Source organism: Schistocerca gregaria, chromosome 2, assembly GCF_023897955.1.
Source record: "Schistocerca gregaria isolate iqSchGreg1 chromosome 2, iqSchGreg1.2, whole genome shotgun sequence".
Taxonomy (NCBI): Eukaryota; Metazoa; Arthropoda; class Insecta; order Orthoptera; family Acrididae; genus Schistocerca; species Schistocerca gregaria.
In genome coordinates this window covers 1,047,221,280-1,047,342,505 of record NC_064921.1, presented here as the reverse complement: position 1 = coordinate 1,047,342,505, position 121,226 = coordinate 1,047,221,280, and the positions used below count along the sequence as shown (strand labels likewise).

At 42.0% G+C, this 121,226-nt stretch overlaps 1 protein-coding gene across 1 annotated transcript; it reads left to right on the top strand.

Moving 5' to 3' along the window:
* Positions 1–16,103: 16,103 nt before the first annotated feature.
* On the top strand, positions 16,104–118,061 carry LOC126336101 (uncharacterized). Its single transcript, XM_049999581.1, has 6 exons — positions 16,104–16,370; positions 25,567–25,788; positions 92,093–92,355; positions 105,190–105,545; positions 105,702–105,805; positions 114,997–118,061. The coding sequence occupies exons 1-6, from the start codon at positions 16,104–16,106 to the stop codon at positions 115,444–115,446; spliced, it is 1,662 nt and encodes a 553-aa protein (XP_049855538.1). The 3' UTR covers positions 115,447–118,061.
* Positions 118,062–121,226: the final 3,165 nt, after the last annotated feature.

Sequence of the window (121,226 nt, the reverse complement as noted above, 5' to 3'; positions counted from 1 at the left end):
GATGGTGTTGCTCCTGAGGTAGGTGGCGCAGGAGCAACCCGGTGGGTAGAGCCGCCCACTGGCGAGGGGGCAGGAGGAGTTGTACTACTCGTCGATCCAGCCACAATTTGAGAAACAGACGGGGCTAGCACAGGTGTTGTAGCAGCAGCGTAGGAAGATGTCATTCTCACAGGATGGAGTCGGTCGTATTTCCTTTTCGCCTCAGTATAGGTTAGTCGGTCCAGGGTCTTGTATTCCATGATTTTACGCTCTTTTTGGAAAATTCGGCAGTCTGGCGAGCAAGGTGAATTGTGCTCCCCGCAGTCGACATAGATGGGAGGCGGGGCACATGGAGTATTGGGATGTGATGGGCATCCGCAATCTCGACATGTGAGGCTGGAAGTGCAGCGAGAAGAGATATGGCCGAACTTCCAGCACTTAAAGCACCTCATCGGGGGAGGGATATAGGGCCTAACGTCACATCGGTAGACCATCACCTTGACCTTTTCCGGTACGGTATCCCCTTCGAAGCCAAGATGAAGGCACCGGTAGCAATCTGATTTTCCTTCGGACCCCGATGAACGCGCCGGACGAAATGTACACCTCGACGCTCTAAATTGGCGCGCAGCTCTTCATCAGACTGCAAAAGAAGATCCCTATGGTAAATAACTCCCTGGACCATATTTAAACTCTTGTGGGGTGTGATCGTAACGGCAACATCCCCCAACTTGTCACAAGCGAGTAACCGTCGTGACTGGGCAGAGGATGCCGTTTGTATCAGGACTGACCCAGAGCGCATTTTTGACAAGCCCTCCACCTCCCCAAACTTGTCCTCTAAATGCTCGACGAAGAACTGAGGCTTAGTGGAGAGAAAAGACTCCCCATCAGCCCTCGTACAAACTAAAAAGCGGGGCGAATAACTGCTACTGCCATCCTGAGACTTACGTTCCTCCCACGGTGTGGCCAGGGAGGGGAACGTTTTCGGATCGTACTTCTGAGCGTTAAACTGAGCCCGAGAACGCTTAGAGACTGCTGGCGGCTGGCCACCAGCGAGAGACGATGTACCACGCTTCATCGCGGGTCATCCGCCCTGATGGCACCTACTCCGACCAAGGGTCCTCCCCACGGGCGCCACCCAGCCACGGCAAGAGCCACCTGGCAGGATGGCCGTTGCCGGGAGTCCCGATACCCCAGGAGGATAGGCATCTACTCCTTGGCATACGTGGGGAGTTAACGGCGCAGGCATCAGTAGAGCGATCCCTGTGTTGTCAGGGGGCTACAATCAACAGGGTACATGGCGGCCCCACCACAACAGACTGGCTACCGTGCTGGATGTTAGGTAACATGTGGTCCATGGTCGCCGTCGGTGCAGAAAGAGGCACTGCACAGTGCAAGATATAATCTGCACGCAGAAACAGAGTCATGCCCAAGAGATGGAGAGAGGACAGGACTACAATTCAACCGTGTATAAGCTGGCGAAAAGTCTGATCGTAAGATGGACACAATGCACCAAGTAAGGCGCCCTTCCCCAATCGGCTCGCTCTTCGGAAAATTTTGAGAGATGGAGGTCAAACCCAACAGGGGACCGTCATATAAGGCCGAAAAGTTTAAGACTCCTTTTAGTCGTCTCTTACGACAGGCAGGAATACCGCGGGCCTATTCGAACCCCCGAACCCGCAGGGGGTTTGCCGTTAATATCCAAGTCTACAAAAAGTTTATTGTCCTGCTCACGACAAGAGCGACTGTCTCGTGCAACGTGAACTGACACTGGTACACAATCACTTGCGACTTGACGGGAGTTCCGGCGATGTCGACGCACACTGTTTTTGGGACGAACACAGTCACTGTTAGAGAGAGTGGCACTGCGCGGAGTGGAAATAACTACATGAATTTCCATGCGCGAAGTTTCGCGAGCCTGAGTATCCTTGGTTCGATTCCGATTCCGATTCCGGCGCGAAGCAAAGGGCCTGGAATTGTGGTGAGCTTCCGATCTGAGCTTTTTCTGACAACAAACACTCTGAACATGTCCTTTTTTATTACAATAAAAGCAAATAGCTTGGCGTGACGGGCAATTCTCACGCGAATGTTTAGTAGCACATCGCGAGCATGATTTGATCACAGCATTTGCTTGCCTGCGCGGCACACGTGGCTGAGAGCCTGGCGGCAGCGGCGCGGCCGGGCGCGAAGGCTGTTTACTGCTGCGTGCAGCTCGCCCGGCGGGCCGGTTAACCTGACACACTGATGGCGAAGTTTCAAATGATTCCTGAGCAAAGTCAAGTGTGTCCTGCCGATCCAATATGTCCATCACTTGTTGAAGGGAAGGATTTACTAGTTTGAAAATCTGTTTCCTTATACGAACATCAAAAACGTTCTGTGCAATTGCGTCACGTACCATAGTATCTGAATAAGGGAGTCCACATTGACACTCAAAAGCACAATCCCTAGTAAGGCCTTGCGAGGTTGCAACCCACTCCCGATTAGTCTGACCTGCCGTACGTTTCGTACGAAAGAAGGTATACCTTTTCGCAACTACATTGACTGATTCCTTGAAATATACATCTAATGCAGACAAAATTTCTTCGTAGGACAGAGTTGCTACATCGCGTCGGGGAAATAATTTGACCATCACACGGTACGTGGTCACCCCTACTGACGATAACAAAAAAGGCTGCTGCTCGTTACCTTGAATTCTGTAGGCGGCGAGATGGAATCCAATTTGGCGTGACCACTCCGTCCAGCTTTCCAGTGCAGCATCAAAAGGTCGAAAAGTGGGTGCAACTGCGTATTGTGGCTGCGTTAGCGGTAAAGCGGCTGCAGCCGCATCGTTTTGCATCGCACGTTGACTCTGGACGAGCTGTCCCAGGGCATCCAGTAAGGCCTGCGTCTGCTAATTCTGTAAGCGATAAAATCCGGACTGTACATATGGAGATTGTGGCGAAGCCATTACACAAGTAAATCAGGGCAATTTAGATAAGAACACTTTTACTCTCGTCGCCAATGTTGTGGTTGGCAGGAGAGCCAACCGTGTTCCTAAAGGAGGCCGAAATGCACGCGTTTTGGCTCACGCAGGCTGGCTTGAGGTCTGGAACATGACAAGGGAATTAGAATTGAGAAAAACGGACGTAGCTGGTAGAATACTTAACTTTAATCCATTAACGTCGCTCTATATCCATGGCGGCTGCAGTGTAACACGTGTTAAGTTCGGCTCGCGAAATTTAGTCGAATTCGAAGGTGTTCTCGCAGGTGGTGTTGTCTAGTACAAGTGGAAATCGTGTAAACAACAGTGTTCTGTGCAGTAGTGCTATTTTTTTCTGTGCTCCGCCAATATCTGCGAGAAAATGGTAAACAGAAGAATCAACAGCAGCGCGTCCAGCAGCGGGGAAGCAGCAGGTGCGGCGGGCCTGTTCCTGGCGGAAGGTGCAGCCGCGGCTCCCGGTATAGCGGAGCTGGTCCGCTCTGAGGTAAACGCTGCGCTTCGCGATAAAAACAATCTCGATCTGATAGCAGGCACCATATCAGATACTGTAACGGCAGCAGTATTGGCCAAAATGCGTGAAACTGTTGAGGCCAATACTGCCGAAATTACAGCACTAAAAAAGTCTGTGTCTGAATACGAGAAAAAGGCACGAGAGTTGGAAGTGAAACTATCTGCCGCCACAGACGAGCTAGAACAGTACCAAAGGCGAAATAGTCTACGACTGTTTGGAGTAGCAGAAAATAAAGAAGAAGACACGGACAACCTGCTTATACAGGTTGCGCGTGAAAAATTAGGCGTCGAAGTGACCAAGGCAGACATTGACAGGAGCCACCGGGTGGGACGAAAACTACCAGGTGCTACCAAACCTCGTCCAATAATAATTAAATTTGTGTCGTACCGAAAAAGGGCTGAAATCTTTACCCAGAAGAAGAAGTTAGCAAGGACAGGGATTACAATAAGGGAAGATCTGACACACGAGCGGCTAAAGATTTTAAACAGTGCCATATCCAATTTCGGTCTTCAGAATGTGTGGACTCAGGATGGCAGAGTAATCATTAAGACTACAGCTGGAAAGAAAACAGTCACAAACATGACAGAACTAAATAGTATTAAGTGAACCTACTCGAGCCAAAAGTCAAACTTAACACCATTTGCAAATTTTAACAGTCCTATACTCAGATATAGTCTTGTAATTGTATTAACTTTTTAACTATTTGTACCTTCAACTAATTGCTTTTGTAACTGTATTAACTATTTAATTATTTGTATCTTCAACTAATTGTTTTTGTAACTGTATTAACTTTTTACTATTTTTTTGTGTCTTTAGCTGTAGCCATTGCTTAGTTTTAGTTACTGCTAATACTTTTTTCATTTTCTCAGTTTATTCTCTTCCATTCTGTAATAGTTCTATTGCAATTATTAGTCTCTCCTTTAGTCCATTAGTCAACCATCTCTTCGGTTTAAATTGTTCATAACAAAAATCACTAACAGTATCACTTCAGCAAATTTAAATCTAGTCACTACCAATATCACTCTAGTAAATTTCAATTTAATTCTAGCTTCCTATGATACTCTATTAAATATTAAGCTTACTTCTCTCTGCTGGCAGCATCGGCCTCTTTAATCGCTCCCCTTTCCCTTATTTCCACCCTAAGCTGTTTCAAATACTCTAATTACATTTTTCCTCTTACGACATAGGATACTCAGTGACACACAGCCGTCACCATTTTGGTCATATTCTCCCTGCACCGAATACCACTAATCCATTTTCTATACTCCCGCAACCTCAGGAAATCTCTTGCAGTCGCCTTTCTTTCGGCTCTCGCGGAGTCACAAACAGGGCGCGCAAAATCTCGGACACCCCTGTAATATGTCACTTGGCGGAAGCACCGGCCAGTGCCCCTCGCGGCAGGTAGTGCCTAACAAAGGGACAAACCAGTCTGCCACCCTACTCCAGGCTGCTCAGCGGAACGCGTCCGAGCTTTTAGCAGCTCACTGCAACATTCAGTCTTTACCTGCGCATTACGAAGAACTTAGCCTCCTCTTCAACCAACTAAACTACCACGTAATCCTCTTATCCGAAACGTGGTTGAAACCACACATATCCTCTGCATCTATTCATCTCCCAGGGTACACATTTCTTAGGGCAGACAGATCAAAAAAGCGAGGTGGCGGGGTCGGCGCATATATACGAACAGATCTCAAAGCGAAAGTCTTATGTACGTCAAATCCTGCTGAAGAAAAAGAGGCTGAATTCATGTTCATTGAAATAAATATACAAAGTCGGAAATTCTTGACTGGTGTCGTGTACAAGCCGCCAAAAATAAGCTCAATGAGTTCCTTCCAGTCGGAATTACATTCACTTCAGTGTCAATACGAACATGTCATCGTAATGGGTGACTTGAACATAGACCTGCTAAGAGACACTCCTTCCGCAATAAACCTAAGAAGATTGTTTAGTTGCAATAGCATGAACATTCTTCCATTACAACCTACACACCATACGGCGCACAGTCATACTCTTATATACGTGATCGCAACGAAACAGACTGACAGAGTAAGAGATGTTGGTCAATCATCGGCCCCTGGCCTCTCAGCACATGATGTAATATTCCTGGCCTACTCTGTGCAGCCCCCAAGGATCAAATCGCGTTACATAACTTGTAGGAACATGAAACGCATTGACCTTGACGCTCTAACAGCCGATTGCTTAGAAATCTCATGGCATCAAATAATCAGAGAACCTACAATCGACGTCAAAATTAATGAACTTGGTGATAAACTCACTGCCCTCTATGACAAACATGCACCTGTGCGCACAGTCCGTGTAAGAAAATCTCCTGCTCCATGGCTGACAGTTGAATTACGTCAAATGATGACTAATAGGGATGCTGCCCACAGGCGTTTCAAGGCAGATCCGAAACCCGAGCGTTTCGAAGAATATAGAAAGCTACGGAACAGAGTGAAACAATGCATTCGCAATGCCAAAATCAGGCACGCTCGCTCCCTTGTATGCAGCGATCTGACACCCACGACTCTATGGAAGAATCTCCGTAGCTTGGGGGTCGGAAAGGCAAAATCGGAAACTACTTTTCATGTGTCAGCTAACGAATTAAATGAATTCTTCTCTGCACTTCTGAATACCAGCACGGCTGATAATTACCGTCCACAAGAATCCCCAAACAGGATAACTAACAACGATACCTTCCATCTAAAACATGTAACAACAAATACGGCAAGAAAAGCAATAATGAGAATCTCTTCTGATGCAATAGGCAATGACAGTATCGGTATAACCATGATTAATAATGTTGCTGATATCTTAGTACCTGTCTTAACTGACATATTTAATTTTTCCCTCGTGAACGGAATATACCCCACTGCATGGAAAAGAAGCATAATTCGACCCATCCCTAAGATCGAAAACCCGCAACTGCCTAGTGATTACCGACCAATTAGCATACTGCCTGCTGTTTCCAAAGCACTGGAATATATTGTTCATGACCAAATCACTGAACACTTGCATGAATTCAGTCTATATGACAAATTTCAATCCGGCTTCTGTAAACATCACAGCACAAACACTGCTCTAATTAAAGTAACTGATGACCTGAAATATGCCATCGACAATCGAAAGGCAACAATATTGACGCTACTGGACTTCAGCAAAGCTTTTGACACTGTCAACTTTGACATATTATTCAGAAAAATGCAACAGCTTAATTTCTCTGATAGTGCAATGAGATGGTTTGAAAGCTACTTAAAAGACAGACAGCAATGTGTTGTCTGCGCAAATGAAAAATCTTCCTGGAAACATGTTTCTTCGGGAGTGCCACAAGGATCAGTCTTAGGATCACTTTTGTTATCTTTATATGTCAACGATATTTCGTCGGTTTTGTCCTCCTGTAAACATCATTTCTATGCCGACGACCTCCAGCTCTACCTAAGCGTCAGACCTGAAGACGTAAACACTGCAATCGCTCTGATGAATGATGATCTGTCTTCAGTAGTGACTTGGGCGAAAAACCTGGGGCTTAAATTAAATGCAAAAAAGACGCAAGTAATCTTAATAGCCCATCAGAAATTAATAAGTTCAGATTTCCGCGAACGGCTACCTCCTATTCTGCTCTAAGGTACTCCAATACCATATCAGAAAACAGTGAAGAACTTGGGTGTAACTTTGGACGAGCATCTCAACTGGGCGGAGAATACAGTCGCAGTGTGCCGAAAGACGTCTGCTTGTCTCTATGCTCTCAAAAAGTTTCGGAACATATTCCCACAGGACTTGAAACGCCAGCTCGTGCAAGCACTCGTTCTACCGAACCTCCACTATTGTGATGTGATTCAACAAGGCATGAAAACAAAAGACGGCTAGAGCTAACCATGAATGCCTGTGTGCGTTACACCTGCAACATTCGCCGATATGATCATGTTAGTGCTTCATACTCCGAGCTAGGGTGGCTGCGGCCGGACAAACTGCGTGACTACCACACTCTATGTCTACTTCACCGACTCCTCATCGCGCAAGCACCCCAGTACCTAGCCTCAGAGATTAAAAACCTGTCATGCCACCATAATCGAAACACGAGGTCACTCTCATCTGGTATCCTAACTGTGCCCACTCACAAAACAAAAACTTTTGCAAACTCCTTCTCAGTTGCCGCTGTCCGCCTCTGGAACAAACTGCCCCTTAACTTGAGGAAAATTCAATCTCCTGTTGCTTTTAAGAAGAAGTTGAAGCATTTCCTACTATCATCCGCATAAAATTCTCCACAAAATTAATGTGCAAGGCCAATCCTCTCATCTGTCAAATAGCAAAGCTAGCGTCTCCTATCTTGCTCCTCAGATGCCTTCCTCTTCATCTATCTCTATTAGCCACGCAGTCTCCTTTTCATCTATATTTTCCTTAATTATGTTTGATCATGTCTCTCTATTCTTCTCCTCCCTTCACCATGAGTCTCCCTCATACTCCCTGCTGCCAGCACTCCTATCTAAAATCTTTCTCTTCAATAATGTATTCTTCGAGGTGTACCTTTCTAATTGTTTATCTCACTTTTTGTTTTAGATGTAGTTTAACATGCCAACTAAAACATATGACTGTAAAATAAGCAGAATGCCTGGTTAGATGTAAGAGAGGGCCTGATGGCCCTAATCTTGCCAGGTTAAATAAATAAATAAATAAATAAAAAAATATATGGTACGTGATTCGCAATATCAATGGTATGGATACTGGCGCCTTGCTAGGTCGTAGCAAATGACGTAGCTGAAGGCTATGCTAACTATCGTCTCGGCAAATGAGAGTGTAGAAGTCAGTGAACCATCGCTAGCCAAGTAGGCTGTACAACTGGAGCGAGTGCTAAGAAGTCTCTCTAGACTTGCCGTGTGGCGGCGCTCGGTCTGCAATCATTGATAGTGGCGACACGCGGGTCCGACGTATACTAACGGACCGCGGCCGATTTAAAGGCTACCACCTAGCAAGTGTGGTGTCTGGCGGTGACACCGCATGTAACATGACTAAAAAGTTTGCAAAGTTCTGCGGATAATTTTAAGGATCTCCACTAAACTATCGACCACTTTTATTGTCACTGAAGACTGAGCTAAATACTTTGCAATCGTAGTTCATCCACAAGAAATGGATATTCTTAAAAGGGGCGTATCTAGTGTGCCGACGGCACAAAAATTGCATGCCATTTCTGAAAAAGTATTAACAGCAAAAACGTAAACAACCGTGTGATATCAGAAAAATACCGAAATACAAGGGGAAGTGCCGAATCAAAATAATTTTACTAAGTGTACATTCTCCTCATTCAGTGCATAAAATAAGCCATTTTTATGATTTTCGGAAAATTAATAAAGCAATCAACGTAAATCTGTTTGCACATTGTTTATTCTTGCAAATATTTTCTCATTTCTCTTAAGACATAGTCATCAAGCTCCCTCTCTGAGGAGTTAAAATTACTCTGTCTACAGTAATGTGCATCCATAAAGTCTGCAAAACTTACATGACATCAAAAAAGAAAAACATTGTCAGTTTATAGAATATTGCACAATGAACAATAGCATAGTTATTTGAAATCTGGAAAAATAATAAAATGATGGGCATTTGAAACAAGGATGTAGCTTTGTAGCTTTGTCAAGTGTTTTCGGTCGGGCTTTTTGCAAAAACCAGTCAATAAATTGAAATAAAAAAGCCGTTTACTCCTTGCGGTCATGCCCAATAAGTAATCCATTCGAATTTCAGAGAGATATCGTTTCTAGTGTGCACACAATCCACTCTGTCAGCTTGACATGAAAGGCACACTACCCAAGACCTCTTTCTTAAATTTGGCTGAATCCCCTGGTGCGTGTGTTTTAAGCTAACTAGATGGATTGCACGCACACTAGCAAAGATATGTTTCTGAAATTTGGCTGAATTACGCTCCGGCCACCTTCACAAGGAGTAATAAGCTGTTTATTTTAATTTATTCGTTAATTATTGCAAAAAACATGACAAAAAACAGAAGATGAAACAGCATCTTTCATCAGACGTCCACCATTTCATTATTTTTACAAATCTCAAAAGACTGCGTTCCATGATCAATATCATATAAGTCGTGATTTTTTTTAAATTGTAGATAAGATTTGCTGACAGTACGACTTCGTTCATGGACAGTCTTAATTTTGGACAGAGCAAGTTTAATTACTCGGATAGGGGTTAATTATGACTGAATTTTTTAAAAAAATCTGAAAATGGTCTCCAAGAATCAAAAAAGATGTGCAAAATTATTTACGTTGATTCAAAAAAAAAAAAAATGGCTCTGAGCATTATGGGACTTAACATCTGAGGTCATCAGTCCCCTAGAACTTAGAACTACTTAAACCTAACTAACCTAAGGACAACACGCACATCCATGCCCGAGGCAGGATTCGAACCTGCGACCGTAGCGGTCGCGCGGTTCCAGACTGAAGTGTCTAGCATCGCTCGGCCACATCGGCCGGCTTACGTTGATTTCTTACGTAGTTTTTCCAAAATAAAGAAAAAAGTAAAAGTCGCATTTTTTTAGGCTGACTGAGAATGGACGCTTATAGCAGCTTAAATTTCATGTTATCACATTTTTAACTTACACCTAAGACATGTGAAGTTCTGCCGGGTTGGCCGTCCGGTCTAACGCACGGCTTTCCGGGCGGGAAGGAGCGCCTAGTCCCCGGCACTAATACGCCCGGCGGATTGATGTCGACGTCCGGTGAACCGGCCAGTCTGTGGATGGTTTTTAGGCGGTTTTCCATCTGCCTCGGCGAATGCGGGCTGGTTCCCCTTATTTCGCCTAAGTTACACTATGTCGGCGATTGGTGCTCAAACAAGTTATCCACGTACGCGTACACCACCATTACTCTACCACGCAAACATAGGCGTTACACTTGTCTGGTGTGACGTTCCCTAGGGGTCCACCGGGGGCCGAACAGCACAATAACCCTGGGTTCAGTGCGGGGCGGCGGAGGGGTGAAATGGACTGCAGTAGTCGTTTTGGGGTTGTGGACCACTGCGGCTGCGGCGGGGACGGAGACTCTTCGTCGTTTCTAGGACCCCGGTTAACATACAATACAAGATACAAGATACAGTACAAGACATGTGAAGAAGTAAAAGCAGTTCATAAACCTTTATTGGGAGAACACAGAGACTACCACAAATCCACAACTTACTCTCCCTCTACCTCTATGCACTTGAAAAGCTTTCTAGTTCCTTTCCAGACGACCTTTATCACATCGTGCACCCCCTCCACAACTTCGTTTGACGAAAACTGGTTCACCGTGGTGACCTGTCAAAGGAGTAACAAGGTGAAAGTCACTCGGATCTAGGTCAAGACCTTACCGTGGCTTGTGCAGGTGCTCAGAAACCTAGATTTAGGATGCAAATTATTGAGGATATAGATTGTTCAGTGCTAGTATGACGTGAAGAAGTTGGCACAGGAGAGAAATTCGTGGCAGGCCGCAACAAACCAATCAAAGACTGAGGACAAAAAATTATTTTCTTTGCTGTATGCGGAAAGGGATGGGGTTGGTGGAAGCAAAAGTGCACCTTCAGGAAACTTTGCTCTCTTCTTCGCTTTGGGTTTGTTTCTAATATTCCACAAGCTCACAGTGGTTGCCAATATTCACTTGACATTTACCACCCCTAGACACTGTAATCAACTCCAATGATTTTTGAAAATTTTGCCTGTAGGCAAAGAAGGTTTCCACATCATAGTCTGTCTCTTACTATGTGACTCGTAGAGATGCATACACTTATCAACAGTTATTTTCCAAAACACATTAATTGTGATTACGCCGTGTCAAGTCGTTCCTTTAGGTGTACGTTGGTCAGTGTACTTCAGTCGACGTGGTGCCCAACGAGCGCAACACTTCGCGATTAATAGACGACCGGAAATGATTAACGATGGTTAACGTTGATCATCTACAATAAAGATTTTGACACGACGATCATCACGAATTATTACTCAACTGTCTTAATGGTCACGTCAGTTTCAGATAGTTGCCACCCAACGTTTTTTGCCGACGATATTCGTGACCACTTTTAAAGCGATTTATCCACTTCCAAATTTTTTATTCACTAGGGTAGTTGTCACAATACTGCAGTTACATTCAGCGAATAATATCTGCAGCTTAATACCTTCAGAATACGGGTACCAATCATTCCTGATTCCTTCCTTGGTGCACAAGCAATGCTCTCAAATCACTATGAATAGAGCTGTTTACTCAATCGACACATGCTAAGCACAAGAAAAACTGTTAGCTGGAAGCTTGTCATTGGTGATTCAGTGCTGTCAACGAACGGAGCAGAAAGTTGCCTCTACTTATTGACTAGCCGTCGTATATGTTCCTAATTGAAATTCTTTTGCCGCTTTAGTCGTGTAAAATGTTACAGACCGGGTAGGTAGGCGACAGTGAAATGGTACGGATGCTTGATTCTGGGATTGGTCAACTGCTATGCACACACTCAGCCAAATAAAATTTCACAATTTATTTCACACCAACAGTTTTAAGTAAGGCACACGCTTGCAACCTGAGCACACTTGAGTATTAAACACTTGTACGTAATTATTGAATTGCTTGAAATCACCAGCAAGTAAATCAGACATTTCAAACATCAAAATACAGGGTGATTATAATTGAAGGAAAGCTACTCGCATAGGTCCAATGTGAGATGCGGTTATCGTATGGCAGCGAAACTTGGTACGTGCTCTAATCCGTTAATGCAGAACCGAAGCACGCTGAAAAAAAATAGTTCAAATTTTCCCCACCTGCTTACAGATCTTGTGCTGATATTAAACGAATTGTGTAGACGTTACTTAATAACATCAGAATAATGCGTTTCTCACTTATTTGATCTTTCCTGTCCACGTTCTGTTTCTGATCCATTACATATGGAAACATTTTTATATGCCTTTCTTCGATTCACCTGGTAGCCAAAATTGGAACTAACTTTCCTCCGGTGTAAACCTGTTCCACATTAACCTATTAGAATATTTACCAGATTTCTGTGCCATACGATAATTAAAGCCCTCACTAGACTGCTGTGAGTTGTTGCACATTAATTGTAACAATCCGGTGTTTTCTGTTGAAAGGGTGTTTGTCCATTAGTGTTCAGTTAATTTAAGACCTCAGACATTCCGCAGTCTGACTGGGAGAATGTTACACTTTCATTGGTTATTCAGTCTTTTTTCTAAGGGTTATGTCCCTCCTGGTTTTCTCCACATTAGGGAATCACTTGTTACACTTACAGAACACTTGTTTAATCGAGTCAAGTGTGGCTCATCGATTTGGGGCCAGCATATGATTACATTAATACAAGAAAATACATTATACTGAATATCATCATCGAACTCCAGGAGGAGACGATATAAGAGAGGCGTTGTGTATCAAGGAGACGTGTATTATTTGAATGCGTAACTTATACGCCTGGGAAATCAGGTGAAACTTGGTAGATACTCTAGAGCGTTAACGCGGAACCGATTTACGTTGAAAAAGAAAATGTTCCACTTTTGGCCAGCATGTGCAAATCTGGCGCTGTGAATGCAAGAAAGACATATAGAAATCTTTCCATATGTAATGAATTAGGCGTTGGACATGGGCAGAAATGGCCATACAAATGAGAATGACATAATGTTGATTTTACTTGTGAGTTAAGGAGCATTTCGTACTCACTTAAGTATATGGCCGAAAGAGTCAGCCTTCAGGAATTGCAAAACGAACTCTGTCGTTCAGGACCGCGTGAAACAAAGAGCGTAGATTCAGCTCAAGATGGGAAAATTCACAACTGTCTATTGCGCTGATCAAGTCCTAAGTGACAGACAGATGAGAACCTACATCATATGGAAACCCCGTAGAAGCTGTTTGTGGCCAATGAGAGGAAGCAGTGTTAAATATGGCGGACCTAAGATCAGCCATAAAGGGGAACATTTTTGAAAACTATTTAATTCTGTAGTAATTCAGGGAATGAAGCCACAGAAATTTTAATCTAAATTTTAAACTACCATCCTACATAAATATTCATAGTGATCTCAATAAAACTTGAATATTGATCATATCTATAATAGTTTAGGATTACTGTTTAAGTCAACTTAACATGTTTTGCATCAAAGACGTGAATGCTAAAGTCGGCACGCTTTGGTCGACATTTCATATAGAAGCGCATCATTAAAATGACAAAGGTTGTAAATATCAACTCTGTAGCTTTATTTGTTTAAAAACATAGTAAATTTAAATTGTCGGTATATTCAGTTAAGCATCATATCATCATTTCTTCCATACAAAACACACTGAACGATGACTGTATAACACCTTATTGAATCATTAGGTAATAGAATATTTGTTGTAATGTTCAGTGCATAACAGTTACTTTTGTTCCTCATTTATTTATCAGAAAGCACATTGGTGCAACGCTTCTAGCCGTGACATTCAAAGTTAAGAATGAATTGTATGAGTTCTATGTAAAAGAATTTAATGTTTATTATGTAATGGTTATTATTGTTACTTTATTTAGAACGTGAAAGTGGTCAAACTTTGATTATTTAAATATGTTAAAATGTTAGATAATGTAGAATAAGCTGTAGTAGCCAATGAGATGGACGGCTTTAGGAAAGGGAACTGCCCTAGTCAGTTGAGCGAGGATGTTCGGCGCGCGGGAAACGTGAAATGACTTGGGAAATTTCGCGTTGTGTGGTGTCACGGGTCTTAGTCTCTGAGCGGTGAGCAGCCGCGCGCGTGATGTGGACTCTAACTTTCTTCGTGGTTAAGAAGGTGGAGAATTTGACCTGTAATTCGCGATGAGATTGTGAATGATCGAACTGTGCCAAATGGATATTCGATCGAGTTTAATAGTAATTCTAAGTATGACTACTTTCGCTACTAGTTTGCTTTCTGAATAAACGTTATTCTAACCAAGTCGCAACTGTGTGACCTGCATCATTTATGGATCGTTAATATAGCCCCCGATATTATTATTACTGTTGTTTTATGTTATATTAACATTGTATGTTTCATACAATTTCGCAAACCTACCATCGGCTAGACAATTTAACCAAAGGGTCATAAGTGTATAATTTAGGGAGTGTAATGCGACACGTGCGATTCACCTCCTAGACGAGTTTGAACCAAGACATTTCGACGAAGAGGAACTGCATGTGAGCCCGAACATCTCTGGGATGTTAATCGCCGCTTACACAATTGCTTCAGTGTGAGCAACGGAGAGGTCGAAGAGTTGCTGCGCCTGTGTTGTCATCACTTGCTCGCAGCAGGTCTTGTTGAATCTAAGCAACAGGTTGCTGTATACAGGCCTTCTTATCAGGCAGCGATCAAACATGTCCGTGATAAACGCGTTCTTTTAGATATCGCCAATGCCAACAGTTACTTGTATTCAGTTGAGGTGATTTTGGAGGCTATGCCTCTGGAAAGCCTCTGGAAATGACACATACGTGGATCGTGCATTAAAAAGATCTTTGACTGGGCGAGTGAGATTAGGTGTTTTGACACAGCTGCACTCTTTGGAAGCAGGAATCACATGCTGTACAAGAATGCTCGCTAATGAGCAGACGTCACAGTACTCTTGACAAGTGCGATGGGTGAATTCTCTGCAAATCTAACCAAAAATAATAAGGCTCAGCGGCCACTGGACCATCTTCTTCTACTGTGCGAATGCACAAACAGTCCCCCCTCCCCCCGAACTCTTACGGGAATCGGCAATGAGTATAATGGGCGGGGCCACTACGAATGTAGTGCGGGACAATACGTTGAGAATGTGGGTTTCGCGGGAGGCGCGCCGGAGATAAATCCCTGCAGTCGCGCTGTCCTCTGTGTCGTCGGTGGCTCAGATGGATAGAGCGTCTGCCATGAAAGCAGGAGATCCCAGGTTCGAGTCCCTAGTCCGCCTTTAGCCGCGGAGCAGCTTGGACTTGTTGACGTCCCGGCTGCGAACGTTCGCGGAACAAGCGGTGTTTACACCGTCGTTACTCGCGTGTGTTACTGTTTGAATCGAACGCAATGGCACACAATATCCGAAAAACCACGATACAGTTCACGTTCTGTAACCAGTATGCAAGACCGAAGGCTTTCGAAATCGAACGTTTCTTGAGGGACGAAGTCCATCTTACTTACACGGAGGTTATTGGAATTCATTTATCAATCGTGACCAGCACTCTGTACGTAAAGATGATTGACGACGCAGCATTGGATAGGATCATCGAAGCCGCCAAACGAGGATTCCAGTTCCGATACTTGGATGATCATATTGGCGAAGTTTTAGTGGCTCATTCGGGCCTGGGAGTGCGTACGATTCGAGTCTTCGAGCTGCCTTTCGAGGTACCCGAAGCACTGGTCACTGAATCACTCCAGCCATATGGCAGAGTTATCAGTCATACGGCCGAACCTTGGGCAAGTTTTAACACGTCCAGTGCTCAATGGTGTCCGACAGGTGTGGATTGCCCTTACGAAACATGTGCCATCGTACATCAACATCGGCGGCTGTAGAGCTATTGTCATCTATGATGGACAGCTACGGACATGCTCCGGGTGTGGTGGTGAAGGACATCTGCGATCTGCTTGTATGCAGAGGAGACTCGTGCAACTCCCCAGCGGAGACTTCCAGAATCCCACTACACCGACATCACTACCGATGACTTACGTGACGGCGCTTTGCGAGGAGGTGACGCTGAGGTCGGAACACCCTGTCGAACCGACGCCGCAGTTGATTGAGGAGCCTTCGGACCCAACTGAAGAAGGAATGGCTCCGACCAACCTCCAATCTCAGACACTACAGGCGGTGCAGAAAGAGGATGACAGCATCCCTGTAGGCAGGGAAGCTGAAGTGGAATGGCCCCAGGGCGCTGTGGCCGTGGCGAGACAGCAGGAGATACAAGATTTGCCAACACCAGAGGCCGAGGTTAGGGCCCGCAAACAACGCTCGCCAAAGCGCCGCAAGAAGCGCCGACTAAACTCTGCGGAGACTCTCCCTTCTCTTCTTGGGAGCCCAGATGAGTCTAACTCTATGGACCTGTCTGACTTGAAACCACAAGCTTCGGATATGACCATATGACTTTGGATGGTGAAAAGATGTCATGTCGTTCAGACGACGCATCCACTCAGGTGCCTGATACCTCTTCTGCCGCGGAGTCTAATGCTGCGAAAGAACAACAGATGTCACACATCAGTGCCGCACAGGAAAATTTGGAGCACCCCAATAATATCAGCTCACCGATGCGGACCATTCTACTGGTGGGGATTCGCATCCGTCCGCATCTCAAGAAACCTAATGCCGCAGGGACACGTCCGTCGGGCGACCCTCTGCGGATGTGCAAAGGGACTGTTAATGGAATTCGCATTCTCAATGTTTATGCCCCTTCCGGCACAGACAACAGACGGGCGCGTGCGAGATATTATTCGGAAGAGATTTTGCCCTTATTTACCGGCAGATTCGATCATTTCATTATAGGTGGTGACTTCAATTGTGTTTTAGCCCAAGAAGACCAGACTCCACATTACAATACCTGTCGTGAATTGCATGTGCTGTGCCGGGACCTGGAGTTAAGCGACACCTGGGACCTGATGCATAGGAACCGTGAGGGATATACTTTTTATACCAGTCACTCGGCGAGCAGACTCGATCGAATATATGTTTCGGTTGGCCTACAGAATAAGGTGGTGCCGCGTAACGATGGCCTGCGGCATTTACTGATCATCTGGCTTACATTTGTACCTTATCACTCCCTAGGCAAAGTGTGTGGAGAAGCCGCGGGACATGGAAGCTCAATTCGTCACTTTTGGCGGAGCCCGAATGTCGTCAGAGAGTCGAGGCGGTATGGATCACATGTCAACGCCGTCTACCAACATATACCTCCGTGCTTCAATGGTGGCTATAGTGTACTAAGCCGGCAATAAGAAGAGCTCTAATACAGTATGTTCGGGATAAGACGAGATGGCAAGAATACACTCTTGATTACTATTACACCATACTTCATGAGCTGTCATTCCAGATGCCGTCTGCAGAACATCATGCGGAAGTTCATCGTGTCAAGGCACCAATCCTATCGATCACGCGACGACGTCTCGGTGGCATCCCAATACGGGCAAGATCTCTCGACACCATCACTGAGGAACGTACCTCGATGCACCATGTGTCATGGGAACACACACGTTACCGCCGGGCATTGGCAACAGTGCTCCACGGTTTAGATGGCCGTCAACTGACAACACAACAGGACACTGCAAAAGAATTTTTAGAGCATTTCCGCCATCTCTATGCCGGTACGCCGACAGACCGTCGGGTGGGGGAAGAGATACTGCAACATCTGCAAACGACACTGACAGAGACGGATAAGGCAGCGCTTATGGAGCCACTCAGAGAAGACGATATAAAGGTGGCACTCACAAAAGGAGCGGCCCATAAATCACCAGGGCCAGATGGGATTACGCTAGAGTTTTATCGAGAATTCGTGGGCATGAAAATTCCAGAGTTGTTGTCGATGTACAATGAGGCGATGCTTCCGGACATGCGCCTACCGTCGGATTTTGTGACGGGCTTTCTTCTTCTCATCCCGAAGGTGGCAGGGAGTCGGAGTGTTAATCAATATCGGCCTCTCACTATGCTAAACACCGACTATAAAAACTTTGCACGACTACTAGCGTCTCGTCTCAAGCTGGCGATATCCAGGACAATATCCTCTGATCAGGCTTGCCTAGGGGTGCGAATCAACATCTCCTCGGCGTTAAGTGAATACCGTGACGTTATCGCCCTTGCGGAAACGTGTAAAATGCGAGCAAACGATGATATCCGTGGACTTCGATCGTGCGTTCGACTGGATAAACTATGACTTCTTGTCGTTAGTCACGAGCCGAATGGCGATTCCACCTGTCTTCATCTCCATCGTTATGAGGCTCATACGAGGGGCTACACAGTAGTTGATTGTAAATGGTGGGGAAGCGGGCTCGATTCCCATTAACAGCTCAGTCCGACAAGGGTGCCCACTCTCCATGATGCTGTTTGCGGTAGCGCTTGAGCCGCTGATGTGTGTTATGAGGCGCTCACTTACTGGGATAGCACTTAATGAGAACACTTTCGTTTGCCGCGCATATGCGGACGACATGATCCTCCTTGTCAGATCAGGACATGAAGTGCGTCAGGCTGTTGAACATCTAGACTCTTACGGGACGGTGGCAGGCAGTGTCGTTAACATGACTAAATCCAAAATTATGCACATTGGATGGGGTCTGGAAGACATACCGGGACCGTTTCAGGCGGTGGAATCACTGAGATGTCTGGGGATCACATTTACCCGTTCACTACGGCGGTCAGCGGCTGCGAGTTATCGGCGGCTTCTGCAGAATGTTCGTCTGACGATAAGCAACAACTCACTGAGAACCTTTGACATGATCCAACGTGTGGCATACACTAACGTGCGCATAGCGTCACGACTGCCCCATTTAGCGCAGATCCTACCAATACAGAAGGGTATTGCAGCCCGCCTCATGGCTCCCTTTGGTTACTATGTTAGTACTGGGATGTTATTTAAGATCAAATATGACACATTAACGCTACAGTCCCGGAACGGTGGCATCAACCCCACAAACGTGGGACACCAAGCTCTGGCGCTTTACATGCGAGCGATGATACGAACTTGGCAACATCGTAAGCATACCATAACGTCAGCTCTGATAGAAGTACTTGTTCCGCCTTCGTACGAACCCCCTAATGCGGTGGGCAATATTTCACCTTCTCTTGCACACATTGCCTCATTTCTTGTTGATTACAGTTATGTTCGTCTGAAAGTACCTTCGACGAGAATACCCACGACTCGGGAGATCTATAGGTGCTTGATGGATCAACATGGCTGCAACATAATGGAATTCAAATATCGGTCGATAACGTGGAACCACATTAGGTGTGCAGTGCATACTCCATTACTGTCAACAGCAGCGAGATCAATGTGTATATTCTTATAAACTGTAAACTTGTGACCAGGAGTCGACTACATACAATTCATATGGTCGATTTATAACACTTCCGTCTGCTACCGCTGTACCGTAACCTCAAAGCAGGAAGCAGGTTGTGTGATAAAACTATATTATTGAAGCAATTATGCCACAACGCAACAGAGCAGTGTTACCCTCTGGGAGGAATTTTGTTATGTTGACCGTGTTGTACCTAAAGGAAGTGGCTTATTGGAAAATGAAAGTAAATATTCGAACAGTAACAAACAAAATCTTGCCTATCTGCACTGTTTAACGGGTAAAGAAAACGGTCGCCAGCCTAACTAGGCAAGATAATGATTAACATTCTCGTTCAAGAAAATAGTTATTAGTAACTTTAATGGATAAACACAACCTATGCTTTGTCACACGCGAGTGCAGTGAAATCTTGACACATACGTATGTTTTAAGATTGAAGCTAACAACTGGAACAGCACAAACTATTTGCAAAATTATAACAGATACCGAAACACACTATTACTTTCAGAGCTTACACAAACTGGATGGTCTTTATAACGTTATTATTACTATTCACTGCAGAATCATTAATTGGATATAGCTTAAGTCTCTCTCAGTTAAATACTTTACTATTTAAATGAAAGTTAATTGGAATCCACTAACAGGTTGCTTCTCACTATCATTTCAATAAAGAAATTATGGTTTTCATAATTAATGGTCTTTCCGTTATTGTTACGGAGCATTAACACAATAGATGAACTGTGGATCCTGGTATACTATTCATATGCACTTCTAATACACAACAGAGACAAACACTTAGCAAACATGAGTATACAGCGTTTCATACTGCAGTTTTCCACTCTTACTACATTGAGAGACAAAATTAACATATATGTAAGATACTGACTCACCTTCTGTGATTTACAACAGGCAGTAATGAGATCATTTACGAAGCAAAACTTTATATGCCTCAGTCTTAAGAACTCTTAATTTGAAGTTGGCAACAACACATTAATAAGCAGTTTTACTAGGAAGATTATTTTTAGCAAGCATCATTAACTTTAACTTTCTTTTTACTACGTTCAAGAGGCATTAATTAGCAAAAACACTGGTCTTTAATGTCATTTCAGTAGGGACACTCGGTAATCACTTTAGTTCAAACGGAGAGGAACCTGAGAGGTGTTATGATAAGGAGAAAAATCAAGGTAGGTACATAAATTCAGTTGTAAATTACCTTATATTTGACCACACTAACACATCCATTTAGCTGATCCTTCACTGTACATTATTATAGTACTCCTTTACAATGATTGCGCAATGTAGTGGCAACTGCAAGTCGGTAGGCGTGCAATGCTGGCCGATAGAATTGTCTTATATAAAAGGAAAGAGCTGATTTTTCTTTTCAATAATCGGGATGGCCAAGGATTAGAGAAATTAGTGAATTCTTTAAATTGAGATGAATTTCAAAAGTTACTTTTCATGAGAAAGATTATTATTAACAGATTTTTTAAAAACATTTACATGGGACTTGATGTAACAATACTACATATGCGCGAGGCTGCTTTTACCTTATCCTACAACGCTCAGGCTCTGCCATCGCTGCACACGACAGGCCCAGCCAACACGATACACCAGACACGACTGCTCGCTAGCAACAACTTGCACAGTTCTTACTGCAGTCAATACTGCTCTTTGGTCTCAGATTCTCTTCCAGCTTACATATCGCAGGCAGCGCGTGAGCAATACATCGAAATTACATCAGCTCGAGTGCGCTAGCAACAAATTCTTTAATTGTGGACCTCTTACAGGCGGATTTGCAGACAGAATTGCTGGACTCTGACCTTTCGTGGTGGCGATTATGAATACCAATTCCAGAGTCGTTCCAGCTATTTATCCATCCATCCGAGGCATTGGAAAGTAGCAGAAAAAATCCTCTCTCGGAAGCAGGTCAATGTGCCAGTATTACATGGCCGTGCACAGTTTGGTAGCTCGTCCCCGACTCATAGATCGTCCCCGACTGGTGGCTCGCCCCCGACTGACTCTTGTTCCACCTTTTCTACATGGGCCAACCACAATTTGCGCGCGCTACACAGTTCCGTTCCCAAGGGGAACCTCAACAACTTTTACATACAGAAGAACTGAGAACCCTAAGGGCGGATCAGCAGTTTACATAACAGTAACCAAATACATTAAATAAAAGAGAACATTTGCACATATTAACATTTCTACCAAAAATTATTCACACAAAAATTACAATTATATACAGTAAGTTTTGTTCCCTCCAAATGGGACAAAGAATTTAATTGACCGATACACTACACCGCATAGAATCATATCATGACATCGGAGTTCTTACAAAGAAAGGAGTAAACAATTTTATATTATTGATTCAAACAAACACATTTACAGAAGCTCAATGATGTAACATTAAATAAAACAAAAGCAAAATAAATCCGTACAGCATTAGAGCTATGGTGTTACAGATTCTCCTCTTTGCACAAACTGTGGACTGTTAGCAACTGAAGAACATGGTTTAGTGTGTGGCGCAGCGAGGGACGTCTGGATGCTGACGCGTCGAGTACTGGCCTTCCTTCGGCGCACTAACTACACAGAAATCACATCGCATGTCCTCTTTCTACCTGACAAGACCTTTTTTTCCCAAACAAAAGACGTATGCGGTCAATTAGAACGCTGGACATGCGACGAAATATTTGTATTCGTACGGTATTAAGTCCGTGATGGATTATTGGATATATTTACAAGAACAACACGAGCTCATACGGAGTCATACGAAATACAGGACTTACTTTTCCAATTTTTAGGCAGTGTTTTTCACAATCCGCCCGACAGCTGGCGTGTCCCAGAACTGAGAAGACTCCTGCAGCAGAACGACTAGAGACAGTAGTGTGCAGTTCAATTAAATTGGCACATGGCACACTGAGAAGGAAGCTGGCCCCTACCTGTTGGTGTCAGTTATGACTGGATTATGTTCACGTGAAAGAAAAAAAACGATGGTAAACACCGAAACCGCCTCAGATGATGGTTCTTCGAATGGTCGACGCAGGAGAAATACATGCCGCCCACATTGGCAGAGATGGTCAAGATTGTATGGCTTGCTGCCAGGTTTATGATGCGACACCGCGTGCTGCAGGGATTGTGATGCAGATGATAACTTCATTTTCACTCCCGCCTGTGACTATGATTGTCACTTACTTCATTCATGTCACAAAAAAAGAAAAAAAAAGAGGGCGGCCTTTACGTTGATTTTATATTTTATGGTTTCCAAATTGCTTTTGCTGTCTCGATACTTTCCCCTGGGGCAGCACAATTGTACTAATAAAGATTGTTTGTTTACCCTGCCTTCCTGTTACCAAAAAAAAAGTGGTCGCGTTGTTGGACCATAAAGCGAAGGAACCACGTTTTTATTTTTATTTTACTTTTTCTTTAAAAAAAAAAACGCGCTAACGCGTTGCTAAATAAAAAAAAAGTGGTCCGCGTGACGTTAAAAAGAAAGATAGATAGAGCGTCTGCCATGTAAGCAGGAGATCCCAGGTTCGACTCCCGGTCGGGGCACACATTTTTATCTGTCCCCATTCACGTATGTCAACGCCTGTAAACAGCTAAGGGTGTTCATTTCATTGTAATAAAAATAAAGGTGTTTGTGAATCCACACTACATCACACACAGTCACGTACGGCGAGTGAATTCCCTCACCTATGTTACCTCGACGACTGACGTTATGAAGGGAATCCAGCCACAAAGTTAAATCATAAAATAAAATCTGCCAAATCCTGAAATCGAGTGCCCCAGTGGACATTTTACGTGAAATTCGTTGAAATTTGATATTTTATGTTTTCTGTTACACAATGTACTTCGGACTTCCCTGAACATTTTGGTATATAATACATTAATGTCAGACATTTGTGAGACCTGCAAATAATATTTTGAAAGTTGACGGGTGACTGTCAAATTCCGCAGCTATGCATATACTGCCCCAGTTGAGCAGTCATATCTTGGAAACAACACAATCTAGAAGGCTGTGAATTGCTTTGTTCTGTGCCTACTGCTACGTCTCAGAAGTTGGCATTACCCAATAAACAAATGCGTCCTTTGTTTCTGACACTAATTTTTGTTGCAAGTAGTGTGATTGTCGGCTGTTTTTTAGTGAGGTACCTTCAGTTGCTTTCTACACGTAAATAAAATGACTGAGTGTAAAAGCAACTTCAAGAAATGCAAATTTGTGGGTAACAGATATTAGACTTGCATTTTCTTGTGAAGTACTTGAAAACACCTTCACCTAACCGTTGGTGTAGATGCAGGCAAGCTGAATTTGGTGGGACCCTGCATGAATTTACACATAAACATTCTCTTCCTTTGGCCGTAATAGAGGCAATCAAACCAATTTACAGAGATTTGGCAAATCGTAAACTACTAAAGAAGTGAGAACTTGTAACATTGCAGCTCGTCAGCATTCGTGAACAATTTAATTGTTATAAAGAATCCGCCTCGATTGCAATTAGAAACTGGATGTTGACCTAGATTTCCGGGCGGATAACGACGCCTTCTTCGTAACATACCTCTACCTGCGAGCCCGCGGCCCACCGAACGTTGGCTGGGGTGAGGAAGCACGCTTCTGACGTTTGAGCTAAGTACAGCTATTGACATCGTACACACGTACCGTTTATTTTACATTTTATTCGAGTCTTTTGCGCTTTTGAACGTTCTTTGTTAATGTTGGACCATGCTTCTTTGGGCAGTTTTTAGTTTTAGTGTGTTCCGAAGTAGACGTGGTTATCCGCGCTGAAACCTAGATCAACATCCGGTTTCTATTTGCAGTCGAGGCGGATTCTTTATAATAATTACTAAAGAAGTGTTTACTTGGGAAGATCCAGAATGTGAATGAATCCTTCAATAACGCTGTGTGGTACCGTGTGCCTAAAAATGTATTTGTTAGCCTTATGACTCTAAAGTTTGCAGTGTCCGATGCAGCAATAACTTTTAATGGTGAGAACTATGAAAGAAGTGAGGTTCTGGAGAAGTTACGGGTAAGATTTGGACAGAACACAGCTAAAGGACTGCGGGAACTGGATGAGCTTCGTGTACGTGAAGCAGAGTTAGCTGCTCAGCAAATGACAAAAGAAGCAAGAAAGAAATGGAAGAGGCAAGGACTGGGCTGTTGTGACACTGAAGAAGACACAGACTATGGGTCGGGGCAATTCTATGCATAAAAGGCGCAGAAATGAAAGTCTGTATAAGAATGTGGAATAAAAAAGTTTTAAAGCACTGATGGTAGAGACAGGAAATTTACACAGCATGCCAAGTGTGAGAATCAACACAGATGGAACTAGAAGAATTCAAATATCCTGAGTTGTTTTGTTTTTGTGTTCATTTATTTACAAAATTCTGTCAAAATATTGAGTGTTCGAATAAAAGGGTAACATGTCCCACAGTATAAGTTTAGTAATAATTCTAACTCAGTATATCTAGAGGCAAAGGACTTGGATACACCGGTTCCCGTGAGATCACCGAAGTTAAGCGCTATCGGGCGTGGTCGGCACTTGGATGGGTGACCATCCAGGCCGCCATGCCCTGTTGCCAGTTTTCGGGGTGCACTCGGCCTCGTGATGCCAATTGAGGAGCTACTCGACGGAATAGTAGCGGCTCCGTTCAAGAAAACCATCATAAAGACCGGGAGAGCGGTGTGCTGACCCCACGCCCCTCCTATCCGTATCCGCCACTGAGGATGACACGGCGGTCGTATGGTCCCGGTAGACCACTCGTGTCCTGAGGACGGAGTGCAGTGTATATAGAAAGGTGCATTAAATAATTATGGAAAACTATAAGTTGGTGTCTTAAAAAGTTTCCAATACAATGGGCCACAAAATTCGATAACTTAACATTGGCGACATAGGACATACTATGTACACATAACATACGGGAGAAACGCAAGGAAAAAAACTAAGAAAGTTTGACAGTTTGGTAAATTTTGTGGACGTGAATAATTCCTGCGTTCAAGTGAGCTGTTGTTCCCGCTGGTTTGTTTGTCGTTTGTTAGGACGCTTATCTGGTCCTGGTGACAGTAGATAGTTGCTACAACGTTGACTCAGGAGTGCGTCAGCAGTGCAGACAACAGGCGGCTCTGAACGGGCCGGCAGTCTACAGACGACCAGCCATGGCAGCGGGACGTGGATCTCCCTCCTGCTGCTCCCTCTGACTACCAGCAGGAGGGTACAAGTGGCTGCCACAAAGAACTGGGCGCGGAGCTCCTCATCACAAGCCCAATGGATGCCAGAGACTACTACCTCTCTCTGGCAAACGCCCTCGAACTGACCTACAGCAAAATCCAATTTTTCTATTCGCAGTTGCAGAGTATGAAGGTATGTTCGTATATCAACTATGAATTAACATCTGAAAGAAATATTGGAGCAATGAAACTGATCCGTTGGCAGTCTGTATATTAAATTACTTCACATCGTATCAATTCAGCGTATGGTTCACCGGTCATCAGTTCAGATACGAATAGATTTAAGCTGATTATAGTTGCTGCATCGGTCGTGAATTGGCCGCGTTAGAAATTATAGTTATTTTCCCATCCAGTTAATTGCCTCTGTGCCACTGAAAAAGAATACCTGGTTGCAGTACGCCCTTCACACTTATGTTCGTACCATCTTTATTGTCCGTTTCGTGTGGTGTTTTTAAATTATTTGACGGGATGGAACTGCGTGTAGTTACGCACAGTACAGGTCGTCCTTACCGCACCCACAATTCGTGCTGTCGTAAATATCACGCAGTATAGTTACAATTTGTGCACTCAAAAGTCATGGGAAGAACATCCTAGGTTGTATTGAAATCAACGCACCTCCACTGCGACATATGGGAAAATCGGATAGTATCGGACAGGTAAGATCTTGTTCGAAATTATTATGTTTTCGAGAAAGCTGTATTGGAACACTCTACGCAGTAAACAGTTCTGTAATACAGATACAATTATAAAACTAAACGTGAGAAGAAAATACGTTAGATGATAAAGTAAGCTTTGTTTTACAATGAAAACGTTACAATAAAGTAAGTATAAGTTACATCTCGTCAGTACTAAGTTTCCAGGCTAGGACAAAGTTGACTCCAATAAACAAAAATCCCTAATCAAGTTATTATGTTACAAATAATGAATTATAAGCTGATCTGTAAGAAATTTTGCGTTTTGCTATAAAAACTTCAATAGACTGTTTTAAATCTATAGCCCGTACGTGAAACCAAATATTTCAGGAGACCCACTGAAAATGCCTTGTAACTAAGGCAAAACGCGTCTGGATGCACAAGTTAAATAAACAAAACGTAACGCGCAGCACGCAAAAGATGTTGTCCCTTTGAACTACTGTAACTGACATACAGCTGTTGCGAAAATGTCCACCACAAAAAGCATGTTATTAAGATAAATAGACCACAATCAAGAGATTAGGTTAAACTTTAGTGAAAAAATCCTCACACGTGAAGACTGTGCAGCCCTGTAGGGGCACAATTCACACGTGCTTAACCCTCATAAATATGAGGCTGTATTCAGGCTTCTGCAAAAGTTTACTGATCGTACATTAGCGTTTCCTGTTTATCACTGAATGTTTTCGGAAAAAAATGTTGTTTTTTAAGACAAATTCTGATTGTTATTCCAACGGTTATTACTTGAACTAAAGCACTGTCACACCCTATGATATAGGGAACAATATCAGATGTAATCACAGACACAATAACAATGTAATATTGCTGAGTGGCAAAGAAAACACTTCACTCCAAAGCGAAGTTCGTACAATGAAGAACTCACTGGAAATAACTTGTTGCCACCCGGAAGCGCACTGTTTTGATTCAGAATTGTGTGACTTGGCTTGCTCCGTTCTTCTATTGCTCACACTGCAGCGATACGTTTGGTGTTGCTAATAGCCGACTAGTGCTGAAGTCTGGAAACAAATGTTGTCCGATACAATCCACTGACTTTCCCTTATATGTGAACCAAATGACCTTCCACGAAACACGACTCGAAAATAAAGAAGCAACATGCACCTGGCAACCAGTTTATTTCATATACTCGGAGAGATGAAATTTATACTTTAAGAAGATGCCAGTATGTGCAGTTGAGTTCTGAGGGCCTGAATTTCATTGTAGAACTGTGAAATTGTAGGACAACTAAAATGAAAATATAACCATGTGATCCAGGGTATATTCGCAACGAAACTGTGGGCGACTGTTTTAACAAGTAAAAGCTGAGGATAAAATCTGTTGCCTTGCAGAGGCGTGCTGGGATTGTTCGTCGGTCAGGTGTGATCGGAAAGAAAGATGACTTGATAGCCGTCTTTAAGTGATCAATAAGAATATAGCGGGACCAACAAACATTAAACAGGAAAACTAAAGTCATCTTTAATGCCATTGGCGTTCCACGTTTCATGGTGGAGGCAGGTGGAATTGATTTAAAAAAAAAAAACTTCAACACGTTTTTATAAATTTTTTACATACAGTGGTTGGTAAGTAATTACTGTTAAACACTTTAACTTGTTACACGTCTGCTTTATAAATTTTATAAAGTAATTGCCCAACTTTAGAAATCTCCATTACTGTGGAACCGGAGGGTGATTACAAATTTTCACTACTACCAAAGATACATGAGAGAGCGTTGGGTATGACTACCCCAGCTCTAAAATCATTACTCTAAAACCATAAAATTCCAACATGACATATTGCTTTGCTACAATATCATCATATCTTTGACTAAAAGTACGTGCAGAGTGCTTGTGTGACAAATAGGAATTTATGCATTTGTGTCAATATATTTCGTGAACATAGTAGTTCTGTACTGAATGTTTATGAAACAAAGATTGTTTGATTGTGTATCCCGGTAATGTTCACATTAAGTTACGAAGATGTCTGCAGTATGTTGCGTTAGAGACCTGCACGCTTAAACAGTTTTCATGGAAAAATAGTTACACCAAGAAAAACTTTTGGATTTGCGTCCTTATAAGGAATCGACGAAATCTTTCCCCAGAAGCGTTATACGTAAGCAACCTTCATGTATTCGAGATTAAAAAAGATCCGTGAATATCTTGAGACGGAATCTCAATTAATGTTACAATAAGAAGTACCCTCTGCTGCACACTTCATAGTGATCCATAATATGTAGATTTAGAGCCACATCCATCAGTGTCTATAGGCCCTCGGGTATTAATACCTCTGCGTGAAGAAAATTCTTGTTCTCTCCTTATCTTGATAGTGGAAGAAATGGTTTCAACCCTCGCTGCACTAATTTTCTGCGTTAAAATTTTTTGTGAACCTTAAGTCCCTCACAGTTCTATTTTTCGATAGAAATGAAAGTAGACAAGACGCTGAATGTTTGTTCTGATTCATTTAGGAGACTCTTTGATTCTTACCTGTCTCTATATTAACCCCGCCTTCAACAGCCGTCGCCAGTAATCTTACAGGAAAGATAGAACGAGACATACATTTTTATTTATGCATAAAAGTATTCCATTTATATTTTTATTACAGAATGTCACAAACTGTCTCTTCGCTGCTTAAATATGACATTAGTAAAATATGCTCCCTTTTGGCGTTTATAGCAGGTGTTGACAGATGTGAAAATTACCGAACTATCAGTTTAATAAGACACAGCTGCAAAATACTAACACGAATTCTTTACAGACGAATGGAAAAACTAGTAGAAGCCGATCTCTGGGAAGATCAGTTTGGATTCCGTAGAAATACTGGAACACGTGAGGCAATACTGACCTTACGACTTATCTTAGAAGAAAGATTAAGGAAAGGCAAACCTACGTTTCTAGCATTTGTAGACTTAGAGAAAGCTTTTCACAATGTTGACTGGATTACTCTCTTTCAAATTCTAAAGGTGGCAGGGGTAAAATACAGGGAGCGAAAAGCTATTTACAATTTGTACAGAAACCAGATGGCAGTTATAAGAGTCGAGGAGCATGAAAGGGAAGCAGTGGTTGGGAAGGGAGTGAGACAGGGTTGTAGCCTCTCCCCTATGTTATTCAGTTTGTATACTAAGCAAGCAGTAAAGGAAACAAAATAAAAATTTGGAGTAGGTATTAAAATACAAGGAGAAGAAATAAAAACTTTGAGGTTCGCCGATGACATTATAATTCTGTCAGAGTCAGCAAAGGACTTGGAAGAGCAGTTGAATGGAATGGATAGCGTCTTGAAAGGAGGATATAAGATGAACATCAACAAAAGCAAAACGAGGATAATGGAATGTAGTCGAATTAAGTCGTGTGATGCTGAGGGAATTAGATTAGGAAATGAGACACATAAAGTAGTAAAGGAGTTTTGCTATTTGGGGAGCAAAATAACGCATGATGGTCGAAGTAGAGAGGGTATAAAATGTAGACTGGCGATGGCAAGGAAAGCGTTTCTGAAGAAGAGAAATTTGTTAACATCGAGTATTAATTTAAGTGTCAGGAATTCGTTTCTGAAAGTATTTGTATGGAGTGTAGCCATGTATGGAAGTGAAACATGGACGATAAATAGTTGGACAAGAAGAGAATAGAAGCTTTCGAAATGTGGTGCTACAGAGGAATGCTGAAGAATAGATGGGTAGATCACATAACTAATGAGGAGGTGCTGAATAGAATTGGGGAGAAGAGAAGTTTGTGGAACCAGAAGAAGCGATCGGTTAGTAGGACATGTTCTGAGGCATCAAGGGATCACCAATTTAGTATTGGAGGGCAGCGTGGAGGGTAAAAATCGTAGAGGGAGACCAAGAGATGAATACACTAAGCAGATTCAAAAGGATGTAGGTTGCAGTAGCTACTGGGAGGTGAAGAGGGTTACACAGGATAAAGTAGCATGCAGAGTTGCATCAAACCAGTCTCAGGACTGAAGACTGCAACAACAACAACATCTTAATAGCCTTTTTATTGAAACGCCGGGATGCTCGGTGCAGCGAGTCTCGAGGAATGGCAGTGATTCCGTTAAAATGTCTCCTGCAGTGGCCATGATTTCGTCTTCAATTACACTTCTTTGATAACCACACACTTTGCTTTTAAGATCTCAGACAGCAAGATATCGCAGAGATGAAGATAAGTGAATCCCGTATGCTATGATGCTATGGAATGTCACCTTTATGGGAAATAATGAGCCTTCCAAACAAATAGGGAACGGTTTCCATCGATTGTTGAGCATTATGAGATATACATTGTTTCATCTGTGTCTCTCAAGGCTAGGCGGATGTGGACTTCCTCTGACAATCCGCTTTCTTTTTCTTTTTTTGCCTTTGTTGTTCATTTTAACAACTACCGCTGAACTGCCTACACGACACATGGTTTCGTAGATTGAATCGCCGCACAATCTGTGAGCTATAGGGGTGAAACTGCAGGACGTGCAGTGTTCCTTGTACGCTTCGTCGCCCAGTCTCTAGCGCAGATGTATGTTGTCGAACGGTCACAGTAGACCTGAAGTTCAGTGGGCGGTTAACTGACAGATAAGGCTCGAGACTGAACATACTACCACAACACCTCCTCTTAAAACAGCGAAAATTATGCAGGATGAATCACCTACTACTTGCACAGCAAATATTGCGGAAATGGAAACTGTTATTGATTTTCGGTTTTCACAGAATGAGTTGACAGTCACGGGCTCATATTGTTTGGCAACCAACGGATTACAATAAAGCGTATTTTCGTGAAAACATACAGCTTTTTAAATGGAACTGTGCCTATTGACTTAAATAAACGGAAGTAGGGTAAATTAGAATGTCACTGATATCGGATTTAGGATTCTAGTGCTTGTCATGTACTAGACACCGTATTTTGAAAAGTTTCCACACCGACATTTGTTTATACTATTCAACTAGCGCAGTTGCTAGGTACTGCGTTTTTATGTTTGCTTGCAGTGTGATTGTGTGTTCCTTGAGTGAAGTACGACTTGCTAGTCAGGTAGTGACTGGACGACGGGCTTAACCAATGCAGAAAATGCGGATTTGCTTATAGTGTATTTGGAGTGTAGCAAGAATGTAGTTCATTCTTGTACGGTACATGCGTCAAGATATCCCAATAGAAGTCAACCATCTAGACAATTATTTTTCAACCTCTTCATTAATTTACTTGAACGTGGTAGTAACACATAGACAACGTTGCACAACAAAACAAGTGATGACAGAAGAGAGCTAAATCAATGTTTTTGCTGCTGTCGCAGTACATTCGCACGTCGGCTCCCTCGCACTCTCACGAAGAAGTAGCGTAATCAGGCCACTGTCGTACGGTTTCTCCATCGACACAGGTTCTATCTCTATCACAGCTTCCTCCATCAACAGCTGCTAGGAAACGATTGTGGGAATCACGTTAACTTCTACAGGGCGGTCCATTGATCGTTACCGCGCCAAATACCTCACGAAATAAGCATCAAACGAAAAAACTACAAAGAACGAAACTTGTCTAGTTTGAAGAGGGAAACCAGATGGCGCTATATTTGGCCCGCTACATGGCGCTGCCATAGGTCAAATGAATATCAAATCCTTTTTTTTTTTTTAAATACGAACCCCCATTTTTATTACATGTTTGTGTAGTACGTAAAGAAATATGAATGTTTTAGATGGATCATTTTTTTCGCTTTGTGGTAGATGGGGCCGTAATAATCACAAACATATGGCTCACAATTTTAGACGAACAGTTGGTAACAGGTAGGTTTTTTAAATTAAAATACAGAACATAGGTACGTTTAAACATTTTATTTCGGTTGATCCGATGTGACACATGTACCTTAGTGAACTTATCATTTCTGACAACGCATGCTGTTACAGAGTGATTAACTGTAAATATCACATTAATGCAATAAATGCTCAAAATGATGTCCGTCAACCTCAATGCATTTGGCACTACGTGTAACGACATTCCTCTCAACAGCGAGTAGTTCGCCTTCCGTAATGTTCGCACATGTATTGACAATGCGCTGACGCCATATTGTCAGGCGTTGTCGGTGGATCACGATAGCAAATATCCTTCAACTTTCCCCACAGAAAGAAATCCGGGGACGTGAGATCCGGCGAACGTGCGGGCCATGGTATGGTGCTTCGAAGACCGATCCACCTGTCATGAAATATGCTATACTGTACCGCTTCAACCGCACGCGAGCTATGTGCGTAACATCCATCGCCGTTCTGTCATGTAGTGAAACATCTTGTAGTAACATCGGTAGAACAATACAATGCACCACTTGGATTGCTATCGATAAAATGGGGGCCCATTATCCTTCCTCCCATACATTAACTGGCCAAGGTAGCTGATGTTTCACCTATCGCAGCCATCGTGGAATTTCCTTTCTCAAATAGTGCATATTATGCCGGTTTACGTTCCCGCTGGTGGTGAATGACGCTTCGTCGCTAAATAGAACGCGTGCATAACTCTGTCATCGTCCCGTAATTTCTCTTGTGCGCAGTGGCAGAACTGTACAAGATGTTCAAAATCCTCGCCCGCTGTGCAATTCCTGGTGCATAGAAAAATTGTAAGGGTGCAATCGATGTTGATTTACCATTCACAAGACCAACGTTTTTGAGATTCCCGATTCTAGCGCAATTTGTCTGCTATTGATCTGTGGATTAGCTGCGACAGCAGCTAAAACAGGTACTTGGGCATCATCATTTGTCTCAGGTCGTGGCTGACGTTTCACATGTGGCTGAACACTTCCTGTTTCCTTAAATAACGTAACTTCCTGGCGAAGGGTCCGGATGTTGTCTAGGATACAGAGCAGCATACACAGCATACGCCCGTTGGGCATTTTGATCACAGTAGCCATACACCAGCACAATATCGACCTTTTCCGCAATTGGTAAACGGTCCATTTTAACACGGGTAATGTATCACGAAGCACATACCGTACGCACTGGCGGAATGTTACGTGTTACCAGGTACTTATACGTTTGTGACCGTTACAGCACCATCTATCACAAAGCGAAAGAAGTGGTCCGACCAACACATTCATATTTTCTTACGTACTACACGAAATGTAATAGAAAATGGAGGTTCCTATTTTAAAAATCGCAGTTGATATCCGTTTGACCTATGGCAGCGCCATCTAGCGGGCCAACCATAGCGCCATCTGTTTTCCCCCTTCAAGCTAGACGAGTTTCGTTCTTTATAGTTTTTTCGTCTGATCCTTATTTCCTGAGATATTTGGCCCGGTCATTATCAATGGACCACCCTGTATGCGTGGGCATTCAGACAAAGTAATCGAGATATATCATATACGTGGTATAGTGATGAAGCCACGTTTACTAGTCGTGCAAGCTAACATCCCAAAGATGTTCGAGCTTACATGCGGTTCCTCTTCGTCGAAATGTCTTGGCTCAAACTCGTCTAAAGGTTGAACCGCACGTGTCGCATTACACTCCCTAAAGTAGACACTTTTGACCCTTTGGTTAAATTGTGTGACTTATGGCAAGTTTGCGAAATACAACGTTAACGTAACATATAATAACAGTAATAATAATATCTGGAGCTAAATTAACGAACCATAAATGATGTAGGCCACACAGCTGCGGCTTGCTTTGAATAATGTTTATTCATAACGCAAACTAACAGCGGAAAGTGGTCGTATTTAGAGCTACTGTTACACAGCAGCGCTTATCCATTTGATATAGTTATATCATTCACAATCTCACCGCGACATACAAGTTCGATACTCCACCTCGTTAACTATGCGAAAAGTTAGAGTTCACACCAGGCGCGCGGCTGCTCACCGCTCAGAAAGTCCCGCGATACTACACAACTCCAAATTTTATAAGTCGTTTCATTTCATGGCTACCGAAAAGCCGCACGCCCGCTTTCGCGTGTACACCAGCGCTGTGTCTACACCAGAACTGTCAGCTTTCGCGTCTGGATCTGCGCTTCCTATGCTTGTCCCCGGCTGCGTTTCCCGCGCATCGAAATCCTCACTCAACTGACAAGTGCAGCTCCCTTTCCTGAAGCCGTCCATCTGATTGGCTACAGCTTATTCTACATTATTTTACATTTCAACATATGTAAATAATCAAAGGTTGACCACTTTCACGTTCTAAATACAGTAACAATAATATATATTACATAAGAAACGTAAAATACTATTACATAAAACCAATACAATATATTTCTTAGCTTTGAATGGCATGGCCAGTAGCCTTGCACCAATGTGATTTCTGATAAATAAATGTAGAACAAAAGTAACTGTTATGCACTAAACTTTACATGAAATATTATATTACCTGATGATTCAATAAGGTGTTATGCTATCATCGTTCATGTGTTCTGTGTGGAGGAAATGATGATCTGACGCTTAACTGAAAATACGGATAATTAAAATTTACTATATCCCTTAAACAAATAAAGTTACTGAGTTGATATCTACAACATTTGTCATTTTAATGATGTGCTTCTATATGAAATTCCGATCGTGAAGATCTACCAAAGAGTGAAGATTTTAGCATTCAGGTCTTTGTTACCAAACTTGTTAGTATTACTTTAACAATAAATACAAAACTATTATGGATATGATCAACATTCAAAATTTATTGGGATCACCATGAAAATTTATGGAGGATGTCAGATTAAAATTTTGTGCCTCAATTCCCTGCATTACTACAGAATTAAATAGTTTTCGTAAATATTTCCCTTTATGGCAGATTTTCGGTCCGCCATATTTAACACTGCTACGTCTCCTCGGAAACATACGGATTCCACTGGGCTTCCCTATCACGGACGTTCTCGTCTGTCTCACTCACACACTGGAGTGCTTAGGCCTCAATAGACAATACAAGCCTTTGGTTTTCCGCATCTTGTGGTGAAACTGTGACCTTTGTAGCATTCGGTCGTGGACGACAGGGCTCGTTTCACAACTCCTGAAGGCTGACTCTTTCGGCCATATACTTAAATGAGGGTGAAAAGCTCATTAACTCATAATCGTGATCAGGTGAACAGTCGAAACATGCACTATCGTTCTGTTGACAATCTCTGTTGGCTTCGTCATGTGGAACATGAGCGTCCATATCTTGTAAACGAGTGCTGTGAGATAGCGAACCATCAGGTCATATGCGCGTGTTTCACAGAGGGAACACCAAATGCACACAAGTATCTCAGCCTCGTAACGAACCATCCTCCACGGATGCTAGAAGACGTTTCCAAGCAGACTAGGAGGAATGCGTGGTACCAACATGATGGATGTTCAGCCCATAGTGGACCAAATACTACAGAATGTCTTCAAAATTGTTTCCAGATCGTTGGATTGGAAGCAGGGGACCTTTACCTTGACCAGCCCCCTCCCGGCTTTGACCCCTGTAGACTTTTTTCTGTAGGGAAGCTGTCTGCAGGGTTCAAATGGCTCTGAGCACTATGCGACTTAACATCTGAGGTCATCTGTCCCCTAGAACTTAGAACTACGTAAACCTAACTCACCTAAGGACGTCACACAACACCCAGTCATCTGTCTGCAGGGACATACCAGCTACACCCAGTGATAAGAAACGACGTAATATTGCAGTGCATCTCCGCTGAAATGCTGGCACTTGTATAGCAGTCGTTGCCCAGCAGACTGGAAGCATGTATTGCCATAGCAGGTGGTCTTTTTGACCTAAACCTGCGATGGTCAGTTGTCTTGTTACTGATCAGAATCCACATAACTAGTGAATGCATTTATGTTATTCTTTAGTGTGTCCTACTACAAGTGTTGTATAAGTGAGGGTGTGGGAACTTCTCAAAATACGGTATCTCGTAAACTACTCGTACTGTAGTTTTGCAATAACTACTCTGTAACGGTCAATAGACACTGTTCCATTGAAAAAGTGTATATTTGCAAACAAATACTCTTTCTAAGTATTATTATAGTCCGTTGATCGGTTAAAAACACGAGCCGCTGACTACCAATCCATTACGTGTGAAACGTCCCCTTAGAAAAATTGTGCAAGACTGTGCTTAAACTGAAACACAATATGTTTGGCGCAACGCAATCTGACTTCCAAAAATCCCTACGAAAGAATGGCCCTGACTAACATTAACCTATACGTTTCACAAATCACTTACTTCACAAAAATCTTCGTTACTCAAGCTACTGCAATACAGCGAGCGCCACTACTGCCAGCTAAATAAAATATTCAAACTACTGAAGGCACAATGACGAGTATTACAACAATGCCACCCAGCCACAGACTGCACACAGCACAGCCAGTGATTTTCATACAGAGCGCTACGTGGCGTTACCAATAAGAAAATCGAAACAGCCTACTTACATAGCCCCCATGCTCCCCACAAAAAATTTTACAAATTGTTTTGGGCAGTGGCCAATAATGATTTGATAAAATTTTTCATAATTAGAATAACAAAGATATCAAATGCACACACTTATTGATACAATGTTGGTCAAAAGCTAAAATTTTCTCACAGTCCATATAGACAGTCCTGATCATTCATCACAGAAAAATAGCAGTGTTTTTCTCAAAGACTGGGCAGTAAAAGAAAATACACTCGGAAGTAGTGGATTTCCATGCAGTATTGAAGTAGTGTTGTCCTTCCAATGGAAAGACAGTGCTGACTCTTGATATGCAGACAGGTAATGGGCCACAACAGAGCAAACCCACAGCAGAGTCAGTCGAAGTTTTGGTAGGTAGGTCAACACAGAGTAGACCCATTGTAGTCCTGGTACAGATAACGGTATTGGTAGGCCACCAGAGGTGCAGACCCACTGCATTCCTTGTAGAAATAATAGTATTGGTGAGTCATCAAAGGTGTAGACCCATTGTAGTTCTTGTAGAGACGGCCAGCAGCCAACTGTTGCGACTGTGCAGGTGCACAATCACCATCGAAGAGTCTTGCGGAGAATATAGCAAGTCCATCAACCACCACTTGTGCACGCACAAAGTTTTTGGAATTGTCCTTAGAACCAGCAATGCTGTTATCCAGTCCCTTGCTGAATTATTAACACACGTGCAAACACTATCAGTCCCTACTTCTCACATATTGTCCATATACTATGACCAACAGAATGTGTGCAGTGAAATGTAACTTACAAGTTACTTAATTTGATGAACTGGTGTCAATTACAAGTTTATAACATAAGAATACAATAACAAAGGTACAAAATATATCATTAAAGAACATAATAGTACAGATAACATTTGCAGTAATACAGGCTTTACAAAAGAATAGAAATAAACATGTACATCCGTATTACAAAAATTATGACATAACTACGTACATAAAGATCGGAATAACTTTTGAAACATCAACTTCACACATGAGCATTAGAACAAAACAGAATAATTAATGTCTAAACATCTTTATGAAGTAAATAACATGTTGTTAATGCAAATTATTTTTGGGGATAACAGTATTCCTCATCATAGTGAATGTACCTTCAGATTAGAAGAGAAAAAATTCTATGAAACAGTACACAGAGACAGGAAGAAAACAAATACACAAGGGTACACAAACACATAGTGGGATAACACAAAAGGAAAGGACAGGATTTGTTTTCAGCGTAACATTTCGTACTGCAGTTCAACCCAAAACTTCATTCTGTAGATCTTTCGTCATATCTCAACATTTGTTTCCCCCAGAAATATCCTATCCAAGCATGCTTTCTCTATTTTGCTCACATCCTCTTTCAAAAATAGTTTTTCCCCACTGTACACTACTTTTTTTGGCCAAATCATTTTCTTATAGCTTCTCAATGCATTTCTTCCAATTCATTGTAGTTAGTTTCTTATATAGTCTACCCGCTCTTAAGGTAACTTAAACCTACAGAGCTCAGATGCTAAACTAAGGGACGACGCAATGCAGCAGCACAAAACATGTAATACAAACAACAATGAAAAAAAATGCAAGTAAGCAAAGCAACCAGCAATAAATGTAATAACTTATACCTAAACATGATAAACCCACAAGCAGAAATAATGGTACACTAAAGATAACAACGCAGATAAGGGAATGTATATTCACATCTTAATGCCTATATAATTAAAATGGTGCACCACAAAAAAACTTATTCTATGAAATAAATTACCAAGAGCTTGAAAAGAAAATTATGTACGCAGTTACTGTGAAGGGGGAATGTCTTTTTGTGCTCCCTCATTTCTTGGAAGTATATCACATTATTATTATATACTGGATCTGTAGACAGAAAATATTTATATTAGTACATCTATAAAATTTTATTTTAACCAATGCTGCAGTGCAGCTACAAACTAGATATTAAACAAAATAGGCAAAGCAAGGCATGAAACGTCATTCGATAGCCATAAGGCATTTTATAATGCAGTAAACAATCTTCCAACTAGCAAGACAATAGACATGAAACGTTTCTCATCATTTCATTTCAGCAAATATCATAAATTAAGAACTCTACAGTGTAATCATGTTTTCAAGTTTGAGAATTTCGTATTTGTGATGCTTTCTACAAAGGAATGAATGTCAGTAGCGAGGATAATGGCCTCTTTTTTTTCACCTAATGGCTTTCTTTTGTCAGACGACTACCTCTCAGCTGGGTGCCCAAAACGCATTACGTCAAGGTCACTTACCTTTCTTACTGAAATATTTACGAGAGTAGTTTCCACTACAGTGACAGTCTCATACAAAAATATTTCACAGGTCAAGAATTTGCGTTACAAATCTGTAGAAACAAAATCCTGTAAATATAACAGAGTCCAAAAAATTTTCGACAGCATTGTAATACGTTCACACATGTACACGCATTTCATAATTCTTAAAGTGCGATTCTTGGTTTCCAACATCCTTTTCCACATATCAGAGTACCTTACTACTACTCATTATTCCTTACTTTATTAAACGTATGCATATTTGTAGACACTTCTTCAATATTTCATCATAATAAATATGTAACATAATCAAATAACTCATATAGCATCAGCTTGTTGATCATAAACATACCGCAACAGCGTAATACACATCGTCATCATCACATCATAAAACCTCAGTCAAATCTCAAAATCGTCGTAGCTTCCTCCAATAATTTCAAAACCTAAAAAAAATTCTCTGCTCATGTCAAAAGTGTCATCTGCCTCAAACGTACTTTAACAATCATGATCTCATACCAAATATGTCATTCAAAGCTCTCATAGCATCACAATGGTTCCAAAAAAAAAATGAACATTTCACCAAGTACAGACAAAATACAATTTCATAAGTCTGAAGTCATCTTAACGTAATTATATCCTCAGGTGCTACAGATTACAGCAATGGAATGAAATGTATCATGGAAAACCTTGATATCATTGTACTTCAAATATCTTTAAAAATAAATGTTTAAGTACAAAATTAATCACTCAAATACGTGTACGGTAGCGCTAAACTGTGCGTCTTGTTGTAAGATAATCTCTGTGGAAGTGTCGTAGTTATCGTCCTCCGTAAGCCAAGTTCTGCTGAAGTCAATGTACTTACCTCGTAATATACGAAGTGAATTGCTATGCATATAGATATCGTAGTTATTACGTACCTTACCATGATCAAGAAAGAACTATAATGTAACGTATTGTTGTGCTAGGGAAAAGGCTGTCTCATTGTAGCTATACCACAAAAGTTACTACTAAAACATGGTGTACCTTTCAGAATAATACATAAAAACTGTGCAGATATAAAACAGATACACCGCAAACGCAACATTACAAATTGTCACTCATTAGTAGCGTCGTGATAAAATCGTGTAGCTGTCACATAAACTAACCACTGTGTCATCTGGTATCACACTGAAAGTACTTTGAATCCATAATGTATTTTCAAGTAAACCAAAATGTTGCATTAAAATCTCATTAGTAGTACTGGTAAATGCTCTAAGTACATGGGCCTTATAGTCGTTATGTAATCGTGCAACTAACAAGCAAGAATGTACACACACAATAACACTGTGTCGGCTGTTCACAATAACAAAGCATTCGTAATTTCTGTTTAAATAAGTTCTCTTGGTTCTTGACTGGATATTTAACTTCAAACATTGTTGCATGTTAACAGATTCTAAGTCTGACAGAGCATACTAGTAATGTAAAGTGAAATGTTTTATGGCAAAGACAAAGTTAAAAAGCAGATTATCTTTCAATAAACGGTTTTACATGTGAAATGTGGTGTAAAACTTTAAACTTCCTAGTACGCAGAGTTTCAACTTCAACGCAGTTATCATGTGTTAAACGTCTGTAAAGAATACTGGAATTTTTCTCAAGATTAGCGCCTATGTTATTTTTCGCTGAGCCAGCCGGCGCATTTGGCTGCCTGCGGTGTGAGTCATTGTCTATCTCTTTGTTCGCGCGCGTCGTTATTGCGATTTGGAGGTCTAACTTCTACGAATTCACCTTGTCGAGAAGGCCCTGCTCTGTTTGAATCCCGCCAGTTCTGACGAAATTAACGTCTGTCGTTATGTCGGTAGTTCCTGTAGTTTCTTTCTTGTCGATTAAGTGGTGGACAATTTCTCCCTGAATTATCACTGCACGGTGGACCGTTGCGTCTGACATTATTCTGTCTCCCGTGTAATAATAGTTCTGGTTGCCATATTGTCTGTTTCTATGATTGTCTCTGTCATATTCATTACTACGGAAATGCGATCTTTCTCTGTAATTATTATTCTTCCAACGGTTGCCATATGGGTGGTGTCTGTTTTGGTCACTATTTGTGTTGTAAGAATAGATTTGTCGTGTCTAGTTATTATTTCTTTCGTCGCGGAATTGCGACGGATATGACCTGTAATTGTTGTGCCTCTGTTTTCGCGTTCCGCGATTGTCAGTGTCAATTTCTAATTCTTGTAAGAGTACCTGAAAAGCTTCCATGTCGTCTTTACAACGGCCTGCCAAAATAGTATGCCGTAAATGTTCAGGCAATTTGATTAAGCAAATGCGGATGAGTTCTGACAGGCTGTATGGGTTTAAAAGATACTGATTCTTATATAACATGTCTTCAAAATATTTCACAAGACTTGAAAATTCAGATTGTTCGAAATGTTTCATCATTATGATGCCATGTTTTACTCGGTCTTGTGTGGCTTGAGACCAATATGCTGAGAGGAAGGCATGGTAAAATTCTCATTCACTGTGGCAATCGTGAATAACCGATCACATTCTTACAGCTGGTTCATTCTCTAAGTAGCCACACGTAAATTCTAATCTGTGCTCTAATGACCAGTTGGGGGGGGGGGGGGGGGGGACAATGAGAGAATTGATGAAGCCACGCTTGTGGATGAATGTCGTTGCCAGAATTTTTAAATGTTTTGAATTTACGTGTAGTAATGAACAGCTTATAGTCAAAATCATCATGTCGGCGAGTCGCATGTCGGTCATTGTTACGTCGTTTCGGCGGTTCCATCTCAAAATTCGGTGTACTTTGCCAATTTCTTTCATAATTTCCGAAGTGCCCTGTGTTATTATTTTGTGGCAGTTCCGTATTTTTATGTCCCTCTTCCCGTATTGGTGCGCAAGTGCCCTCTGAAATACGTAATTCTTGTATTACCTGTGTCAGCTGATGTTGTACTTCCAGGATTTCTCTTTGGTGTTGCGTATTAATTTGATTCCGATTTTGTTTGAATTTCCTAATTTGTTCGAACTCTTCTGTGTCATTAAAGACTAACGGTTTTGTGTCATTCAGATTATCATCTACCTTCGTAGATAAGTTATTTAGCTGATCCAAAAGTTCAACTACTTTCTCTGATAATGAACTAATGTCCTCCATGTGTGTTTCTGAACAATTTTTCAGAGTATCTACTGTGTCCTTTAAGTTTTCTTGAGTTTTTGCAAGTTGCGTAACCGAATCAGTAGATGCAACTGAGTCAATTTTAGCTTGCAAGGTCTCATGATTTTCATTAACAATAGTTTGCAGTTCTTTTATGGCTGCTTCGTGATTCTGTAATGCATTTTCATGCAGCGAAAAAATAGGTTGGAAATGCTCACAAATTTGTGTTTTTACGTCATTACAGACTTTTTGACATTTCGATTCGATTTTATGTAATTCAGTAGTTAAATCTTCACGTGTTTGTTCGAGCGTATGTTCCACTGAGTCTAACTTTTGAAGATTTTGTTCCATTGCGTCTAACTTTTGCTGTGTTTGTCTCTGATTTTGTTCCATTGTGTCTAACTTTTGAAGCTTTTGCTGTGTTTGTCTCTAATTTTGTTCCATTGTGTCTAACTTTTGAAGATTTTGTTCCATTGTGTCTAACTTCTGAAGATTTTGTTCCATTGTGTCTAACTGTTGCTGTGTTTGCTTCTGATTTTGTTTCATTTGTTGCATTAATTGCAATAACAGTGCACTGGTGTCTGAAACATGTTCCTCAGTGCTTTTCCGCAGTGAAGTTGCACTGGCAACATTCGCATTTTGACAAGAAGAAAATGTGTCTTGACTTATTTTAGAAAACGGTGAGGACCCAAAACCTGAATCTGCAGTATTTACAAGATTGTGTCCTGTCATTCCCGATTCCTGAGGCGAGCTGCTGCCGACCGATCTTTCGATAATGCTTCCCTGTTCACTACCTGTTTCACTGTCTACACCATTATTTGACGCCCGCTCCATTTCCCTAAGCATAGTTACAAAATTACTATTTAGAATGTCTGTTAATTTATTACACAGTGGTGCTGGTAAACTACGCTCGCTGTCACTATTATTTCTCAGTTTAATGTGGAGCCTCGTGTTACGTTTTTCACACGCCATTATTGTCACAATATTTCACACGATAACACAGAAAACAACAATTTGAAGAGCAAAAATAAGAGAACACATTAACATAGCACTGAAAATAGTATCTAGTTAATTGCAAGCACAGCTGCGAAATACTTCGTGCAAAACTACATGCATGCCACAACTATTTTACTGTACAACAATGAAAGACTGCATCTACAAAGGAAATTCTCTCTATGATTACGCGCTAGCAATAAACAAAAGCTACACTAATTACACAAACTACAAGAAAAATATCAGAAGATTCCAGTGAGGTATCCTCGGCTAAGGGTCGACATATGAAATGTCCCCTTAAAACAATTATACAAGACTGTGCTTGAACTGAAACACAGTATTTTTGGCGCAACGCAATCTGACTTTCAGTAATCCCTACAAGAGAATGGCCTGACTAACATTTACCTATACGTTTCACAAATCACTTACCTCACAAAAATCTTCGTTACTCAAGCTACTGCAATACAGCGAGCGTCGCTACTGCCAGCTATAAAAAGATTCAAACTACTGAAGGCACTAACTACTGATGGGCATGGTTAGCAAATGAAAGATTTTAATACAGAACAAACAATGTATTTATCTTAATAGTCATATATATATATAGCAGTTCATGACATGCAGTCTTACAAATTTCAAAACTCCGCCATCTCTCTCCCCGCGTCCACCACTGCTGGCGGCTCACCTCCAACTGCGCAACGCTACCCGCTGTTAACATCCAGCTGCCCAACGCTACAATGGCGAGTATTACAACACTGCCACCCAGCCACAGACTGCACACAGCACAGCCAGTGATTTTCATACAGAGCGCTATGTGGCGTTACCAATAAGGAAACCTAAACAGCCTACTTACACGTGAATTGCACAATATTTACTGTGCAAGTTTCAGGTGGCTCACTCTATATATGGGCACTAAGACAGTATTGTAGTGCGGTCGAATATTCAGCTGAGACAAAGGGTAGGCAGACGACGTGCGTAAAATGCACTGCGAGTGGGATCGGAGTGGCCACCTGGCTACCTATCGCCCAGGGAAAGATCGAACAACCCCCCAGCCCCTCAGCAAAACTAATGGCATTTTTTTTTTGCCTAATCCTCATCGGTGCTTATGCTGTTTACAAATTTAACGAGATCAATGCGACTTGATAATGATGTAACACACTTTAATAATGTTCTTTGTTCAACATTTAGTGCAAAGTCGGATTACATTCAGCAGTGGCCATGTCTTATGTTTCATTGCTGATAAACACAAAGCTATACCAATCAAAACAAAGAAGGAACACAGCATTCTCATAACAGAACATTTTTATGCACACGACTATAAATTTTTATTATCCTACAGCTATTTTCACCACTTTGTCATCCAACAGATTCAAGAAAATATTACTGTCGGAAGTAGGTGGCCCATAATAAGGATTTTAGGAGCTTTGCAGTTGTATACCCGCCAGGGTAGCCGAGCGCGCTAACGCGCTGCTTCCTAGACTCGGGTGTGCGAGCCGGCCCCGGATCGAATCCTCCCGGCGGATTACCGACGCTGGCTGTGTTACCTGAAGTCCCAATAATCGCAACATAACCCGAAATTTATCGTGATATAAACAAAAAAAATTCAATTCAAGCTTCCTTGATGGTGCAAAATTCATCTAAAAAGGCAGCTACTAGTTTCATCAATGTCTATTGTCACAATAAAAGTGTAATTAAACGTTTGTAGAAAATATTTAACTAACATATTTCGTATTGTTTACTAGTAGATAGACGTGATCTAGGCCCAAATTTTCCGAGTTATAAACGTTTAAAACCTGAACGAACACAGTTGATAACTTAAATTCTCTAAAATCAAAGTAAATACTAATTTATTCTTCTGTCATTGTATCTCTAAATCAGTACAAAATAACAACGATGGCACATAAGACCTTTGTGTCGTACTTGGTTTACATACAGCCAGTATCGTGTCCATGGCAAATTTGAAACATTCTTTAAACTTAATTATTGTGTCGAAACTGACCATGACGGAGAAATGTGGAAGCTGTTATAGGGTATAGAGGGATCTGTTGCCAATCTTGCAGGAAATACTTTCATGGGAAAGGGGGGGGGGGGGTATTCTGTGAGGAGAACGTTATGAGAACAGAAGAGGCTCTCTCCTGAGAATGGAGGGTGTGCAGTAGGAATGTTTTGATTTGGGAACAGAAAAGGAAAATCTGTGCACTTCAGGGACTGATAAGGATCAAGGGAGATAGGGGGGGGGGGGGGGGGGTTGTGAACGGGCGGCTGGTAGGAGGATAGCAAGAAAGACAACGCAATTTGACAGTTTTATCATCAACACCAGAAACAGGTATCTACCACTAGCAGACTTAAGTGGAGAAGATCCTCAGGTAGAACTAGGAGCAAGAAATGTTCAGCACACTTCAACCGAGGCCAAGAAGCCTAGGAATGTGAAAAGTGTTAGGAAGAAGAAAGTGCTGGTGCAAGGTACTAGCCATGGGGGAGGTGTAGGCCCTAAGTTACAAGAAAGTTTAGGGGCAGCATACCAGGCCACCAGTATCTTCAAGCCAAATGCAGAGCTTAGTCTTAGAGGACTTAGGGACTTTATGTAAGGACCATGTAGTGATAGTTGGTTGGGCGGGAAAAAGTTTGGACATGGATGGGGCATATGACATAGGTGGCGACGTGGACAAGATAGCTTCCCTGACTTACGGCACCAACGTACACTTTGCTGAGCTGTTCCGGCGTCATTATCGACCACACCTTGAGGGTGCTGTGAGGGGAATCAATGTGCGGTTAGGGATGGCTCTGAGGCCAACTAACAGCGCTCACGTTGCTCTGGCGACCGTCGGGACTATCAACAGATGAGGTTTCACTAGGCATGGCATACACCTAAACAGGACTGGGAAGGGAAGATTGGTACAGCTAATTCATGAAAGTATAGGGGATGGATCTCGGGCCACAAATACCTGTTGTCACTGGTAGGAAAAGTAAATCTTTTTTAGGATAAATTCAGACAACAGGTTCCCCTGACTAAAGAGTATCTCCAGCAGTTTAAAAATACACTCAGAAGACAGATTTTCACGCTCCAAATATCATACATAACAGACATCACAAAGAAAAGCAAACAACTGGAAAGAGTTACATGGGTCATTTCACTGACTTAACAATCTTCCATCACAATATGCAGTCAATGAAAAATAGGATACAACTATTAGAAGTTGAGCTCAAATCTTTGAACTGCACAGTAGTTTGTGTTACTGAGCACTAGTGTAGAGACAAAGAAATCCGACATGTTGTGTTATCATTGTATGGAATGTCAAACTCTTACTGCAGAACTGCTTCAAGGGATGGAGGATCATGCATTTATATCAGAAAAGGAACACAGTTCAAATCAAGACATGAGCTCTGTACAGTATGTGACGACAAACACTTTGAAATGTCAGCTATTGAATTAACAAGGCCTGATATCACCAAGAAATTAATGATTTTGTATGTGTATAGATCTCCCAGTGGTGGTGTGGACAATTTTTTCAATAAATTAACAGAAGTTCTAGGTAAAGTCTCAAGTATAAAGGTCAACATAATTCTGTGTGGGGACATTAAATCAACACTAACATCATAAATGAATCCAGTAGCACCCTCATAAATATCCTTCAAAGTTTTGGCATGTCTCTATTGGTCAGTAGTTACTACAATGACTGCATGTGACCACAAATATGGAAAGGGAAACATGTGATCTAGCTTTAAAACCTTTTGGACTATCAGACCATATCTGTCAAATAACAACAGTAAAATCAGATATCGAATCATTCCTTAAACTACAAGCCTACTTACGACATCTGTCAGAAATCACAATAAAAGAACTACCAACACAAAGCTGGAATGAAGTGTATGAGGAAACAAAAGTGAATAGCAAATTCTCTAAAATCTCCACATTGTTTAAATTGAACTTTGAAAAGCTATTTGCAAAAGTAAGCATGTATGTATCAAAATCTCAGAATAACAGACGGATAACAGCAAGGTATCACGAAGTCCTCCCAAACACTTAAATACCTCAGTTCCATGAAAAGGAGTCGCAATGATCCTGAATTCTTAAATTTCTATCATAGATACAAAAAGATCCATAGAAAGGTGCTGATTCCTACGAAAAAGTCATTTAATGACGAAATAATATATAATGCAGAGTATAAAAGCAAAGCAGGATGTTACAAGAAAGGTAATGGGAAGAGGCAAACAAACGCAGAATAACATACTGCTGTGGGAGGGGAATAAGGTAACAAATGATTCAAAACACTAAGCGAACTATATAAATGAGCGTTTCTCAAGAATTGTAGAGAATTTACAGCAAAAATGGCACAAAACAAATCTAACACCTGTAAATAATGGCTGGTTGTTGTGTGCTGTCCTTAGGTTAGTTAGGTTTAAGTAGTTCTAAGTTCTAGAGGACTGATGACCATAGATGTTAAGTCCCATAGTGCTCACAGCCATTTGAACCATTTTTGTAAATAATGCTGCACTAAATATGAAACGTCCCCTTAGAACAATTTATACACGACTGTGCTTAAACTGACACACAATATTTTTAGCGCAACGCAATCTGACTTTCAATAATCCCTACAAAAGAATGGCCCTGACTAACATTAACCTATATCTTTCACAAATCACTTACCTCACAAAAAAATCTTCGTTACTCGAACTACTGCAATACAGCGAGCACCACTACTGCCAGCTAAATAAAAGATTCTAACTACGGAAGGCACTAACTACTGATAGGTATAGTTAGCAAATGAAAGATTTTAATAGAGAACAAACAGTGTATTTACCTTAATAGTCGAAATATATATGATAGTTCATGACATCCAGTCTTACAAATTACAAAACTCCGCCATCTGTCTCCCCACGTCCACCACTGCTGGCGGCTCACCTCCAACTGCGCAACGCTACGCGCTGTTAGCATCCAGCTGCCGCTGCCCAACACTACAATGGCGAGTATTACAACAATGCCAACCAGCCACAGACTGCGCACGGCACAGCCAGTGATTTTTATACAGAGCGCTACGTGGCGGCGGCGTTACCAATAAAAAAACCTAAACAGCCTACTTACATAGCCCCCATGCTCCCCACAAAAAATTTTTTACAAATTGTTTTGGGCAGTGGCCAATAATAATTTGATAAAATTTTTCGTAATTACAATAACAAAGATATCAAATGCACGCTAAAATTCTCTCACAGTCCATAAAGACTGTCCTGATCGTTCATCATAGTAAAATTGCAGTGTTTTTTCAAAGTCTGAGCAATAAAGGAAATTGCACTTGGAAGTAGTGGATTTCTAAGCAGTCTTGAAGAAGTAGTGTTGTCCTTCCAACGAAAGACAGTGCTGACTCTTGACATGCAGACAAGTAATGGGCCACAGCAGAGTCAGTCGACGTTGAAGACTATCGGTAGGTAGGTCGTCATAGAGTAGTCCTGGTAGAGATTACGGTATTGGTGGGCCACCAGAGGTGCAGACTCACTGCAGTCCTTGTAGAAATAATGGTATTGGTGAGTCATCAAAGGTGTAGACTAACTGTAGTCCTTGTAGAGATGGCTAGCAGCCAACTGTTGCGACTGTGCAGGTGCACAATCACCATCGAAGTGTCTTGCGGATAATATAGCAAGTCCATAGCCACCACTTGTGCACTCACAAAAATTGTTTTTGAAATGTCCTTAGAACCAGCAATGCTGTTATCCAGTCCCTTACAGAATTATTAACACACGTGCAAACACTATCAGTCCCTACTTCTCACATATTGTCCATATACTATGACCAACAGAAACGTGTGCAGTGAAATGTAATTTACAAGTTACTTGATTTGATGAACTGGTGTCAATTACAATTTTATAACATAAGAATACAATAATAAAGGTACAAAATATATCATTGAAGAACATAATAGTACAGATAACATTTGCAGTAATACAGTCTTTACAAAAGAATGGAAATAACATATACATCAGTGTTACAGGAATTGTGACAGGAGCACATACATAAAAATCAGAATAAATTTCGAAACATCAACTTCACACATGAGAATTAAAACAGAACAGATAAAGAATGTCTTAAGATCTTTACAAAGTAAATAACATATTATCAGAAAAATTCTACAACGTAACTCTCATCAGATACACACATAAAGACAGGAAGAACACAAATATCCAAGGGTACACAAACACATAATGGGATAACACAAGGAAAGGGCAGGGTTTGTTTTACTGCAGTATTTTGCAAACAAAACTTTCTTTACTTCTCGGAGATCTCCCTTCATTCCTCATTATTTCCAAAAAGTCCTATCTATACCTGCTTTCTGTACTTTTCTCATATAATCTCTCAGTGCATTTCTTCAAATTCATCGCAACTCATTCTCTTATATAGGCTACCCCCTCTTAAGCTAACTTAAATCTACTGAGCTCAGGTGCTTAACTAAGGGACGAGGCAATTCAGCGACACAAAACAATTAATACAAACAGCAATGACATAAATGGAAATTGTGGAAGCAAGCAGCAGCAAATGCAGTAACTTCTATCTAAACATGACAAAGCTGAAGCAGAAAAAACATTACAGTAAAAATGTTTTATGTCACATCTTAACACTAGAGTGATGCATCACGAGAACATACGCTAGCAGACAAGTTACCAAATTGTAAAAAAAATTATTTATACCGTTCCTGTGAAGGGAAATGTCTAGTTGTGCTCTCTTTTCTAAGAACGTACATCATAAAATGATTCTTTACTGGGTCTGTAGACAGAAAATAGTAATATTAGTACATCTATTAAATTTTATTTTAACCCATGCTGCAGTGCAGATAGAAACTGGATATTAAACAAAATGAGCAATCTCTCAGCTAGAAAGACAATAGATATAAAATGTTTCTCATCATTTCATTTCAGTAAATATCATAAATTAAGAGCTTCACAGTGTAATCATATGTTTTCAAGTTTGGGCGTGTCATATTTGCGATGCTTTATACAAAGGAATGTCAATAGCGAGGTTAATGGTCTCCTTTTTTCTCCACCTGTGCCTCTGAAAGGGACACACTAATGACTTTTTCTCAAAGCGGCTGGCACACCTGGCCGCTCGCAACGCATTACGTCACGGTCACCTACCTTTCTTACCGAAATATTTACGACAGCAGTTTCCACTACAGTGACAGTCTCATATAAAGATATTTTCACAGGTTGAGAATTTGCGTTACAAACGTGTAGAAAATAAAATCATATAAATATAAGTGTGTCCAAAAATTTTTCGACAGCATTGTAATACATTCACGCATGTACACACATTTCATAACTCCTAAAGTACAATTCTTGGTTTCCAACAACCTTTTTCACAAACCAGAGTCCCTAACCACTACTCACTATTCCTTACCTTATTCGTCCACACTTCTTCAATATTTCATCATGACAGATACGTAACATAATCAAATAACTCTTATACCATCAGCTTATTGATCATAAACATACCACAACAGCATAATACACATTGTCATCCTCATAATAACATCATAAAAACTTAGCTAAATCTCAAAACTATCGTAGCTTTCTGCAATAACTTCAAAACCTAAAAAAATTTCTCTGCTCATTTCAATAGTGTCATCTACCTCAAACGTACTTTAAAAATCATGATCCCATACCAACTACATCATTCAAAGCTCTCATAATATCGCAATGGTTCCGAAAAAATAAGAACTGTTCACAATGTACAGACAAAATACAATTTCATAAGTGTGAAGTTATCTAACTGTGTAATTACGTAAACATCTGTCACTTATGTAGTATAATAAATGTTGGTTTCTCTCAGTTAAATGATCAGATAGCTGTGTAATTCTGTGTTACAGAAATATGGTACCGATGTGTTAAGTTGTATAAGCAAATACCATATTAGCTAGGGCTCCTTGTGCTTGCCACGCACATGGTACACAAAGTAAGAGTGTACCCCCCTGAGGATTAATGTAATTATATCCTCAGGTGTTACAGATTACAGCAATGGAATGAAATGTATCACGGAAAACTTTCTTTGTAATTCAAATATGTTGAAAAATAAATAGTTTAATGCGTGTCCTATAGCGCTAAATGTGCGTCTTGCTGTAAGACAATCTCTGTGGAAGTGTCGTAGTTATTGTCCTCCGAAAGCTAAGTTCTGCAGAAGTCAATGTACTTACCTCATGATAAAAGAAATTGAAATGCTTTGCGTATAGATATCTTAGTTATTACGCTTATTGCCGTGATGAAGTAAGTACTGTACTGTACGTATTGTTGTGCTACAGAAAAGGCTGTCTCATTGTAGCTATACCACAAACGTTACTACTAAAACATGTTTTACTTTCCAGAAAAATTCAGGAAAACTGTGCAGATATAAAACAGATAAACTGCAAAAGCAACATTGTAAATTGTCACTCATTAGTAGCGTCGTGATAAAATCGTGTAGCTGTCACATAAACTAACCACTGAATCATCTGGTATCTCACAGAAAGTACTTTAAATCCAGAATGTATTTTCAAGTAAACCAAAATGTTGCATTAAAATCTCATTAGCAATACTGGTAAATGTTCTAAGTATGTGAGCCTTATAATCGTTACGTAATCGTGCAACTAACAAGCAAGAATGTACACGCACAATAACACTGCGACGTCTGTTCACTATAACAATGCATTCGTAATTTCTGTTTAAATATGTTCCGTAGGTTCTAGACTGGATAGTAAACTTCAAACATTGTTGCATGTTAACAGTTTCTCAGTGTGACAAAGCATACTAGAAATGTGAAGTGAAATGTTTTATGGCAAAGACAAAGTTAAAAAGCAGATTATCTTTCAATAAACGGTTTTACATGGGAAACGTGGTGTAAACCTTTACTCTTCCTAGTACGCAGAGTTTCAACTGAAAATCAATTATCATGTGGTTATGTCGGTAAGGAACACTGGAATTTTGCTCAAGGTTAGCTTATGTTATTTTTCTCTGAGCCAGCCGGCGCAGGCGGCTGCCTGCGGTGCGAGTCATTGTCTGTTTCTTTGTTGGCGCGCGTCGTTAATGGGATTAGGAGACCTAACTTCTACAAATTCACTTTGCTGAGAGGGCCCTGCTCTGTTTGATTCCCGCCAGTTGTGCTGCAATTCAGGTCTGTCGTTACGATCATATCGTCTGTCGTCATGTCGGTAGATTCCATAGTTTCTTTCTTGTCGGTCACGTGGTGGAGAATTTCTCTCTGAATCGTAACTGCGCGCTGGACCGTTGCGTCTAAAGTTATTCTGTCTCCCTTGATAGTAATTATTTTGGTTCCCATATTGTCTGTTTCTCTGATTGTCTCTGTGATAGTCATTACCGCGGAGAGGTGACCTTTCCCTGTAATTATTGCTACTCTGCCAACGGTTGTCATACGGGTGGTGTCTGTTTTGGTCACGATTTGTATTGTGAGAATAGCCTTGTCGTGTCCAGTTATTATTTCTTTCATCGCCGAATTGCGACGGATGTGACCTGTAATTGTTGTGTTCCTGTTTTCGCGTTCCGCGATTGTCAGTGTCAATTTCTAATTCTTGTAAGAGTCCCTGAAAAGCTTCAATGTCGTCTTTGCAACGGCCTGCCAAAATAATATGCCGTAAATGTTCAGGCAATTTGATTAAGCAAATGCGGATGAGTTATGAGGGGCTGTATGGGTTTGAAAGATACTGATTCTTATGTAACATGTCTTCAAAATGTTTGACAAGACTGGAAAATTCAGATTGTTCGAAATGTTTCATCATTATGGTGTCATGTTTTACTCGGTCTTGTGTGGCTTGAGACCAATATGCTGAGAGGAAGGCATGGTAAAATTCTCATTCACTGTGGCAATCGCGAATAACCGATCACATTCTTACAGCTGGTTCATTCTCTAAGTAGCCACACATAAATTCTAATCTGTGCTCTAGTGACCAGTTGGGAGGAAAACAATGAGAGAATTGATGGAGCCACGCTTGTGGATGAATGTCGTTGCCAGAATTCTTAAATGTTTTGAATTTACGTGTAGTAATGAACAGCTTATAGTCAAAATCATCGTCTCGGCGGGTAGCATATCGGTCATTGTTACTTCGTGTCGGCGGTTCCATCTCAGAATTCGGTGTACCTTGCCAATTTCTTTCATAATTTCCGAAGTGTCCCGTGTTATTATTTTGTGGCAGTTCCGTATTTTTATGTCCCTCTTCCCGTATTGGAGCGCGAGTGTCCTCTGAAATACGTAATTGTTGTATTACCTGTGTCAGCTGATCTTGTACTTCCAGGATTTCTCTCTGGTGTTGCGTACTAATTTGATTCAGACTTTGTTTGAATTTCCTAATTTGTTCGCACTCTTCTGTGTCATTAAAGACTACCGGTTTTGTGTCATCCAAATTATCATCTACCTTCGTAGATAAATTACTGAACTGATGCGAAAGTTCGGCTACTTTCTCCGATAGTGAACACATTTCCTCAGTGTGTTTTTCTGAACCAAGTTTCAGAGTGTCCATTTGTGTTGAAATCGAATCTACTGTGTCCTTTAAGTTTTCCTGAGTTCTTGCAAGTTGCGTAACCGAATCGGTGGATGCAACTGAGTCCATTTAGCTTGCAAGGTGTCGTGATTTTCACGAACAACAGTTTGCAATCCTTTTATGGCTGCTTCGTGATTCTGTAATGAGTTTCCATGCCGCGAAAAAATAGGTTGTGAATGCTCACAAATTTGTGTTTTTACGTCATTACAGATTTTTTGACATTTCTATTCAATGTTTTGTAACTCAGTAGTTAAATCTTCACGTGTTTGTTCAAGTGTGGTGTCTAACTTCAGAAGATTATGTTCCATTGGGTCCAACTGTTGCTGTGTTTGTCTCTGATTTTGTTCCATTGTGTCTAACTTTTGAAGATTTTGTTCCATTGTGTCTAACTGTTGCTGTGTTTGTCACTGATTTTGTTCCATTGTGTCTAACTTTTGAAGATTTTGTTCCATTGTGGCTAAATGTTGCTGTGTTTGTCTCTGGTTTTGTTTCATTTGTTGCATTAATTGCAATAATAATGTATTAGTGTCTGGAATCTGATCATCTATGCTTTTCGGCAGTGCATTTGCACCGGCAACATTCACAGTTTGACAAGCAGAAAATGTGTCTCGGCTTATTTGAGAAAACGGTGAGGACGCAAAACCTGAATGTACAGTATTTGCAAGATTGTGTCCTGTCATATCGGATTCCTGACGCGAGCTGTTGCCGACCAATCGATCGATAATGCTTCCCTGTTCACTAACTGTTTCACTTCCTACACCATTATTTGCAGCCCGCTCCATTTCCCTATGCACTATTACCAAACTACTACTTTGAACATTTGTGAATTCATTACATGGTGGCGCTAACACATTGCTTTCGTCTTCACTGTCATTCCTCAGTTTCCTTTGTAGCCTAGTATTACGTTTTTCACACGCCATTATAGTCACAATATTTCACACGATAACACAGAAAAGCACAATTTGAAGAGCAAAAATAAGAGAACACATTAACATAGCACTGAAAATAATATCTAGTTAATTGCAAGCACAGCTGCGAAGTACTTGGTGCAACTCTACATGCATGCCACAACTGTTGTACTGTACAACAATGAAAGACTACAACTACAAAGGAAATTCCCTCTATGATTACACGTTAGCAATAAAAAAAATCTACATTAATTACACAAACGACAAGAAAAAATCAGAAGATTGCAGTGAGGTATCCTTGGCTAAGGGTCGACATATGAAACGTCCCCTTAGAACAATTTATACACGACTGTGCTTAAACTGACACACAATATTTTTAGCGCAACGCAATCTGACTTTCAATAATCCCTACAAAAGAATGGCCCTGACTAACATTAACCTATACCTTTCACAAATCACTTACCTCACAAAAAAGTCTTCGTTACTCGAACTACTGCAATACAGCGAGCACCACTACTGCCAGCTAAATAAAAGATTCTAACTACGGAAGGCACTAACTACTGATAGGTATAGTTAGCAAATGAAAGATTTTAATAGAGAACAAACTGTGTATTACCTTAATAGTCAAAATATATATGATAGTTCATGACATCCAGTCTTACAAATTACAAAACTCCGCCATCTGTCTCCCCACGTCCACCACTGCTGGCAGCTCACCTCCAACTGCGCAACGCTACGCGCTGTTAGCATCCAGCTGCCGCTGCCCAACACTACAATGGCGAGTATTACAACAATGCCAACCAGCCACAGACTGCACACGGCACAGCCAGTGATTTTTATACAGAGCGCTATGTGGCCCCGGCGTTACCAATAAAAAAACCTAAACAGCCTACTTACAAATACAACATTGTTCCTTCTAACCACAGAGAATGAAGTCTATAAAACTGTTCCAATAATAAAAAAATTGAATGTCAGCTGACTTAGATGAAGTACCAAAATGTGTACTGAAAAAATGAAAAGAGATTATACAAGGCCCGTTTAAAAATATAATAAATCAATCCTTGACATCACCGACATTTCCATAGCAGTTAAAACAGGCAAGAGGTGTACCTTTGCTTAAGAAAAGTAATGCAGAAGACATAGAAAATTATTTACCTATTTCCCTACTGTCACCATTCTGAAATATAATAGAAGGAAATATGAAAGAGAGATTAATGAATTACGTAAATAAATACAATCTTTTAAGCAAATCACAGTTTGGTTTCAAAGTGGCAAAAAACGGAGTCAGCCATAGTAGAATTTACAAAAGATGTACTTGATGCTCTTGACAAAGATGAGTGTGTCAGAGGCATATATCTGGACCTTTCTAAGGCCCTTGATACAGTCGACCACATGATTCTATTAAATAAATTAGAAGCATTGAGAATAAGAGGGGTAGCTAATGACTGGTTTCGATCATATATAGCAGATAGGGTACAAAGAGTAGAGATAACACATACTTCAAATAGATCCAAACAATTAGTAAAACACTTATCAGGACCAAAATACATTAATATAGGGGTTCTGCAAGGTAGCATATTAGGACCAATATTATACCCGATAAACATCAATGACTTTCTCAGTAGTGTTACTCATGGTGAAAAAATTGTGTTTGCTGATGACAGAAATATAATAGTCACTGAGAAAACAGGGGAACTCCTTGCAGCGAAAGCAAATGAAACTCTCAAGGAAGTTTACGATTGGTCAGTAAGCAATAAAGTGGCACTGAACATAAAAAAACGAATGCCTTGAATTTCAGTTTGAAGAGGGAACATGACACATGTTAAATTAAATGTAGATCGCACCTCTACAGACTGCGTAACAAATGCAAAGTTTGTAGGAATGAATATTGATCCTCAGTTGAAGTGGTGTGAACACACAAAGGTACTTACAGAGTGTCATCAGCATGTTATGCTCTTAGAATCCTCTCATCAGTGTGTAACATGCAGTGTCTTATAGTTACATATTGTTCATATGTACCCTCGATTCTTAGCTACTGCATTCTTTTATAGGGAACAAATGCACAAAATATGAACACAATTTTCGAACTCCAGAAAAGAGCCATAATAATAACAACCAAAAGTAGTTGTCAAGCTCATTGTAAAGATCTGTTCAAAAGACTGGGCATTTCAACTGCTCTATGTGAATACATTTACCAGTCAGTTGTACACATCAAAAATAACATTGATAATTATTGCACAAACAGCTCTATACATGACCAAGGAACAAGAGCTTGACTCAACTTAACATGCGCCAAGAAGAAATAAACATAAAACTCAAAACAGTATTTTCTTCCAAGGCATAAAACTGTACAATAAATTACCAAAAGATATTAAAGGAACTGCACAAATACACTTATTTAAAAAGGCAGCTAAAAAGTATCTTATATGCAATACATTTAATACATTGAAGGATTACTTAGATAAAACATAGAAGGGGTTTGTTAAAAAAGTTATAAAAATAAACAATAATAGTGATTATAAAATATACAACATACCACATAAGACTTTAACACTATGTTTTTTCCTTCTTTTTTTCCTTCATCTTTCCTTTATGGAAACATTACCCCCAAGCTATGCAGAGCACAGTACTAACACCTCTTCCTCTTTCTGAGTTCAATATCTAACTCATTATAGAGGGATGCTGACTCAGTTTTTTCGGAATAGAAAATGGGAAGTTAAGGTACAGAAAATGTCCCATAGATCACCAGTGCCTAAGCGTTTGTGTGTGTAGTGAGTGAAGTGTTATGAAACAATGTGTGTATAGTGTGTGCAATGACTGATAGTGAGATATGAGTGAACAGTGTGGCATTACGTTGTTTAATAAATCATCTGTAAAAAAAAGTATTGTATAACAGGAGTAAATCTAATGATTGTCTCTAAGTAAAAGTCTGTACATGTATGCGTATACAAATTAGCTTATTTTAAATTGGTCTAAACTTGTTAATAGTTTGACATGTCCTATATCCTTGTCAAAACAGATCTGTGGCTCAATAAAGCTACTACTACTACTACAACTACTACTACAGTCGCACAGCGGAGGCGATACTCCTTAGGCACACAATCTGATTACAAATTCCTTGCGAGGAATGGTGTCAAAACTCTTCGAGAGGTCTACGAATGTGGAAAGAGTATGAGGTCTCCTGTTCATAACATTCAATATTTTGTGCTAATAAAGAGTTAGTTGTGGGTACAAGAGCGATATTTTCTGAATTCGTGCAGATTTAGGGTCAATACGTCGTTCCTTCGATACAATTCATAACGTCCAAAAGCTATGCATGTCCCAAAAACCTACTACAAATCGACGTTAGCGCTATGGTGTATAATTCAGCTGATTACACCAATTTCCTTTCTTGAGCACGCGAGTGGTTGTAATTGATTGCTGAATCTGGGGATATTGTATCAGTATATTCTGAAAGTAATTTTATAGGTATGCTATCTGGACCAGAAACTATTTGAATCAGTTAATGCAGAACAGGGAATCAGCGATCATAAAGCATCGATGATTTCAGCCGTATATAGAAATATTAAAAAAGGTAGGAAGATTTTTCTGTTTAGCAAAAGTGACAAAAAGCAGATTACAGAGTACCTGTCCGCTCAACACAAAAGTTTTGTCTCAAGTGCAGATAGTGTTGAGGATCAGTGGACAAAGTTCAAAACCATGGTACAATATGCGTTAGATGAGTATGTGCCAAGCAAGATCGTAAGAGATGGGAAAGAGCCACCGTGGTACAGCAACCGAGTTAGAAAACTGCCGCGGAAGCAAAGGGAACTTCACAGCAAACATAAATATAGCCAAAGCCTTGCAGACAAACAAAAATTACGCGAAGCGAAATGTAGTGTGAGGAGGGCTATGCGAGAGGCTTTCAATGAATTCGAAAGTAAAGTTCTATGTACTGACTTGGCAGAAAATCCTAAGAAATTTTGGTCCTATGTCAAAGCGGTAGGTGGATCAAAACAAAATGTCCAGACACTCTGTGACCAAAATGGTACTGAAACATAGGATGACAGACTAAAGGCCGAAATATTAATTGTCTTCTTCCAAAGCTGTTTCACAGAGGAAGACTGCACTGTGCTTCCTTCTCTAGATTGTCGCACAGTTGACAAAATGGTAGATATCGAAGTAGACGACAGAGGGATAGAGAAACAATTAAAATCGCTCAAAAGAGGAAAGGCCGCTGGTCCTGATGGGATACCAGTTCGATTTTACACAGAGTACGCGAAGGAACTTGCCCCCTTCTTGCAGCGGTGTACCGTAGGTCTCTAGAAGAGCGAACCGTTCCAAAGGATTGGAAAAGGGCACAGGTCATCCCCGTTTTCAACAAGGGACGTCGAGCAGATGTGCAGAACGTATTATGTTCGAGTATAATGTCTTTTCTGGAGACTAGAAATCTACTCTGTAGGAATCAGCATGGGTTTCGAAAAAGACGGTCGTGTGAAACCCAGCTCGCGTTATTCGTCCACGAGACTCAGAGGGCCTTAGACTCGGGTTCACAGGTAGATGCCGTGTTTCTTGACTTCCGCAAGGCGTTTGACACAGTTCCCCACAGTCGTTTAATGAACAAAGTAAGAGCATACGGACTATAAGATCAATTGTGTGATTGGATTGAGGAGTTCCTAGATAACAGAACGCAGCATGTCATTCTCAATGGAGAGAAGTCTTCCGAAGTAAGAGTGATTTCAGGTGTGCCGCAGGGGAGTGTCATAGGACCGTTGCTATTCACAATATACATGAATGATCTGGTGGATGACATCAGAAGTTCACTGAGGCTTTTTGCAGATGATGCTGTGGTGTATCGAGAGGTTGCAACAATGGAAAATTGTACTGAAATGCAGGAGGATCTGCAGCGAATTGACGCATGGTGCACGGAATGGCAATTGAATCTCAATGTAGAGAAGTGTAATGTGATGCGAATACATAGAAATATAGGTCCCTTATCATTTAGCTACAAAATAGCAGGCCAGCAACTGGAAGCATTAAATTCCATAAATTATCTGGGAGTATGCATTAGGAGTGATTTAAAATGGAATGATCATATAAAGTTGATCGTCGGTAAAGCAGATGGCAGACTGAGATTCATTCGAAGAATCCTAAGGAAATGCAATCTGACAACAAAGGAAGTAGGTTACAGTACGCTTGTTCGCCCAATGCTTGAATACTGCTCAGCAGTGTGGGATCCGCACCAGATAGGGTTGATAGAAGATATAGAGAAGATCCAACGGAGAGCAGCGCGCTTCGTTACAGGATCATTTAGTAATTGCGAAAGCGTTACGGAGATGATAGATAAACTCCAGTGGAAGACTCTGCAGGAGAGACGCTCAGTAGCTCGGTACGGGCTTTTGTTAAAGTTTCGAGAACATACCTTCACCGAAGAGTCAAGCAGTATATTGCTCCCTCCTACGTATATCTCACGAAGAGACCATGAGGATAAAATCAGAGAGATTAGAGCCCACACAGAAGCATACCGACAATCCTTCTTTCCACGTACAATACGAGACTGGAATAGAAGGGAGAACGGATAGAGGTACTCAGGGTACCCTCCGCCACACACCGTCAGGTGGCTTGCGGAGTATGGATGTAGATGTAGATGTAGATGTAGATGCTTATGTACACGTTGGCAGTCGTTATCATTTCGAATTTGGGAATACTTACTTTGTCTTCTTTGGTGAAGGAACTTCGGAAAACAGTGGTTAGTAACTCCGCTGTAGTGCCGCTGTCATCGAGCGTATTACCATTGCCGCCGTGCAGTGGGGTACTGATTGTGTCTTGCCGCTGGTGTGCTTTGGATAGGACCAAAATCTCTTCGGATTTTCTGTCAGATCTCGAGACAAAGTTTCGCTATGGAAACTGTTAAAAGCATCTTGTAGTGAAGTCCGCGCTGAGTTTAGAGCTTCAGTAAAACATCGCCAATCTTGGAGATTTTGTGTTATTTTAAATTTGGCATGCTTTTTCGTTGGTTTTGCAACCGTGTTCTGACCTGTTTTGTTTACCTTGGGGGATCAGCATCATTTTTTATTAACTTATTTGGTACAAATTTCTCAATTGTGTCAGTTACTATTTCTTTGAAGTGAATACACATCTCGTCTACACACTCGAAGTTCGTTGGGAAAGAGTGAAGGCTGTCCATTCGGAAGGCGTCAAGAGAATGTCTATGTGCTTTTTTTAGCATATTTATTTTGCGTTTAGTTTTAATGGGTTTGGATGTTGATGTGGTCCGTCTAGCTACAACGGTCCTGCAGTCCCTAGTCCCTGTATCCGTCATGATGACCCAGTTTATTTACGTTTATTTGTTGCTAAGTGATCAATTTTAGATTTTGCAAGCATTTACACTTCGAGTTGGCTCCCGAATTAACAGCTCATAATTATTTTCGGAATGGAATGAATGAGCGTAGGGCATCGTTGGCCGGGAGGCCCCATCCGAGGAAGTTCGGCCGCCAGGTGTAAGTCTTATTTCAGTCGACGCCTCATTGGGCGATTTGTGCGCCGGTGATGAGAATGGAATGATGATGAGGACAACACAACACACGGTCTCCGAGCGGTGAAAATCTCCTCCCGGCTGGAAATCGAACCCAGACCCGCTTAAATGGCAGGCGAGCACGTTACCACCCAGCCAAGCAGGCGGACATTATTTTCGGAGAAAGCGTTCGGTGTTTTACACTTACCACAGGCTCTGAATACGTATTTTGCCGGCCGGGGTGGCCGAGCGGATCTAGGCCCTACAGTCTGGAACCGCGAGACCGCTACGGTCGCAGGTTCGAATCCTGCCTCGGGCATGGATGTGTGTGATGTCCTTAGGTTAGTTAGGTTTAAGTAGTTCTAAGTTCTAGGGGACTGATGACCTCAGAAGTTAAGTCCCATAGTGCTGAGAGCCATTTGAACCATTTTGAATACGTATTTTCGCCAACAATCGATCTCGCTTGTTGAAACAACCCATGGGTAACTACTCTAATCGCAAGGCAGCATGTAGCAGTTAATAAAAGCAATGCTTCCGGTCCAGATTGTATACTGGTCAGGTTCCTTTCAGAGTATGCTGATAAAATAGTTCCATATTTAGCAATTATATACAACCACTCGCTCATAGAAAGATTCGTACCTAAAGACTAGAAAATTGCTCAAGTCACACAAATACCCAAAAGGGGAAGTAGGAGTATTCCGTAGAATTACACGGCCATGTAACTAATATCAATTTTCAGTAGGGTTTTGGAACATATAGTGTATTCGATCATCATGAAGTATCTCGAAGAAAACGATTTATTGGCACGTAATCAGCACGTATTCAGAAAATATCGTTCTTGTGAAACACAACTAGGCCTTTATACTCATGAAGTAATGAGTGCAATTGACAGGGGATGTCAAATTGATTCCATATTTGAGACTCCCAGAAGGCTTTCGACACCGTTCCTCACAAGCATCTTCGAACCAAACTGCGCGCCTATGGAATTTCGCGTCAGTTGTGCCACTGGATTCGTGATTTCCTGTCAGAGAGGTTACAGTTCGTGGTAACATACGGAGAGTCATGGAGTAAAACAGAAATAATATCCGGCGTTCCCCAAGGAAGTGTTACAGGATCTCTATTGTTCCTGATCTATATTAACGACACAGGAGGCACTCTCAGTAGCCGTCGCAGATTGTTTGCAGATGATGTTGTCATGTACAGTCTTGTAAAGTCGTCAGACGATCAAAACGAATTTCAAAATGATTTAGGTAAGGTATCTGTATGGTGTGAAAAGTGGCAGGTGACCCTGAGTAAAGAAAAGTGTGAACTTATTCACATGAGTACTGAAAGAAATCCGCTAAAATCCATTATGCGATAAGTCACATAAATCTGAGGGCTGTAAATTTAACTAAATCTTAGAGATTACAATTACAAATACCCTAAACTGGAACGATAATATAGATAATGTTGTGGGTACAGACAATCAAAGACTGCGATTCATTGGCAGAACACTTACAAGCTGCAACAGGTCTACTAAAGAGACTGCTTACACCAAGCTTGTCCGCCCTGTTATGGAGTATTGCTGTGCGGTGTGGAATCTACATCAGATGGGACTGGCGGATGACATCTATAAAGTAGAAAGAAGGGCAGCTCGTTTTACATTATCGCGAAATAGGGGAAATATTGCCACAGACATGATACGTGAATTGGAGTGGCCATCATTAAAACAAAGGCGTTTTTCGTAGCGACGGAATCTTCTCATCAAATTTCAGTCACCAATTTTCTCCTACTATAGCGAAAACATTCTGTTGGCACCCACCTACATAGGGAGAAATGATCATCGCGATAAAATAAGAGAAATCAGGGCTCGTTTTTCCCGCGCGCCCTTCGAGAGTGGAACTGTAGAGAGACAGCTTGAAGGTGGTTCATTGTGAATAGCAGAGTAATCAAGTATACGTAGATGTAGCAGCACGGCTCCGGATTGGTTAGATGTCTCCCTTTAATCCGACCTTGTGGATATCCAGAACACTCAGGCAGTAGTCGAGAATGGGCCACACAAGTGTTGTACACGCTATCTCGCTTACAGGTAAGCTACATTTAATCACAGTGGACGATTCGCCTACCCTAGTCCATACCTTGCGTGCTGTTTAGTTTCACATCGCTTTGCAACGTTACGCCTAGATATTTAAACGACGTGCCCGTGTCAAAACCAGACTAATAATGCTGTATTCGATTATTAAGAGTGTTTTTTTCCTATTCATCTGTATTAACTTACGCCTTTCTGTATTTACAGCTAGCCGCCATTCATCACACCGACCAGCAATTTTGTACAAGACATCTTGTGTCCCCGCACAGTCACTCAAAGAGCACACTTCCCCGTGCGCAACAGCTTTCTGAGCCGCCAGTCACAGTTTTGTGAGGAACACATGCTGAGCCGTGGGGGCTTTCGGTATGGTTGAAAACGAACGCGTTTCATACACCGCGATCGCACTGCATACGCTTTTATTGCCGCAATATGACCCCTTTCAACAGTCTTACGCTGCCATAATGTGATCTTCTGGTACCTGCCATAAAAACTGCCATTTTATGTGACATGAAGTGTCTTTTATGTTTTGACTTCACGTAACGTAACATTGGAATTTTATAGCAGGTTCCAGAAGATCAGCTAATGCCAGCATAAGACTGTTGAAACCGGTCATCTTTGAGCAATAAAAGTGTCCGCGGCGTATGAAGTGTATTCATCCTCTGTCGCAGTTTATTGCTCTTCCTACGTTTGCAGAAAACAGGCGTAGCCGTGTGACACTTCCCTGGGGCACTACTCGCGGTACCTGTTCCTCAGATGAACACTCGCTGTCCGGCACAACGTACTCGGTTCTGTTACTTAATAGCTATTCCGGCGACTCACATGTCTGTGAACCTATTCTCTACGCTTGCACCTACTGTTCACAGTTGCTTCACTGTGTCAAAGGTTTTCCGCAAACCTAGTAGGATGGATTCAGCCTGTTGGCCTCCATCAATGTTTCGCAGGAAACTGCTCAAGGAATGGACCGCCTCCGTTGCATGTTTCATACAGCAAATGAAAGCACAACGCAAGCATCTGCGTACCAGGGAGAGGTAAGTCACATGGAACTGTTGCACAAATAGTACAGTCCCTATTACCACATTATATCCATTCTTACTACTCCTTCCTATTCTAGCATTTATTTCCGTTGTTCTCCGCTATTCTCCACATCCATCTCCTCATTAATTTTCTTCCTTTTTCTTCTCCGTCCTATTTTGCCCTCCCACAACCACTTTTCTTGTACCCTTCCTGATTTTTTTCACCTGTCGCTGAACTGCACTCCTACAGGAACGGTATGGGAGCCATTACCCCATTTTCGCCATCAAATCGGATTCTCAAGCATCAAAAATTTGATTTCAGTAATATTTTCTGAATTAGTTGATTCTGAAACTAATACTGTTGGCACTAAGCTGAATGCGAACTGAAACTATTGAAGTACGGTTAGTTCAAGCCAACTACGAGACAGGTGGGCTTCACAAACTATACGCGTGGTCGGCAGTAATGAGGGAAGTATTTCATTCTGGTCGTCCTGGCTCACAATCCGTTTTTTTCCTAAATCACTTTAGTTGATTGATAACGTGGTGTGATAAAAACTGCAAATCCGCTCGTTGCTACACCGTTCTTGAAGTGACATAAATGACGTCGGTGATTATGAGAGTACAGTCTCTATCCTTCGTTATTCTTCAGTTAGCTACGAAGAGAAGCCATTTCATTTCGTCACCGATTCAACTAATAGTATTGTTTACACATGGTTCTAAATAGGTAAACGCGAAATCATTGTAGTAAAAGTGGGAGAGCAAAAGAAAGCCATAGAGCCGTATGCGCTAAATCTCCGAATAACAGTTGTTGAGTATGTTTAAGCGTGGTACAAGTAAACGCATTTTAGGTAGTTACTAGTTATTTATGAGTACCTGTAGAAAAATATCAGAATGACAGAGTGATCAGTAGTGGTATTCTTGAACACTAACCTCAGAATGTCGATGATAACAAGTACAAGGAAACATCAAAAAATGAGTTGTACAGTATTATGGCAAGCAGAGTAATTTTTACTGAATGTTGCAACCGACATATATATCACATTATTTTTCAAGAAAGCAGCCAAGCCTATGTAAAAATGGTAGGATTATTACTTGAACATGCCTAATTTATATTGGAATATATTCTGCTATAATGACGTTGAGTCTACATGACTGTCACGCACTGATGATATCTGCACTGCTTGCTGAAATATAGATCTGTAATAAAAAAGACTCTGCATTTCTCTCTCTCCCACTCTTCTCTGTGCATCATCCCAACCCAAAAAGGAGGGTGGTGAGTCTTACCCCCGCAATATTTCTTACCAGATAATGAGAAATATGTGTTCGAAATTTGATTTAAATCCATACCGTAGTCAAAAGCGGTATATATGGAGCATTTATAAATACATACATAGTCCACATACACTACCCTCAATAAGTCTGAAAACGCCATGCTGCTTATTAAAACGGCGCAAAACCTGAGTCATCTGTATGAATTATTCATTAGAATACAGAATGGTATGCTCAAATGACGATTAATAACGCCAAGTGTTTTACAGATAAAGTATTGAACAGATAATTATTGTACATATACATACATATTGGTACATATTCGTATTGTTCAGTTTTAAATAAACTTTTACCTATCGAAGGAGTTCCACTGCAGGAGTCAGATGGCACCAGTAGGCGACACAACTGTGCACAGGTACGTTATTTACCGCTATGTTCCGTTGTAGTTTCATTTGTATGAAGGTAGGACACGTCGCGAAAGAAGGGAGTATACGTAGTGAAGTAATTGAAAATGGTCCCCAAGTGCAACCAGTAATAGTGAGACGGTGCATGTCAAAAAGCAACCTCCAGTGTTACATAGCATTAAGAAAAGCACAGTAGTGCTTCGTTAACAACAACAAAAGGCTTTCATGGGCTACGACACACCAACATTGGACAGCAGGGGATAGGGAAAGAGTCTTATCACTGACGCTTCAAAGTTCGAAATATTTGGAGATAATAGCCGCCAATTCCTACACCGACTACATCACGAACGTTTGAATTCAAAGTGCGTAATTCCATTTGCGAAGCATGGAGGGAGTTATGTGGTGGAATCAAGGTTGAAGTTAGAAGGAAAAATGAACCAACAGGATTATCATGCCATTCTCCAGAGACACGCCATGACATCTGGTTTGAGTCTGGTTGGGAAAGGCTTTATCTTGCAGCAACATAGCAACCCCGCTTGACCCAGAGTCATGTGGCGTCTCTACAGATTTAGAAACTTTGAAAAACGTGCAACTGCCTCACAAACACCTGACTGTTACACAATCGAGCTACTCCTTTCAGATTACGCTGATACTATAGCTCCCTACTTAGCACTCATATACAACCGCTCGCTCACCGATAGATCTGTACCTACAGATTGGAAAATTGCGCAGGTCGCACCAGTGTTCAAGAAGGGTAGTAGGAGTAATCCATTTAACTACAGACCTGTATCATTGACGTCGGTTTGCAGTAGGGTTTTGGAGCATATACTGTATTCAAACATTATGAATCACCTCGAAGGGAACGATCTATTGACACGTAATCAGCATGGCTTCAGAAAACATCGCTCTTCTGCAACGCAGCTAGCTTTTTATTCGCACGAAGTAATGGCCGCTATCGACAGGGGATCTCAAGTTGATTCCATATTTCCAGATTTACGGAAAGCTTTTGACACCGTTCCTCACAAGCGACTTCTAATCAAGCTGCGGAGCTATAGGGTATCGTCTCAGTTGTGCGAGTGGATTCGTGATTTCCTGTCAGGAAGGTCGCAGTTCGTAGTAATAGACGGCAAATCATCGAGTAAAACTGAAGTGATATCAGGTGTTCCCCAGGGAAGCGTCCTGGGACCTCTGCTGTTCCTGATCTATATAAATGACCTGGGTGACAATCTGAGCAGTTCTCTTAGATTGTTCGCAGATGATGCTGTAATTTACCGTCTAGTAAGGTCATCCGAAGACCAGTATCAGTTGCAAAGCGATTTAGAAAACATTGCTGTATGGTGTGTCAGGTGGCAGTTGACGCTGAATAACGAAAAGTGTGCGATGATCCACATGAGTTCCAAAAGAAATCCGTTGGAATTCGATTACTCGATAAATAGGACAATTCTCAAGGCTGTCAATTCAACTAAGTACCTGGGTGTTAAAATTACGAACAACTTCAGTTGGAAGGACCACATAGATAATATTGGTGGGAAAGCGAGCCAAAGGTTGCGTTTCATTGGCAGGACACTTAGAAGATGCAACAAGTCCACTAAAGAGACAGCTTACACTACACTCGTTCGTCCTCTGTTAGAATATTGCTGCGCGGTGTGCGATCCTTACCAGGTGGGACTGACGGAGGACATCGAAAGGGTGCAAAAAAGGGCACCTCGTTTTGTATTATCACGTTATAGGGGAGAGAGTGTGGCAGATATGATACACGAGTTGGGATGGAAGTCATTACAGCATAGACGTTTTTCGTCGCGGCGAGACCTTTTTACGAAATTTCAGTCACCAACTTTCTCTTCCGAATGCGAAAATATTTTGTTGATCCCAACCTACATAGGTAGGAATGATCGCCAAAATAAAATAAGAGAAATCAGAGCTCGAACAGAAAGGTTTAGGTGTTCGTTTTTCCCGCTCGCTGTTCAGGAGTGGAATAGTAGAGAGATAGTATGATCGTGGTTCGATGAACCCTCTGCCAAGCACTTAAATGTGAATTTCGGAGTAGTCATGTAGATGTAGATGTATGTTATGAGTTAGACAGAAGGTTCCGAAAAAGTCGACTCATGAGTGGGACACACTTGTTGGAGGTCCTGCAGCAAGAATGGAAACTAATTACAACTGAAACCTTGTCAGAATTGTGCCTTGTGAGAAGTTGGAAAATCATATTGATTTAATTGCTTAATTTAATCCAGCCAAATTTATAAAGTGCCTGGGCTAGCAGTGTATTTAACACTAAATTCTTCTAGAATCGTCATATGGAAATGATGCTCTAAGCCCCCCCCCCCCCTTTTCTAACTCCGACTTTTGCTGTTGCACGTGGATTAAGAAGAAACGCAAACTGACTGTAATCGACCCTGGAAGTGCAGTGGAAAAGAGTTTGGCACCGGCAATAATTTAATTTGATAGAAATTAATTTGATAAACGAAAGTTTCATTAACATAGTGAAACATGAAATGGTTGCCTTACCGATCCACAGAATGAAAGTTCTGTCGAAAATAACAATTTGATTTATTATGTCTAAACTCAAAATAATAAACGAAGACATGAAACATTTACAATACGTCAAATGGGATACTTAAATAAGTGTTGTGACGGTGAAATGTCCATAAACTAGCTTGTGACGTTTATGACAAAGTGGTATGTGGAGCCAATTCCTTGCAACTCAAATCTTAAGAGAAACACCCAGCCAACCCAACATTAATTGCTGCTACAGTAGTGAGAACTCAGACAATGAACATCTAAGAAAGAACCACGTAAGAAAAGACGGGAACAGGCGCACTCTGCTGAGCACTGATTATCACAGAGCAAAATTCCCTAATCTTCCAGGTGCTGCGGACATACATTACCAAGCTGTCTTCTTAACTGCAAGGACACGATCTGGCGTACTGGAGGCGATGACTGGTTGCTTCGAAGTCCCGTCATGGTGATGGTAATGTCGCGAATATAGCCCAAAACAAATTGTCCTGGTCTGGTTGTTCCAGATTACAGACTTCCTATCAATACAAATGCGTCTCTGAGGGAGATGAAGAAGGCTCGCCACACAATCACTGACGGTACAGTGATTGTTTTTAACAAGCGAAGTCACACAGTAAGTCCGATACAGTCAACTTTAGCCAAAACTGCTCAAGACGGACAACATCGACCGCTTGTACGCAGATCGCTCAATTGCCAACTGTACTCGGAAAGTTACGCTGAAGTCGAAACTTCAGCAACTTCGCCAAACAGTTACAATTAAATGTAAGTATAGTAGACAGCCAGCGGAAGGAAGGCTGTCCAGAGCAGCGAAAGCTCAGTCTTGTAGCCTACCCCGACCGAAATGAGAGAGCCGACTCTCTCAAGAGCACCCGTACAATCCGAACACAGAACATTCCCGCCCCCACGACAGTGGCCGTGGTTAAACGTTCCAATCAGCAACTCAAAAACCGGCGGAAAATTCCACTCTATTGCCGAAGCGCTACCATTCCACCAATGGAGATACTTGCCGCCAATTTCAGCGCCGATTTTGCTACGTCACGGAGCTATCACCTAAGCAAGCCAAACACAGTTATCATTTTGCAGAAAACGCGGAAATTTGCCGGCCAAGACTGCCTGGGAACACAAGTCATTCCCACGCCTCGCTGGTAGCCCGCCAGAAAGTGTTTTCACTAAGTTTCTGCGAAGTAACGGAACCTCTAGCCCAGCCGCTCCGTCAGGCCCCTGTGGGCATGTCGCCCCCGCTCTTACGACAATGTAGGCGTCTGGAAAGCATCCATTCGACTCCCTCACACCCGTCGGCTTAACCATTTCAAGGTCAGCACCTGTCACCAGACCACCCGGGTGACCAGAGATGCTACGTGGGAAGTCTGCGTGTGAAGGAATAGCAACTTTTCACTGCATGCAATTAGAGAGGAAAATCGAATTACTCAAAGTAAGACAGAAATATCAGAGGGGGCTCATTCCACCTTTCAAATTTACCATGAAGAGGAGATTTATTAGCGAGGTCTTACCTTGATACCACCGTAAATAAAGATTGACAGGTACAATCTGGCTCTTAAAATTTTTTTTAACATTTTATTTAAAAAATTTAGAAAGATTTTTAAGTGCGTATTAAATGTTTTCTATCTCTGAAACCTTTCAGAATAGAGCACATCTTCATATGAAGTTTTCTTTGCAGAGTCTCTAATACTATCACTCCTCGACGCATGTACCTGTATACACCAGTTTTCAGCCTCAGTATGAATATGAACAGCGTCCAACTTCAGCTGCAGCTCTGCTCTGACGACCTGCACACTTCAGACGTAACATCGCGATTTATATTCAGTCCTACAAAGACGCACTCCTTGGTACTTAGTGGCACTGCCACCTATCAAAACCGCATATAGCCTTGTACATATAGACATACATACATACATGAACCCTTGTTCCACAGATCATGAATACGACATTTCGTAATTATGTGTAACGTGTCACTTTAACATAAGTTTTCTTTACACAAAATAATTGATTAATTAATGTATTTAGAGTTACTACTTCACATCTAAGAATTCATCTGTTGAGTAGAAGCGGTTGTCATTCAGAAATTCTTTTAATTTGTTTTAAATGTTGGTTGGCTACCTATCAGACATTTAAAACTATTTGGCAAATGACCAAAGATTTTAGTGGCAGCACAAATTCACTCCTTTCTGTGTCGAAGTGAGATTTAATCCAGAATAGTGAATATTATCCTTTCTCTAGTGTTGTAGCTATGCATTTGCTGTTATTTTTGAATTGAGATGGGTTACTAATGACAAATTTCATAAGTGTATGTATGTATTGCGAGGGTACTGTGAATATCCCGAGTTCCTTAAATAAATGCCTGAAAGGTGATCTTGGGTGGGCTCCAGCTATTATTCTGACTACACGCTTTTGTGCAATGATGAATTGCCCCAAAATGTGATGCCATATAGAAGCAGTGAATGAAAATAGGCGTAGTAGGCTAATTTACTGATATGGATGTCACAAAAATTTGAAATAACCCTGCTAGCATAAGTAACTGAACCTAACCATTTCAGCAGACCATCGATGTGTTTCTTCCAGTTCAATTTCTCATCAATGCACACACCCAGAAATTTTGAGTACTCTACCTTAGCAACAGACTTCCGTTCATAGTCTATATTTATCAATAGTGTTATGCCATTTACTGTACAGAATTGTGTAAACTGCGTTTTCTCAAAATTTAGTGAGAGTCCATTTGCAGAGAGCCACTTCATACTTTTCTGAAAGACATTATTTGTAATTTCCTCAGCTGATTCTTGCTTCTTGGGTGTAATTACTATACTTGTATCATCAGCAAAAAGAACTAACTTTGCATCTTCATGAATATAGAATGGCAAGTCATTAATATATATTAAGAACAGTAAGGGACCCAAGTCTGAGCCCTGAGTGATACCATTCTTGATATCTCCCCAGTTAAAGGACTCTGCTGTTTTTTTAGACGATCTGTACTGTTTATTCCAACCTTCTGCACTCTTCCAGTTAAGTATGAATTAAACCATTTGTGCACTGTCCCACTAATACCACAATACTTAGGCTTATCTAGAAGAATTTCATGATTAACATAATCAAAAAACAAAATATCCCAATTGGTGATGTTCAGTTATTCATTGCGTTTAATATTTGATCAGTGAAAGCATATATAGCATTTTCTGTTGAAAAGCCTTTCTGAAAACTAAAATGACATTTTGTTAAGACTACATTTTAACATACATGTGATGCTACTCTTGAATATATCCATTTTTCAAGAATTTTGTATAAAGCTGTTAGAAGTAAGATTGGGTGGCAGTTGTTAGCATCAGATCTTATCCCCTTTTTAATGCAATGGTTTAACAATAGAACATTTCAGTATATCTGGAAAAATTCCCTGTTTCGTTGAGCTACTATGTATTTGGCTGAGAATCCTACTTATTTGTTGTGAACAAGCTTTTAGTACTCTTTTGGAAATGCCATCAATTCCATGTGAGCTTTTACGTTCGATCGAATTTATTAGTTTCCTAATTTCAGTAGGAGGGGTGCATTGAATTCCAATTTTATCATATTTTATAGGTACTGCCTTTTCCAAACACTGCCTTGCATTTTCTAATAAATTGCTGGAACCTATTTTCTCTCCAACACTTAAAAAATGATTATTAAAAATGTTTTCAACTTCTGACTTTTTGTTAACAAACTTTTTATTGTGTTTGATAGAAAAACAGTCTTCTTGTGCTCTTGGTTGCCTGTTCCCTTCTCACAATATTCCAAATTGTTTTAATTTTATTATCAGATGTGCTAATCTTATACATAATGCACATATTCTGGACTTTTGAATAACTTTTATTAATACAGTGCAGTAGTTTTTATAATGTTTCATTGTTTCTGGGTTATTACTCCTCCTAGCTATAAGAAACAATTCCCTTTTCTGTTTACAAGATATTTTTATCCCTTTAGGAAGACATAGCTTTTTACGTGGGTTCTTAAAATTATATTTCTCTGTTTTCTTAGGGAAACTGTTTTCAAATATAGTCACAAAGGTATCATGTAATAGGTCAAATTTTGAATTAGGATAATATTCCCTGTACACCTCATCCCAGTCTAATTGTTGCAAGATTTCACTAAAATTTTGAAGTGTTAAATCGTTAATGTAATGCACTATTTTGGAGGACTGTTTTACATTACTGTATGGAGCTACATCATATATTGTAATTATCTGTGCATCGTGATCAGACAGACTATTCTTAACAGGAAAAGTTTTTGTTTGATTGACTTTATCTTGGTCTATGAAACTTTATCTATCAGTGTGTAGCTTCCCTGTACCACCCTAGTAGGAAAATCAACAACTGATGTCAAATTGAAAGAACCAAGTAATACTTCCAGGTCAAGTTTTCTATCTGACTCTGTCAGTAAATCTATATTAAAATCCCCACAAACAATAATTTGCTTGTCTTTGTCTGACAGGTAGCACAACAAAGAACCCAAGTTTTTCAAAAATAGTTGAAAATTTCCCAATGGGGACCTATACACGGCTACATTTATAAAAGTGTCTTTATTTAGGTTAAGCTAACATCCACATGCTTCTATGTTGCGTGGCAAGGCGTAATATCTTGGTGTCAAGTTAGACTGCCATCTAACATGGGGACAGCACATGTGAGACGCCGTGAACAAAGCCATGGTTGATTAGGAAGTATACCATTTTGTGAATCCATGCCCCCAATGGCTCAGCATTCATTTGCTGAGTACGGGCTTGGTGACCCCGGGGTCCTGAGCTGGGGACTGGTCAGCGCTGTCAGTCTCCTGTCACCGTAACCCCCAGACATGCTTCAGCGACCAACGTATGGCGCGGCGGTGGAATGTTGTGTGCTGTGGGAAATGGTAATCTTGGCTTAACCGCCTGGATTCCAAGGAAGGTCAACCGCTATAAAAAAAACTCAATCTTATGGTGTGCCATGTGCCTATAAGCTGCATGGCTGTTGGGGTGGAACAGTCGCTAGAGGGCAACCTCTGGGCACCTGCCGCACCCCAGTGGTATAAGGCTTACTCAGGCACGTGGGGCTCTGTCTGAGCGGACCTTTAGTTCCCTAGCTGCTCGTGGGACCACAATGGACCCCTCGACCTCTATGTTTCCCCTTACCAGTGGATTGGGTGGGCCACTGGTAGGAAAACACACCCCATCGAAAAAGCGGCTTCGTGCTGCAAGTCCTCCAGCGCCTGGTGTTACTAGAGATTTATCAGACTGTCGTAACAGAGCACATTCTGATAACCAGAATGTGTTTTTGATTGTCAAACGGAAGGAGGGTAACTTCGAGAGGGTTTCTCCCTTTAACATCCACAAGGGTCTTGAGGGAATTGCAGGAACACTGAAATCTGTTAAGCGATTTCGCAATGGGACTCTGTTAGTTGAGACTTCTAGTTCCCATCAAGTCGCTTCTCTTCGGAAAGCCACCTGTCTCGGAGAGTACGCTATCGAGACCGAGCTCCACTCCACTTTGAACTATAGTAAGGGTGTTGTGACATGTAGGGACTTGGTGGACATCCCCAAAGACGAGTTGAAATCTGAGTGGACAGAGGAAGGTATTGTTGACGTGAAGCATATTTTGAAACGAGTCGATGGGGACCTGGTCAATTCCGACTCGTTTATTCTCACGTTCAGTTGCCCGAGACTTCCAGAGCATGCTAAAGTGGGTTTCTTACATTTGCCAGTACGGCCATATTTCCACAACCCAATGCGCTGTTTTAAATGTCAGTGCTTTGGGGATACTACGTTGGAGTGCAATTCCCACTTGTGGTAAATGTGGTCAGCCTGCCCATGAAGGAGCAGATTGTTCATCGCCTGTGAAGTGCGTGAATTGCTCTGGGAGTAACCCTGTCTGGAGCCAGGTCAGCCCCATCTATCTCGAGGAACGAAAGATACAGGAGATCAAAACAACTAAGGGCATCCCCTGTGGTGAGCCCAAGAAGCTCTTTAAGGCCATGCAGCCTCCTGTATTTACAACATCTTTCGCTTCCACTCTGGAAAACTGGTACAGTTGACCACTGTTGCTACACAAATTAAGGTTGCTAGTATCAGCCTTAATACCTGCGTTTGCCAGTGCACTTGTGCTGCTGCGGTTGTTTTGCAACATGCGGCTCTCCCCGCAACGTCGAACAAGGCCATGGTTGCTGGCATTGGGGTACTTCCTGCCCCCTCCCCACATGTCGCCTTCTGCCCAGGCGAGTAAAGCTCCAACTGTTGACAAGGTTCTGCATTCTATGCTCTCCCAACACAAAGGTGAAGGTTTTGCCACCTGACATCTCCCTTGGGTCGTCATCGGAGCTGATGGACATTGATGTCGACTGGGGGCGATCTTTTCGCCCCAGGACTAAATCTCCGGCCAGTAGGGGATCTCAATGAAACCACTGATGCAGGGTGAAAGTTCAGCCACCCTGATTACTGGCTACCGTATTACAGTGGAACCTGAATGGGTTGAGGACGCATGTGGCCGAATTACAACTCCTTGTACGAGAGCGCCCCTTGTGCTTATGTCTCCAAGAGACACATTTTCGGGCCACTGATGCCCCTTCTTTACGGGGCTATACCGTGTATCGAAAAGATGATCTGATGGGGGAAAGGGCAAAAGGTGGTTTGCGGTTTTTGTCCGTGACATCGACCACTCATCTGAGCTCCCTCTCGTTACGGACTTGCAAGCAGTTGCAGTTGACCTTCTTGTTGCGCGGAGGCTCACAATCTGTTCCGTTTACTTACCGCCTCAGGATGCAATAGACTCTGAGGCTCTCACAGACCGTACTAGCCAACTCCTCCGCCCATTTCTCCTTCTGGGAGACTTCAATGCTCATAATGTCTTATGGGGCTCTACGACTACTTGCCCCAGGGGTCGCGTTCTGGAAAGCCTCATGGCGTCTGATGAACTGTGCATCCTCAACTCTGGTGCTCCCTCTCATTTCTGTACTGCTTCTGGGTCATCGTCAGGTATTGACCTTTCCTTTTGCTGTCCAGCACTCGCGGATTCTGCTCTGTGGGAGGTTGCTGCTGACCTCCATTCTAGTGACCACTTCCCCCTTTGGATTCGCCTACTGGATGAGCCTGTGGCACTACCAGTGCCGCCCAGGTGGCACCTCTGCAGAGCTGACTGGAAACTTCTCAGCCATCTGACTGTTTTGGAACACCATGCCAGCGTCCAAGAATGGGTCGACCATGTTACAGCCGTGATCTCCCATGCTGCTGAATTGTCGAACCCACGGTCCTCAAGTCACCCCAAGAGGCGTCCTGTCCTTTGGTAGACCACTGAGTGCCGCTCAGCCATCCGAGCCCGCTGTGCAGCTCTGCACATCTTCAAGTTCCGTCCCTCAGCTGACAATCTTGCGGCCTTTCCGGTGGCAAGGGCCAAAGCGCGGCGAGTGATTAAAGAGAGCAAACGACGGTCATGGCAATCGTTCTTGAACTCCATCTCCCGCTCCACTAGTTCTACGAAAGTATGGGAAGCCATCAGGAGGATTTCTGGGAAACGCAGCGAACTACCTGTCACGGCACTGCTGCATCAGGGATGTTTCCTCACGGCGCCGCGAGACATTGCCCAGACACTGGCCATGCATTTTGCGGACTCTACCGCCACTACTAACTGTGACCCAGATTTCTGCCGCTACCGCACTGCCATCGAGTGGGGTCACTTGGACTTCCGGTCTCCATATTCTGAACCCTACAACTGCCCCTTCACAATGTGGGAACTGGCTTCGGCGCTGTCTGTGGCTCATGATACTGCACCTGGTCATGATCAAATCCGGTACAGCATGCTGCAGCAGTTGTTGCTGCCATCCAAGGAAGTTCTCCTGAATTGTTTTAATATTATATGATTAACCCGCACGTTCCCTGACTCGTGGAGGGAGGCGATTTTGATTCCCCTCCTGAAACCGGGGAAGGGCCGAACGCATCCCGGTAGTTATCGGAGTATTACTTTGCCAAGCTGTGTCGGGAAGACGTTGGAACCGTAGCCTGGTTTGGCTGCTCGAGAACTATGTCGTTGAACTATAGAAAACTTGACCCTGTTTGAGGCGGCCGCCGGTCGGTGTGGCCGTGCGGTTCTAGACGCTCCAGACTGGGACAGCGTGATCGCTACGGTCCCAGGTTCGAATCCTGCCTCGGGCATGTATGTGTGTGAAGTTCTTAGGTTAGTTAGGTTTAAGTAGTTCTACGTTCTGGGGGACTGATGACCTCAGAAGTTTTTAACATTCTGCGTGGTGTCTGTTTGTTCTATATCATGTCTCCCTACCACTTTTGCGCAACGACGCTCTGAGCGTGTTTTTTATGGAATTGCCTAGTTTGAACTTGGGACCTGTTGCTGGTAAGGAGACGCCAGATCACACATGACATATAGAATTCAGAAGAGTTCAGTGAGACTAGCGATGATATAACCAAATACTTAATGATTTCAGCGCCAGCTCCATTGCAATCCCTGTAAAAGAATCTTAATACTAACTAAATTTAGTGGAAGGGGTTCTAGGCTTTCCTATTTTTAGTTATCTGGTAAAATAACGTCGAAAAAGCAGTTAAGTTTACGACTGGAAATTTTATTCTACTCACAAAACATTGTTTATAAATTGCACTATTGATAAAAGGAAATGTTTTAATACAGGATGGTAAAAACCAACTGCGTTCAACAAAAATGTGAACGAATATTCTCTGAATGGGTTTCCAAATTCTACAATGGATCTAAGGATGACCTATGTCATATCACATCTATAATCTAGGTTTAAAGTACGTTTCACAAAAAAGAAAACTATCAAAATGGTCTACAGTGACCCTCAATTGTCTTTAATTACTTATCTAACTTGTCGTAAACTACAGTGGCTGATGTGGCTTCTCAATAGCTATATAACAGAAAAATCATCACGTTTCAGATTTTTACTTCAAGTGGCAAATGTGAACACCATGAGCTTTACGCAAAAAGGGGGTGTAACAGATGAGACTTCTGCAGTTCTGAGTGAAGCCTTATGCGCTCAAAAATGCGGCATCGCTGCGTTCATTACCTTGTCGGTGTTAGGCAGCATCAGGGCGGCAGCGGGCAGTACGGCTCCGCTCACCTCGCCATCTCGGAACCAACTCTCTCCTAACTTCTCCTTACTACAATTTACCGAAACTGGTTTTAAAAAGACTATCTGGCTGTGTTTTCATCGGCCAATCAGGGTCTCAATGTTATTCTTAAGCTTCGCCTACAAAAATTCTGTCTATCCAATGAGAAACGTTATACTTTTCGTGGTGGGGCAATGTTTTTAAAGTTTGCAACGTAACAGACACGCGAAAAAGTCTCACGCTAAAACTTACAGCTGGTGTTGTCCTTTTAGCGTTATCGTAAGATCCATACTGTTCTTCTGGAGGGCTCTATCTTTAAACATGGGCAAGTGGGTGGTCCTAACGTAACAGAGACGCGAAAAAGTCTCACGCTAAAACTTGCGGGTGGTAGTGGCCCTTTTTGTGTTATCGTAAGATCTATACTGTTTTCCTGGAGGGCTGTAGCTTTTAACATGGGCTGGGGGGTGGTCCTTGACGTAACAGAGATGCGAAAAAGTCTCACACTAAAACGTGCGGGTGGTGTGGTCTTAGTGGTTAGCTGGTGACGTGGGTGTCCGTCCATCCCTTATCATAGGGCCTTCCAGCTTAACACGGTTCTGCTCTCTGCTTGTGTTCTCGTTTCTCCCCTCGGAACTGCGTCTGTCTCACGGTGGGAAGGTATGACATTCATTTAGGCATTCTTGTGTTAGTCTGTGGTATTCCATTAGCTCACCCGTTACTCGTATTACTTTGGTTAATAAAATGTCACGATTTATTCGGAGCTATGTGACATACAACTGGATTTGCTTATCATGTCAGAGTTTTCATGGAAGGTGTTGGATTTGCCTGACACCTTACAAGTTAAGTTCCATCGTGCTCAGAGACATTTGAACCATTTTTGAGGCTGCCATCCAGCAGGCCTTCCTAAGTAACCAGCATTGTCTAGGTGTATTCTTTGACATTAATAACGCGTATGACACTACTTGGCACCGCCTTATCCTCAATCAACTCCATCAGTAGGGCTTTGGTGGCCATCTCCTCATGTTCATTCGGTCCTTTCTTTCCCACCGCCTCTTTCGATACCGGGTTCGTAACGTGCTATCTGATTTGTATGTGCAGGAGGATGGTGTTCCTCAGGTAAGCGTTTTAAGTGTCACCCTCTTTGCCGTCGCCATTAACAGTATTACGTCCACTATCTAGACTCCTGCTCAGTGCTCCTTGTTTGTGGACGATTTTGCTGTTTTCTGTTCTTCCTCCAGTCTTGTCAAGGTGCGGGCCCTGAAGGCACTGAATATTTTGAAGTGTCTGAGCCATCGGTCCTGGGGAGCAGATCGGGCGCACCTGCTGCAGTTTATAAGGCTTTCGTCCGATCGCGTCTTGGCTATGGATGCACCGTGTATAGGTCAGCGAGGCCTTCGTATCTGAAGATACTTGACGCAGTACACCTTGAGGATATCAGGCTGGCCACTGGTGCCTTCCGTACCAGTCCCATCGCCAGCCTGTGTGCTGAGGCAGGGGAACCGCCGCTCGCCAACCGGCGGAAACTCCTCATGGTGTGACGGGTGTGTCAATTCCTTGCCTGTCCTACCTCGCCTGCTTACCCTACCGTTGCCCGACCGCCTATGGAACGTCTCTTTTCCAGTCGTCCCAGGGCAACGAGACCATTTGGGATTCGTGCCAAGCATTTGGTCGAGTCCCTTGGTGTGGAACGTGTGGTACCCCAACTACAGGGTTTTACCCGGTTGCCTCCCTGGTTGCTCCAGAGGCCCAGCGTCCTTTTAGACTTGTCAGAGTACCGGAGGAGCTGCACTCCTGCGTTTGTTTTTACCTATTTATTATACGATATTTTAAACCAGCACCCCGACCATGTACCAGTATTTACGGATTGCTCTAAACAAGGGGACTCTGTTGGTTGTGGTGTTCTTTTCCCTGATCGAGTCGTCAAGTTACGGCTTCCTGCGGCGTGTACCATCTTTGATGCCGAATCTTGCGGGCATTGGAGCGGATGAGACGTGTTCCCAGTCTTACGTTTCTCATCTGTTCTGACTCCCTGAGTGCCCTTCAGACCATGCAACACTTGTACCCAGCGGATACGGTCGTCCAGAACATCCACGATGCCCTATTCCACTTGCAATGACAAGGGAAGGTGGTTTCGTTCTGCTGGATGCCGGGGCAAGTGGGTATTAGGGGAAACGAACTGGCGGATGTGGCTGCCAAAGATGCATGTTCCCTCCCTCATGTTGTTGAATGTGCCGTCCTCCTCCATGCTGTTACCTCCTTTTTGGTTTTCGTGTTATGCGTCAATGGGAAGAGGAGTGGCTGGCAGTCGGTGAAAATAAGCTGCGTCTGGTCAAGGCAAACACGCGGCCATGGCGTACGTCCTACCAGTCATGCAGGCGGGATGAGGTTCTCCTCACTCGCCTCCGCATTGGACACAGTCCCTTCACGCATGGTTTTTTACTCCGGCGGGAGAACCCCCCAATCTGCAGTGCTTGTGACGTCCAGATTACTGTCCGCCACATTTTAGTTGACTGTCTTTTATTCTCTGACCAGAGGGCGGTGGTTTCCTTGGAACCGGATTTGGCCTCTATTTTGCCAGACGACGCAATGACTGTGGTTAAGGTCTTACCGTTTTGTGTCCCGTCCAGTTTGTTGCCTCGGATTTTAAGGAGAGCATTTTAATATGCTGCTGGGTGACTGGCTCACCCAGGTTTTAGGTAAGAGGTCCGCCAGTCACGATTACCTACTTGTTTAACTGCGATTTCTGTTCTCTTTTGCTTGTGTTTCCTTTCCTTTTTTAGTGTGTTTCTTCTGCTCTTGTTTTCCCTCTGTATGTGAGGATTTGGAACTGCATCAGGTCTGTGTCTCTTAGCTGTTCTCCTTGTTCACTGGCCGTCTTCGTCCCTTCACCGCATGTGTTTCTGTTTCTACGCGTTTGGGCGCTGATGACCACGCTGTTTAGCGCCCGAAAACCTCAAACACACCCACACACACACACACACACACACACACATATATATATATATATATATATATATATATATATATATATATATATATATATATACGTGAACCCGTTTTTCATCCCACCACATCATGACAAGACAGAAATGTTTTGGGGTCTTTTATGGAAGTGTTTTCAACATGGAAGGACCATATTAAGCAATAAGGTGAAATGTTGCGGTGTGGTAGTGGTAGTGCGTGCAGAATTGTCACCTTCGCAGTCCAACACACGGAGCTCTCGTTTATATTGGCCTGTCATCAATGTTCCGAATCCGAAATGCATCTCTGTGCCGTGTTGCACAAAGCAAGCACACAACATTGTGTATATTTGGCAACCAGTGCCATCAGGGAGTACTGAATCTCCAAGTTCGCCACCAGATGGCAATCCTGATATCACTACTTGAAAGTGCTGCTACTTCGATTTTTATTGCTGTGAACACGCCCCACTTACAGCTGCCTTAGGGACTCACACTTGAAAATCCATTCCAATTGTGGCGCTTCTAGCCATCTACCAGGGCCCGCGCAAAATACGGGCTCCACAACAAACTTGTGACGTCACACTATTCGTCTGGCCTGCCATACTTTCGTCTCCGCGTAGAGCCCACGGGAAATCCGTATGTAATGGAAAGTTACCCACTATAGGCCTCAAGTTTGGAGTGCGCCATCGCAAACTAGCAGTTAAGAATTATTAAACGTGTCCAAAATAGTTTCTCGCTCCCCGTCAGAGATGGCTGCTGGCAGTAGTAAGACCTGCAGTGTCAAGCGCTGTGACGTACGCGCCACAACCTGTCTTTCTTCTTCTAGGCCCATCTGTCACCATACATGCAATGAGTTGAATACCATGTGGCCGCCCATGGTGTCCAAAGAAAGCCAAGCTGTAACTAGTGCCTCGGCTAACATAACCACATAACCAGCGAGGGGGGGGGGGGGGGGGGGGTGCTGGGGTCAGTACCGATTGGAGTGAAGAAGAATTAAACGTGGAGGTAGCAAAAGCCATTATGTAAGGTGGCAGAATAAATGAAGGTCAATTTCGCACCATACATAAGAGTTTTATACATACTAATGAGAAGGTGAATATGACACCTAACTTACTTCAGTGGTTATGAGCAGATTTCCCTATAAGCATGTAATGCAAGAGGGATGACACTCAATCGACAGTATTAACACACTGCCCTATATAATGCATGTTAATGAGCAGAAGGTGAAACAAGCAGTGAGAGAAAACAATTTGTGTGAAAGCAGGCATGGGCAGAAGCAGAGGCTGCACTATGGGAGGCACCACGGAAACCTCTTAGGGGCTGTTCCGCGGCACAGAGTCAGCGACCGGACAGGTGACGCATACTGGAGAGCAAGTTATGGTCACTCAGAAGTTTTAGAAAACTGCGTTTCGGAGTTCCAAATGGATATGTACAAAACTAATGATGCAGTTGATTATGTGAACAGTGAGTGGTAACGCATATAACTTTTAGGCGTCTGGCACAGCAGAAATCGTCCGTTTGGCGGGAACGAACTGGGAAGGAGTAAAGTGCCGAGATTTTGAAGCAGCTTAATGGAATGGCCCTTGCGATTGGCAAACAGAGTTTCTCCAAAAATAAGAAGAACGCTCCTATTGGTCGAAAAGAAACCGTGATGTGGAGAACGAAAGAACCCAGTTGGAGAGACAGTTCAGCAAGACAAGAGCGAAATTTTCAGGGACTCTTCTCTGAAATGGCGTCAAGTACAGAATGGGGCGCATAGCGCTCTGTGGCTGACATTCAGATGGATATTAGCTGTAGCGTCGTTGAGCTCCAAGTGTGGACAAACAAACCAGCCAGTTAGTTAATTGTTCTTGCGAGTACTGAGAGGGAATTTTAATATGCACACTGGTCCAGTCATCTGCGTGCATATCGCCATATTCCAAGACTAGGGACGAGAGACATAGGGAGAGTTTCTACTCGAAAAATCAGCAAAGGCTTAACTTGTTTTTATAGGAATTTCAGAGGACGAGAGCAGTCATGCAGATGACAGCTCATCGCAGCTAAGGCAAATACCGTGAGCAGTGGCATACACTTGTTGGTTCACCAGTTTGCGCCTACTATAAACTCGAGTGACCTTGGGTAATCCTCCGTACAGTTGATTTTCATCCTAAATAGTACCAAACTTTGAACTGGAATTGGATGATTTATCGTAACACTGGCCAACATCATGATGTAGTTGTAAGAATAATTTTCCAAAGAAACGTCTAGTTAAAATTTACCATTCTTGTGTTTAGGATTATTTCACTTTCTGAGGACGAGAGGCGTTCGTTTGACAATTGTTGCAACATTGCCACACTGTAAACTGTGTCAGTGCATCTATTTCTCTGATAAGATTGCAAAATTAAACCTAAAATGTTTACGGCTTACACAGTTGTTGTTCTGTCCTCAAAACCTTACAGAAGGCAACCCTGCTAGGATGGCAATTGGTCTACCTGGATGGAAGTTAGTCAAATTAGAAAGTGAAATTAAAATTTTTGAATTGAAAAAAAAGAATATTTTGTTGTTTTTGTGACGAGGCTACCTAATGTCGTTGGAAGCCCCTGCAGAAATATTGATCCATGTTCTCTCTATAATTGTCCGCAATTGCGAAAATGTCGCCAGTGCAGGTTTTTTTGCATGAATTGCCATTTATGTCCCATAAATGTTCGATGGGACTCATGTCGGGCCATTCGCTCAAATAATAAATCCACGAATGGCTGAAAATGGTCGCCAAATATGTGAACGTAACCGTTCCAGTCAGTGATCGCTTCAGTTGGATCTACACCATTATGGAGCCATAACCAGCTTGCACAGTGCCTTTTTGACGACTTGGGTCCACGGCTTCGCGAGGTCTCTGCCGAATTCGAACCCTGCCATGAGCTCTTACCAGCTGAAATCGGGGCCTGTCTGACCAGGCCTCAATTTTCTTGTTGTCTAGGGTCCAACCGATAAATATAACTTATATGTTGCCGAGCCCAGGAGAGGAGCTGCAGGTGGTTCGTGCTATTAGCAAAGGCATTCATATCGTCCTCTACTGCCATAGCCCATTAACGGGAAACTTCGCCGCATTGTCGTAGCGGACATATTCTTCACACGTCCCACATTGATTTCTAGGGTTATTTCACGCAGTGTTGCTTGTCTGTTAGCACTGTAACCTCTACGCAAACGCCGCTGCTCTCGGTCGTTAAGTGAAGGCCATCGCCACTGCGTTGTCCGTGGCGAGGGGTAATGGCTGAAATGTGGTAGTCTCAGTACAGTCTTGGTAGTGTGGATCTCGGCATATGGAGTTCCCTAACGATTTCAAAAATGGAATGTTCCATGCCTCTCGCTCCAAATACCATTCCATGGTTCAAAGTCTGATAATTCCCGTCGTGTGGCCATAATCATGTTGGAAACCTTTTCACATGAAACACCTGAGTACAAATGGCAGCTTCGCCAAATTACTATCATTTTATACCTTTAGTATGCGATACTATCGCCATCTTTATATGTGCATATCTCTGTCCCATGATTCAGTGTATAAATTATAATATACAGTCCGATTGTTATAATGTTTCATAGAAATTATGCTACCACTAATGTAATAAAAAGTAGCCCTGTAAATTATTTGTTCTAGAGTCTTCAAATAATAAGTTCATTAAGCTCATTCTTCGAGTAAACCCTTTTTTGTTCTTAACATGTTGCGGCTTCAACATATTCCCTTTGCTTGGTTTAGATCTTTGCCCAATATGGAAAAATTATATTTTGCTGAGTGGATACTCTCTGCTTGCTAATCGTCATGAGTCATGAGTAAAGCAAACTTTATGTGTAAAAAGATAAAAGCATAATAGCGTGTTTAACAACGTGTAAGTATCACTAGATTTTCAAATGTTCTTATCCAGTACTGCAACTGATGATGTCCTTTTGTTGACAACAATTACGTAACAGGAAATGTTACCGTTCTTAAGATGGGGATGAGTGCCCACAACCGGTTATGTCTCTAAAATAAAAGCAAATTAAAATCGTTTATGGCTGGTTGCGTCATTCACCACCATTCATTAACGAACTCGGCAGTAAACATGTATAACACCTATGGACGTAGATTGTGTGCCGGTCGCAAGTAAAGTTTCACGGGTGTTACCTGTTTGTCACTTTTTTCCCATATTGTATAAGGTATTTTGCATTATTTTGACACAGTAAAATTATACTATCACACTGAAAGTTGTATAGCACAAATATGTTTATTCCAGATGGAATTAGTGATGGAATTAATTTACACGGTAATCGACTGTTGAATATCGAGCTTACGTAAATGTCCAGACATTTTGATAAAGATAAAAGACATTCGAACTTATCGAACACATTTATAAATTTTCAATAAGTCGTTGATACTTGCAGAGTGGTTATAGAAGTGAAACATGTTCAAAATGAAAACCCTATAGAAGCTTCAGTCCGGTGAAGACTGATCACAGTGCATATCGAGACCAATAACTGATATTCAGCTTTCTCTCCATGTCACGAGACAAAATATTCCTTAAACTTTGAACCATTTCAATTCGACTACCATGAAATTTCTTAATGTGCAGTGTTATCCGTAATGCCTAAAGGATGTCGGAATAGAAGTGATTGGTACAACTGGATACTTTCACATAATATACGGAAGCCATGTTATATTCAAACGGAGTCAGCACCTGTGAATTATAGTGGAACATGGAAGTGTTAAAAACCCTACAGTAAGGAATGAATAGAATTCATTCAAAAGTGAAATAAAATCAGTGGATCAGTAGGGATAAAATCACTGACGATGTATCCGCAGCCCGTGGTCGTGCGATAGCGTTCTCGCTTCCCGCGTCCGGGTTGCCGGGTTCGATTCCCGGCGGGGTCAGGGATTTTCTCTGCCTCGTGATGACTGGGTGTTGTGTGACGTCCTTAGGTTAGTTAGGTTTAAGTCGTTCTATGTTCTAGGGGACTGATGACCTGAGATTGCTCAGAGCCATTTGAACCACTGACGATGTAATGACATGAAATAACAGGACTATGCATTCAGATGTATTGAACGTGTAATAATCAGCGGCAATGGAAAGTCTTCGACACCAAGAGCCTAAATCTGATTTCATGCTTATTGTGAGCAATCGCGTTAACTACTGTGCTATCCTAGCACTCTACAAGCCCCGGCTCAAACTTCCATTTGCATTATGTTTGCGCCCTGGGGTGTCCGAACACTAACATCAGATGTACTCCCTAGGGTTATGGGAGAATAGCACCACCTGGAGAACTTTCTGTTCAATTCAGTACTTTTAATTCAGTGACCAAAGCAGAGACATAATGTCACGAGAGAAATAAATTTTTGTGACAATCGGATTTGTAGCAAACAACCAGTTTAATGGATTTGTCTTTTTTTTGTAACCAAATCGTAACATCCCACATTTCCTATGAAAAAGTAAGGTACGTACTTTCTTATGGAATTTTAATTAATATTTAGGAATATTGTTATTAATGTTAATTCACAAAGATTTAGTGATAACAGTGTCTCTTTGGTAGTTATAGAGTTCATAATTACTGTGAAACTAAAATCAAAGTTTAAGAAGCAAATACTAAATGCAAGACGTACGTAGTTATGATTTTCATTGCCATGGTCCTCGCTATCAAAGTTTTCATTAAGCCCTTTCTGCGGCTAGAGTGTCAGATGAAACTGTGTGTCCACTTCAGGCACGAAACACAATAGTTTTGTTCAGTCTTTGCGTTTACAGCTTGATATTTGCTTTCGGCCTAACAATTTCGGCGCTAAATTTTACAGGGCACCTACAGACTGTGCGGAAATAACAGATTGTCGTGTGTTTTGACGTTACATGCACACAGTAGTGCCCTCCCAAGACCTGCTTGAAGAAAAATTCATCATCGTAAGATTTCTGAAATGTTCATTGTTCCCATGTACATTTAACTTTTGTTTGGTGTTGAGGTCAGTAGCAGTGGTTAAGGTTTTGAAAATATAAGCGTCCATTTTACAGTCTGTAAAAGGTTTAAATAGTCTTTCTTTCTGAAAAAAATGGACACCAAGCGTCAGGTAAGTTAACTGAGTTTTGATCTTCCCATTTCTGATTTGATCAAAGCAACACATGGCAGAAAATTGTGCCTGGGAACTAAAAATTTGTGAGTTACGTCCTCAAATTGTCCAGACTGAACTAATTCAAAGAACAACAAAGAAAAGTTGGTATTTTTATTTTTACTATACAATGATGCTGAATAAATTATTAATTTCTTTTTTGCATCTGCAATCTCCTTTTACTAATTTCGCAATGAAGTTATATCGTCACTTCCTCGCGATGCTACATTCTCACTCCAGACATACGTGTAGGCAACATTTTCTGAGAATCTGTGAATACCCAAACATTATAACACAGGTGCCACTGTTTGCATGTTAATATGGTATCCTGTTTCAGCATACTGTACTCACTAGTTGCCTTAGTTTACTGTGATCGGACACTCAACGGTATGAGTGTCTACTTTCTTACCTTTAACACTGTCAGCAGCATTTGATCTTGTAGTTAACTCTGCTGACTCTCGAGCACTGGGTTTCGGGTTCGATTCCTGTTCGCGTCTGGGATTTTCTCCACTCGGGACTGTGGGTGTGTGTGTTGGCCTCATCATCGTTTCATCATCGTCGACGCGCAAGTCACCGAAGGGGAGTCAAATAAAAAGACCTGCACCAGGCGGCCCTACATCCCAGGATGGCTGCAGGCCAATAATGCCATGTGCTAATTTTAGTTTAGTTCTTTACATTTTCTTAAATTTTACGTATTTCAGTGCGTGGCAGTTTATTAACTGGTACAATATTAATAAGAACACTCACTTTACGTTCTGTACAACTCACTAACATTAGAAGCTTCAACTCCCACAGTCCTCACCCCCGGTGTCTCTACTAGGACCTAAAATAACGTGAAAGACTAAAAACGATAACAGTAATACAATAAAAAGGTAATTTTTTGCCTGTAGTGAACTTAAAACCACGAGGACAAAATACAGGCTTATACATATCTGGATTTCCTTTCTTCTGCTGATGGTCTGGTGCACGAAGGCGTTTATTTGAAACGGCAAACATGTTCAACAGAGCATTTTCACAGACAAACACCTTTCTAACATTCATAGCTTACTATCCGCTTAGTAGCTTTCTGATTTATTGTCTTTTAGTCTGTTAGTATATTCTGCTTTTATTCCGCTTTACACCTTAATTGCACTACAGCTCTTCCAAAAAATGCATAATTTAAACGTTAATTGTACAGGTTGTTAAATTGAACAAAGTTACTTGTCTTTCCTTCTTCCGAAAGACTCGAGAATTGGCAAGGCAGTTTAAACTTATATCTCGTCGGCTACATAGGCATCAAGTTCCCTGCTCTTTCTATGGGGTCACCCTCTTTACGCTATTGACATGCTCTTCACCTGTGTTACTTTTCCGCTTTCTGACATTGTCTTCCGCTGCTTTTCATCCATTACGCAGGTTTATCTTAATATTGCACCATTTCATTAATACAAGTCATAGCCTCCATTTTGAAGAGCTGCCCGAAACAAATATTTTGCTAATATATTTCCGATTGCGAAGTATTACTGCATACATGATGCATACACTAAGTCATGTTGTCAGGCCTAGATAAAGGTGAGCAGCGCGGAGCAAGAAAATCGTGCTTTGCGCTTTGGACTCACGTGCAAGGGAATATCAGAGAAATCGGCGAATACAGCTTTTCGTGGATGTTCGTATGGTCAGTGTGGGCCTACAGAAAATCTTATACAACAAAGATCGACAGATGTAAGTAGCATCCAAACATAATGAAATTTTAAAATCGAGGACAATGCCTTTTAAACCCTTATGGTTATCAGCGACTTAGATCATAGCACTTTTGGAAATGTAAGCCATGGTCCGCAACAACTGTATATTACGTATAGTAACCAACGCAAACAGTTACCCCCTAGTGGCGTAAGCTATTACTACGGATCGACGACCGAGAAGTTTGTTCCCTTCCCCCCCCCCCCCCCCCCCCCCACTTTTAAACCAAGCATCCAATCTGTATTGTTGTGTGGCCGTTGGTGACTGAGCAACTGCAAGGAGAAAGAGATGCAGACTTGAGTCGATGTCTGAGATTTGCTCAGACCTAAAAAGCAAGATTTCCTGTCGGAGTTTCTATTGAACTGCTTCACCGAGGGCTGCAATGTGTGCGTTAAAGGCACTCTTCCTCGGCTTACGTGTAGTGCGTAACAGGTTCCAGTTAAATCTCGATCTACAGTCATTTGCCAGACTCGGCACCGTTGCAGTGTGAGTACTGCAGATTTGAAAATGAGTAGTTTATCGTCATTCCCTTGGCTCTAGGGGTGTCTGGCATCCATCTGTAGTCTGATGAGGAGTAGCGTCATCTAGCTCTGAAGTCTCGCCAAGTCAAAGTGAATAGCATTGTATAACTGACTCTAGATGCCGGAGCAACGTACCACTCAGTAGAGAAAATGTTGTTAACAGATAGCAAAAGCTATTCAGTTACAAAAAACTCACTTTGACGATGTGTAGCGTGGATTTATAGAACTCAGTTAAGCACAGAGCTTAATTGAGGATTAAATGAGTCGGCCGGTGTGGCCGAGCGGTTCTAGGAGCTTCACTGTGGAACCGCGCAACCGCTACGGTCGCAGGTTCTAATCCTGCCTCGGGCATGGATGTGTGTGATGTCCTTAGGTTAGTTAGGTTTAAGTAGTTCTACGTTCTGGGGGACTGATGACCTCAGATGTTAAGTCCCATAGTTCTCAGAGCCTTTTGAACCATTCGACTATTACATTTTTGCTAGCAACCCAGTCGTTCATGCAAGGAAATTACGTGTCATCTGCCGTAGGTTGCACGCAATCAGTTATAAGGGGTGAATCTGCGCTCCACAGACAACATTGTGGAGGCGGTTCAGGAATGCCCCATGAGTATTCTAGTACAAGTGATTCGTGGCCCCCAGTAAATCGTCACAAAGTAATCATATATTTTCTAATGGCATGCTTATTACGATTATCTACACTCCTCTTTAAACGTTTCTTATTTTATAAATCATCCATGATGAACCCATTTCGGCGTACTGCCTTCCCCCCCTCGGGTGCCCTGTAAATGCATAAGCAAGCTATGGTCTTAATATAATGATCTGTAACCATGATCACAGAAATTTTAACACATCGTCAGGTGTTTCTGCCCTACGTGCCTGCCGTGATGAGACAACAGTGTGCGGCAGACAGCACTCCCTCACTTTCAGCGTGCACTGTGCCGTGCACGTGGTTGCTACTGCCTTTCGATAAGGTCCTGCCTCTGGCCCTAGCTTCCCTTCCTGACAAATTGCATTAGCCTCTTTATGAATATTGTTTCTGGCGTATTTGTTCGTGGTATTGGCGCATTTTTCAGATGTGGTAACGAAACGTACGTTAATTACGTGAATGCTTTTTTGTTTGTCATACAGCTTGAATTTATACATATTCATCCACTCTTTCCTTATCTTACCATCCTGACCGTTCTGTCTACGTCACTTCTCTAACTGGCCGACCTAATCCCAAACTCAGGAAAAGATCCGGCACTGGCATGTCTATATTCAGAGATGTTGGCCATTTTCGGACTTACTTGATTTGGAATTCTTCAGTCAACTTTGCTTTACTTCTTTTTTCGGAGTTTTGCCGATCATTTTCAGCCACTTTGTGAACTAGCGGGCCGAATCCCGAAATCAGAAAAAGATCGCACACTGGAAGACCAATTTAAAGCGATAATGGCCACTTCACGACTAGGGCAATTTCGGGCTTTGGCCGTAACAAACATACTTCGCTTCTCGTCCGTTGGTTTACGGTTGGCGAAATGGAAAACAAAAGAAGACACCAAATTTTTCGAACCACGAGATGGATATGCTTCTCGAATTGGTTGATGTGAGTGCATCGGTTCTTGAAAACAAAAGAACGGACGGTTGCAGTATAAAATAAGACGTGTACAGTGTGTCGTTTTCGCTGGATATTTTCCCCCTTCTCTTTGAATACCTACTCATCTGAATATAAAATTAATCAAATATATCTTAATTAATACATTTATGGCCATTTTTATGAAAATTTCACGTCTTCTTGTTTCAAATTATATACTGCATAAAAAAATTCAGTTATCATTACAAACAAAAATTCATAGTTACCGATTTTTGGTAAATAATTCTGAATCGTGATTGTATAATTATAAAAACTACAAATTTGACTTTTAATTTTTATTTATCTTTCTGTATTTTATATTTCACATAACTGCTCACAGAACATGCACCTTTCTTTACAAACTTGTATTCACTTAGAATTGAGGGTAGAACCTAACTTCTTTTGGAGAGCTATATTTTAGTTTTGAATTTCGCCCACGATAAATATAAAAAAGTTGCATAATGAGACTGTTGCGTGGTCCTCCTGATAGAGAAAAATAGGTATTGTGTACATAGTTTCGTGTAGTCAGCGCGTACAGAAGTTTCCCACTAGAGCGCGCCCCGCTAAGCACAACAGCGCAGGCGCAGCGCTCGTCCGTCTCCGCACTACGAGATGGCGCTGTCTTAGAGACGGACCAAATTCTGCTTCCGCCGATCCGCGTATTAATATGAAACGCAGCCAATGAGATTGCTGCTAACGCTGAACTTTTTCTTCTCGTGGATCACACTCGCGTAGTGATACCTGAATGCGCAAGGGATTATAACGAGAGTACAGACCTCCGATTAGTCAGTCTGCATTAGTCTGCATCAGTCTGTAGTCAAGTATCAGTCGGCGCCTAGTAAGATTATCATATTCCTGTATACAGCCATGAAGATAAATGGCCAGCCGGTGTGGCCGAGCGGTTCTAGGCGCTTCAGTCTGGAACTGACCGCTGCGGTCGCAGGTTCGAATCCTGCCTCGGGCATGGATGTGTGTGATGTCCTTAGGTTAGTTACGTTTAAGTAGTTCTAAGTGCAAGGGGACTGATGGCCTAAGATGTTGAGTCCCGTAGTGCTCAGAGCCATTTGAACCATTTTTTGTTGTTGTAACCTACATCCTGGTTAAAGGTTAATAACCACAACCAGTAGATGATTAATGGAACGATAAACCGCTGATGGTAAAAATACATTTGATGATGATGGAGTCCCATACTCCGTGACGGAGCATAGGGGAATGATGTGGTAGACCCGCACCGCCGTACTAGGCCAGGTCCTAGTGGAGGTGGTTTGCCATTGCCTTCCTCCGATCGTTTTGGGGATGAATGATGAAGATGAAGACGACACAACAACACTCAGTCATTTCGAAGCAGGAAAAATCCCTGATCCCGCCGGGAATCGAACATGGGACCCCGTGCTCAGGAAGCGAGAACACTACCGTGAGACAACAAATGCTCAGAAAAAAACCTCCGAAATTTTGTGGGTAAAATGCTACCAAAGTTGGGTACTCAAATTATTACGACGGCTCACGGACGATTGAAGTAAAAAAGGGTTCAAATGGCTCTGAGCGCTGTGGGACTTAACAACTGAGGTCATTAGTCCCCTAGAACTTGAAACTACTTATATCTAACCTAAGGATATCACACATATCCATGCCCGAGGCAGGATTCGAACCTGGGACCGTAGCAGTCGAGCGGTTTCGGACTGAAGAGCGTAGAACTGCTCGGCCACCGCGGCTGGCATTGAAATAAAATTGGTTTTAATTTATAAAGGAAATGAAACATTTCATTTAGCAGCTGTTTTTGTTACTTTGCATTTGATTGAAAACCTCAGCTGCAGTAATGTCAGCAACTGTTTCTATTTACAGGAACACGTGCGACTCATCAGTACGAGAGGGTATTATGACATGTCTGAGATACAAAGTAATCTGAGAGCGAACGCCTTGGAGCACATCGACTGGCTGGACTACCAGGAACTGCGCCTGGAACTCGCGTGTTTCGGAATCAACTCGATGCTGGAAGAAAGCGACGAGGATGAACCTGTGGTCGCCCCTTCTCGTCTAGCCGCCTGTCACCGCCCTCTGAAGAAGAGCTTCGAGCTTCTGGCCTTGTGCTTGTGTGACAGGCGAGGGTGAGTAGCCGCTATCCACACCCTCACCACGACTCCCACCATGAAAAAGAAACCTCTAACGTTAAGTTAAATTCTCCTCTTTCGCACTCTGTTGACGGCATTTGGAAGCAGCTCCACACTTAAAGCTGAATACGACACGATGTTTCAACTCCGGAGACGTTTGGTCCTCGTTTCTCTTTTATTCCCCTCAAACCCTTAAGGGGACCACACCCTGCCTATCTGACCCATGTTAAGTTAGGCAAATATTTGACCCATTTCTGAAAAAACTATTTGATGCAGGACCTTAATATTTTTACTGCATGTTACATGATGATAATAGAGTCAACTGCACTAAAACTACCTTATCCATTTTATAGTTTTTAAGAAATGGTTTTTTAAATTTATTAACAAAATGCATTAAGTTTTTTCGGCAGAAAATATTTTTTTGTGAACTACCTAATGGGGGAACATTAATGAATGTAGTACCAGAGGTGGCTTTTCATGTTTTGCACAGTCTCTGAAAATGTCATTCATTTATCTATGAGAGTTTCAGAATAATGGGGCATGTGTACTGAAAATTTTAGTTTGCGGGAAATTTACTTTAAAGAAAAAAGTTTTGAAATTTGTAACTTACAGTGAATTGAAACTGTCCTGCTGCATATGACAGCCGTTCTTTCGCCTCCAGCACGTCTTCCAGCTTCTTTTTCACCTTCCTGGACTTTTGTCTCATTTTCATGGCCATATTAGATGCAGACCTGTATGCATCGGCTATCCTCATTGTGCCGTAATGTTGCAGCCCAGTGATCATATTTTCACCAAGATTAATTCCCAGCTTTTTCTGTACCCAACACTTTCCTATTTTATCACAATTGAATGCAATAACAGCATCATGAACTCCTAGTTTCATTGTACGCATGCCTACAATTACAGTATTAGGTAGGCAGTTCCTAATAATGCTGTTGAAACATTCATTTGGGTTCTGTGTCTGCTCATGCAGACATTTCCTTAGAAATTCAGGATGAGCCAAGTCTCTGAAAATAGGTTTAATTGCTGTCATAACAGCAGCAGGAAGAGAATGCTGATGAGAATAGAATTCTCTAGTTGCCTGAGCCCTATTGCATTTGCACCACGATTTTTCTCGTGATGGACACAATCCACGACATGGCGTATCATCAGTAGAGAACTTAAGGAAGAATGTGGCCAAAACATCTCTCTTCAACGTCTCGAAACTTTCTTTATTTCTCCTAATTGCATGCCCATAGTATACCTGCAAGTTTTCCATTTCAGTTTAACTGACGCTTTCCGGTCAACAGTTTTCCACCTTCTAATTATTTTGCTCTCATATCAACAGTTAGTTTTCTCAGCCTTGTTCCCAAACGTTTTTGAACATGGCCTATGTGGTATTACCGCCAGACCCCACACTTGCTAGGTGGTAGCCTTTAAATCGGCCGCGGTCCGTTAGTATACGTCGGACCCGTGTGGCGCCACTATCAGTGATTGCAGACCGAGCGCCGCCACAGGGCAGGTCTAGAGAGACTTCCTAGCACTCGCCCCAGTTGTACAGCCGACTTTGCTAGCGATGGTTCACTGATTTCTACGCTCTCATTTGCCGAGACGATAGTTAGCATAGCTTTCAGCTACGTCATTTGCTACGACCTAGCAAGGCGCCATTATCAGTTACTATTGTTACTGTGAATCATGTTATGTCAAGAGCGACGTTCGTCATTAATGGATTAAAGTTAAGTATTCCACCAGCTACGTCCGTTGTTTCTAAATTCTAATTTCCTTGTCCTGTTCCAGACCTCACACCATCCTGCGTGAGCTAAAACGCGTGCCTTTCTGCCTCCTCTAGTAACACGGTGTTGGCTCTCCTGCCAACTACAACAGCCTACGCATTCTATGGCATATCCGTATGGCTTAGAGTTCACCACATTGTTGTATGCCTTAATGTCACCATCGCCCAAATATTTGGTATACCATACGCCTCTTGTTTCTATGGAGCGATGAAATATTTGTTGCACTCCATGAACTTCAATACCACCACTTGTTTCTCTAAAATTATCCTTACAGTCGTGTTCTTTATGTTCATTGACTTTACAACATTTACAATATTTATACATTATCTTCACATCTAACACTTTACCGGTGGCTACACTCATGGCAGTCACTACTCCATTCAGAGAAATATGTCCTCTTTTCTGCCAACTTACATCAGATGCAACTGCAATATCCGAACATCCATCATTTTCTTCCATTGCTTCCCTAGAAGCCAGTTTCATGCTTTCCTCACTGACCTCGCCTACAGATTTCTCTAATATTGCAGTCAGTTTTTCAGATTTATTTGGTGGTTGATGTAAGTTCATCACTGAACAAGATGTTCTCCCTGCAGTCATAAACTAATCTAGTATTGATTTCGTAAGGGCCACTTGCATCTGGTTTTGAAGAGCTCATAAATGAAGTCACAGCTAAGCATTTAGTGCAAATTAAATCCAAAACAATTGCTTGGACTTTTCTCCCACTGGCACTCTCACAAGTTTTCACACTATGTGAATCACCACACTGCCTACATTGTACAAATTTAGACATTTAATCTGATAATATTGTCAAATTTATAATAATGGTAGGTTTTAAATTGTAAGACATTTCCAGGGGCAGATGTGGACTCTGACCACAATCTATTGGTTATGAACTGTAGATTAAAACTGAAGAAACTGCAAAAAGGTGGGAATTTGAGGAAATGGCACCTGGATAAACTAAAAGAACCAGAGGTTGTACAGAGTTTCAGGAAGAGCGTAAAGGAACAATTGACAAGAATGGGGGAAAGAAATACAGTAGAAGATGAATAGATAGCTTTGAGGGATGACGTGGTGAAGGCAGCAGAGGATCAAGTAGGTAAAAAGACGAGGGCTAGTAGAAATCCTTAGGTAACAGAAGAAATACTGAATTTAATTGATGAAAGGAGAAAATGTAAAAATGCCGTAAATGGAGCAGACAAAAAGGAATACAAACGTCTCAAAAATGAAATCAACAGGAAGTGCAAAATGGCTAAGTAGGCATGGCTAGAGGACAAATGTAAGGATATAGAGGCTTACCTCACTATGGGTAAGATAGATACAGCCTACAGGAAAATTAAGATGACCTTTGGAGAAAAGAGAAAAACTTGTATGAACACCAAGAGCGTTGATGGAAACCCAGTTCTGAGCAAAGAAGGAAAAGCAGAAAGGTGGAGGGAGTATATAGAAGGTCTATACAAGGGCGATGTACTTGCGGAAAATATTATGGAAATGGAAGAGGATGTAGACGAAGATGAAATAGGAGATATGACAGTGCGTGAAGAGTTTGACAGAGCACTGAAAGACCCAAGAAACTAGGCCCCGGGGGTAGACAACATTCCATTGGAGCTACTAACAGCGTTAGGAGAGCCAGTCCTCACAAAACTCTACCATCTGGTAAACAAAATGTATGAGACAGGAGAAATATCCTCAGACTTCAAGAAGAATATAGTAATTCCAATCCCAAAGAAAGCAGGCGTTGACAGATGTGAAAATTACCGAACTATCACTTTAATAACTCACAGCTGCAAAATACTAACGCGAATTATGTACAGACGAATGGAAAAACTGGTAGAAGCCGACCTCGGCGAAGATCAGTTTGAATTTCAAAGAAATATGGAAACACATGAGGCAATACTGACTCTACGACTTACCTTAGAAGCTAGATTAAGAAAAGGAAACCCTACGTTTCTAGCATTTGTAGACTTGGAGAAAGCTTTTGACATTGACTGGAATACTCTCTTCCAAATTCTGAAGGTGGCAGGGGTAAAATACAGGGAGCGAAAGGCTATTTACAATTTGTACAGAAAGCAGATGGCAGTTATAAGAGTAGAAGGACACGAAAGGGAAGCAGTGGTTGGGAAGGGAGTGATGCAGGGTTGTAGCCTATCCCCGATGTTGTTCAATCTGTATATTGAGCAAGCAATAAAGGAAACAAAAGCAAAGTTCGGAGTAAGTATTAAAATCCATGGAGAAGAAATAAAGACTTTGAGGTTCACCGATGACATTGTAATTCTGTCAGAGACAGCAAAGGACTTGGAAGAGCAGTTGAACGGAATGGACAGTGTCTTGAAGGGAAGATATAAGATGAACATCAACTAAAGAAAAACGAGGATAATGGAATGTAGTCGAATTAAGTCGAGTGAATTAGATTAGGAAATGAGACACTGAAGGTAGTAAAAGAGTTCTCCTGTTTGGAGAGCAAAGTAACTAATGATGTTCGAAGTAGAGAGGATACAAAATGTAGACTGGCAAAGGAAAACGTCTCTGAAGAAGAGAAATTTGTTAACATCGAGTATAGATTTAAATGTCAGGAAGTCGTTTCAGAAAGAATTTGTATGGATTGTAGCCATGTATGGATGTGAAACATGGACGATAAATCGTTTGGAGAAGATGAGAATAGAAGCCTTTGAAATGCTGTGCTACAGAAGAATGCTGAAGATTAGATGGGTAGATCACGTAACTAATGAGGAAGAATTGAATAGGATTGGTGAGAAGAGGAGTTTGTGGCACAACTTGACAAGAAGAAGGGATCTGTCGGTAGGACATGTTCTGAGGCATCAAGGGGTCACCAATTTAGTATTGGAGGGCAGCGTGGAGGGTAAAAATCGTAGAGGGAGACCAAGACATGAATACACTAAACAGATTCAGAAGGATGTAGGCTGCAGTACGTATTGGGAGATGAAGAAGCTTGCACAGGATAGAGTAGTATGGAGAGCTGCATCAAACCAGTCTCAGGACTGAAGACCACAACAACAACATAATAATAAAGTTACCGTACCCCTTGTCACTTACAGTAAATACGTTGTAACTCTTTTGAAATGCTGGCAGTTTCTTTGATGATGCTCTTGTTGAAAAATTTCAATTAGAAACACCTTCGCCAGGTGATATTACTTCTTGTACAGAAAGCTTTCTAAACTTGTTTCCTCTAAATTGCCGTTTCTCGAAAATGCCATTACGCTTCGTCATCTTCAATAAACACAAAAAAAGACACGTAAACAAACACTGGAAACGTAAGTATAACAACTACTCGCAATCACACTTGAACAAAACTAACAGCATATTTAAAAGCGCGTTGTTTACAAACAGCATAAACAAAATCATACTGACTGTGGCATTCCAAGGATAGCCAACACACTCGGTAGTAAAAAAAAAATCCCTAATGTGCAATGTATGGGATATAAAGATCTAAAATGTATGCAGAAACGTGTGTGACAGAAAAGTGGGCGTGATGTGTACTCTAATTTCATTTCAGTTGCATAGGAGTGGAGCTAACAGCTCCGCCTTGAGGATGGATATCAGGTTTGCTTTAAATACACGCTCGAACGTTCGCGAGTGGTATTTACGTTTGACATTAGACGTGGTGGGTTGATGTTAGTCAAGAAGTCTTTAAGGGAACAAAGTCGCCATTATCAGTACCCCGATGGGTTTTGACGAAGTCGTCTAACAGGACTACGAGAGGCTGGATGTTCCTTCTGCGATACTGCAGAATGACTTGGCAGTAATGTAGCCACTGTACGTTATTGCTGACAACAGCGGTCGCGGGAATGTATGGTCTCAAAATGACAGAGCCCCGGACGGCAAAGAAGTGCTACTGAGAGGGTAGATCATCGCCTTTAACGTATGGTTCTGGCGAGTCGTACTGCATTTGTAGCAGCAATCTGAGCAGAGTTGGCACCACAGTGACGCAAATAACTGTTACAAATCGGTTACTACAAGGAAAGCTCAGACCGAGACGCTCACTAACCCCAAACCACCGCTGTTGAGCCTTCAGTGATGTCAAGCGATAGCTCAATGCAGGGCAGTATGAAGGTCTCTCGTGTTTTGTGACGAAAATTCGTTCTGTCTCGGTGCCAGTGACGGCCGTGTGTTGGACAGAAGACTACTTGAGAGAATACAGCCAATCTGTGTGCTGGACATAATGGCCCCCTCTTGGAGTTACGGTTCGGGGTGCCATCCCGCATGACCGGAGGAACACTTTCGTGGTTATCCCACGCATCCTGATTGCCAATATGTACGGCAGGCTGACGATTCGACCTCTTGTGCTTCCATTTATGAACTGCATTCCAGGGGGTGTTTTCCAACAGGATAACGCTCGCCCACATGCCGCTGTTGTAACCCAACATGCTCTACTGAATGTGGCACGTTACCCTGGCCTACTCCATCAACAGATCTGTTCCAATCGAGCACATGCAGGCCATCATCGGACGACAATTGTAGCTTGTTTCACAGTCAGCACGTTAGCATTAAGTGTCCCCGTATTGAGTGACCAAGTACCACAGTCATGGAACTCCATCCCACACATTGACATCCGTCATCTGTACAGCATAATTCATGCACGTTTTCATGCTTGCAATCACCATTCTGTCGTTTACCTACAAATGTATTTGCGAAATTTCATTACTCAACATTAATTTTGGTGTTGTGCCTTTTTTCCGTTAGTGTATTTCGGAAAAAGACGATTCTTTTAAAAACGAAATTGAGGCTCGTGGTAATCTAAAGCAGACGTTTAGGTCATAGCCACAACGTTCTATGGTACTCGAAACCGATGGTATATAGCTGTCTTTTCTACAATTTTATAACAGTTTGGGAATATTAATTTAAACAGGACACTAGTATTAAGACTCACTGTTTTACCTTGTAGCACTGAGAAATTTCATGAATTATTTTTTTCATTTTAAGGCTGTGCAAGAATTTACGAAGCGCGAGTATCTTCAGATGCTGAGCATTCTGCAAATATTAACACTTATTCCATAAACATGTCTGATGTTATGAGTGCCTTTTGAAATCGGTTTGTGCGTGAACGGTCAGTGCAGTTAAAAAGCTAGAACAGTGGGTGGTTATATCGGTAACTCCTGGCAAAAACAAGGAGATTTCCTTTCTGCTGACATGGAAAGCAGAGTTTCTGCCGGAACGAAAACTTATGGTGTGGAGTGTTACCCGTAAAAACAAAGGTTTTGCGGAATATGTACTTCGCGGTAAGATGAAAAGATGCAATTATAACACTGACATTTCTATGATTCTCATACTCGTAAAAATTAATATGTTTGTATGATGGCTGAAAGTTTATAGAATTTACCACAAATTCCCTAAAAAAATCTCTTTCTAGTACAAAAATGCCAGTTCTTCTTTATGAAACAAAAGCAAAGGAAATAGGTAGGGACGTCGAACTACGTACAAATTTGGCGCAAAATTATTTGAAGCAGTCTTAACTTCTAAAATACTCACAGATAACTTCTAAATCAATAACTGCAAACGATAAGAAGTAACTTCTCTTTCGAACTTCTAAAGGGATTAGAGTATACGTGCTACAAAAATTTTGGCGATTCAGTTCTCTCAATTTCTACCTCATCTAACACGAGGATATTGAAAGGCACTGCTATAAGATTTCAACAATTGAAGATGATAGTTACGCTATTGATCTAAGAACAGTACAAACACTGGATTAGTAATAGTTTCTGTATTTAAATTATCACAGAGCTCGCATCACCTTTTACAGCACCACACCGTAAGATTAATGAAACGACAGATCTTTGTGACTTGAGCTCAGATTTTGCACAGCATAATAACGAACATTTGTCTAAACTCTTATTCTGATACGAGAATATCAGAAGGAGACTTGCTGGGAAAACAACCGTAATAAAATAACATATATATTTTATATTTAGCTTAATTGCAAGTATTTTTAATTGCACTGGGTTCTCACTAAAAAATTTTCTCAAGAAAAGTCATTCAAACTTGTCAGTAACCTGACAGATAATATCTGATTCTTGGTCCTCCACTACACCCTGGTTAACACCGTACTTCTAGTTAATCACAGTTCCTGTTTTCGGCCAGTTATTATGGTGCAACTGTTTGTTGAGTTTTTGCCAATATGTGATCCTACCAGCAACACTTCGTACAGTAGTCTGGATAATTCATCACTCAGACAGACCGAACTTCACGTCAAACTCTGATGTCGTACAAGAATGTTGGAATGTCGTTGTGAATAATTCAATGCAGTGACTTGTTAAAAGAATTCTTGATGTTTCCGTCTAATGTTTAGGCTCCAGCAGTGACGTCTCAGTCGAAAAAGGTTGTATTCTGTCCAGCCTGAATGATATTTACTGACACTCTGCAATCAGGTGCTATTATAGGAGTGGAAAAATGAACTATGTGTATAGTCGAGTTTTCTTTTTACCTTAAACGCCTAAAGTAAGCAAAATTTCTTCAGCACTGCTTTATAGACTATGTGTAAACGTCCATTCCAATATGGATGGTTCATATGTGTTAATCTGGTCCATTAGATGCACTATCAGTAGTTATCGTATCTCCCCCTTACGCTATTTACCCTATTATAATGCTGTCGCATTCCCTTCACTTATAATTGAGCTTCCCGCTGTTGGAAGATAACTGCAAGGAACTCCGTCTATCGTATCACTTCTCACGATGTTCTGCTTGGTTTACTGATAACATCATAACAGTAATCTTATAATAATTACTTCCACAGTCCTTTAGAGAAAGGTTTTTATTTCACTATTAAATAAGCTTTTGTTAACTACAAGGGGGAGTCAAAACGTAAAGGGACTTTTCAGAAAAAGAATATTTATTCTAATGATAGAAAACTGAAACATACATTATTTTTCTACATATCTCCCTGCACTTCAACGCACTTTGTCCAACATTTCACAAGTTTTTTGATTCAATCGGAAAAATGATTTTTGGTAGGTGGGAAATCATCTTTCCCTGAAAGCTTTCTTCAGTGATATATACATACGAAAATCATTTTGAGGTTTTCCAGCAATTTGAATCTCAAATCTTTTATTGTGTCGGCCGTCCGTTTAGCAGAATGTGGTTGAGCGTTATCTAGCAGCAGAATGACACCTTTATGCAGTTACCTGAGACGTTTGTAGCTTATTGCTGGTTTCAGTTAGTTCACAACACATCACAATAGTTGCGATTGTTCACAGTTTCGCCTCTTTGGATGAAATGAACTGCTACCACACCTTCCATGTCCCAAAATAGTGTTAGCATAATCTCACCAGCTGATGGTTGGCGTTTAAATTTCTTACCTTCTAGTGACGATGGTTGTTTCCATACCATGCTCGCCGCCGTACTTTCCGGTTCCTAATGATGCACATACGTTTGGTCTACGGTAACGATTCGCTGTAAAAATCCATCTCCCTCGCTACGATAACGGGCCAGACCTTTGCGAGAGATGTCCATCCTCTCGGTATTCACCTTCCAAAAATTTAGCCTGTCGTGCAAGGTTTAATACTTTGAACTTTGTATATAACGCACTGGAGATTTCATCCACTGCGATTCGTTTGTTTCCCATCATCATACCATGAACGAATTACTACTCTCACATTAGGCAAATACTTTCTGCAGCTTTATCACCTTCTGCAAACAAAAAACGAATCACTATTCTCATTTCCTGCTTGGTGCAGATCAACAGTGGAGTCGCCGTGTTGTTGTGGTCTTCAGTCCTGAGACTGGTTTGATGCAGCTCTCCATGCTACTCTATCCTGTGTAAGCTTCTTCATCTCCCAGTACCTACTGTAACCTACATCCTTCTGAATCTGCTAAGTGTAGTCATCTCTTGGTCTCCCTCTACGGTTTTTACCCTCTACGCTGCCCTCCAATACTAAATTGGTGATCCCTTGATGCCTCAGAACATGTCCTACCAACCTATCCCTTCTTCTGGTCAAGCTGTGCCACAAACTTCCCTTCTCCCCAATCTTATTCAATACTTCCTCATTGGTTATGTGATTTACCCATCTAATCTTCAGCATTCTTCTGTAGCACCACATTTCGAAAGCTTCTATTCTCTTCTTGTCCAAACTATTTATCGTCCATGTTTCACTTCCATACATGGCTACACCCCATACAAATACTTTCAGAAATGACTTCCTGACACTTAAATCTATACTTGATGTTTACAAATTTCTCTTCTTCAGGAACGCTTTCCTTGCCATTGCCTGTCTACATTTTATATCCTCTCTACTTCGACCATCATCAGCTATTTTTCTCCCCAAATAGCAAAACTCCTTTACTACTTTAAGTGTCTCATTTCCTATTCTAATTCCCTCAGCATCACTCGACTTAATTCGACGACATTCCATTATCCTCGTTTTTATTTTGTTGATGTTCATCTTATATCCTCCTTTCAAGACACTATCCATTCCGTTCAACTGCTAACAGAATTACAACGTCATCGGCGAACCTCAAAATCTTTGTTTCTTCTTCATGGATTTTAATACCTATTCCGAATTTTTCTTTTGTTTCCTTTACTGCTTGCTCAATATACAGATAGAATAACATCGGGGAGATGCTACAACCCTCTCTCACTCCCTTCCCAACCACTGCTTCCTTTCATACCCCTCGACTCTTATAACTGCCATCTGCTTTCTGTACAAATTGTAAATAGCGTTTCGCTCTGTGTATTTTACCCCTGGACACCCTTAGAATTTGAAAGAGAGAATTCCAGTCTACATGGTCAAAAGCTTTCTCCAAGTCTACAAATGTTAGAAACGTAGATTTGCTTTTCCTTAATCTTTCTTCTAAGATAAGTCGTAGGGTCAGTACAGCCTCACGTGTTCCAACATTTCTACGGAATACAAACTGATCTTCCCCGAGGTCGGCTTCTACTAGTTTACCCATTCGTCTGTAAAGAAATGGCGTTAGTATTTTGCATCTGTGACTTATTAAACTGATAGTTCGGTAATTTTCACATCTGTCAACACCTGCTTTCTTTGGGATTGGAATTATTATATTCTTCTTGAAGTCTGAGGGTATTTCGCCTGTTTCATACATCTTGCTCACCAGATGGTAGAGTTTTGTCAGGACTAGGTTCCCAAAGCCGTCAGTAGTTCCAATGGAATGTTGTCTTCTCCGGGGGCCTAGTTTATTGGGTCTTTCAGTGCTCTGTCAAACTCTTCACGCAATGTCATATCTTCTATTTCATCTTCATCTACATCCTCTTCCATTTCCATAATATTGTCCTAAAGTACATCGCCCTTGTATAGACCCTCTATATACTCCCTCCACCTTTCTGCTTTTCCTTCTTTGCTTAGAACTGGGTTTCCATCTGAGCTCTTGGTATTCATACAAGTGGTTCTTTTATCTCCAAAGGTCTCTTTAATTTTCCTGTAGGCAGTATCTGTCTTACCGCTAGTGAGATAACCCTCTTCATCCTTACATTGGTCCTCTAGTCAGCCATGCTTAGCCATTTTGCACTTCCTGTCTATCTCATTCTTGACATGTCTGTATTCCTTTTTGCCTGCTTCATTTACTACATTTTTATATTTTCTCCTTTCATCAATTAAATTCAATATATATATTCTGTTGCCCAAGGATTTCTACTAGCCCTCGTCCTTTTACCTACTTGATCCTCTGCTGCCTTCACTACTTCATCCCTCAAAGCTATCCATTCTTCTTCTACTGTACTTCTTTCCCCCATTCCTGTCAATTGCCCCCTTATGCTCTCCCAGAAACTCTGTACAACCTCTGGTTCTTTCAGTTTATCCAGGTCTCATCTCCTTAAATTGCCACTTTTTGCAGTTTCTTCAGTTTTAATCTACAGGTCATAACCAATAGATTGTGGTCAGAGTCCACATCTGCCCCTGGATATGTCTTACAATTTAAAACATGGTTCCTAAATCTCTGTCTTACCATTATGTAACCTATCTGAAACCTGTCAGTATCTCCAGGCTTCTTCCATGTATACAGCCTTCAACACAGCTACAAAGCGGGAATTAGAATGAAACGTTGTGTAGAATTATTACACACGACAATACTTCACCCCTGTATACCATTAGTGTTACCAAGCTCTAAGACGGGAAACTGCAAAGGTCTCTTTACTTTTTGACTTCTCCTTGCACATAGCTTTTTTGTTTCGATTTACCAGTTATCATATTGTGCATAATGACAATATGTGAAATTTGTGTGTAATGAATATCCTTTATTTGCCTTATAGTCTCTACGAAAAAAAGCATTTTATATTTGTGCCATCTAAGTACTTTATCCTCAAGTCTCTCCGGTTGTTCTCTTTGTTTCCATCTCTCTTTCATATATTTCGTTTTGTAGCTCTCGCTAGCATAGACCATATTTGGTGCTGTGGTATTTCTGATTTTCTTGTTACCTAATTGGCTATTTTGAATATTAATCGAGGTGAAGCAAGGAGATACTTGTACAATAAGATATCTGCGAAGCTCTAGGCCCAATCAGGAGAAAATGTGTTAATAGCTAATACAAATTTCTAAGACAAATAATTTGTACTTGAAACATGGTGGCGGATTAAACTTGTGTGCCGGCCCGTGACTCGAACTAGGGACCTTTGCTTTTCGCGGGCAAGTGCTCTACCATCTGAGCTACCCAAGCACGACTCACCACCCGTTCTCACAGTACAGACGAGGTACTGACGGAATTGAAGCTGTGAGGAAGGGTGGCGAGTCGTGCTTGGGTAGCTCAGATGGTAGAGCACTTGCCAGCGAAAATCAAAGTTTCCGAATTCGAGTCACGGGCCGGCACACAGTTTTAATGTGCCAGGGATTTTCATATTAACGGATATTTCGCTGCAGAGTGAAAATTTCATTCTGAAAGTTTTGCTTGTTTCACATCAGATTCTTTGAAATAGTACATATGGTGAGTCAGTTTTATCATTGATATCACCAATCGGGCGCAAGGTACCTAACTAACATAAACACCACTAATACACTTTCCTGTAATAGGATTCCAGTTATTTGTAACGTAGATGAAGTTGTCGAATTACCGATGAAAATTTTGAAAATTCTAAGCTTATTGCCTTATTTCAAATTTACAGGGATGAAAATGGGATAGCTGACGCAAAGGACAAAAACAGAGAAAAAAACACCACGCAACTGCCTGAGGATGTTCTGACGTCACGAAAGGACGACGAATTAACACTGTCGCCGATCAGTGCCACCCTTCAGCCACTAGTCAGGAACAGTGATGAGGTTGGCGAGAAGGTGCCGTCAGACGAAGCCGGTGGTGACGCAGAGCAGGTGCAAGTCAGTGGTGCCAACAGAGTAAATGATGAGGGAGGCCAAGAAGGCAGAAGTGGTCCTGAAACAGATGATAAGGCGAAGTCACCACTTAGCGGAGGAAACGAAGCAGTCGATGAAGCCCCGTCAGCGGCTACAAGAGTTGCCAAAGAGGGTAATAACAGTGACTGTCACATGCTGAGCGAAGGTCAAGCACTGGATGCTGGCATCAACCATTCCAGTAGTCGTGATAATGGAAAAACTTGCGACCTAATTAAATTTCAAATATCAGATCGATATTAAATTACAGTGTATGTATTTTTTGTTACAGATGTTTCAGACGGTAACAGCGAACATAGTGTGAAAGTAAATGGCAGCAGCAGCAGTAGTGATGAAACACAGTCACGAAGTAGTAGTGAGAGTAGACGCAAAACTGTAAGTTTACTGAGACAATCACCATACTGAAGTTCAGTAATGATAGCTTCGCCTAATTATTATATAACAATTAAAGGCCAAACCCGCGGCCTTTTTTAAGCTGTGGATTTGGCAGCACTGAAATACTGAGTTACTCTGTTTCTCCAGCGTACTGAATAAAGTACTTGTGAAGATTTGGGCGTATGTGTCCTTGTACAGAGCGGTAGTGTTCGTGTTCTGTGGATGGGTCCGGCCCATTCGTTAAAAGTGATCTACTGGCCAAATATTTTACCTTATGATTCACGTATTCTAACTTACCTAAGATTCTGAACCACAGGTATGGCCAGCAAATGTTATAATTTCTTAATTTTAACAGATAACTGTTGCTATTATGAAATATATGTGACGAGTTGTATGATGACATCTCGGGGATTTGGAAGTTAAGTGGAGCTCCACAAGCTAATTATTTTATGTAGTGTTATTTTAAAGTGCTTCCCTTCTCTAAGCCAGCCAGTAAGGCTTTCAACCCTGAGCTAGAAGGGTGCTGTTAAAGCCATGTTCTCCTGCAAATGATAATCATTTCATGAAGTAATACTTGACTGATCACCAGTGCGACTTCTTTTCCTAAAACTCTGACTCTAGAGTATGTTATTTAGGTATGAACCATTTTAATTACGTAGGAAAAAGGAATTTTATTGTCACATGTATGAAGACTTAGTGGTTCTATTGATTATAAACTTTTACCTTGGTCAGATCCTGATGTGATTTTTCTTTTGGGTCATCAGAGTACACGTTGTATACAAAATTTGGTGAGTTGTTACGAACGACTCTAAATATTGGCTAACTCTAAGTGCCAGAGGAACGTTGTTTCGAAGGGGTGAAACACGCCATTCATTGTAAACTGTCTAATATTTAATTGTCATGGCAGCGGCTCTATCTTTTTTTATTTTCTTTTTTCACTTGCTGCTTTTGTTTAATGACCCACCGTCGGATTGCTTATGGTGGGTCTGTGAATGCCTCTTGGTCGCTGTGACTGGATTCGAGGTCCGAGGCGGTAGTGTAGCGCTACCCCGGCACCCGGCTCCAATCCCGCCACGTGCAGGTGGGCTTTTTTCTGCAGCTGATTGAAAACTTTTCAAATAATAACAATTATAGATAAACAAATACAAATCCATTACCATGAAACAAATAATAACAGTTATAAAGAAACTGCGACTCACAGAACCAGAGTGGTGCCGACCTTGACGTAGGACGTTATCAGTGAATCTTATCACTGATATTAGAATTATATATTTATACCTTCAGCTGCTGACAGTCGTTAATATACATCAACGGGGACAGTTGAAAATGAGTGCCCCGACCGGGACTCGAACCCGGGATTTCCTGCTCACATGGCAGCCGCTCTTTCCATCCGAGCCGCCGAGGGCACAGAGGATAGCGCGACTGCAGGGACTATCTCGCGTACACCTCCCGCGAGACCCACATTCTCACCTTGTATGTCCACACACTACATTCGTAGTGTACCTACCCAACACACTCATTACTCGTGGAAGACATTCTTACCTATTCCCGTACGAGTTCAGGTAATGTGTGTGCATCCGTACAGAAGAGGGTCATAGCCGGTATAGCCAGAACTACATACATATATGGATTTCGTGTCTGTCGTTTCGGACATGTCCTCTGTGCCCTCGGTGGCTCAGATGGATAGAGCGTAAGCAGGAGTTCCCGGGGTCCCGGTCGGTGCATACATTTTCACCTGTCCCCGTTGATATATATCAAAGCCCGTCAGCAGGTATTAGTATATAATTCCAATTTCGTTTTAGACGGATGCAGGCCATCAATGGTGTCTGTTATTTCGGACATGCATTTGTTTATTTTAATCATGGCTTCCATGTATAGATTGGCCACTAGGGCAGAGAACATGCATCCCTGTCTTATCCGCCTTTCAGTCCGAGTAATTCGTTCTGCAACTCTTATTGTTCTGTCTTGGTCGTTGTTGATATTCTATATTATTCGTCTTTCATTATACCTTATTCGCACTTCTCTCGAAAGTTTTAACATCTTGTATCGTTTTGTATTGACGAACGCTTTAAGAGCTGCAAGCATTATTAAGCGCAACGTCGGATCTGCCCCTTTGGCGCCTTTACATTTCCTACAGCTAAACTGACTGTCATGTAGCAAATCCTTAATTTTAATTTCCGAAACTTGGATGTACGTGCCGTTAAATTGATTGTGTTTCAGTTATCGCATTTATATACTCTATTTCTCTTCGAAATTATGTGGTTGACATTTTGCCAAAAGTCTGATTGCATGTCTCCAGACTCATAGATACTACACACCAACGCCTCTGAATACTGACTTCCAACTCGACTGTTATTTTCTCTAGTTCAAGCTCGTCATTAGAGAACTCCTCGCCCTTGTAGAGGCCGTCAGTGTCCTCTTACCACATAACCACTCTCTCTTACATGTTTAAAAGCAGAATTCCCAGTACCCTTTTCGTGTTGTCGTCCTTGTTTTTAATGTCATCCAAGATAGTTTTGACTTTCTTAAATATTGGATAGTCCTTTCGACGACCATTTTCAAGCAGTCCATTCGCATAGGTTACCCTCTACGCCTTTTTTTTTCATTCCAAAGTGACTTACATAGTGCTCTTCCTTTCTTTCGATAAACACTTTTTTACTTCCTTCTTTCGTCGATCAAGTAAAGTATTTCTACTGTTACCTAAGGTTTCCTTGCAGTTATCTTCCTCGAAGATATGTTTGTCTCTCCAACTTCTGTGATTGTGTCCATTAGAGATGTCCATTACTTTTCAGCTGAATTGTTTACTATCGTATTCACTATCGCAATATATACAGTCTTAGAGTAGTTCAAACGTGTCTTATCAATCCTCAGTACTTCAGTGTCCCACTCGCTTCTACTTAATTTTTGCGGGCGATTGTCGTCGACCTTAATCTACTTAATCTTGATCTAAGTCCAGATATGCTCCTGAGTAGGGGTCACAATACATGATATAGGAACGGATTACGCATGTTTCTGCTGGCCTTTTACAAAACCAATCCTGTTGCAATTGTTGTACAGTGTGTTCACTAGTACTAGCCGCAATTTACCGCACAACTCAGTTACTCTTTCTCATCTCTTATTCCTACTACATAGCCCATACTCTCTCGTAGTTCGTTCGTCTATTCGTTTCCTTTCTACCTTATTCCAATCTCTCATTATTATTGATTATCTCCCTTTACGTAGCGAGTAATCTGTTGAGTATTCTCACATACTTTCTCCACCTCTTCCTCTTCTGCTTGAGACGTCGGTATTACTGCTGGTGCTGCTTTCTTGTCGAATCCGAGAGAACGACCCTGTCACTGAATGATTCACATAAACTCACCCTGGCCTACCTCCCCACTCACAACGAACACCACTCCGTTACAATATGTTCCGAAGCTTACTACGGTTTCTTATTTCAGAGGTTGCTTTTGTATGTTGCCCTTAACAGCAATAGTTGAAACAACAGTCTTCAAAAATACGAAAATGGTTTTAAATAAAAGTTGATTACAAATAATAATCAGTTGTTTTATGAGCAAACTAAAAATCCTGATAACACCACATCAGTACAGTATACTCCTTAGCTACATATACAACCCGGCTACCGGGACTAATAAAGTAATAACACAGAAACTGAACTTCGAGCTCTGAAATCAAGTGGCACGTCACACAAGAATTATATATTGTAATTACAAAATTACAAACAACTTCAGTTGGAAGGACCACATAGATAATATTGTCGGGAAGGCGAGCCAAAGGTTGCGTTTCATTGGCAGGACACTTAGAAGATGCAACAAGTCCACTAAAGAGACAGCTTACACTACACTCGTTCGTCCTCTGTTAGAATATTGCTGCGCGGTGTGGGATCCTTACCAGGTGGGATTGACGGAGGACATCGAGAGGGTGCAAAGAAGGGCAGCTCGTTTTGTATTATCGCGTTATAGGGGAGAGAGTGTGGCAGATATGATACACGAGTTGGGATGGAAGTCATTACAGCATAGACGTTTTTCGTCGCGGCGAGACCTTTTTACGAAATTTCACTCACCAACTTTCTCTTCCGAATGCGAAAATATTTTGTTGAGCCCAACCTACATAGGTAGGAATGATCATCAAAATAAAATAAGAGAAATCAGAGCTCGAACAGAAAGGTTTAGGTGTTCGTTTTTCCCGCTCGCTGTTCGGGAGTGGAATAGTAGAGAGATAGTATGATTGTGGTTCGATGAACCCTCTGCCAAGCACTTAAATGTGAATTGCAGAGTAGTCATGTAGATGTAGATCTGAAAGGAAGATACATTCGTAAGAAATTCGAAGCTCATGTAAATCGTAATTACTGTTTGCGCCTGTAAATAGGACAACCGAAGATAATGTTTAAGCTCTGATTAGCGGCTCATTCTTCTTGTCTTCTGTTCAAGTAGTTCAACTTGTAGATTTAATAATGTGGCTGCACAGTATAGTTCGCAGCTGCCTCTACCAACCTGTTGCAAACTACAAACACAGCATTACCTGACAGTACTAGCTCTTCCCAGCAAACCAACTCTCCGCACACATACGTCGTCACCCGTTACAACACCACTACATCACGGCGATATCGAAGGCTCAGTATGACCCATTATAATTGCAATAAAATGTGTTTTTCATATTACAGAAAAAGAAAGGAAAATATCGTACGTATAGGGAGTGAGGGTGGTATTGTGTTTTATGTGTTACACAGTGAGAGTGTTCTTATTTCGAAGGAGAGATCGACACCAGCCGCAATCCAGCATCCAAAAAATTCTGTGGTGAAAACTGAAAACTTAAGACGGACTGGGATTCTAACTCGAATCTCTCGCTTAACACCAGCAGTTAATTTATCCGCCTCAGCCATTCGGACGCGCATGCGGTCCCGCCCAAATTCTCAACTTCTTACACGATAGAAGTGTTGACGCTCCGTTCACCGACTTGTCCTGTGTTTTTTCCTGCAAGAGGCCCAGACCCTGCAGTGCACCCACATTGAAGTTATCAAGGCAATTACGCCTACGAATAGATTACTGGTTTGGTGCATATGTTCGTAGCATTTTCCCGTACGTTTAATAAACAGAACAGATACACATAACACAAACTGTAGTCAACAACGGCATGCTCTCGTTCACTATTTACAACAGTCGGCCAACGCTATCATAGTTTTTCGATTCCGCGACTGTGGAAATCACGACGTTTTGAGGATAAGAACTCATCGTGCCATGTTCGGAGTACATTTTCATCGGTAAAGGAAGCTCCATGCAGGTTTATCGATACAGATCGGGTAAGGTGAAAATATGAGGGCGTGAGATCAGGTGAGTAAGGTGGGGACGGAATGACTTCCCAACGGAACACCTATATAGTGCTTTTGTCAGTCTACCAAAATGCAGGCAGGCTTTAACGTGCAGTAGACTCGCTTCACGCAATCTTCCTGGCCGTCATTGTTGGATTGCAAATGTCAGCAGTCCCGATTACACCGCGGGGAAGCTCTTCCTGGTAGACCACAACCTCGGTAATCCGCCATATAGATAAAATTATATTTTGCGGATGCGCGCAGTCTTTGTTGAGGGAGTTTCTGCTTTGTTTGGGCTTATCCATTCCATCCTCTATCTTGTGTTGTTGTGGTCTTCAGTCCAGAGACTGGTTTGATGCAGCTCTCCATGGTACACTATCCTGTGCAAACTTCTTCATCTCACAGTACCTCCTTCAACCTACATCCTTCTGAATCTGTTTAGTGTATTCATCTCTTGGTCTCCCTCTACGATTTTTACCCTCCACGCTGCCCTCCAATACTAAATTGGTGATCCTTTGATGCCTCAGAATATGCTCTACCATCCGATCCCTTCTTCTAGTCAAGTTGTGCCACAAATTTCTGTTGTCTCCGATTCTATTCAATACCTCATCATTAGTTACGTGATCTACCCATCTAATCTTCAGCATTCTTCTGTAGCACCACATTTCGAAATCTTCTATTCTCTTCCTGTCTAAACTATTTATCGTCCATGTTTCACTTCCATACATGGCTACACTACACACAAATGCTTTCAAGAACGACTTCCTGAGACTTAAATCTACACTCGATGTTAACAAATTTCTCTTCTTCAGAAATGCTTTCCTTGCCATTGCCACTCTACATTTATTATCCTCTCAACTTCGACCATCATCAGTTATTTTGCTCTACAAATAGCAAAACTCTTTTACTACTTTAACCGTCTCATTGCCTAATCTAATTCCTGCAGCATCGCGCAATTTAATTCGACTACATTCCATTATTCTCGTTTTGCTTTTGTTGATGTTCATCTTATATCCTCCTTTCAAGATACTATCCATTCCGTTCAACTGATCTTCCAACTCCTTTGCTGTCTCTGACAGAATTACAATGTCATCGGTGAACCTCAAAGTTTTTTTTTCTTCTCCATCGATTTTAATACCTACTCCGAATTTTTCTTTTGTTTCCTTTATTGCTTGCTCAATATACAGATTGAATAACATCGGGGAGGGACTCCTACCCTGTCTCACTCCCTTCCCAACCATTGCTTCCCTTTCATGTCCCTCGACTCTTGTAACTCTCCCTGTGTTTTACCCCTGCCACCTTCAGAATTTGAAAGAGGGTATTCCAGTCAACATTGTCAAAAGTTTTCTCCAAGTCTACAAATGCTAGAAACGTTGGTTTGCCTTTACTTAATCTTTTTTCTAAGATAAGTCGTAGCGTCAGTATTGCCTCACCTGTTACAACATTTCTACCGAATCCAAATTCATCTGCAAAGAATTCGTGTTAGTAGTTTGCAGCAGTGGCTTATTATACTGATAGTTCGGTAATTTGCACACCTGTAAACAACTGCTTTCTTTTGGATCTGAATTATTATATTCTTCTTGAAGTCTGAGGGGATTTCGCCTGTCTCAGACATCTTGCTTTCTAGATAGTAGAGTTTTGTTACGCCTGGCTCTCCCAGTAGTTCAAATGGAGTTTCGACTTAGGTCTTTCAGTGCTCTGTCAAACTCTTCACGTAGTATCATATCTCTTATTCCATCTTCATCTACATTCTCTTCCATTTCTATGAAATTGTTCTCAAGAACATCGCCCTTGTATATACCCTCTATACACATCTTCCAACTTTCTGCTTTCCCTTCTTTGCATAAAGACATCATTTCCAGTAACCGGTAACGAAACATGATAGGAAAACGAAATGATGACGAGGAAGCAGAGATGTACTTATGGCCACAGCTCATTTTTGTGATTTTCACTTAGAGCAAGCGGTACCCATACATCCTCATCTCATGCAAATGTTGCTGAATGGTTGATTAATCACAGTTCATGGCCTTGACAGTTCTCTAGTACACTGACGATGATCACTGTGCATTAATGAGTTTACATATGTTCATCAAATCCCCAAGGTCTATCTGAATTTGGAGAGTGAATAACCTGAAAACAAGAAAACCATTTCCTAGATGTGCTGTGTCCAATGGCGCTATGCTCACACACGGGGCAAATGTTGCTGGTTGTCTCCGCTGCTGTCACTCATCAGTTGAATTCAAAACATAACAGACCCCCACCCCACCCCTATCCCCCGCCAGCTAACACACACACACACACACACACACACACACACACACACACACATACACGCGACTTTCTACAGTTTCAACACTTTTTGGGTATTTTCTGTATACTACTATCACCTAGCATTTATTTTACTTTTCACAGTGCTTTTAGTTACTACACTACTAGCCATTAAAATTGCTACACCACAAATATCACGTGCTACAGATGAGAAATTTAACCGACAGGAAGAATATGCTGACAAATGATTAGCTTTTCAGAGCATTCACACAAGGTAGGCGCCGGTGGCGACACTTACAATGTGCTGACATGAGGCAAGTTCCCAACCGATTTCTCATACACAAACAGCAGTTGACCGGCGTTGCCTGGTGAAACGTTGTTGTGAAACCTCGTATAAGGAGGAGAAATCCGTGCCATCACGTTTCAGACTTTGATAAAGGTCGGATTGTGACCTACCGCGATTGCGCTTTATCGTATCGCGACATTGCTGCCTCCCGTTGGTCGAGATCCAATGACTGTTAGCAGAATATGGTATCGGTGTGTTCAGAGGGTGATATGGACGCCGTGCTGGATCCCAACGGCCTCGTATCACTAACAGCCGACATGACAGGCATCTTATCCGCATGGCTGTAACGGATGTTGCAGCCAGGTCTCGATCCCTGAGTCAACAAATGTGGTCGTTTGCAAGTCAACAACCATCTGCACGTACAGTTCGATGACGTTTGCAGCAGCATAGGCTATCAGCTCGGAGAGCGTGGCTGCGGTAAGTCTTGACGCTGCATCACAGACAAGAGCGCCTGCGATGGCGTATTCAAGGACGAACCTGGGTGCACGAATGGCAAAACGTCATTTTTTTCAGATGAATCCAGGTTCTGTTTCCACATCATGATCGTCGCATCCGTGTTTGGCGACATCGCAGTGAACGCACATTGGAAGCGTGTATTCGTCATCGCCATACTGGCGTATCACCCGGCGCGGTGGTATGGGGTGCAGTTGGTTAAACGTCTCGATCACCTCTTGTTCGCATTGAATGCACTTTTAACATTGGACCTTATATTTCAGATGTGTTACTACCCGTGGCTCTACCCTTCATTCGATCCCTGCGAAACGCTCCATTTAAGCAGGACAATGCACGACCACATGCTGCAGGTCCTGTACGGGCCTTTCTGGATACAGAAAATGTTCGACTACTGCCGTGGCCAGCAATTCTCCAGATCTCTCACCAACTGAAAACGTCTGGTCAATGGTGGCCAAACAACTGGCTCGTCACAAGACGCCAGTCACTACTCTTGATGAACTGTCGTATCGTGTTGAAGCTGCATGGGGAGCCGTACCTGTACACGCCATCCAAGCTGTGTGACTCAATGCCCAGGCGTATCAAGGCCGTTATTACGGCCAGAGGTGGTGGTTCTGGGTATTGATTTCTCAGGATCTACGCACCCAAATAGCGTCAAAATGTAATCACATGTCAGTTCTAGTATAATATATTTGTCCAATGAATACGCAATTATCATATGCATTTCTTCTTAGTGTAGCAATTTTAATGGCCAGTAGTGTAATTTCATAGTTCTTTTGTTTCGAAATGGGAGCCTGAAGGGTAAACCTTTATTTTCAGATTCCTGTAGACAATCAGCCAATCGCCGGAGAACTCACGGAGGAGTCAGTGCTGAGTGAGGTGTCTCGGCTGCTGGAACAGCTGCTCATGCTGTACTGCCGGCACATGGATCGCGTGGAGGTGGTGGGTTTCGACTTCCTGGAATTGGAGCTGCCTGTGGGCGCGCCCTCAGCGACTGTGCGGCTGGCGGCCCTCATCCAGGACACGCTGGACAACATGGAAGAGGAGCTGTCGGAGACACAGCGGCAGCTGGCGCTGATCGCAGGCGCCGCCAGGGCCCTGGGCGAGTGTGCCTGGCCCGCCGCGACCGGGAGTCGAACGCAGTGGCCCTTGGACATGCTGCCGCAGCCTCGGCGGCCGGACCTCAGCACTCCTCGGCGAAAGCCAGAGGGCAGCTTCTGGAGACTCTGCTGCTGTTTCTTCTCGTACTGCTTGAGGAAGTGCCGATGAACACGGTCTTGGGGGATCTGGTGACGTCAACAGGCACATGTCTCCCCCCCCCCCTCCACCCGCCTCCCCCCCCCCCCCGGCGCAGCCCCCTTCCCCCGAGTTCGTTCTCGACGGATTTCTGGTATATTCTACACTTACATTCATACTCCGGAAGCCACTCAACGGAGTGTGGCGGAGGGCACTTTACAACTGTCATTACCTCCCTTCTCTGTTCCAGTCGCGTACGGTTCGCGGGAAGAACGACTGCCGGAAAGCCTCCGTACGCGATCGAATCTCTCTAATTTTACATTCGTGATCTTCTCGGCAGGTATAAGTAGAGGGAAGCAACATATTCGACACCTCATCCAGAAACGCACCCTCTCGAGACCTAAAGAGCAAGCTACACCGCGATGCAGAGCTCCTCTCTTGCAGAGTCTGCCACTTGAGCTTGCTAAACATCTCCGTAACGTTATCACGTTTACCAAATAACCCTGTGACGAAATGAGCCGCTCCTCTTTGGATCTTCTCCATCTCCTCTGTCAACCCGACCTGGTACAGATCCCACACTGATGATCAATACTCAAGTATAGGTCGAACGAGTGTTTTGTAAGCCACCTCCTTTGTTGATGGACTACATTTTGTAAGGACCCTCCTTACCAACAATTAATGTTATATGATCATTCCACTTCAAATCGTTCCGCACGCATACTCCCAGATATTTTACAGAGGTAACTGCTACCAGTGTTTGTTGCGCTATCATATAATCATACAGTAAATGATCCTTCTTTCTATGTATTCGCAATACTTTACATTTGTCTATGTTAAGAGTCAGTTGCCACTCGCTGCACCAAGTGCCTATCCGCTGCAGATCTTCCTGCATTTAGCTGCAATTTTCTAATGCTGCAACTTCTCTCTATACTACAGCATCATCCGCGAAAATCCGCATGGAACTTCCGATACTAGCTACTAGGTCATTTATATATATTGTGAAAAGCAATGGCCCCATAACAGTACCCTGTGGCACGCCAGAGGTTACTTTAACGTCTGCAGACGTCTCTCCATTGAGAACAACATTCTGTATTCTGTTTGCCAAAAATTCTTCAATCCAGCCATACAGCTGGTTTGATATTCCGTAGGCTCTTACTTTGTTTATCAGCTGACAGTGCGAAATCCGGAAGTCAAGGAAAATGGCATCTACCTGGGAGCCTGTATCTAGTATTTTCTGGGTCTCACGAACAAATAAAATGAGTTGGGTCTCACACGATCGATGTTTCCGGAATCCACGTTGATTCCAACATAGTGGATTCTGGGTTTCCAGACATGACATGATACGCGAACAAAAAACATGTTCTAAAATTGTACAACAGATCTATGTCAGAGATATAGGCCTACAATTTGCGCATCTGTTCGACTACCCTTCTTGAAAACTGGAACTACCTGTGCTCTTTTCCAATCATTTGGAACCTTCCTTCCTCTAGCGAATTGCGGTACACGGCTCTTAGAAGGGGGGCAACTTCTTTCTCGTACTCTGTGTAGAATCGAATTGGTATCCCGTCAGGTCTAATGGACTTTCCTCTGTTGAGTGATTTGAGTGGCTTTTCTATTCCTTGAACACTTATTTCGATGTCAGCAATTTTTTCGTTGGTGCGAGGATTTAGAGAAGGAACTGCAGTGGGCTCTTCCTCTGTAAAACAGCTTCGGAAAAAGGTATTTCAGGTTTTAACGTGTCATCCTCTGTTTCAATGCCACTATCATCCCATTATCATTCTCTGTGCACTTGTCGCGTTAACTGTCTACGATCGTTCGCTTCATTAGCTGAGTGGTCAGCGCGTCTGATTATCATGCAGCGGACCCGGAGTTCGATGCCCAATCTGATAGGAAATTTTCTCCGCCCAAGGAATAGTTGTTATGTTGTCCTCGTCTTCACTTCATCGTCATGGAAAAGCAAGTCGTCCAATGTTGCGTCACCTGAAAGGAAATGCAACTCTTTAGCTATCACTGCCATATCACCATTTTCTCATTTCTACGAAAATCCTAGCTTCCTACAGTGACTGCCTCTGTCGGGAAAGTAACTGGCTGTCAATGACCTAAAGAAATATCCATCAAAATCTCACTCATACATTAGTGTCCACTGTGATCGTGGCTTACATTTGCACAAAATATAGAACGTCATTCGTAGAGTCACTGTTCTCATCAAGACAAATAACATTGGACATTCTACGGAACTGAGAACCTCCGGTCCTGCTCGCATGGTAGTTAGTCGAAACAGGAACTCTGCAATTGGCCACATAAAAAACAGCCCACTCTACTCCTTTACTCCTAGGAGTGGAGAACAATATTTGTATATTAAAATAAAAACTTACTATTAAGAAGATTAGAACAAGAGACTCTCTAGTCACCAACCTATGTCGTTTTGCATCTTTTTTGTGACAATAGTGCAGTTTATCATCAAAGAATGTAAAACAGAATACAATCAAACTGAGGCTACGTCTTCGTCTATCCGAGAACGCTTGCTGTCCAACCCAGAGTCTCAACTGTCTCACTCTATTTCCGCAGCACCTCCATGTCTATCATCCTAACTGGTCGCAAGCAAGAGGTCTACGATGTATCAACACTGAAGGTCTCAGGAAATTCCATCAAGGCATATGTATATATATATATATATATATATATATATATATATATGTGTGTGTGTGTGTGTGTGTGTGTGTGTGTGTGTGTGTGTGATACAATAGAACGATGGATGGCATTGTTCCAGAAACAAAATGAAATAGTTTCAGTACCCTATTTCGGACCGTAGTACTTTGGGCTTTACCTTGGTTATCATCTGAATACCAGGGCTCCTCCTACAGGCTCCACATTGGAATGTCTTAGATCTCTCATTGTTTTCTGGGTTATTGGCTGATAAAAACCGCATCTCTTTAACTGAATCTGAAACAGCGCTCTCTACTCCTTCGTGTAGAGAGAGAGAGAGAGAGAGAGAGAGAGAGAGAGAGAGAGAGAGAGAGAGAGAGAGGCAAATTTGAAGTGTGGGCGACACTTCATGACTGCCCAGACATGAATTTGTGCTCATTCGCAGACCTGTGTTTGGAACACCTCGAGACGAAAAGCTTCAAGGAATTTTGATCTGTTTTCAGGCACATGTTTGCATATCTGGTACACACTGAAATCGCCACTCCTGCAAAGAAACAAAATTACCTAATGTAATTGGGACTTCTTGCGTACCCCTCAGAGCTGCAGACATTGATAACATTCCTTGCGAATGTAGCAGCAGCTATGAGAGACAGGCTACTCGTGCCGTTAGCCAGTGCTATGGCAAACGTTAGTGGCATATCAGGTACAGGAATTTAAAAAAATCTCTTGTTGCAGATCACAGCTTTATGAGGAAACACAAAATAAAGGTCTGAGCAGACACTGACTTTAGCAGACTCTTCATACTAACAGGATTTAAGCATTAAAGAGGCTGCGAAAATTAGAATGTACCTGGACAACTTTAATACAGTTATGGGATTGGCGATGAGCAGTGCTTGGAAGCTGAGTAACTGCATAGCACAATGTGCGGCATTATACATTGTGGTGAAACAGACTTTGCGAATGACAGCTGATAGTTGGCGCCAATGTAATCCCATAGTGCAGTGGGCGGTCGCCACTACATCTGTGTGAGTCCGTTACTTCTTCCATAGCCAGCTGATTTCATGCCAAGAAAGTCCTAGTGAATTAACGTGACAAATGCAACAGACTCAGGCAGTATCTGGTTTATGTGTTAGTGAACGGATAAGACAGAATCTGAATATAAGAAAAAAATGGTGAAGTTGTCTTTTTTTGCCAGACAGTTTTGCAATTGTCTTTTGGATGTAGTGTTAACTGCACAATTTTTTTTACTTGTGGAAATTCTATTCTTGGTGTAGCATTGTCTAAAAAACAGTCTGCAAGGTTGTAAAGTTTCTGAAACGGCCAGCTCCCTTACGGCTTCCTGTCCTAGTACGAGTAGTTGCACGTGCATCATCTTCCTCTTGTAGCTGAAGACATCGTCAACGTTGGCGTCTCGAATACTGTAGATGATTATGAAGTTAAAAACAAAAATTAAGGACATGTGGAGGGATAACAAAGCTACATACTTAGGAATTGTGCACAGACTCAAAGGGAAATATATATGGAATGTAACCTGTACAGACACTCACTCAGTCAGTTAATGTGATAGCACTGAAATGTGTGTGAAAGCGTGTTCAGTGTCTTCAACTTGTAGAGGTTACGAGACTCGCAATATCGCTCAGGCTACAGGAGAGCATAGCACAATAAATGTTAAAATATACAATAAAACAGCGGTGACCAAGACAGAAAATGTCAAACGATGCTATGGCAGCAGAACAACTGCCAGTGCTGGAGGGAAAACATAAATTACTCGCAGCCCTACTTTCCAGGTGTAATCATAATATAATTAGTCAATTTGTCGCGATAAGCGAACAAAAAAAGCCTTAAATGTTTGTCCGTTAAAAAGTGGCAGCCTCTCGCGAATATGTGAAGCTTCATCACAGGCGATCAGTGTTACAACACGATACTAAACTGTAGGCCCATATGGCCTGCAGATTGACCGCACCTATCATGGAAATACCAGGCTGAATGTACATATCGTGGAAATGCTTATTGACTTTATCAAGGGTCCGAAAGTAAACAGTAGCCAGAGCAATGTGCATTCCACGACAAACCCACACATTTTGCGACCGTTCGGGAATGACCACTTTGATACTTGTAAGTTGTCAATAACTGGCGTCTCCTAATGGCGTTTACCTTGTTCCTACAGAAAACTGGTTTTAATAGTGTCACCTTCGAGGCAATAATTAGTAAAATCATATGGGTTCTTAGGCCACGTCGCATTACCTCTACACGATTGACGTTTAGACCTCCATGCTGGGATTTTCTTCATGAGACTGTGACGTCCACGGTGCCCAGTCAGCTGTATACTCCACAAGATCGTGTAGTCGATCTCAACAGTGGGGTCGAATCGTCGATCGTATTGCATTATGCCGCATCTTGGAGAGGGAGGTGAAAACAGGCCAATTAGCAGCAACTGTGCAACAGCATGGACAACTCATGGGTCGGTCAGCGGTAAGCCTGAACAAAAAAGGCGATAAGCATCTACTGGTAGGTTCTGTAAGTTAAGAAACTCGACAGGCCATTTGAGAGGGATGGAAGTAAAATCTGTGGAGAAGGTGGAGCATTGCAGAAAGACCACATGCGGAACTGCGACTGCCACCTACCTCTGCTCCTTCATGTCGAGCGACACAGAGACGCCTGTCCAATACTCTTAGCTGTTGAAGGCTCTCTGGATCGCTTCAGTTTAAGCACCCTCTCGTAAGGAGCACCTCCTGCGCCATATTCCAAACTCCATACGCTTGTTTCTCCTTTAGGGCACCCCACTACATTCTCCGATTACGTGCTATTGCCCTTTGACCTCAAGCTGCCCTTGGACCTATGGATTTGTGCTCTCTGTGACTACGTGCTCGGTGGCTGATGGCGTCAAACAAGTGTCATAAGGTTAATTTTTGGCAGTGCTCTGGACGCATCCGCTTACTCTAAAGCCTCCCACCCTGCCGGTGCCACCGGGTACATGGCTCCATCCTGTAGACAGCTCAGAAGCTTGGCTCAGGGCCCTACACAATACTCTTGAGTGTGTTTACGTTTCTTATTTCCCGTCAGCTACACCTCCCTCCAAGTATTCCAATAAATTTCTTCTCCTGCTACCTTTACTTTCCGAGTCGACTGCCCGCTCGGTCATATATAAGATTTTTACATACACGACT

What these genes read in the sequence shown, in the direction of transcription:
- LOC126336101 (XM_049999581.1), top strand. Translation starts at nt 16,104, where the DNA reads ATGACTTACGTGACGGCGCTTTGCGAGGAGGTGACGCTGAGGTCGGAA. An exon ending in TACAAGAGTTGCCAAAGAGG is followed by an intron (nt 105,546 to 105,701) that starts GTAATAACAGTG and finishes TTTTTGTTACAG; the next exon opens with ATGTTTCAGACGGTAACAGC. An exon ending in GTGAGAGTAGACGCAAAACT is followed by an intron (nt 105,806 to 114,996) that starts GTAAGTTTACTG and finishes CTTTATTTTCAG; the next exon opens with ATTCCTGTAGACAATCAGCC.